Source organism: Sabethes cyaneus, chromosome 2 (assembly GCF_943734655.1).
Source record: "Sabethes cyaneus chromosome 2, idSabCyanKW18_F2, whole genome shotgun sequence".
Lineage (NCBI taxonomy): Eukaryota > Metazoa > Arthropoda > Insecta > Diptera > Culicidae > Sabethes > Sabethes cyaneus.
In genome coordinates, this window is record NC_071354.1 from 13,013,514 (window position 1) to 13,133,471 (window position 119,958).

The 119,958-nt window shown below is 38.7% G+C and overlaps 1 protein-coding gene across 1 annotated transcript; it reads left to right on the plus strand.

The window, feature by feature from the left end:
- The first annotated feature begins 917 nt into the window (after nucleotides 1-917).
- Nucleotides 918-74,630, plus strand: LOC128735112 (elongation of very long chain fatty acids protein 7). Its single transcript, XM_053829605.1, has 7 exons — nucleotides 918-1,040; nucleotides 61,752-61,896; nucleotides 62,001-62,191; nucleotides 62,261-62,341; nucleotides 62,474-62,636; nucleotides 74,113-74,249; nucleotides 74,322-74,630. The coding sequence occupies exons 2-7, from the start codon at nucleotides 61,824-61,826 to the stop codon at nucleotides 74,628-74,630; spliced, it is 954 nt and encodes a 317-aa protein (XP_053685580.1). The 5' UTR covers nucleotides 918-1,040; nucleotides 61,752-61,823.
- Nucleotides 74,631-119,958: the final 45,328 nt, after the last annotated feature.

The following is a 119,958-nucleotide window of genomic DNA, read 5'->3' on the forward strand; positions in this document are numbered from 1 at the left end:
TCTTTTAGTTTCAACCGACTCTTGGAAGTCACTATAAATACATATCGATAAGAATTACAAGTTTTAAGAGGATCTTTAGAAATATTCTTGAGAACCTTTTTTAGCGTGGGCCTCCCCAGATTTATAAGGGTTTTATGGCTGTTTTATCGCAGATTTGTAGAATTGCAAGTTTTATATTCGGTTTTAAGGAGCAAATGCTGGAAACCTCTTCAAGTGCATCTTAAAATTGAATTTGTTACTTGGGTTGTCATTAAAAGGATAAACAAATTGAACAACCAGGTTGACCAAGTAAACGACATACGTTTTCGAAACTAAGTTCTCTCTTTTAATATGTTTAAAAAACGCTACTTTCTGTGTTTGTTTACTGCATTCTTCATAAGAGATGTGATTCTTAACCATAATATTTACACTTAATACACAAAGTGGTGCATCGATTCTAATCAGAACTCATAGTCGTTACAACATTCCATGTACAGAGATGAGTCTCTCGTTCGCTCACGCATTAGAACTTTTCTTTATGTATAAAATCAACGTACCCATGCACAATCTCGTCGGAATGTACTTCCTACTAGTCTCTGTCTACTAAATGACAACCAGCAAAAGCACAATACCTACCATACTGGTGGGAGAGCTTTTGCTGACAGTCTGAGAAAAAAAGTCACCGCCTAAGTCTTCCATATCTAAACTGGGCTTAGCCGAGCGACTAGACACGCTAAGAAATGCTAAGCTTCTATTTTGATTCCCAGCTAAGCAGTAATTTTCAGTATGCGCTCAGCCTGTCTTCGGTAAAGACAACAAAGTACAAAAGTGCTGCAATTCTCGACGCGGGTGTTCTGGTCGCGTGCGCGTGTGCATCACAAAGCTGAAGGTTCGAAACACGGTCCGGTCCGGTGGATAGTTTCCGGACACTTCCGGTAGCCTCCTCGACAGTGCAGTGACAGTGTCGCAAATATCGTTTGAAGAGTGGTCTGTTATGCGTGCATCTCTCTCGAACGGATCAGAAGCAGCATCACCTACTGACAGGAATTAGCCAAAGACCGGTTTGTATTCGCACTTTATCTTGGCTGTCCCCCTTTTCTCTTCAATCGCAGTTCAACGGCTGCTGCTGGCCGGAGGATTTTAATAGTCAGTCGAAGTGTGATGAAACACAAAAGTTCAGGCGTGTCGCATGCATCTCCGTAGACCACAGGCCGCTAATCGCTATCGCTAGCTGGCGGGGGGTCTCGGACTGTGCCAATTGCATCAGATGCAAAAACGAGCACAACCAATAACACAAGAAGGGGAGGGCAAAACTGAACAACAAGCCAAAGTGCATCACCACCATCGTTATCCTCGTCGTCGTCGTCGTCTTCCATGTCGTGTCGTAGTGCTAATTCAGCGCAGCCAGCAGGGTTAGCAAAGTTCGTCGCTTGGCAATTGGTTGTGGTTCAATAGTTAATCGGTTTCAATCAATGCAGATTTTGTGATGGATTACTCGGATCATGTTGACAGAGTAGAACGGTTAGTTTGGTCGTGATGCTGATGATGCTTGAGAATACTGGAAGCTGTGGTCATTTTTTGATTTCAAGAATAATGCTTTCAGGCCCACAAAAGGTCATGTGCGATCGGAGGTAGTCGAGCTTCCATATTTGACCTATACTATTTTATTTCTTCATTATGAATCTGATTCAAATGGCAAATTTGGAGTTATCTTTTTTAAATACGCAATAATTTATCTGATTCACTAAATTGTAAAAAAATTATTTCTTTCCTATTTATAATTCGACGTTGCAAATTGATTTTTAGTATTTTGAAAAATATGCGGTATGGTTTAATCCTATTTAACCACCATAAGTTTCCTGTTAGCCAATTAATCGAAACATTTCACGGTTCAAAGCACGAAGCTTCTAATTTCGATTATGCCTTACCAAAACAACAGCAAAACAACTCGTGAAGTGACAGTTGAGTGGCCTAACAACTAAGAACCAAAACTAATTCGAATCAACCGTAATATAAAAAAAAACTCGTGATTGTCCTGTGCCGCTTTTATTGCTTTTGAGTGCAGTTTCAAGTGAGAAAATATGAAAATCAAAACAAATTAAAACGTTTGCACCGCTATTAAAAGCCCATAAACGACAGTCATATTTATAACCTGGCCGCAGGCCTACGTAAAAATAAAAACCCAATTCAAAATCAGGTTTTTCGTTATTAGAACACCTGGATGGAGCTTTATGTGCGAATCGGTGAACCTTCTTCGCTAGAGTGTGTCCGGCGCGATCCGGTTCTAAGGATGGGTGGGTAGCTTCTGTGGCAGCAGCAGCAGCAGCAGACGATGGCATAGATACATCCGGCACTTTATAGCCGCACGAATTGTTCAAGCGTGCCCGATTCGATGACGACGATGATGGTCACAGCCAGAGTTAATCCCTGGAAAAGCCAAAGTGGAAAAGTGCAAACTCATCACCTGAGACGAGAAGCGAGCAAACTAGCAGTCCGAATGACCTTCCTCGGTTTAAGGTCTGACTAATGCGACTGACGTTTTGGCAGAAGACTGGTTTTGTGCGAACTATTTTCAAAAAAGAAATAACAAGTTTTTGTTTTTCGCTCGGATGTGGCTGTCATGGATCAGTTCCGTAGTCGGACAGCATAGAGTGGTGATAAACCTGTTTGCAATTTTGCGAAACATCATTGGAATGTCTCGTTTCTGATAGATTCAGCAGAAGTGAAAATCTATCACTAAGCTGGGCTGAGCATGTTGACGAAAACATAATAGCGAATTTTATTGTTATGGTACCTTATTCTATTCGGATGAAAAATTGAAAATTTACAACCAACGAACGGATGCCGTGTAAAATAGTTCGTTGACCGGTTGGCTAATTAATATGCAGACGTAAAACATATTTCTACCAACTGATAAGAGCGTCAACTGCCGCGCTTCGCGCTTACCATAAAGTTCGAAACCTGAAATGCAAATCGTGGGTCATGATTTCACATCTACCTGGAAATCCGCATTAACGACGAAAATCTTATGTAACAATCAGACATCATTTTATGGCTCTTTTTTCGGTTCCAGCCGGTTAGTATGTTGTTTTAGGTTTACTTTATAGTATTTAATACTGTCACAGTCAATTTAATTCCAAGTGCTGATGCCTGATCGGAACTAAATAACCGAATAAAGTCCGCTTACCGGGTGGCGGATAAAGATTTAAATTAAACCTTTGCAGAGTGACGGCTTTTAGCTAAGACGGCCAAGATCACTTGTTCTGCAGTGGTACGACGTCACATTTTCACGCTAGAAAAGCCATGGCAACGCGACGTACGGAGTGCAGTTATTTTAATTGCACTTTGTGCCTTGTATGATGCATACAAAGTGTACCCCCCGAAAGTGCAGAGTTAAGGGAGCGAGAGAGAGAGAGAGAGAGCAGGCGATCAGCGCGGTGCGGTGGTGCGGTCTTACACATATTGTTTTCGGATATGTGCATCGGTAGGCATTTGGGGTGCATTCCACCCGGTTTTTTAGCTTTCAGCGTGGCGGCTTTGATGTGAGCTGGCATTTCAGGGCTTTGGGACCCTCATGTCGATGGCATTAAACTGGGTACATCCCAGCAAGGGATGGTTGTAAATGTTTCATGTATTCATATCATAATAATTTTAAAATTAATGCTTCAAGGTAAAATTTAAAGCGAAATGCGTATCTTTTTAACTTTTTAAATGTTTAACGTTTTGCCATTTTGAGTTTTTGGTTTTATTCAGTTTGTTTTTTTTTGACTGTCTAAAATTGTTTTTTGATTATTTTCTGATATCTGATTTCCGATTTTTGAGTTTTCATTTGAGGTTTTTTTAATTTCTGGTTATTACTCTTTAGTCCATATTCGTTATTTTCGACTTTATGTTCTTTACTATTTGCTCTCTACCTGTTACTGTCTGTTCTCCCTGCACTCACTCTATGCTCGGTCTGCTTTTTGTTGTTTGCTCTCTGCTTTCTTCTCTTTACACTATGTTTTCTGGTATTTGCTCTTTACTCTATGTTCTTTCTACCAGTTTCTGGTCTCTGTTGAGCCACTGTACTCTGTACTCTGCATCTTTTCTCCAAGATCTTCTTTTTGCTACTTTCAATTTATATCTATTTGCTTATTGCTTTCTGTTACCTGCTCTTTGCTACCTGTGTTTTAGTCTTTGAATTCTGCACCCTTTTTTTCTTCCTTAGCAGTTTACAACCAGAATGCCCCGTGCCTTGATGGAGAACTCGCCTCCACTCCATTCAGTTCAGGGTCACTTGTCGTCAATTTGTTGAGTGTCTCAACAGGCTCAATGTCTCAAGTTCGATCTGGTCGAGCCAATTAGCAATTCCCAAGTAGCACAATATCAGCACTTTAAGTTGCTTCAACTTATTTATGAGCAAAATTAGTCATATTTCGGTTGGCACAACTATTTTGTAACAACTGTATTAGTAAGAGAGTTCCCAAGTAACACGCTTCTACCACATCTATTTGGTTGAAATAACTTATTTATGACTTGTAGTAGTCATATATCAGTCACTTCAACTACTTTATAACAACTGTGCTGCTAGGTTTGGTCGTCTATTCCTGGTGCCGGGATGGGGGGGGGGGGGGGGCATTCTCGTTAATAGCGCTCATCCAACGAGTACGGGGTTTGCCCCGACGACCTCTGTCGGGTTCTCTGCTGAATATTGTTTTCGCTGGTCTCTCATTCGGCATCCTTGCTACGTGGCCAGCCCACTGCAGCCTGCCGCGTTTCATTCGCTTCACAATTCCGCATCTTTACTTGGTAAATTTCGTGGTTCATGCGCGTGTCTTGGTAGAATTTATGACAAGCCCTATCATTGCAGCTTCCTCGTTAAGATGCGTGTGCGCCTCTTCCACAGCTCTACGGTTAACACCGATGATATCGATGTCGTCCACAAACCCTTGGAGCAGGGCTGTCCTGCACTCAGTGCACCTATTTTGCTTATTTAACTGTAACACCACAACCAAGCAAAATTTGAAAATGTTATGTATGGGCCATCTATAGAGTCAATTATTATCCATAAGATTGCTGAACTAGGTATTGCTCTATCTTAAGTATTTATGGCGCACTCCCAATTCACACTGGGTGGTGCACCAACAGCGCTCTCTGCGTTATTCTGACGGTTGATTTTGAACCATCAAGGGTAGCAAGTTGGAAAATCATGTTCGAACATAATCCGCCATAGCTCAATTCGTTTAACTGAATCGTACGCCGCCTTGAAGTCTGTAAACAATTGTGGTTTGTATGCAAGTTCCATTCTCGGAATTTTTCGAGGATTTGTCGCAAGCTGTACATTTGGTCCGTCGTGGAGTGTCCCTTTAGAAAACTGCACTGGTATTCGCCAACAAAGGTTTCCTGCAACGGCCTCAATCTATGAAACAGTCGTTTATCATTGCATGTGACGCAAACGCTCACCACACCGTGTGGGGCAGAACCGACATAAATACAAGAGGTGAAAATCTTCTTGAATACCTATCATCTTACAATATAGATATATGCAATTTGGGTAATAAACCCACGTTTGTCATCAAAGAAGAAGTACTTGACTTGAGGTCAAGATGTACTTGAGGACTCGACACTTTACAACTCTGCAATTTCTGAGAAAATTCGGAATTTGCATGTCTCAGATGAAACTTCACTATCTAATCATAAACATATCATGTTTGAATAGGGGAAGACGTTACTACGCCTGTGACATTTCGTCACATTTCGTACTGGGGTCAGTATGTTCATCACTTAAACTCAAACACATTTGAAACTTGTAATATTGAATCTACAACTTGAATCAGTTTCTCAAAAATTAAATGAAGTGATTCTTAATGCTTACAACAATAGTTGTCCTACCATACATTCGTCCTCTGACAGGGATGTACCATGGTGGAATCTGAAATTGGAACTGAGGCTGGCTGACGAAAAGTACTCGAAAAATGTTTATTTTGCCAGACGTATGTCAAATCGGACTGAATATTTTCCTTACTGAGTACAATAAAGAAATAAGGAAATCGAAGAGAAAACCCTGGATGCTAACATGCGAAACCATAAATAATACACCAACAGTTGCAAGACCACAGAAAACCCTTGCAAAAAATCACACGACTGAATTAGGCAATCTCAAGTATCAAGACGGAGCTTTTACTAATAACACGGTGTGACAAAAAAAATTTTTTTTAATATACTTTGCAAGTGACCTAGTGTACGTTGTTAGTCGCACCTAGTACATCATAAAAACACATATGACATCATCCTAACACCCCCAAAATTTCAAGTTATTGCAAAAAAACGTTTTTTGGCTAGGTGTACATATACTACCATGAATAACTCAATAATTTTCCAAGTAATTTTAAGTTTTTTATACATTTTTGGAAAGCTTAGAGGATAAGCTTTCAGGATATATATACATTCACTATGGTTCTAAAAAAGTTAGACGAGATTTTTTCAATTAAATTTGAAATTTAACTAAAAAATTAAAATTTTTCTCACTTTTTCTCACCTTAAAAATGACCTACATTCCTAAGTTCAACATCACTTGTTTTATATTCAATCCTAAGACTTTGGTCAAAATTTCAGCCAATTTTTAAGAGTTGTAGAATTGGTTGCTTTCCATATATCACCCGCCTAAACTTGCAACTGAGCATCTTGTACACGATGTAAGATTAGTTGTGACTAACAACGTACACTAGGTCATTTGAGAAGTATTTTTTCCGTGTAACACCGTGTAATCCAGATGACACTCTAAACTTGATGATGGAAACAGATTTTCCGGGCTCAACTATGTTTGGTCTCGGAAGGTGTTGGTGTAGAAAGTTGTTCTACAGAGATTCTCTCAGAGTCTAGTAGAGCAGACGCACCAGACGTATCTGACGAAATCTTCACAACAGCCAGAGTGGTAAATGCTGTAAGATCATTTCAGCCATTTAAATCTGCAGGCGTTGACGGAATATTTGCAGCACTGCTTCAAAAAGGTGAAGCAGTCCTGGTACCGGCGCTTTTGCACATTTTTAAGGCAAGTTTAAGATTGAAATACATTCCATCGTAATGGAGATCAGTCATCTTCGTAAGGTCATCTTCATACCGAAAGCTGGTAGAAGAGACAGGACGAATCCCAAATTCTTCAGACCTAGTCTATCGTCGGTTCTATTGAAGACAATGGAAAAAGTTTTGAAAGATTATGTCAATTCAACACACATGCAATCATATCCATTATCTAAATATCAGTTCGCATTTCAATCTGGAAGTTCAACATCAACAGCACTTCATACACTTGTAAGTAAATTTGAGAAAGCACTTTCAGTAAAGGAAATTGCACTTTGTTCTTTCCTGGATATTGAAGGAGCATTCGATAATACTTCCTATTCATCTATGAAAGATGCTATGAACAATGATGGTAAAAACTCAACTCAACAGTGATGATAAAAAAGCAACGGAGACATCGCGTATAATAACGAGAGAAGTTCATTTGTGAGTTCGCCGCTTCTGATCAATGTTGAAATTTCGTGGTGCTTGAAATCTCATTGAGCATTCATACCATGCTGGCAAAAAGATAAATCACTTCTGAGCTTGGAGGGGCCTCTATAATAACAATAAAGGGATGTCCACAAGGTGGAGTTTTCTCACCACTTTTGTGGTCTTTAGTTGTAGATGCCCAAGTAACAATTTGGGTTTTATTACACTCTTATAATGGTATTTAAGACCAAAATTGGTCTTGACGACCACCATAAGAGTACAATAAAACTCACATTGTTGCTTGGGATCAGGCTTGGCATACACTTTTCGCTCCGATTTTGCTCTTTTGATTACTGCATCTCAACCAAGCAAAATTTTAAAAACTGATGTATGGGGCGTTTGTAGAACTTGTTAATATCTATAATATTACTGAATTAAGCATTACTGTGCATTTTGGCGCTATAAGGCTGCTACCCTCTTGGTAGCAAAAAGAGCGCTCTTTTTGCTACCAACAGCATTGCTGCCCTACAGCGCCGTAAATACTGAAGATAAAACTTCACTTTCCTCAGCAATATTATAGATAATTACAAGCTCTACAAATGCCCCATACACCACCACTTTTTCAAATTCTGCTTGGCTGAGGAGCAGTAATCAAAAGAGCAAAATCAAAGCGAAAAGTGTATGCCAAGATGGTGAATGACCAATTGGTTAAAACCACATTAAATAGCAAAATGTATGCCAAGCCTGCTTGGGATGATCTACTTAGGAATCTAGAAACTGAAGATTTTGATGTTGTTGGCTTTGCAGATGACCTTGTGTTCATGGTGAGAGGAAAATTCGATAACATAGTTTCGGAAAGAATGGAACAGGCTCTAAGGCTTACCCAATCTTGGTTAACTTAAAGCTTCTCAAGCTTGAGGGAAAAGCAATAAATGCATTGCAATAACCGGAACAATGCGCAGTACCTACTCCATCGAAAGAAATGAAGTCGTGCAATTGGAAGCAGAAAGATGTGCTCTGAGGCTTAATAAATTGAAAACTGTTTCATCTGTTGATCATTCTGGTCACATGAGCATTCTGAATTACTTTAAAATAGGGCTACTATACTTAACACAGAGTATGAATGGAGATTAGATGAAACCTGAGAATAACTATGATACTCCCTACGAAGTATGCGAAACAACGCGCCACGCTTGGGAGATTGGAGTTCCTATGGTTCGTCAAAGCCGTCAATTTCTCGACAAGGGCTGTTTATCTCCCGGTGTGCTTTGGTCTGCTAATCTCGGGAAGGTTATTGGTTTCACAAACCATATCATACTTGACTGGGAACGTGTAGCGGCAAATGGCAAATCACTTGTATAATGGTGTTTGGTTTGCCTGACACGTACAGCAAATAGAGATGTACTACATAAGTTCAATTCAATGGACAAAGTAGTTTAAGTCCCCCACTAACAAAAAAATGAAACAGGATGCGGGAAAGAATTTGGCCTGCAGAATTGAATTAATAAATTGCTCGGTAATTGCTGCATTCGAGTCGGCGGCCTTTTTTATAAATAGGGCATATGAGACCTTCCTCCTCAGTTCATACTTTTAGTATAACCTGATAGATTGGACAGCACAGTCGTTCGCTCCCGACTTTCAAAAATTCGGCTAGGATGCCGTCCTTTCCAGCTGCTTTGTCGGCTTTCAGCTCTTTAGATCCTTTTTTTAATTTCGTCCAAAGTTGGTGGATCCACTGCTTGTCCATCATCCTCAATCGTAATCTTGTTTCTGTTGACTGCCCTATCTTGGTCATCGTTCAACAGTTCATCGAAATGGTATTTCCAACGGCTGGCCACCTCCGATCTCTCTGTAAGCAGGATCCGCTCTATGTCGTTGCACATAACAGGAGTTGGTACAGTTCGGTTCCTGATTCCATTGATGATTTTAAAGAAGCTTCTCGTATCGTGCATCTCGAAGTAATTCTCCGCCTCTCCAAGAACGCAATCTCCGTGTTGGCGGTTCTTACGACGATGAAGTCTCTTTGCTCTCTGCTCTTTATTTTTTATACTTTTTACTCTCTGTACTTTTACTCGCTGTTCTTAGGCCTCAGCATACTCTCTGTATGCTCAATTCTCTTTTATCTGAGTTTTTCTCTTTTACACCCTACTCTTTTCGAATGTACTTTTTCTGCTCTCTGTGCTTTGCTTATTACTATCTGGTCTTTGCTAGCAAAGCCATGGGTATAAACATCATTGACTCTTCTTTATCGACAGACTTCGCAGCCGGTTATTAGAGTACACGACCCCACACGAACCGTTGCTTTTCAAGAGATGGCGCTTTTCTAGCAGTAGTAAAATCAAAATTTCTCACTTATCTGTTTTTACCTACCTTAAAAACAATCACTAATCACATTTTATTTACGGTACAGTTACTCTGTTATACTTCATTTTCATGACTTCTGCCTAATTTTAATAAAAAAAACAAACTTTTTCTATACATCTACATAGCATCTTACTAGTCTTCGGCCGTGAGCCCTGAAAAGCGATTTGATATCGTACGAGAGCCGGAAGCTGAATATGTTTGCGACATTTCAATTCGAAAAAATTAAATTTCGCAACATGAACGTAGTAAATAAAAACAATGTTTACCAACTATTTATTGGTTCAGGTGTCAAACGTTATATTGCGATTAACGATAAACACAAAAGAAACTGAGATGCATGAGAGAGTAATGTTGCTGCGCTAAGTAAATTTGTTGTCGCGCAAATTGAGCTTTTTCCAATATCTACGATATGAGTTTCAAAGTAATGACATCTGTTGTATTCAACAGGGAAACAGTGATAGTTTCAAGCATACTCTCATGCATGGCGCATGATGAAACACTAGCGCCAACTTCTGTTCTTTATTATCAGACACTAGAGGCGGTGTCCTGTTACGGGGCTAGCTAAACGTTCCTACTGACTTTACAGCAGTACCGGCCAGTCGGAATTCAAACATACGACGACTGGCTTGTTAGGGCAGTATCGTACCCCGGAGCTAACTGGGCGGGCTAGTTAAGGAAACGTCATGTCGATGAATAAATACTTACAAAAGTGCCATAAATTATCATTACACGAAATAGCGCATGGGAATAATAAGGGGAAAACGGAAATAATTTTTTTTTTAATTTTGAGATTATTTAATTTTTTTTCGAGCTGAACGGCGTTCTATACAGTGACCTAAGCGAAGTTTCTACGAACTTTTTAGTTCGGTTTGAAAGTTGCTTTGCATTCGCTTTGAAGTTTAATCATCAAAAGTAAACTTGAAAGTACGGTTACTTGCTTAAACATTAAGCTGAATAGAGCTCTATTCTTTATCATTACCAAATAATCCACTTTTATCGGAACTTTTGGTTACTTCCTCCCAAGTTACTCCGTTTTACGGTATTTTGCTTTCTCCTTAGTGCTATCTGCCTTCTTCATCCAGTCTGAAATTTATCGTTTGGAGGTTTCCTATTCTTGAGGTTGATGACTTCGTTAGGTGTTTTTCTAACAGCAGAGACCATTTATTTCGAGGAAGCAGGAAAATGATTAAAAACCTGCTTGAAGTGCATAGCATTGCGTTTATGCATTTATCGCAAGCAACGTTGGCTTTATGATCGTCCAGAAACAGATCAAGAGGCAGGCCTTCTTCGTTTTTTTAGAGTTGACAAATGACCAAACCTTCTTCGGATTTTTGCGAAGATATTTTTGTATTCATAGAGTATACTGTTTATACAGAAAACGATTGTAAGCAAAATTTTGCTTGGCTGAGGTGCAGTAATCAAAACAGTAAAATCAAAACAAAAAGTGCATTTTTGTTTTTTCTTGTTTTCTTATAATTTTTTCTATTATATTTTTCTATTTTATTTCCTTATTTAAATTGATTTTTCTATTTTCTGATTTTAACTTTCCTGAAAGAGGGCATTTTTATTCCTGATGTTTAAAGGTTTTGTTTAGTGTTCTCACTTTTTTTTATTTATAAAATATTTTTCTTGCTTTGTCTCTTTCTTTGTCTTGTTAGGTAGGTTTTCGCACGAAAAATAATAACATGTATATGAAAAGGAAGAATAGATTTGGTTTTCACGCTCATAATTCAAGTAAAACGCTTAAATCGCTCAATTTTTTTGTGTTCATTTAAAAAAATCCCCTTGTTTTTTTGCCCCCCATAAATCCCCTCCCCCAGTGATCCAACATGGGATGGACAAAAACTCTGAAAAATTTGTAATGACCTTACTGCCAGATAACCAGTCGCTACTTTCTGTTTCAAAATTCAATAATAGAGGTTTAGAGCAAAATTCAATAGAGCACAATTTAGAGCATAAATGTTGAACAGAGCCAGTACAGCCAACTTACAATAAACGCAAGTCATATTTAAAAAAACACACTTTCCTTTTTCTTTATTGGTTTAAGATTGTAAAGTTTTTTTAGTGCGATTTGTCAACTAGTTTAGCCGATCGATACGATAGCCATTTACAATGGGTCATCTTTTTGTAGGCCTTTTTTGGATCGACCATCGTGAATTAAATCCACCATAAGGCCCCATTGTGTGCAACTTTATTCGACATACCTAATAAGCCCGTAGATATCAATCGATCATTTTTACACTCCAAATCGTTCGATTCAACCTGCTGAGCAAAACATATATTCAATCAAAAACGACCGACTAAACAGCCTGTAAGCATTATTGCACCGCCCGGTCGGTCGGTGTATGGTTTTCTTTCTATTGCGGATGTTGCAAAGCCGTGCGGTGCGATCGAGAGTAGATAGAAATAGACAAAACTAAAACGATCACCGCCAGAAGTTGTTGGATAAAACACATTTCATTTTGACTCCCTGCCGTGCGGTGTGCGATGAATGCGACGAATTACGTAACGAAAGTCCGTCCCCACACGCACCCCGCAACGCGATTGCGTTCCGTGTATCGGCTTTTGTTGGACAGTTTCAGGATGATTATCTTCATCCTCTGGATATAGAGTATTATCCGTCTACTATCGAAACCGGGTGCGGATTATTCTTTAATCTGGGACTACTGTGAATCCATTAGATTATGTTAGCAACACGTGTTACGATTATTGTGAAACGTGTTGGGGGAGTTCCTAACTGTAAACTGATTTTTTCACCAGATATGTTTGGTTTAAAATGTTTCATGTAGAGTTGTAGCTTGAATTAGGTTTAAAATTTCATCACCAATTTCAAATTAAGAGGAACTAATTGTATGTTATTTAATGCATTACATTTAAAGTATGCACTTTAATTTACTATCTTACCAAGCCATTAATCGACAAATCTCATCTTTCTCTGTCTCAGTCTAGTTCTCTGTGAACACCGATTCCTATGCATTGGAATGTCGTTTCGTTGACGTAATTGCCTGTTGCAATATTCAACCATTCGTTTGTTGTCAAACAAGTGTCGTCAGAATAGAAATCAATAACCAGAAAACTTCTAGAAATAAACAACAAATCGACCGGCATGCGAAAATCCTACGGCTGTGGAGGGTACGTCCGGGGGGTATAAACAGCATAATCTGCCTATTGTAAATGGTGAGAGAGAACGAGAGGCTCGGTGATACCAATTATGATTTGTTCCCGCATGTAGTACGACGACCGTTACTGGCAGTCGCCGTTACTGCAGCCAGGCAGGCAGTTAATTGCGGGAAACACGGTGGCCAATTCTCTCGCGACACGGCGCGCGGTGCACCAGTGTGGGGGGTAGGCATCACTAATTGCTTATATTTCTTTTATTGTTTTGCTGAAAATGAAATTGCTATACTGAACATGACACAGGCAAAATGAATAGCCGCCCAATCGGTTGACTCTAATCAGCAGTCCACCGTGCACGGTGGGTGTTGGGCTGGTAAACATTAAAAAATACCAAAATATTTAAAACTATCATTTGTCGATAGAAAAAGTAAATGAAGCCAGATAGTTTTAAAGTTCGAACCACCGTGCAGGGTGTGTGCACACTCTGTCAGGTGGAAATCCAATGCCTTCCCAAGCCCTCGACGTCGGCCGTCACCAAGGCGTGTTGAGTGGCAGCATGGCCCGGCCAGCTCGGCCCGATGCGATGTTGGTTTGCTTGCATGCATGCTTCCAACGAGCGATATTTACATGCACTCGAACGTCGGTCGTCGGCAGAGTTTGATTATGGGCTTGTAGGCATTTTCCTGAGTGTGTCACAGCGTTGACAGCATCTAGCGCACCTTACGGTGTGTGCGGCCATTCCGGTTGGTTTTTGCTCGTTCTAAGATTCATGCAGGACTCAGGTAGGTATGAGCTTCTTTTTTCCCCTAAATTCAAGGGTTGCTAGCAATACCTTCCGACTTGCTTGTACGTCAGTACGGGGAGGAAAGGCGGTGTGAGATTTATTGTTCTTGTTCATGGCAAGGTCACGTTAGGAGTCATGCCATCCACCTTTCTATGATATAGGGTCTCATTAGATCTGGTCCTGAGTGGAACCGAGTGGCTTCGGTTGAACTATGACCGCTGGTCATGTACTAGTTATGAAAAGGAAATTACGAAAATGTGCTGGAAAATGAAAAGTTCTGATGACATTTAATAAATTTTCAGCTTAACAAGTTTTTGATTGTTCGAGATAAAGGTGCTGAGGGAAGTTGGAATAATGCACAACCATCAGTCGTGTTTAGTATGAACAATCATGGTTGCAGGCAAGCTGCACAAAAATATCTGAACGACTAGCAGGCATGTCATACTGTTTGCATTGGTGCTTTGCCATAGAAAGGGAAACATTTATCTCCAGTTTCAACCAGGTCTTTAAGCATCGTCAACTAGAAGAGTTTAATTAACGCAATTAGTGTAAAATTGTGTATTTTGTATACTTTATTGTTGACAGCTGAAATGAATATTTCATTAGTGGTTTCCCGAGAGGATCATTGCAAGCGGCTGAAACTAGCAGGAACTCGCGAGGAATCCCAACTGCAATTAAAATTACAATCGATTCGATTGTCAGTTTTGGTGCAACGCACGCGAATTTGTCCGCGTTGGTGCACCCAACCAACACACACACACAATTGTTTTGCTTTGAAAGCATTTGCCACTCGCGGAATTGAACGCGTATGCCATTTTGCTGTGTAAAGTGTAATAAACTCGTCAAATTGATTGAATGAGTATGATAGAAAGTCACCGTTAATAGATTCATTTTATCTATATCGCCACAACCCACCGACCCTCTGTACTGAATAGTGAGTAGGAATATAGTCTCTAAAAATGAAGCTTATATTGTAAAAATTTTGAACAGTCGTAAAGTAAATTCAGCCAACTTGGCCAACAATTTGTTAATAAATATTTCATCAATCACACAGTAGAATTGTCTGCAGTTTACGTTTGACTAAAGATTCAAGACCTACAAAATGACTATGTTCGATAAATGGGTTTTCAATTTTAAGCAACATTTTCTTGCAATTTTCGAAAAATAAGATAAGATTCCTGTTTCCGAGCTGCTAGGCCTATACCGAAAGCAAAATAATCGGAATCGTAAAATCACGAATGCTCCCTGAACGGATGCTGGAATTTAGAGTTGCACCTGTATTCGAGCAGTATTCAAGCAATAAACAGTTAATCTATTCATGTTTATAGTTCATCTTGATGCTGAAGCTAGCAGGATCTTTCCAGAGCGATTTAAAAGTGGTAACCAGGAGATTACAAAAATTAACATAAATCAAAGATAAGCTAATGGAACACAAATGTTTCAAGATAAACTTTTCACATCGTTTTATGTAATTCGGGATAGGAAACTTGTGTGACAAACAAAAACAAATTATATGTAAAATTGTTTAGAGAGTATCTGAACATATAAAAGCAACTTAACGATACAAGTCCTGCATGAAAATTTGCATTAGTTTCTGAGTATTTCCCGTTTTTTGTGCTATCAGTTTTACTCTATTGCAACAATGGAATACAGTTTTAAAATATATTAACACAATAAATGTGAAAGTTTATAATAAATCGGCCAATACCAATAAAGTTAACGGAAAAAGCTTTCTAGGGTAATCTTTTCCTGAAAACCATATTTCTGGTGCCGGTGAAATAAATAAATTTCATCACACTGTCATTCGGAATTCGGCTGTTAAACAGAGAGAAGCGTGAAGAGAGCAGAGAATAGCAAATCAGACAGCATAAAGTAGCAATAATAACGGAAAACAGAAAATAAAGAAACTAGAATAGAGAGAAGATAGCAGACAGTGGAGAGCAGATAATAAAGGGAACACAGAGCATAGAGCAAAGCGTAAAGAGCAGAGAAAACTATTCAGAGAGCAGAGAGTAGAGCGCAGAGAAAAAAAGAGCAATAACAGATTTAAGTTTAAAAGTTGAAAACCCAGTGAACAGAGAATAGAAAAATAAAAGGACATAGCAGAAAGAGCAGAGCAGAAAGAGCAGAAAACAAAGTACAGCGAGCAAAAAGCGAGAGCAGATAATACAGAGCAGAGAGCAAAGATTAGAGGCAACGAACAAAAAGTCGAGAGAAGAGTGCTCTATAGTAGAGAGTAGAAAAAAACTAAGAGCAACATTTAGTTTGCGCGTTTCGAAAGCAAAGAACAAAAACTACAGATTATTGAGCAAAAAGCAGAGAATAGAAAGCAAATAAATATCAGATAGAAAAAGTAAAGAGTACAGAAAGCAGGGATGAAATGTAGCAGAAACAAAAAAATTAAAAAGCCAAAGGCTGAGAAAAAAGCGGGAGCAATGGCACGGAAGAAATGAAACACAGTAACAAAGCTCAGAAGGTAAAAATAAGATAACAGAGAGTAGAGAAAAAATTATGCACAGAGTACAATGTATGTACACGAGAAACCATAAAATAAAGTGATCGCAGAACAGAAATAAAAAACTTATCTAAGAGAAGAAAAAGGAAATCAGAAATCGGCAATAGGCAATCAGAAATCAGAAGTAAGGATATCAAAAGTCCAAAACATATATAGGAGTAATTCCCGCTGAAACGAGTCCACTTCGAGGTCTTCAAATATCGGAACTTTTGCGTTTAATTTGTTGAAAATGGTTAAAAAATAAGAATTACACTTTGGATACCTCGAAATAGTGGACCCCTCGTTCGCTTAGGGGCCTAACAGGTTCAAAAAAAGTTGAATTTTGAACAAACCTTGAGATCTATATCATGTTATAATTCATAAATTTGCCATGCAACAATTAACAAATGGCCCGGTTCTGTAAAGAAGAAGAGCAGGGCTTTCAAATGGAGGCAAAAAAATTTTTGCGGCCATCTTGGATCTTGGATTTGATCGCCATATTGGATTTTATCAAAAAATCACCGTTTTCACCATGAGCCCCCCAACCGATTTTCATTTTAAGACCACCATTCGAAAGCTGATAAAAAATGCTACAAGAAACATTCATAAAATTAGGTGTGCAATGGCATTAACTGAATTAAACAACCAGTTATTAGTAGCAAGGTTCACAATTTTCATATAATTATTGTGTTGTTAGCAAAATTTGCTATGAAACAAACTACCATCGACACGGTTTTGTAAAGAGAAGAGATAGAGTTTACAAACGAAGGGAAAAAATCGGCTGCCATCTTGGATTTGGCCGCCATGTTGGATTTTATCAAAAAATCGTTGTTTTCACCATGATCTCCCCATCAAATTTTAATATTATGACCACCATCGGAAAACTAAGAAAAAAAATGCTATAAAACGAGTAAAACGAAGAACTGAAATTAAACTGCCAAAGTTGAAAAAGAAAGCTGAGAGCAAATATCACAGTACAAAAGAAACGCAGAACAAGTAACAAAACGCTGAAAGCAAGGAAAATATTTCAGGGAGTAGAGAGCAAAGGAAGCACAGAATAGAGTACAGTGCACAGAAAACACCGAGAAGAGAAAATGTACACCAGAAACCGGAGAACTAAGAGCCAAGAGTAAAGAACAGTGCGCAGAGAGCATAGAAAAGAGGGCTGCAAAAATGAGAAAGCAGGAAGCAAGCAAAGAGTAGCGAAAATCCAGAAAGCAGAGAAAATGATGCAGAAAGAAGTTAGTAAAAAAAACAGAGAGCGAAAACTAGCAGAAATAAAAGAGCGAAGAACAAAGAGCTTAACAGAAAATACAAAATAGTGAGTATTAGAGACAAAAAGAGCATAAGGCAAAGAGGAAAGCAGAGTAGTAAAGAGTTCTGAGAAAAGGAAAATCAGAGATCAGAAATCAGAAATCAGAAATTAGAAATCAGGAATCAGAAATCAGAAATCAGAAATTAGAAATCAGGAATCAGAAATCAGAAATCAGAAATCAGAAATCAGAAATCAGAAATCAGAAATCAGAAATCAGAAATCAGAAATCAGAAATCAGAAATCAGAAATCAGAAATCAGAAATCAGAAATCAGAAATCAGAAATCAGAAATCAGAAATCAGAAATCAGAAATCAGAAATCAGAAATCAGAAATCAGAAATCAGAAATCAGAAATCAGAAATCAGAAATCAGAAATCAGAAATCAGAAATCAGAAATCAGAAATCAGAAATCAGAAATCAGAAATCAGAAATCAGAAATCAGAAATCAGAAATCAGGTAATCAAAAGTCATAACATCAACAATTTATATAGCCAACAAGTCAACAGGTCAAGAATCTAGAAAGCCGAAATTAAAACCAAAAGTTAAAATGATTCAACATGTTCAAAAAGTTAAAAATTAGTCAAAAACGTTAAAAAATAGGCAAAGAATTAAAAATAAGTAAAAAGTGAATGAAAATAAAAAAAAAGATGAAGAACAGACAAGTGAAAAATAAATCAAGAAGCGGCAAAAATGCAAAAAAATGAAAGCAATTCAAAAAGTTTGAAAAAAATTAAAAAGTTTAAAGAATAAGTCACAAAAGCAAAAAAAAAATAAAAAAATAAAAAAACAAGACAAAAAGTTGAAATAAGTCAACAGATTTGAAAGAAATGAAGATGATAAAAATAAACCAAAAAGTTAAAAAGCGAAAAGTCAAGTCAAGTTTGAGTCAAGACTCAAAAACCGAAAGTCAAAAGTCGAAAACCAAAAATCAGTAATCAAAAGTCGAAAGTCAAAAGGCTAAAGCAAAAAAATCTATAGTTCAGTAGTCCAGAAATCCAAAAGTCGAAAAGTCTGAAAGTTCAAATAACCAAAAGCAAAAACATTCAAACGTCCAAAAGTTCAAAAATCGTAAGGTCCAAAAGTCCAAAAGATAAAAAGTCCAAAGGTCCAAAAATCCAAAAAGCCCAAGCAGCAACGTGAGTTTTATTGTACTCTTATGGTGGTTTTCATGACCAATTTTGGTCTTAAATGCCATCATAAGATAATAATAGAATCCAAATTGTTACTTGGGAGTCCAAACGTCCAAAGTTCAAAATCCAAAAGACCAAAGTCCAAAGTCCAAAAGTCCAAACTCCAAACGTCCTAAAGTCTGAAAGACCAAAGGTCCAAAGGTCCAAAGACCCAAAGGTCCTAAGGTCCAAAGTTCAAAGTCCAGAGTCCAAAAGTCCAAACATCCAAACGTCCAAAAGCTCAAAAATCCTAAGGCCCAAAAGTCCAAAAGTTAAAAAGTTCAAAAGTCCAAAAGTCCAAACGTCCAAAGTTCAAAGTCCAAAAGACCAAAGTCTAAAGTAAAAAGTCCAAAATTCCAAAACTCCAAACGTCCCAAAGTCTGAAAGACCAAAGGTCCAAAGCTCCTAAAGGTTCAAAGGTTCTAAAGTCCAAAAGTCTAAAAATCCAAAAATCCATAAGTCCAAGCATCCAAAAGTCAAAAATCTAAAAGTTCAAACGTTCGAAAGCCTAAAAGTCCAAAGGTCCAAAAGTACAAAAGTCCAAATTCCATAGTCCAGAGTAGAAAGTTCATGCTCCAAAGTCCAAAGTGCAAAGTCCAAAGTCCAAAATCCAAAGTCCAAAATCCAAAGTCCAAAAGTTCAAAAAACCACACGACCAAACGTCCATACGCCCGAAATATCAAAAGTTCAAAATCGAAAAGTCTAGAAGTCCATAAAACAAGAGTCCAAAATCCAAAAGTCCAAAAGTCCAGAAGACCAAAAGTCCAAACGTCCAAAAGTCTGAAAGACCAAAGGTCCTAAAGTCCAAAGTTCAAAGTCCAAAGACTAAATTTCTAAAAGTCCAAAGGTTCATAGTTCAAAGTCTAAAGTTCAAAGTCCTAAGCCCAAAGTCCAAAGTTCAAAAGACCAAAAATCCAAAAGTTCAAAATTCCAAAAGTCCAAAAGTCCAAAAGTCCAAAAGTTTAAAAGGTCAAAGTCCATAGTTCAGAGTTCAAAGTCCATGGTCCAAAATCCAAAGTTCAAAAGTTCAAAAGTCCACACGTCCAAACGACCAAAGTCAGAAATTTCGAAAATTCAAAAATCGGAAAGTCTAGAAGTTCTAAAGTCCAAAGTCCAAAGTTCCAAACGTCCAAAACTTCAAAAGTTGAAAAGTTGAAAAGTGGAAAAGAAGAAAAGTTGAATAGTTGAAAACTTGAAAAGAAAAAACCCGATTTAATCCACCTAGTGGTGAAAGGAACCTTCGTTATACGGTCTTACTTGGTATTTGAGATAGAATCGACACGTTTTCGGAACATAATTCATCTATTGGTTAACGTTGCGTAATGCGTTGGTTTACATAAAAATTTTGAAAATTGAATAAGTTTACAAATTTTGAACAAAATAGGAACACTTTTAAATTTTTATAGATCCTTTTTACATGAAATTGCTGAGTAAGGATAAATAAGTTGTTATTAATTTGAGTAAGTGCCAATAAAAGTAAGTTGTAAGAGGAAATCTTATTGTTTAACATATACATTGCCTAGTAAAGGTCTAGTTTATAGGTTTTTAAACTATGCATAATTTCCTGTAACGCCATTCTATTTGATTCACATCAATAGAGTTTTTTTGAATAATTTTCATCAATTTTTATTAACCTTCGTTTACTCACGCTGTTGTATTTTGTACAACACGTGTAGGTTTTTCAATGCCATATTGTTATAAAGTTACAAATCGTTGTTTAACTAACGTATATTCTTCAATAAACTTATTCTGAGCAAAATGTCATAATTATTCAATGCATTAATAAATTAAATTGTTGGGAAAATAGATCAGCATAAACCACCATCACAGAAACGAAACAATCAGCATGTGAGGTGTACCGCAATTGACCCCAAGTGGAATTTTCTCTCGTTTCTTCATATGGAAAAATGGTGTCTGTATGCAGCAAAACTAGCCAATGTAAAATGTTTAAAATATATCCGTCTGCTGGTAGTCGAGTAATTCGTAGTCAAAATTAAGGTATTTTTTATAATCAAAGTTCTACAGTTCCTAAACAAGCAAACATAGAGGTATACTATATTCAGCAAAGTTGTGTATTTTTATCATTTGTACAACTTTGTAATACAAGCAAAAGTCATACAACAATTACAAAAAGAGCAAAATTATAAAAACTGAGTTTACAAATTCATATACAATAAATAAGATTTTTCTATCTTAGCTGCAGAGATGGAAGGTTACTGTCTCTAGCAAAATTTCTTGTAATAATATGCTCTATAACTTTGCAGAACACATCAATGTGTTATATTGACACTGAAGAAAAATATTTTTTTTATTTCACTTTTAGGGGGATTAATCAAAATTTAGATTCCACCAGACGATAGAGCTTTTAAATTCAAGAAACTATTCTAAAGTTTCGATAAACCTAAAACCAAGTTTTCCCAGTCAAACCTCTAGTGCGCACGTTTTCTTTGGTTTGGGGTTATAGTGCGTGCGAGGAACTGTGTTACATATCTTAATATCTTTTGACCGGTACAACCAATTCTTATGAAATTTTGCATATATATTCGTAGTGTCAAAACCTCTCGTTTGATATTAAAATAATTGAAATTAGGTAAATTATCTTGGTTAAAATCATTATAAATTATTGTTAATTTTGGTGTGGTGTATACGGTTGCTCATAACTTTCAAATTAAACGTCCAATCAAAAAATCATTCAATAGTGATCTATTAGGATATATTATCTATCAAATGAGACTAATATCGCATAAATCGGTTTGGCCATCTCTAAGAAACAGGCGATAATTATTACCTTGTCAAAACAGGTTTTTTAAGGCTAACTTTTAAACTACTTGTTTGTTTTCAATTAAAAATTTCTGAATAATTTAGCTTTAATAAGGGCTTTCATTTGATACTAAGATCGTTGAAATCGGTCAAGTAGTTCTAGAGAAACCCGTGTCACGTATTTTTCACATTTTTGCTTATAACTTTTAAACGAAACGTCGTGTCACGAAGCAACTCAATAGTGATCTACTAGACAATAATACCTTTCAAACAAGAGTAATAGCGAACGATTCGGTTCAGCCATCTCTGAGAAACAGGCGATAGAAAAAATCATTACATACATACATACACACACACACACACACACACACACACACACACACACACACACACACACACACACACACACACACACACACACACACACACACACACACACACACACACACACACACAGACATTGCTCAAATCGTCGAACCCTATCGATTGGTATATGTGACTTGGCCCTCCGGGCCTCGGATCAATTTCGTGTTTTTCGACCAATTTTTAAACCTTTGTTATAGTATAACAAAGGTAAAAAGTTGAAAAGTCGTCAAATTAATAAGTCGAAGAAGCCCTATCGTTTAACAGTAAAAGCCAAAAAAGTATCAGAAATTTTAAATGCAGAAAACAGAAACTCCAGAAGACCAAAAGTCCAAACGTCCAAAAGTCGGAAAGACCAAAGGTCGTAAAGTTCAAAGTTCACAGTCTAAATTTCCAAAAGTCCAAACGCTCAAAAGTCTAAAGGTCCATAGTACAAAGTCTTAAGTCCAAAGTCCTAAGTCCAAAGTCTAAAGTCAAAAAGTCCACAAGACCAAAATTCTAAACGTCCGAAGTCTGAAAGCCTAAATATCCAAAGGTTCTAAAGTCCAAAGTCCAAAAGACCAAAAATCCAAAATACCAAAAGTCCAAAAGTTCAAAAGTCCACACGTCCAAACGTCCAAAGTCAGAAATTTCGAAAGTTCAAAAATCGAAGTCTAGAAGTTCTAAAGTCCAAAGTTCAAAAGTCCAAAAGTTCAAAAGTCCAAAGTTCCAAACGTCCAAAACTTCAAAAGTTGAAAAGTTGAAAAGTGGAAAAGTTGAAACGTTGAAAAGTTGAAAAGTTGAAAACAAGAAAAGTTGAAAAGAAGCAAAGTTGAAAAGTCATAAAGTTAATAAGTCGAAGAAGTCATATCGTTTAAAAGTAAAAGCCAAAAAAAGTATCAGAAATTTTAAATGCAGAAACTCAATTAGGCCATTGCAAATCATTTTCAAAGTTTTTGTCACCCCCGCTTGGAAATTGGCTTGAAAAATCGGGGGGCAAAAAAATAATTTGTAGGATATGAGTTAAATTTTTTTTATAAAATCAATTGTCTGAGTGCTCTACAACTTGAAAAACTCGAAAAATGAGTGTACGAGTTGAGTTAACGCTTCTAGCACGAAATAGAAATGGAAGTTCAAACAGTGGAATTTTCGAAACTCGGCCAAAACAATTTTCTTTCGTTTTTGACTTTTCTTCGTAGATTTTTGCATGAAAAATAACAACATATTTATTAAAAGCAAGAATTGATTTGGTTTTCACGTTTAAACTTTAAGTAAAAATGCCTAAAACCCATATTTTTTTTGCCTGATTAAAAAATTCTCTTTGTTTTTTTTTCGCCCCCCCCCCCCTTCAGTGGCCCAAAACCGAAGGGACAAAAACTTTTTTAAATATTTGTAATGGCCTTATAAGAATGATGAAAAAATAAAATCAACAAGCCATCTGAAATGTGAATATTGAATGGCCAAAATGTTGAAAAAAAAACGGTCAACTACGGCCACCATTTTAAAAAGTCCAAAACCAATCGAAAATTGATAAATAAAGAAGAACTTAAGAAGCTTAAGAAGACTCGAAAAGTCTAAAGCATATAAAATTGCCAAGTCTTTGAATTGGAAATTCGAAAATTTGGCAAACCAAAGAGCTTTAAAGAATAAAACCCAAAAATTCCGAATCGGAAAGACGGAGATGGCCTTACTAGTAACGTGCTGCTCGAGCCAAAGATGCTGATACTAGTAAGTTGGAAAACTAGAATTACAAATTGAGTGATAGCAAAATTTAGTATTTGAATATTCACTGATCTACGACTTAAAAAAGAGGACGAAACATGTATTCAAAAATTGCTGGAACCGAATAGGTGCAAAGTCGAAGATACAAAAACTAGACAATTCGAAATTCGTCAGTCCAGAACAAAAAAAGTGAAATACTGGAATAATTGAGCCGTTTGTAAATTTGGAAGTTGTTAAAGGAAAAAGCATGCAAAAAATGAAAAATAGAAGAAATGTCATATTCGGCGCAAAAGTTGAAAAGTCGAAGAGTTGAAACGATAAAATGAAAAAATTGATGAAAACAGTTGCAAAAATTTTGGGATTTGGAAATTTAGAAATTTAAAAAATCAAATGTAAAACAGAAAATTTAATAAAAATCATGGATTGCATAACATAAAAATCGAAAGCTGAAAAGACAAGTCATGAAGTTTGAGAGTTCAATAATAAAATAACCAAAAGGTCGACAAATTAACAAATTGAAAGGACTACTTCAAAAAATGGGGAGGTACAAAAATGGTAAAAGTCAAGTCGTGAATTCGAAGTGTCAAAACTCATAAATTCTTAACTAAAATTGTCAAAATGTCAATTTGACGACAAGTGGAAAACCGAGCTTCAAAAGTCGAGAATAAGTAAACTCGAAAAATCAACGTCTAAAAGTCAACACGTCAAAAATGTGGGAATTAAATAAGTCCACTAATTGTAAATGAGAAAAACCATAAATTTAAAGATTCTAATACATATGTACCGCCTAAAAATTTTAAAACTCGCAAATCCAAAAGACGAAAAATTCCTATTTCAAATTTAAAGAGTTGAAAATACATAACTCATGAAAGCTATACAAATGTTTGAAAGTAGAAAAGTCAATGGTCGTACATTCTAAAAGTAAAAGATTCAAGATCATAAAATCAAAAATCCAAAGAGTCTCAGAAACGAAAAAAAGTAAAAATCAAAAAACAAAAAAAGTTGAATACAATTCAGAAAATTGAAAAATTAAATGACCTAAAAGATGTGAATTCGATAAGTAGTAGCGTCCGTAATACAAATAGTCGTAAAGTGGGAAACTGAAAAAAGGCAACACTTGAGAAGGCACATGTTCAAGTCGAAAAACGTCGAAAATTTCAGTTTAGATGTTTAAATGTTTAATAACTCGAGGAGTCAAAGACTCTTAATGGTGAAAAGTCTCGAAGCTATAAAAACGAAAACACAAAATGGTGGAATGTCAAATTGTCAAAAGGTGTTCAAAAGAGGTTGAAATATTGAAAACGAGAAGTTGAAAAAATGGAAAACATTTAAACATAAACTTAAGCCCATCATTTGCCTAAAATAGAATTCCCTTTTAAACGTTCTGAGACGCTCGACAAACCTTAAGTCGTAAGTCGCACTCAGCTTGCTAAACAGCTTTTATTGGTAGTGTAAACCGTGATTCATTAGGTTTGCAAATCAAACAATTTACACTGCTTCGAAATGAAACGCGGCACTCGGTCACCGTCGGTTTTTTTTCTGATCGTACACCCCTTAAGTATCGATTCTTCCGAGTATCAGCATCAGCAGCAGCAGCAGCGGCAGATGACTGCATTTCCCCCGTGTTCGAAAACTTGCTCCTATGATATGAATAAGGAGTGTGCTATTCATGCTGTTTATGGCGTTCGATCGAATCCGATCTTCAACGGCAAGGTCGACCGGCTTCCTGGCACACTGCACAAACCGCACTGCTGGTTGATGCTGGCGTGGCGTGGCGTGACGCATCATCCATCGTACCTAGGTGCCATCCGCTTTCGACTGAGATCGGATGCTGCTCGTATCATTGGGTCAGACAGACGCGGAACCGCCAACAAACGGATAAACACCGATAGATTTATGCACGCTTAGTTCCGTTGGCCTTAGTCAGGTTGATAGCGACGGCGTGACGACGCCTTATGCATTTCCGGCATAGATATCATTGATAACCAATTGCCTGTGAAGATTCTAATGATGCCTTGAAGATGATTATATTTAGCATCGTAATTAATGATTAGCAGAAAAGCTGATTGGCTTCTTCGGTCAATTTTTGATTGTTTGTCATATCCTTCAAGTTGCTTTTCAATTTTTTGTTATTATGTAGAATATATAATTAAACCGTATAGGAAATGTATTTTCTGCGATTGGAACTGGTTTTTGCAATGTTTTGCAAAACGAACATAAAATTTCAAGACTCACTAGTACCTTTGTTTTACAAAAAATGTCATGGTGAATCACATTGCAAAAAAATTTGCCTTGTTTTATTTACGTTCTACGTTGTCTGGCTGAAATTTATAAGCACGATTAAAGCAGTTCAGGATTTTCGCGTCGGCTTAGCGGCGCGCGAGAATGTTTATCTGTCAATCTACTGCGAGAAGACTGTAAGGTAAGCAGCTTCCTTTCGATGGCTTACGTTTCGCATTTGGAAAGCCCCATGGAACTGTAAACGTCATCATGAAACTAGTTCCAGGGTGTCTAAAATAACAACCGCAAGGTGCCTGCGCTGCAGCTTTGTCTTCCACACTGTTTTGCCAGATAGGATTTCCAAAAACAAAATACAAACCTTCCCCAAGTTACTTGTAGTTAATTGATCCGTCTGTCTGACCAACGTCAGCCTACATGATGGGGAGCAACAACTTAGCACAGCACCTCCATGCCAACATGCAACCACGCACAGCCTCCGAGTCCGAGCAGGTAGTAACGCGACGACCTTGCAAGTTCACTGTGTCCGCGGCGGAGCAGATAGCAGCAAGAGGAATTCCTCAGCCAGGGTTGTTGGACAACATTCAACTGAGAGCACCATATCTACGCAGTACGACCAAACCAACTGCATTGCATATTGTCTCATAATTCAAGAGCTCAAAAGTTATCATATTTTATCCCTGCATGCATAGCCGCTCGAACTATCCGACACACGACAAGCCGGGTCATTACTTAATGGCTTTGATCTTTGTTCGTAAAAAAAAGAGAAAGGAAGTGCACTTTGCTCCCTACGCGATTAATATCATGAAGGGCTTGCAGTGGTGGACTACGATCAAGGCATTATGAGCTTGTCTTGCTTATGTCCGATGAGGATGGGTAGCTAGTCGAATGTGGGTTGCAGAACTCGCAATTTTGCAAAAAACTCTGCTGGTAGAAGCGACCAGCTAGAGCGAAATAATCCAAACAAACTTCGTTTGTAGGAATGATGGTTTACCTTGAGCTGATCTTGACATGTAATGCTTGTCAAGCAAGTTATCTTCTTTTTTTGAGTTTATGACAGTGAGTGTAATAGTGACAGGAAATTATAATGTTCAACAATTTGAGAATACTTTGTTATTCAAAATCGAATATTTACAACATTTGGATTTACTATCTCCACCGGTTTGCCTTGGTTGACTAGATTTACTACTCTTCAGTCAAGTTTTGGATCAGTTATAGCTGATGTACTCAAAGGCAGCATATGAATAGAAAATTGAAAATTGCATGTTTTCTTGAAATCTGAAAAGATCGGACCAGGATCTGTATAACCTTCTGTTGTATTTTAAGATACGAAAATATGCAAATCAACTGACATCGCAATAAGCTCAATTAAAATTAATGAGCAGCTGAACTGCATTATTGATTGCCTGCATATTTCATGGACCTTATTATTATGGCGACGAACAAAGTCCGCAAATTTGGGTGGAGGAAATTCTCGATAAGCGTCTCAATCTCATCATTAACGAAGTGAATCGACGAAATTTGAATCTCTTCGAAATAATCAATATCCTGTTACAAGTCACACCCTTATTCAGAGAGTTAACAATGGTCGATGGTTATCGTTTTCACGTATTTAATCAATTGCAAATTTTAAAAAACAATTCCGCTGAATATGAAATGAAAATTCAAAACATAAAAATAAAGATTTTCATATTTATTTGTATTAAAAGGAATCGGTCTATAGACAAAAAAAATAAACACAAACTTCAGAAGTACTAAAGACGGTCTACTACGAAAGAGATTGATGACAAACATAATTGTTGTCAGAGACCAGTAACTATTATACAAAACACGGGGTTAATTTTTCGAAGACAAAGCTATCAAAATTATTTAAACTAAACATGACCGTTGAGAAAATTTGTATATTATTTGTTGGCACATTTCAAATGCATGTGAGAAGCAGTGAAAAGTACCGTCCCCCCGTGTTAATCGACAAAATAAGGGCCTGAGGGAATTTTCTATCTAACTGGGAATCGAACTCGATATGAGAGCTAACCGACCGACGAGGCTAACCAAATAGCCAAGAGCACCACAGATTTGCATACTAATTAATTCATAAGAGATGTAGTAATCGCATGGTACTTATTATAAGCTACTTGAATAATAACTTGAATAATAAGTAGCGATTTTTTTCTAGCAGTATAGAACCGGGATGGCTCGTGCTGTGTTCAGAAATTGTCTCCATTGAGCTTGGTCCTGCGCTACTCGTCGCCAATTCGTTGAGCATTTCAAATCTTGCAAGTCGACTGCAATCTGGTCAAGCTATCTAGCATGTTGGGCCCCTCTATTCCTGGTTTCAGTGGGATTCGTGAAGAGAACAGAGTTCACTGGCAGTCGTCCAATATCCTTCCGACGTGGCCGGCCCACCGTAGTCTCTAGACTTTCGTTAGCTATACGATGGTAATCTTTCTAAGTAGTGCCTCCAGTTGGTGGTTCATACGCCTAAACCACTCTTCGCTTTCCGCCATAAATAGTCCGCAACATATTTCGGGCATATACGGTGAGTTCACGTATATCTATTTTAGGCAACGTTACAGACTCGAGTCTGTAAAGGACTACCGGTCTGATTAGAGCTTTGTACATAGTCAGCTTTGTGCGACAGCGTATGCGCCTTGATCGAAACCACTTCGAGCCGTCAATAGTCACTGTCCATGGGAGGCGAACGTTATTTTTATTTGAGGTTTTTATCATATACCGGGTTTACGACGCATTGATTTGGAATCCAATTCTCCTAGCACCTGTTTTTAGTCTGGCTTAGATTATTTTCCTTCGTTTCGAGGTTTTCGAGCACACACTCCAACGTAGCCTTGATCAACCGCGTTTGTCCAGTCGACCGTTCTGGTGTATTATCTGGCATAACTATTTGGGCTTGACCGTATCGTACACTGCCTTGAAATCTACGAAAATTTGATGTGAGGCTATCATTGCACTTGTACTTCCAACATTACTGGAGGATGTAGCGGCGAATGAAAATTGGGCGGTAGTAGCACGGGTCATCATATAGTTACTACTGGGGATAAACCACGTAACAAGTTCCAAGTGGAAGTGTAATGCCGCGGAAATGTAATCCCGCGATCGAGCCGATCCACCGTTGCTGAAGTACCGTTACTTGTCTTGTTTGTAGAGTTCTGCCGGGAGTCGGTCCATTCCGGTGATGAGTAAGCTTGATTTTTGAATGAATGTACATGTACATGAATGAAAGAATAGATTTACTTGCGGAAATAGAAGCTATGAAAGGCTAAGCACCGTCTCCCTTCGCTAAGTGAAAATTATCATTTACAACACTGATTCGCATTCGTCAATTTACACAAAATTGTTGATAACATCATTCATTGTGATAGATTGATTTGAAGTATAATTGTCTTACAACTAACATGTGGAAAACCAGTTAAAATATCAATTAGCTAACGTCCTCTGTATCTTACTAGTTCCTTTCGACACTCTACTTTACAGGTAATTGCATACTTGACAGAAATACAATTGAAATTATGTAAAGAATTGCAAAGAACTAACTGGCGTAAAGCAGCAAATGAAACGCTCAAAAACTATTCTCGGGTAAGACATGCACAAATATCCCTTCAAACCGAACAAATTCTTTCAGTATATCTAGCAAAAAAATGACCGCTCACTTTTCTATGACGTTTCACTGTCAGGATCAGGAATGCCACATATAATTCTGTGTTTTTTGTTGGAAAAATCTGGCCATCTGTACAACGAGGAAAAATATCTGTGCAAAAATCTGCCCAATGCAAAACAATGAGAGTGGAAGAAACGGAGAGTAATTTTCTGGACTATTTCCGTCTCTTTCACTCTCATTGTAAAAACTCAAAAATCTGTTTAATCTACGTAATTGGCGAAAATCTGCATTCTGTGCATACAGATTCTGTACAGGCGATTTCTTTCAAATATCTGTTAAACACAGAATAATCTGTGCATGTGGCAACCCTGGTCAGGACATCAAATTGGACTAGGTTTAATGTTTAAATGATAAAGTCGGTTGAAGAAAGGGGGTGGTTTTGCACTATGGCGTACTTCCCAAGCACAGATATCAAATTGAAACGTCATAAAGAATCTTCAATCCATTGGGATGGGGGGTTTTGTCACATTTTTTCTGTAAAAGGAAACCACACTAAACAGGCGGTGTGTTTCGCAGGCGTCCCTGCTTGTGAAGCAAGGCAATCAAGAAGAAAATGTATGGGAAATTTGACCTTAAAACTTTTTGTTAATTTTCACCATTTAGTGATTGAAAATTGTAACAAAAAGTACATAAATGCCAAACCTATTATGAATAACCCATGAACAACTTATAACTCATTTCTCACTTCTCACATCTCACTTTTACTTTTCACTTATCACTTCTCATTCCTCATCTTATATTTTTTATTTCTTATTTATTTAACTACTGTTAGGCTCTGCCCGTTACCTATATTCAACACAAATTTCATCGTTAGACCATTACAAATAGTTTGTTAAGTTTTTGTCCTTCCGGGTTTGGGCAACTGGAGGGGGGGGGGGGGGGGGGGGTGGCTAGCGAAAAATAACAAAGAGATTTTTTTTAATCGAGCAAAAAAATATGGATTGGGCCCCGTTAAAGTTAAATCTATTCTTGTTTTTAAAATATACGTCATTATTTTAGATTTGGTTTTCACGTTTCAACTTTGAGTAAAAATGCTAAAAATCAATATTTTGTTTGGCTCGATTAAAAACATCTGTTTGTTTTTTTCGAAACCAACCCCCCCCCCCCGGTGGCCCAACACCGGAAGGACAAAAACTTTATAATACATTTGTAATGGCCTAATACTAAATATAACACACATTTTAGTTTATAAAATTTTACCTGCGTATTATTTATTAATTCATTAAAATTTTAACAAGTGGAGGTCCATTATACGGTTAAAAGTGCAAAATATGTTGCCAAATATTGTCTTTGCAAAAACATTCAAAAAGCATTTTTTTGTCGATTTCGCTTAAGATTCATCTGACGCTGTTGTCTACATGTTTTTATTCAACACTTACTTTATAACTTATCTAAAAGCACTAGAGAGCAGAAGTTGTTGCTTAAAATTGCTACACGAAACAGAGAAATCGAAGAAATTGTGTACACTATTAAACAAACAACACATAACACGAATGGGCTCATTCTGGCCATACTCGGAACGTCTGAAGTCCGGTCGAATAAACTCTCTAATCCGAAGAGGGCGTGGGATGGAACTGACGTTGGTTTGAGCCAAAATGGCGGGGCAATCCAATTCGCCGACTAGTACTTTCCCAATGAAAAACCCTTTCAATTTTCCGTCTTCTCTCCAATGTGTCCATATTCAACAAACGACAGCGGTCTTGGTACGGAGGCAGATTAAATGTGTTTCTCCATGGGAGATATTTAAGCGCGTGTCGAATGAATTTGTGCTAAACGACTTCCAATCTTGACGACCAGATACCTGTGTAAGGGCTCCACACCACAGCTGCATATTCAATTACGGATTGCACGAGAGAGTAGTAAAGAGCGCGCAGGTAATATGGATAGACTTGAAATATAAATCCCAAATTTCGGTTGGATGCAGTTATGTAAGAGTAATGCTCACGGAACGAGAGCTTTTCATTAAGGTGTACACCGAGGTTTTTGATAACGGAGACTCTATCCAATAACTCGCCATCGATGTTGTAGTTCCATATAATCGGATTTTTTTTGCGGCTGAAAGAGATGACCGAGCATTTACGCACACTGATGATGACCTCGTTTGTTTTGCACCAGTCGACGAAGATATTGACAACCCGCTGGAGCTCGCGACAATCTTCAATGGACTTAACACTGAGGAAGAGTTTCAAATCGTCTGGATACAAAAGTATGCATCCTCTAGGTAACACTGCGCATATATCATTGAAGAATAGTGAAAAGAGCAAAGGTCCCAGATTGCTCCCTTGTGGGACACCAGATCGATTACAATTTCTGTTTCGTGTTTGAAGCATTAGTTCCACTAGTACACTCATTTTTCGAGTTTTTTAAGGGCCCACAGGCAATTGATTTTATAAAAAAAAATTAACGTATACCCTACAAATTATTTTTTTGCCCCTCGATTTTTCAAGCAAATTTCCACGAGCTCCTGAACGCTTATTCTAGCAGAACAGCGTTACGATAAGGTGAAAATAGAGGCTCTAGCGCTAATATTCGGTGTCACCAACTTCCACCGTTTCATCTACGAAAGAAAATTCAGCCTCACACAGATCCCACAAGCCGTAAGTTGCATTTTCAAGTGACATTGAAAGTTTTATTACATCCTGATGATCAGTGTTGTGGCCAAATTTGTTAATAAATACTGAGCAATAAAATTCAATTTTTTTTTCGTAATTTATGTAGTCAGAAGAAGAAAGTAATTAAACAAAGATGTTGATAGTATTTCAGAGGAGACAAGGTGTGAGAAGCTTATATAAGGGACGATCATTAAAGCAAGGCTTATTAAGTTTGTATAACGTTCCTGTTTACCCATCCAACTCAGCTGTAATGGGCGATAATTATAACTGGATTCGTACCCAAATTTTCCCCTTAGGCCCTGTGGATCGTAGATGTCACACATGCCATACCCAATAGCAACTGTTTTTGGTAGATCAAGTAGACCCGTTCGAGTGAAAGTGATTTTTTGGTCATCGACGACCTACTGTAATTAGTCAGAACGGCCAACCGTTAACCATCACCATTGAGGCCCCCATGCACGTATGCACGTGGTCGCAGTGGTCTAGTCTCCTATAAACAGGGCCCCCATGTTGACTGGTCATTCAGGTCGAACGCCGAGCCCGACATCTTTTTTTGCTAGTTTCGTTCGTGGCGCTCACACATAGCCGAAAATGTAAATTCAGCAACATTTTCGGCCAACATGTTCGTACGTGTATGGGGGCCTTAAGTAATAACGATACGCCATTTCCCTAAAGCGGCTAATGAAATCCCTTATCAATCAAATCACACACCTATTAACTACGTGCTAGGGGGAGCTCTAGAATCGAGGCCTTTCGGAAGAAGCTCCGTCGGACCATCAACTGCTGTTGTCTATTTTATTGTAGAATGCAGCTCTATCTGTGCGATCGCGACGTCTATCTCCAGCAAGCTGGCCGCTATTTTCACTCTGTCGGACCTTCTGAATCCATCTAACCTATCTGATCTAGAATCACCGAAATCAGCTGTCATATGACACATTTAAATACAACATCTAGAGGCATCTCCAAAAAAACGGATCGAACTAATTTGTACACTCAATATTTGTAAAAGTAACATTACATATTTACATTCACGGATTCATGAATGGAAGGCGATAATTTTGTTAGTTTTGAAATAGGGCTGAACAGTAAAATGGTTCTAAATAGAACGACAATGTCTAACCTAATTTTTTTGACAAAAATAACACTGCATAATCTATCGCTGTAATCTGTCCTATTAACCTTCCAAATTGAGCACATGGTGCCAATCATTTGCACCAGCTCAATGCTATCGGAAGCTTATATGTACATAGAAGAAATTTACAAGTTCACAGTGACAAACGTGTTTTCGTCAACACTGTCTGCTGCCTCGGTGCTGGGCACCGAAAACGCCGTCTGAACTGACCGACCGTCCATTGCGATGGTCAAGAACTTTCAGCAACGCTACAGGAAACAGAATGGCAGCAAACAGCATAAATACATCTCATTACTCAGGAGGTGACAGTCGCGGACAGAATGAACGGCGAAAACCATTATCATTCCCGACGACCCTTTTTCTATCGGTTATTTTTCTGCAAACTTAAAAATGCATTCATTATATAATCTATTGTTTGCTTCCTGTAGTGCAGTTCAGTTCGCTATCCGGTGTTAAACTCTCTTCCGCATATGACTTGCATTCTATCCATATCTAAATAGGCTTTTAGGATCATCGACCCGATCGACTATCAATTCCGAATCAACACCAACCCCGCATTAAAAAATTCGATCCTGTCAAGTTCGGGGTCACAATAGCAGCAGCCCACAAACGCTGAGGCTCTCGCATCGCTCATCAGGTTACCGGCTACAGTATGTAAAAAAATAGTTAAAACTTGATCCAAACGCGTGAAGTTCAAGTGCGCTATTACGCGCTCACTCGCGCATACCACAGTCTCGCACCTTCAAAACGGGCTGGCGCGGCGGAGGTTGGGTACTTGCAGTTTTATGTGTCTTTCGCGCGGAGCAGCATAGCATTCATGAATGATCGCGCGAACGAGTTTGGCGAAAGAAAAGGTAATACGAAGACGCCGTGTTTATTCCATAGCCGGCCTAATGGATGGATGGCTGCCGCAGTAAAACCTCCCGCGGTGAAGCTTCCAAGTGGGCACACTTACTGGGACTCAAAGCGAGTTGCGTATGTAAACAGCAATTAAGCTCGGTACATAGTGCCGGCGGTAACCGACGTCGGGCGGGTCGGTTGCGGTATGAAATCGAAAGTGATCTTGCACTTGGATGCGAGTGAAGTTTAACTGGAGACAGCAAACCTGGATGAGGCAATTTGAGCGTGTGAAAATTAGATTTGATTGTCAAGGTCTTCTGTAACTAATTGTGTAGATTTAAAAATTATGTATTTAAAACCGAACAAGTTTTGATAAACATGTGACCTCAAGAAAATGAAGGGTTGTGAAAATGACTCGTTATAAATCTAAATATTTCTGATGGCCTGATTAGTGAAGTTGATTTTGTTACCCAACATTTTTAAAAAATTCAATAAAAGATGAGAGATCACCGACAGGTCTGGTATAAGTTACAGTCAAGGATCCACTAGCATCATGCTAGCAACAATAACCAACGCTGTAACTCAAACTCGACATCGAATGTAATGCCTACTTTCTACCTACCACAAAAGCACTATCACAATTGAACTTCAGTCAGCTACAGGTTGTTTAACAATTTAATTGAACCACCTGCAACACTTGGGCTTGGTTCATGGGAAGCCACGATGCCCGGTCAAGCCAATTTGGTCAACTTTTGGCTTGAAAAATTTTCTGTTTCGTAAACAGAAATAGTTGCTAATCAGAGCCGAACCTTGTTCAAGTTCGCAATCGTGGACTGGACTCGAATAAGCTCATTGAACCGACCGAGGGTGCTAACCATGCTGAAAATGTACACCGCATTTGTATTTTCCTGCGCCGAAACTCTGTGTTTACCAACCAATTTAAGGTGACCGCGAAAGTGTTGGGTTTCTTCTTCCTTCTCTTGCTATTTGCTCGGATGTTTGTCATCGGATCGGCAACTGATGAATTATGTGTTGACTAGACTGGTATGGGTACATACCTACATATCTAGAGCCGCCTCCAAAACCGGGGCATTACGGGTGACGGCACAGCGAGCCGACCAAGCGGGCAAGGTCAGCACCAGCATCAGCAGCATGAACCAGTTCGGCCTCCAAGTGTGGAATGATTCGGCGAATGAAGGGTTAAATCACTGTCCCGCTTCGGTACCCCGGACAGAGAGATGTTTGCTTTCCACGTTGTATACACCTCGGATCAGCTGTCAGAGCGGCACCTGTGCGATGTTGTACCGGGTGGTTGGGAGAAACTGCCGCCGCGACAGGTACCAAAGAAAGAGACGAGTAAAAGAAACTGGCTGTGAAGAAGGGTGGATGGCGTAATTGACGAGATGTTACGCCAGCTGACTTGGCTGGCGATAGCTAAACTGCGACTCGATCTTATACACACGTGCTTCAAGGCCGGTAGGACTTGCACAAAGGAAGACCACAAGGAGGAGGCCAAGGGAAATCGAACAAAACGAGACCGAGACGGCGCGGCGGAGTATATTTGCACACTGGGTTAACCGGTGCTGAAGCATCTTTATTCATGCTCTGTTAACGCAATTAAAACTCGTAAAATTGCTGTGGGAAAAAACAGTAACCCAAAGAGCGGCGAAACGTACCACATCGGAATTATGTCACCGTCTGCAACTTTCACTGGGGCGTCAGCCTCTCTAACGCTCAATTCGGTTTCTTTTACGCTTCACTTCGCTCTGGTTCAAACTAGTATAGCGTTTAGTTGAACTTACTATTAGGAGCTTAGGGGTAACATAGCCCCCCTCGTACTCCACCCTCACAGTACGTCTATACCCATACAGAAGGTGATTTTCCACTTGAACATGTCGGTTTGAGAGGCCAACGTCGGATATGATATGATTGTATCGTTTCGTAAATTGCAGCACTAAACAATGACGAAACGCTGACTCAGCTGTTTCTCTAAAAAAGTTTTGGCGAAATCACTTTGGTACAATTCAACGTTGAAAGAAAAATTAAAATTTTTAATTAGCGCTGCACCGTTTTGATACTCACGACGTTTTAAAATGATTGTCCGATTAATTACCTGAAAGCGAAAAAAAAAATTTAGTTTTAGTTACATTCGATAAAACTCAAAAATATCAAATCGTAATAATAGCATTGCATTATAATATCAGAAGAATGATTAGAAGAATGAGAATAAGGTACCTCGGGGTAAGTGGGACCTAAAAAGTACATAGTTAGAAACACACTATCACTTCGAAGATTTAACTACAAAAAAGGACTATCAATTTACATGATATGAATCTAAGGAAGAATTTTGGAATTTGGAAATTATTAAAATTTGATTAGAAAGTACCAGTAGAAAATAACAGAAAATTGTGTATTTTAATACATACAACATCGTTAGAGCATTGGAAATAGCAACCAAAAACAATGTTTCTTCGAATGGTTCATCCAAAAACGCCGTTACAAAATCACATTACTTTTTAAATCACAATCGTCGACTTTATAATTAATAGCAAACACAACTCGTGAGCAATTACAGTTATTCAGTAAAGTAACGCAATGAAGTTGAATAGGTAGCTGTTTGCAATCCTTGTAAAACGTAGTCTACGATTAACCATTCTCTATAAGCTCGTAAATGCGATTATAATCCATTTGTTCTACCATGCCCAATACGTTAGTACTACTAGAGAAACTGTCATAAGGAATTGTTACGCTATAACAACCATAATACTTTATCGTTTCACTGTCAGTTGCAGATTAGCTTAATTATATCAACTTTGCATTCCCAGACTCATATAGGTATGCTTGGCTAAGATTTGTCTACCATATGCATATGCTACGGGTTAAAAACTTATCATTAAGCAGTTGTCAAAACGTCCAAATGAACGAAAAACTCGAAAATTGGAAGCCCAAGTCGAAATAGATCAACCTCGTGATTTTGTCTTGACCCTTTGATGAGGTCAGGCATATAATTAATTTTTTATTACGGTACTTTTATACAGTCAGCCTCATCGAGGTATAATGCTGGCCTAATAAGCCATCGTCGTATGTTCGAATCTCGACTGGGAGAGCCTGTTAGAGTCAATTGTCCTGCAATTGTCCTCTAACAATTGTTGTCTGTGAAGTTTGTCATATAAAAACAGGAGGTCAGGTTTCGATAACGGAATGTAGCTCCTAGGCTTTGCTTTACTTTTAATTTTATACAATTCACGGAAGGACGGTAGAAGGAAGTAATGAAACAAAGGTGTTGATAGTGTTCAAACAGAACGGGACAAGGCGTGACGGGGAAAGAGCGGAAAATTCGGTAAGTGCCACGCTTGAGAAGTTGTGTAGCGTATCTTTTACCCAAGCTGGGGGATTCTCGGACTCTTAGTCAACAAGTTAGATTAAACATATCGGTCGGTGGTTTGACTGTAATAGACGGAGGAAGAGCACCACCACCAGCATTGGTGGAGTTTGAAGTACGTCGCACGCTTAATAAGGGGGTTGTAGTGTCGTTAAAGGTTAACTAATAACTGCGACCTAGAAGGGCCTTCGAGTAGAAGTACGTTCAAATCCAATTATAATTGGCTTCGATTATAGCTTGATTCGATTCACAGTTCCCCCATCCCCTTGTGTAAAAGATGAATTGCACAACTTCGGAACTGCCTAAGTTTCCGCTCTTTCCTCTTCACGCCTTGACACCTTTGTTTCATAATTTTTTTCTACCGTCCTTTCGTCAATTGTAAAAAACAGTGTTATAAAAAGTTAAAAGTCAAAAGTCAAACATCGTGCATCAAATTACAAACAGTGAAAAACGAAAGTCAGTCGCCATTGAACGTCGGCATTTGTGATATAGAAATTTCATGTTTTAAAACTCGAATTGAATAGAATCGAAGAATCGAGAGCTAAAAGTAGAAAACTTCAAAATCGGAATCTAAATTTCAATTTTTAGATCATAATCAAGTTTTTCTATTAATGTATAAAGGAAGCCAGATGTAGTCTTTGCCTGGTCGCAAATGTCCTAGGCAATGCTCACCTGCGGAAGAAGTTCTATTCTTCCGTTATTTGTTGGGGAACTTCAAGGCCACAACTTGAAATCAACAGCACACTACTTCTTACCGAAATAATGTAAACAATTTAAACTATTCTATTTTTTATATTTAACTATTTGCAGATGTTGAAAGAAAAAACTTAAAAGAATTTACGAGCTTGAGAAAACTGCTTCTTGTCCAGGCTTCAGATTATTCGAGATTGTGGAAAAATTTTCATTTCGCCTACTATGCCTCACCAAACAACTTCCGTTGCCAGGGAAACCTGTTATTCCGGCGCCGGCAAGGGGACGTTTACATTTTACGTAGTGTGTCCCAGTGTCACTAACACCAGACATTTGAATAATTTTTATAACGATTGTCTCTCAAGTAGAAAATGAAAATGGAAGAAGGAAATAATGAAACATAGATATTTTATGGGTGTACTCCATTAGATAAGCGGACGATAAACATACGAACGTTAGACACAATGCACGTTTGGCATAAATACATTAGACATAATGGACGTTAGACATAAGGAGCAATATGTATAGTAGACGATAGGCATAATGTGCAGTAGACATGTTATCTGCTGGTAGCTTGCGAGAGGCCCAATGGACTCAGTTTATACTTCTTTTGCATACAGAATGAGTCGATGCAAAGACTGGGGAAAGCTAACCAGAGTCGGTAGATCTAGGAAAACGAATAAAGCTGCACAAATGTTGATTTCTGCGGTGGCCTCCGGGGGGGCGCTGACAATACTCGCAGCCAGCGGCTGTCTCACCCTGAATTAGCTGTGAAATGTCGAAAAATAATTTTTAATAATTTTCTACTAAACGGCGTTATATCAAATGATTTTATGCTAAATTGGCGGCCCTTATTCTCATTAGATTGGGACAGAATGATTATTGACTCAATAATTGCGTATTCACAGAAAAGCAACGTTTTGAAAATTATGCCTAAAGTCATTGTTCATGCTGCCTATCATTCATATGCTTTACGTCATTATGCCAAACGTCCGTATACTTAAAGTAGGTATGCCTGTCGTCACACACCAGTGTTTTACAGTATCCCCAGGGCGTGATAAGACGTGAAGGGGAAAGAGCGGAAAGGTAAATAATAAGAGAAAGGTTATTGGAGTGGCATTTCCTGCGTTTGTAGTCTGTTCCGTTTTACCAAACTTGGAGATTCGCAGGTTAATCCAAATATAATGGAAGTTATTACCATATTAGAATCGACATTTTTTCTCAGGCCGATTTGCCGATATTGTATAACCTTTGAAGGACAGGACTGGAAATTTAATAGTCGACATCGCAAATTGAAATTGAGAGTACCTAAATCAGCAAATCAAGCATCATCCAAAGTATAAAGACAACAATGGAAAGCCGGAAGGTATAAAATTCATGTCGGAAATAGAAAATCAGTACTCAATAATTAAAAGTCGTACGCTTCTGCGTTTCAAATTTCGAAAGACGAAAGTCAAAATCAATAGATGATAACTTTAACTTTAGTGGCGACAGTCCGTTACCGATCCTGCGCCAAACGAATTGTAGTCCTCCAGCAATCCTGGTCCTGGGCCGCCGTTCTCCACTCCCTTAGAACACTAGCTAACCGTGCATCGTCCTCGACAGCGCACATCCAGCAGGTGCGGGGTCTCCCTCAAAGTCTACGGCTCCTTTCTGGTTCTTTGCTAGAGATGGTTTTGATGGACGAGATGGATCTGTAGGAAGCCCGATACGCGGTTGCAATTCGCCGGTTTACTAAGTGGCTTGCATCGTTGTCATATGTCACGAGCGTACCATTTAGTTTGACTGAGTCGTACGCCGCTTCAAAATCAACAGATGATGAATCTGCAAGTTGTATTCCTGGAACTTGTCTAGTAAACGTCGCAAGGTGAACATCTAATTCGTTGTTAAGCAACCCTCACGAGACGAAGGACTCCGCTAACGATCTCAGTCTACAAAACAGGATGCGGGAATGTACGTTATAGGCAGAATTGTCTTTTTTTGAAAATAGGGCAAATGAGGCCATCCAACCACCCCTCCGGCATTTGTTCTTCCTCCCATATCCTGACAATAACCCGGTGGATTGCTTCGTACAGACGCTTGCTACCCGCTTTTAGAAGTTCAGCCGGGATACCGTGATGCTGATCTTCGTGTTTACCATTTTATTCAACAACATCTGGAAGTAATAATATGTTTCATTGATATTTTTCGGTGAAATAAAACCCTTCTTTTCTCGATCTGCGAAAAAAAAGGAAAAAAAAGAAAAAAAAAAGGGAACATCTGGAAGTGCTCCTTCCACCTGGCTACTACCGCCGATTTACCAGTAAGCAGGTTGTCAGCGCTATCGTTGCACATCACAGGCATGGCAAAATTCCTGCTCCTCACCGTTTCCTAGAACCTCCGTGTGTCGTTACTAACGAATTTCTACTCTGCAGCGACGAGCACGTTGTCTAGTCTCTCTATACCTTTCTCTGTTCCGACGTGTAGCCGCAATGAGCATGCGACCCCTGGACTGATTTTTGTCATCTGTCACTCTCAGGCATTCGGCATCAAACCAGCTGTTACGCTGTCTTCCATGTGTCGTGCCTAACCGTGAGTTTTTGCCGTGTTCGACAACCTTGTGCGAATCTTACACACGACGAGATAGTGATCAGTGTCGATATTTCCTCCTGTCCCCGAAAAGACCATACATCGATTACATCCGGGTCGACATAATTGATCTGAGAGCTAAGGTCCCCATTTCGATTCCTCCAGGTGTGTTTCCGAATATTCAAGCGTGGAAAGTAGGTGCTACAGATGGCCATTCCTGAAGGCTCTGTCTCTGAATGGAAGAATTCCTACCTGACGAGCTGCGCATTTGCATCTCCGATGTTGACTTTCATGTCATGTTTTGGGCATTCTCCATAGGTTCTCTCGAGTCTGTCGTAGACTCGCCCTTAGAACAGCCGTAGCACCCTTTCTCCGGAATTTGGCCATCGAACTTCCTGAAAAGCAGGGATCTTCATTGCGAGTCGATGTAGCTCACAAGCAAGCAAGTAGTGGTTCCCTAATTTTCCAACCGTTTTCTTTTAATCGTTTCCTTGTTCATTGCCGTATCGCATGCCGATTGATCCGTTCCGTATTTCCATTTTCATTTTCCGTGGTAAATTAGGGTTTCGGTATACTACCTTACACCTACATTCCGCTGATGGGTCTGCCATCTTAGGTATAGCTTGCGGGATAGAGCCGCTCGCTTCAAGATGGACGCTGTTTGAGCTGCCCCTAACCTGGGGATCAGGCGCTCAGGTTCGTACCTACTAGCTTAGCTACTCCAGTATGCATGAAGTAATTCGAGGTAGGCCCATCGATCGTCATCATTGACTTAAAGGGTCCCCAGTGGGTATTTTCTTTTGAAAATTTGAGTAAAAAAGGTTAGTGTATTGTTTACACTCTATTTTTATCGCGGTCAGTTTTTCGAAAATTGAAAAAAATCGCCCGGAAAGCAACGTCGCGAATTTATTTTGCCCAAACACCTGGAAAATCCTCAACTCTCTCATCATGAATGATGAGACTTACGTCAAGGCGGACTTCCGGCAGCTTCCGGAGCTACTGTACTTAAGCGCCCAGCACAAGTTTGATGTTCCGGAGGAAGTAAGGATGCAGAAACTGTCATAGTTTGCCAAGAAATACATCATGTGGCAAACAGAGTGCGCCGTTCGTGACTTCCGAGACTCTAAACGGGCAGATCTGCCTCAAGGAGTATCTGCTTCCTCTGTCGAAGCAACACGAGAGCCCTATGATCTTCTGGCCGGATCTACCTTCGTGCCAATATTCAAAGGATGTATTGGAGTGGTACGAAGCCAACGGAGTCACCTTCGTACCCAAGGACACGAACGCCTCCAACGCACCGGAACTAAGGCTATTATCACTGACGAACTGACATGACACTTAGAAGAAAATCCTTTAAAAACCATCGTCCTGCACATTTTGCTTGCACACTAGCACCCTCTGTTATGCATGTTGCGGAGTAGCTTGCATTTGCAGGGTTTTATGCTGTAGGGTTTTGTACATTTGAGTGATTTTATACTTAAAACTCAAAGCAACACCTGCGCGCCGCGGTGTGACCATGTTGCGAAACATGCTTTTTTGAAAAATGAGTGGTTTTTTATTGGACGATGGAATTATCGCAAGTGTCTCGTCTGTTTGTCTTTGCTATTATGAAGCAGGCACTACGGAAGCACCCCAAGAAGGTCGACTCTGGGGAAGACATGAAGAAAAAGTGTATTTCCGTACAGATGAAGCTGCAGCTAGGTTGTTTAAAATTTTTTGAGTGTAGTTAAGCGTAAGGTGCGAGCATACGGTTATGGTATTGAAGGTGAATGAAACAAATATGCCAAAGGTTACTAATGGGCTATATTTTGTTGCCTGAGAGTTTGAAAAGGATCGGTCAATTAGGTAATTTTCTACAGCGTTTCTTCCGTGGTGCAATTTGATGAAGGACACCCTTTAGATCTTCGAGGAGACGCTAGACTGGGTCTTGAGAGAGCCAGAGCTATATTTCCATTTCCATTTCATGAAAAATGGCAATCCGGTCGCACTGGTGGAAGTCGGGGTTCGATTTAGATTTGACAGCTTGTGTTTACAGTTTTCATTACTCTCTATTTGAGACGTGGCTGAAAACAGTAGTTTTATAACGTTGAATTGCTAGAGGGTGTGATTAATCCTGTAACGGATAAAGCCGTATATAGACCTATAGGGATACGCCTTTAGGTGGAATTCATTTTCAGAGCCTCAGTGCTAAATGCAAAATACGTTTTGCATGATATGATATGAAAAATGGGTTCATAATAAATCTTTTGACATTTTGGCATCAATATTACAACATTCCGACTGTGCGTTCAAAAGTTACCATCTTTTAAAAGTAAGGAAACAAGAATTCAAGTACCGTGAACGTACCATATTCTGCGCATTTTTCTTTATATATGTATTTTTCAACATTGTGCATAACTATGGCCATTGTGTTATTTTTTTATAAATCTCTGTTGAATAATACGCCATTACTCACAAAAGGGCCATAATATTTGACAGCGAAATAAATTAAAGTGAAACTGAAAGTATTTTATATGTCAGAAAACAACGTCGTTAGCGCCAACGCTAAAACTGTCCTTCTAGAAAATTAACAAAATTATGATCGAAATTCTTTGCAATGATCAAATTACCCAGCATAATTAGAAAGAATAATTAGTTTTAGTCATGTTTTAGGCAAAAAGAGTGATTGCATGCCTTGTTTTCGTTGGAAAAATGCGATGCAGCAGTGCGCAGATTTAGGCACAGATTTTTTATTCATGTTCCAAATTCTGCGCAGTAATGTATCCTATGAAGAAATCGCGAAAAAATACGCAACTTCTCCCAAATGGCTGAGGTATAGAGGCATAGAAATTCAAGTAGAACCTTTAACTTGCATTGATTGGAATCCTGTGTTACGGCTCGGGGTCCGAACCTACGAACGCCAATTCATGGAACCATGTCTTCTGATTTTTTTTGACAGTCGAACTTCATTGAGCTGTCAGGGAGTGGGGAAGTGGTTTCTATATGAAAACACAATTGTTAATATTAGTCTAAAGTATAATGTTCAGTATAGAGAAAACCCGAATGAACTCGCCCTTCACGTTATCGACAATAAAATATTTAAAATAAGCCAATCCAAATGATAATAATGTTCCTGTGCCACCTGGACAGCACAAGAAGGCCAGATCATGGATTTAATCATGGTAATGGCTAATGTCAGATTTTTGATATGCTATCAGCGTATAAAGACATAAACTACATGGTATGCATGTTTATTGTTACTTTTTAGGTGCGCAGAATTAGGAACAAACATGCGCAGAATTAGGAACATGGGCAAGAGAGTGCGCAGAATTAGGCACCGTGAATAAGTTTACAAAACGAAAGATATACTCAATTGTTGGTCGACTTTTAATTCCCATGTTTTTTACCATATATTATAGACCGTAGCACTACATGTTGCTGCTATCAACGTTATCAATTTAACTCTAGAATACTTATAATAGCGGAGGAACCATAAAAATGTCTTAACTGCGCAGAATATGGTACGTTCACGGTACCTAAATGTAAAAAAAAATATATTTTACGAGTTTTAGACATTTTTACTTCTGAGGCAGAAACAAAATAATCTATTTCAAAAGTTTACATGTGACTAATTTACATGCCTTTATTTTAGTCTTGTAATAAATCTGATTTGTAAAAATAACTAGGCAGAACAGTCATAAAAAAGAAAAAAAGACCTGGTAGGTTGGTCGCGTCGTTTTCACGACGTCTGTACGATAGAGGATTGATGATGATTTCGTAAATGACACCATTTAGTATAAATAATAATTCAAAATCATACTTTTGAATCATGAATGGTTATTTGCAACAAATACAGAAGAATAAAATTAAATTGTTAAAGGTTTAAGCTTTTAAAAATTTCGTAATGGTTTGTCGTTTAGTTCAGAAGTCTATTATAGAAACGTGTTAACAGCAGAAATATAATTTTACAGCATGTTGATCGCATTGGACTTTTATCTACGTGTAATTCAAAAATAATTTGCGCTTTTAAACATGATTGCGAATAAAATAAACTTCACTGACAATGGTTAGCGAATAGAAGGTCATCTTGCAAACAAAGTGTACCATCAAATCATAGTAGAATCATCATTCAGCTTTTTATGTGAAGATTTTTGAAGTTTAAAGTTTATTTGAAACCAGAAATTGACGACCAGGCTGCTTGTTTAGAAGTAGTTATCCTCCTTAATAGCAAAAACCTTATTTTTATCAAATTGCGCATGACAAAAGTGACAAACATTACAAAGGCTTCTAACAAGTAAGTGACAAAACCCGTAAATAAGAATAAAATCTACATTAATAACAATAATGAGAAAACAAAAATGATAGAAAAAGTAATGGTAAAAAAGAATTTAAAAAATTATTCAAAAAAGTTCTTTAGTAGGTTCGAAATTTAATGGTTTGAAGTTCGTTCCAGTTGAGAGTGCATCCTGATTGTGTACCTACTTAGCGATGGCGTGTCAATCAACGCATAGAACGTTGTTCAGAAAGGTTGCAAGCAATCAGCGGAAGGTCGCTCCGTCAACTTTATTAGCAAGCTTCAGCTTTCTGCATGACACGGGTGTGCCATTCGCTCAGCCGAGATTACAGCTCTTAAGAACTACATAGATTTGTTGTTTTTTTTTGCAACGATACAGCAAGAAGTTTTTAGCGGCGCATGATAATTAGACGCCATTGTTACTGAATCAGGTGACAATTTGGAAACATTCAGCTGAACCAGAGGTATACTTAGCATTGGGTCAGATTATACTATGAATCGACTACTAATGATCGTTAACTTTGAAAAGAAAAGTTTCGAAACTAGTTTAGGCACACAGATAGGCTGCATTGTCGTTAGAGCAACCTTGCAATTTACACAAGAATTGTTCAACTTTTAAAAGAATGCCAATGCCACAACTGTGATGAGTCCACCTAAAAGTAAGTCCGATTACATGCTTACTCTACTCGGTTACGAACCCGGAGTTTCAACAAGATTTTCGAAGATTATCATCAAACAGCATGACTTGCTAAATCTTCATTTGCCATTCAGTTTTATCATCCACGCTTCCGTGAGACAAAACGTTTTAGAAATGATTTAATTTTCCTTATTTTGCCAAAAATAACAAACTCAAAATATACACCATCATTCATCGACCAGCAGCCTGTCGCAGTCGTTGACTAGCCGCTGCAACTGGTTGGCTTCGTTAGTCAGTCCATGACGTCATCTAGTTTTATCTCGAAAGCTAGTCCATCAACGCATGCAACCAATGAACTGACCAACCTGCGGCAACAAACGGCTTGGGGGTCACGTAACTCAGCCAAAGATACAATGCAATGGCCCCCACCGGTGGAACCTTGTGTGCCTTTCAACCAGTTCCACCAAATGATGGTAACCGAACTGTTGTTTGTCACTTCGAAACAGAAAAAAAATGTGAAACCGAAAAAAGGCAGACAAAACAACCTTAGGAGAGGAGGCTTGCTTTTGGTCTCCATAAAATTTAGGAAACTCTTGTCACTCGGCGACAGAATGACTAACTAGCTGACTAGCTGATTGACAGACGCTCAGGATGCTGGCCGGTGTTGAGGATTGAGCTATGTAGTCAATGTAGTCATTAGTGAAGGAAGTCACCTGACGCAAAGTGTGGCCAACGCAAGCCGTAAAAGTAACTACAAACCCGGCCAAGGTTAGAAATGGCTTAGATTTAGGTTCGCAGGCTTGCAATCTTTGGCTAGTTAGACCCAACGAACGTGCACGGCATCGTTATGTGATCATAGAGTTGATGAAAATTTCGGAAAAAATAAGACACGACAACACGACGACGATGGTTGGTGAGGAGGGAGTTTGTTTTCGATTCAGTAATTTCGGGTGGCCCGAATGGCGAAAACTAAGCTACCCCAAAACGGGCGTTTACTGTTTTTGAAGTTTGTAAGTGGGTTTCGGTTTTCTAGAGAACGAATTGCTTTTAATGGTTGATGCTGATAGGCGTAGCGTTGCAATGTAAATCCAACAGAATTGACCAATATTGCCGATTTGACTAATAGAGTAGCAAAAACAGCCGGCAGCAAGCCGCTGATTAGCAAATTTGATGTCTTGATCTTACTGAAATAATTATTGTGTGGCTCGACGCTCGTGACAAATCTTTGTTGTTTTCAATTCAGTTCTCAATTCGTGTAAAAACATAATTCTCACAATTTATATAAATTGGTTTGTCCTCGTCCGTCGTCGTTAAATTTTACTATTTTTTTTTTTTTCAATAAAAATGATAAAGCTCTCAAAAAACTTGTAAATGACTCAAATGGCACTAATGTTAGCGCTTTAGAATACTTTTATCACCTTCCCACCCGTAGATTGTCATTATTGACAGAATAAATATAAGAATATACCCCGCGAAGTGCACCGATCGACTCGGTGCATAAGGGCCTATCCTTAACGCTGATTTATTGTCGTATTTTCCTCTGCAAAAGTTCAACCCGTCTCCACCACAACAAATCATCTCGATCGCGACCTTTAAGAAGGTTATACCACTGACCGCGCGCGAAGGCCACTCCCCCTGTTTTGGTCGTACGTCAGCTCTTCTACCCGTTCACCGTGAGAAGCAGGTTCTGGACTCCGATTCCGGATGACCTCCAGTGACAGCAGCCGTAGGTAGCAGCAGCAACAGCAACACAACCGTTAAAAAAACATATTCCCCGGCCGTCTGAGCCGGTCGAAGGCCTTTCTGGGTGAACATTGCGAAATCCTTTTCAACTTCGATGACAACGATCCGAGAGGGCAGCCAGTTTGGTTCGAATCTTGCTCGGATCAGCAAGCAAGTCTGGTGAGGTAACAAACGCAACGGTTCGTCGTTCGATTCGACTGTGTGTTTGTCGTTTGCGTGTGAGCGTCGCGTTTTTGTCAAAATAACGAAAAATTGGACTATCGCGAACTGACAGCCCAACGCGGCATCGGCAGGTCGGCATCGCTGGATCGGAACGGAACGAATCGAATAGCAACCTCTGCTGCAGGTGAGCGCGCCTCCTTCGAAAGAGACAGCAAAACGGTAGTAGTAGTGTGAAGCACAGGCAAGACGACCGACGCGACATTACTACGCAACGCCACCGTCTGGAGACCGACCTTTTACTGGACACTACTGTCGAATCAGTTCGAGTTTGAATTTGGACGGCGCGAGTCACGCAACTGCACCGGAACAATAGCCGCCGTCGTTCGATCGATCGGAGTCGATAGTCGAGTGAGTTCTAAGTCGTTCGCTCTGCGTTCTCGCGGGTCAATCGTTTGGGGCCAGTGTCTAGCGGGTGCGACTTAAGACGATTTAAACGCGTGATCGCCTTACCGGAGAACGGAACGCAACGGTGTGGTTCTAGTGGGCCAAAGTGTGTGCTGGAAGCGCGGCAAAAGCAGCGGCGAAGAATATTTTGATAAAGGTGCGACCTGCAGTGAATGTTAAGTTCGTTCTAGGGCTGGCTGTGAATTATTAGCAGATTCGCCAAATTGTGTTCTATCTTGTACTGTTTTATCTTCGAAATGGTTTAGTGACATGTTTGTGACGTTAAGTTATATCTAGTGTTGTTTCGTACAACAGTGAAACAGTGAAAGTTCGGTTTCGATCAAGGAACAATATTTGGAACTACTGAAGCAGATTAAGACGTGTTCTGGATTATTTATTCAATTTTTAATTTATTTTTGGATTAAAAATTGAAACTTTGGCATAAAATTGTTATTTTCTTCCTAGAATGTAGTGAACTGGTAAACAAGGATAAATACAACATTTAAGAAAAAACGAATATACATTTTCAAACGCCAGATGATTTGAGAAAGATGTTGCTTCCTTTTTTAACTCCACTATTTATTGATCACTCTGACGGATAAGTAATTCACCTCCGAATTCCAGGCTACATCAGTGTCTGTTTCGAAATGGTGAAGACTGTAAATAGCCAGCTATTGATAACTAAATAGTAAAACTAATAGAAAAAGTTTCATCATTCCCAGTTTATACTTTTATTAAGATGCTCAAAAGAAAACAAACCGGAAATTTGAATAGGAGACAGGATTTTAATTTATTCTACTAATTTTGCAACCAGTTATCAGTGATTATGTAATGCTGAATTAGGAATTGATAATAAAATTATTGTTGAGTTATGATAAACACTTTGAACTGGTAATTCTATTGATTCACTTAAAGTGGAAATATGAACATGAATCCATGTTTTTGAAATATGCTTAGGAAGCAACACTAGTCTTCTATATTTGGAGGCAATGCTGACCAATCAATGTACTTTAGGAAGAATTGATTGGGTGAAGCAATATCTTTTTATATAAATTTGTGCTGTTTTACGGATGGTTTTATGAATGATAGTACAGTCGGATTTCGAATTTGACAACAAATGCGTGTCGCCTATGTTGCCAAAATCACGACCTTTTTTAATAATATAAAAAATTTTAATGTAAATGCGTTAGAAATTGACTTAATAGTATTGATCGACGATTGCAACCATTTTATGTTTAAAAAGTCCGCCTAGAGCTATCCGTCCGGTGCAAATAAGTTTTTGGAGACTTACGGGTAGACGTAGTCCTTCAGCAATAAAAATATTATTATTCGAAACATTCTTTAACCGCCAACTTTTTTTCGTGAATACACTGAGGGCATCATTTAAAGCATATATCCGGAAACGGAATGATATATGACACATTCCAGCGTTACGGGTCACAATTAGCACCCATTGTTATCATGTGAATCGCATCCTGTTTCACTAGTTTTTTGGAAAATCACTTGTAAAATAGTTGTTTAAAGAGTACTTCATTTTTCAGTAGAATGCCAGGAATTTGGTTGAACAGGAACCGATCTGCATAGTTGGGGTAGTGTCTCGTAACGCTGAAATGTGTCATATAAGCATATTTTTGGCAATGAAATATTTTGTGTTGCCAAAAACGGATACTTTTGTTGCCAAAATCGAGGCATGCCAAAATCGAAGTCCCACTATATTAATGTTAATTTAAATTAACTATGAAATTTTGAAACTAATCAATGGTGTACGGAACAAACTCCCTTAACTTTTCAATTTGCCTTACTGTACAACGTGTAGTTCCCGTAGCTTGCCCATCCGGTTAGAGTTAGCTTAAATTCACGGCTTTAAAAAGTTTTGGTCGAATATGTAGCCGAATACCAACAACTAAAATGCTCAGATGCATATGTTGGCAGCAATATACTCTGCAGAATGAACCAGCCCGTGAAATTCCATGCAAGGCGATGAAGATTAAAGTGCACAAAAATTCCGTTCAAATGCTGCTAAACTGTATTATAGAGTTCATTTGGCATAAGATTTACATATTGTTAATGAAAAACAAACGGGGAACTATCAGCTTAAATTTTACATCGTTGTAATATACAAAGAATGCAAATAATCCAGAGTGACTGCCTTGAGGGATGATATTATATGGAATAGCAAATTAATAGAAAAATTATTTCCAATTTTCACTGCAAACTGACGAGCAATGAGATAGAAGCATACCTAACGGGTGACAACTAAAATTTTGGAATTTTTTTTCTCAAACTGTCAAAAAATGACAAAGATACATGAAGAAGATCTGATTTATCGAAATTAAAGATGCATTATCCTTGGTGAAAAAAAAAATTAGTGTACATTTGAAAACGATCCGTAACCGGCTGTTCGGCGAAGCTTCCGAACAGGAGCGTTGTACGACCGTCATGTCAACTTTCCGAATACATCTCTTGATTCTACCAATCAACTGTTTGCAATTCGTGACTCTCCAGTTATTTTTGTACATCAAGGAATACAAAATCCCGAAGAAATCTTCGATTGGGCGCGCTGAGACATATTTTTCGGGTCGTGGTTTTTGGGTAAAAATGGCATCGAATGGGTATTCAGGAACGATTGTGTTTTTTTGACGTAATACGATGATGCTCTATCCGGCCAAAACACGTATTGTCCATCTGAATGATGTTTTTGTAGAACCGAAAATTTTCTTCAAACATTCGTCTGGTGCATCTTAATTGATAGCCAAATCAGAGGGCTTGTTGTTGAAGAAACAAGAAAGATATGGATATGGTAAACAGTCGAAGCCGCAACATATTCGCTTTTTACATGTTGTACCGTATACTTTTTGCCGAGATTTCTGTGGCAGTCCGTAGAAGTGTACAACGCGCTCCCCAAATTCTTCTTGTTTCGACGCCATTTTTAGCAAAACTGGGCAAGCATAAGCAAAACAAAAAATATTAACAAAAAAAGGAGAGAGAGAGCTAACACATACATACTCTCATTACTCTCTGAGCTCGTTTGTTGTTGAGTATGGGGGCCTTAAAAAAATCCAAAATTTTAGTTGTCACTTTGCAATATGTTGCGTGATTTTCAGTTGATTGTTATTGGAGAAAATAATGTAAACGCATTAGTATGCGTTCAAACTACCATGAATTCACGTAAATAGCATAGGAGAAGTTGAATCGAAAATATTCACAGTCTTTTCCCACACTTTTAACGTGAAACTTATTTTGAGTGTGTATTTAACTGTGAATTAATTCTGCCTAGGCCTTGTGTTCCGTTTCTAGTGATAAAAATTCAGTTGGAACTTTCTTCGTTGCTGCTGAAAACGTTGCTACCCAAGTAACAATTTGGGTTTTATTACACTCTTATGATGGCATTTAAGACCAAAATTGGTCATTAAAACCGCCATAAGAGTATAATAAAACTCACATTGTTGCTTGGGTAATGCTATTCGCAAAATGAATCTATCTCACTGCCCAGGGCATGATGGAATTCCTGCTGCATTGCTGGAAAATTGCTGTGATACTCTGAAATCTCCAATCGTTACTATTTTCAATCTCTCCTTACAAAGGAAAAAATCCTGAAAATTGGAAATCATCGTTTATATTTCCTTTATTAAACAAAGGAATCAATTTATTATGTGCTTGCTCAACGATATTTGAAGCCACTGTCTATGATCTCCTGCTGTTTCGTGTGAAAAGCTACATTTCTACTTCACAACATGGAATTTATCCTGGTCGATCAGTTTAATTCAACTTGTTGGAGATTACCTCACTTTCCCAAGCAACATTTTTATTGCATAATAGCTTATCAAGCACTTGTTTCATAGGTGTAAACTGTACAGTAGTTAAATGTGTGAGCTGCTCTTAAACAAAAGTTTTTGTAAGGTTTATCTAAGCACCATGGAACCAGATGCCATTTACGTTGATCTGAAAGCGGCATTCGATTGTGTGTCCATCATGCTATTTCGTTGGCCAAGCTCGTCAAAATGAGTGTGTCAACTAGCCTGTTTTCCTGACTTTGATCACATTTACGCAGTCGTCAAATCATCGTTAAATTTGGCCCTACTCAATCGAGATGATTTCAGAATGGTTTTGGAGTTCCGCAAGGTAGCATTTTGGGACCTTTGCTATTTTCGCTATTTGTGAACGATGTTACTCGACTTTTGCCATCTGGAACAAGGCTATGCTACGCCGATGTCATAAAAATTTATCCGTCAATTGAAACCATAACGCTTTTCCGTAAGTAGGATGCCACTCCCTGCGAATCACAATGACCCTATTGTTACTGTACCACTGTTTGGTCAAATTTGAATGACCGCTTGCCAAGTCAAGCCGCAAAAGATGACCTATCTGATGCTGTTCCAGAAAAGGCAACAATTTGATCTGAAGCTACTACGTTTGATAGATTTACTAGTCAATGACTTCAGAAGTTACGAAACCATTACTTCTCAGTCCACAGTCCAAGTCAGAATATTTGAAACTTTTGTGGAAACATCGACTCCTTTTTGCTCTCATTTTTCCGATTCAACGAGGTATAAAATCCATTTTCAAAAATTGATCCGCAATGGCGTTTCAATCGATTGTCATCTACAGATTCTTGTAGCGTTGATTGTTTCCAGCTTTGGTTTCCCGTTACGGTCGGATAAAACTTGTCCTTTGATACTTCTCAAACTGACCCTGGACATCTATTTGCGAAGCTTTTGTCATTCTTGCCCTAACTTTCTGATACAGCTTTGGATTCGTTTGAATAGAGTCGCCCCTTTTGAACCGATAGTAGGATCTGGATTAGGATTAGTAGGATTATTACCACAACCAACTCACGAGCGAAACGTATCGATTCCCTACTGGCTTGCTCTAGTGGCGCCATGATGTAAACAAATGAACTTTACCTGACAACAAATGCCCACTGTACTCTTAAGGCAACTCAGTGAAGTTTCCAAAATTTTGAAGTTTTGCCCATAAAACCAATTCATGGTATGTCGGTGATCGTGCGATGCCTGATCATAGAGGGTATTTACAGTCAATCCTATTGATGTGAATGTGAATTATTCTGCTACAACTTGTGTATATAACGATAATAACTGACAAACATACGATTTTCGGCATAGAATTGTATAGCAGTATGAAGTGAGTTGCACTTAATCGGATTTTATTGTATATACATACTTATATAGATGAAATGCGTATAATTATTTCTCATCACGTATAACGCCTCAAAAATAGCACGGATATGCCAATTTCGCGCATCAAATGCGACTTATTAGCATGCATATCTGTGAGCAATGCTGATTTACGTATTTACGTATAAAAATGCTATTGAATAGAATGGAACACAAACCACCAATACGGTAGAATAGAATTGAATAGAATTGTACAATAAGGATTTTTTCGAACAGAAAACTGCTGTTAACAGTTAAAAATTATTTTTCAACTGTTTTATAATTCAATTTTTATTTTTAAAGCGGTTGTTTTTTCCCAAAAGACAAAGGGGAACGGTAAGAGAAAGTAAAGAAACATAGGTATTGATAGTATTTCGACGGCGAAACAAGACGTGAATGGGAAAGAGCGGGAAAATTAGGTAAGGGAGGATCATTAAACCAACGCTTGTTGAGTTTGTATAACGTTCTACTTTACCCAACCTGGGGAATCCGTGAATTGAACCTAGCTATAATGGGGGTCAATTATAACCATATTCGAGCCTAACCCAAGCGAAGGCAGCTAGCTGCCGTTATAGGTTGGTTCGATCCGCGGGTCTTCCAGCTTGGGTAAAAATGAATGTTATACAAACTCAACAAGCGTTGCTTCTATGGTCCTCCCTTACCTAATTTTCTGCCATTACCCCTTTACATCTTGTCACATTCTGTTTGGATACTATCAACAATCAACTGTTCAAACACTCCAGAATTTGCCGGAAGAAAATCAATTCCTTTGGCCATAAAAATCTTATCTTTATGCGGATATTGATAGCAGAGTGTTGAATTGCAGCAATTAGTCATTTTTCCATAATTTTCTCAGTTACTGTCGCGATAATGAAGGTAAATTAAGATTATAATTTGACCAAAACTATAAGAAACAAACAGGTACTGTTAAAAATACTAAACTGTTGAAACACATATCGTAATAGCTTTGTTTGTTTTTTTTAACGGAACTCTTTTCAACAGACAGAAGGAACTGTAGAAAAAAAGTAAGGAAATCAAAAAAGTTAATAGTGTTCAAATAGAGTGCGACAAAGCGTGAAAACATTAAAGTGTTCCAAATTCCTGTTAAATCATTTAAGTGTTCTTAGTTAATTCGGAAGAAAAAATAACGAACAAAGTTTCACTTTGTTCGTATTTCTGTTGCTACTCGAGGACGTCATATTTTGCACTCAACGTTTTCTAAACAACAAGTTTTTGACAGATTTTATACTAAAGCTTATCCAGACTGAAACCGGAACAAAATTTGGCACACAATGTAAGCTAAAATGGTCATCAGCGTTTAGCTCGAAAAATTGAAATTTTGCCCCAAAAACGATCGTTTCGTTAATATAGAACTAAGTTCATAGACAAAAACAAAAGCCGCCGAATAAATTACAGAGCCGCGACTAAAATTGGAAGAAAATATTCGACCTCCCAAAGTGACATAATAGGTGGCATATCGGCATTTCGTTTTCTACCCTGGCCGGTCAATCCACTAAGCGAAGTGAATCTAGCCACCATATGATTTAAATACTTGAACAACCAGTCGTAACTTACTGTAGACAACTACCTAGCAGCTGCTCTGCTGCTGCTGCTGCTACGACTGCGACCATTGCTATTTCCGCGTGCTATTTGCCTCGTAGATTTCAGGAAAAGAAATTATTAAATGCATAACTAGGTATGTACAATCATGGATCGTTAAAGGAATAGGAAAAGAACAAACATATCATTAGTGAGTGAGAACGAACTGAACAAGTTTCTTGTCGCAATTCTTGGCGGCACATTTCAACTTTATCTGACTGAGTAGAAACGGAAAAATGATAGAAGACATTAGAATTGTTATAAAAAAAATTATACAACAATTCCAATTACCATTACATACTTTACAATTTTTGACCATCCTAAAATAATGTTTATGATCAATCGTTTACGAGCACTTTTTGGAATCGTGTCTCCTTTTTTCGTTATAAAGGACTGTTCACTTCAACGTTTACACCTATTTCTAGTAAGAAACAGTTTCATAACAAATTTTGGGTTGTATATATGAAAATAATTGTACATTATGATAGAAGTCCTTTGCACAGCATAAAAAACTTGCGAATTCGGAAGTCTACTTCTATCTAATTTGACGTAAGTTTTGTCGTCCATCAAAACGTATCGATCGGACTTTTCCAGGAGAAGGTTATACAAAATCGGTAACCTTTACTTAAAGAAAATTTGCTGTGCAGAAGTCCTTGTCGGTGCTCGTTGTTTCTTGTTCTGACGTTATGGCGCTTCTTGATATTTTGCACAATACCGATACCGATGCCTATGCTCAACTATTTTTGGCAATATCACGAACGATGTTAAGAGAAAAACTGCTTCAAGCTCCACATTATGATCCACAGGCCCTTTCATTAGGCGGGTTTTCGATAAATCCTCCACAGTACAAGTTTTTACATATTTCTTAACGACTCTCAGAACACAATTTGTGCAAAATTTATCTGCGTTTTCGCGAAAGCACTTATTTTGACATATATCTTTTGTGCCGCTAAAATGAACATGTTATGTACACATAGAAATAATTTTCACAATTTTACGTAGAGAATTAAGCTTTATTCCATTAAAAAGCAAATGTCCATGTACAATTCATATTTAGTGATTTTTGCAGGGATCAATATTTGAAAGATATTTTGCAATTGCAATTTTTAAATATATTCAGTAAATAAAAACTTTTTTTTTAAATATGTAAACAAGCAAAAATGGAACTCCAGATATCTGGTTATTACATAAAACTCGCCGCCTTGACTTAATTGTGGGCAAGATCCATCAATTCACGGTGAAATCGTTAAGTGATTACGAACCACTGAACCATTCAAATTCATTTGAATTTAATCCGATTCACTACAAAACTGCTTTCCATCAGCGAATCGAGTTTCGGACATTTTTATCGCTTCATTAGTTTTTCGATCCCGAATATTACGCAACCGGCTAGCGGCTTTCAATGCAAATGAATTAAAAACGAATTGTAATTTTCTTATATAGTTACGGGAATCTTAAGTCAACTTTAGATTTAACAAAATTTAACAATTTAAGTCAACATCAATGGCTTGACCAAACTTTGATAGCAGGTGAGGCACCAAACTATGACTTTTACCACAAAATTATTCTTAAAAATTAAGTGCAGGGTGAATAGCAATAACTGTCCGTAAAGTAAATGGTCACAAAAATAGAGCCTTTGCAAAAAAAAAAAAAAGATTTTTGAGCGTATTTAGTGTAATGTATATCTTAAACATGTGTCTTGAATTCGTCCAATTCAAATCATTCATCCTTTGCTTTAATAAACCAGTCGCAAACGTTGTTGAAAAGTGTTACGGCTGGTACGCACGGTATTCAGACGCATTTCATTCTAAATCTTCTCCAAACGTTGCTTGAAAATAATCACAGTCAATCCTTTGGTGCTCCCTAGTTTGTCTAGCATGTAACCCCATGCTTAGAAGTCGAGAGGACTCAAATCAGGCCAAAAGGCAGGCCACACTTTCGAAGAAATGTAACCCGGAAAATTGTTCTCACACCAACGCTGTGCAGCTTTCGCCTGGTGAGCGGGGGCAGAATTTTGTTGGAAGCAAATGGTCTTGTAGTGTTTTTGACGATGGGAAGCAAATGGTTCTTCAAAGCATTATCAATGTAATATTTAGTGTTGATTTTAACACCAGGTTCAATAGACAGCAATGGAACCTTTGAACAGCCAGTTTGTCCTGAGGAATGTTAGAAAGATGTGCTGGATATATCTGATCAATTTGTTGATTGTGGTTGTTGGCAGGAACATTTTTTCATCCGAAAACAGAATTTCACAATTACCATGCCGGTTGAGCAGCTGTCGACATATTCAGACTCTTGTAAGCTTCTGCTTTTCAGTCAAAGCGTGTACCCGTTTTTTGTATGGAATCAATCAAAGATCATCTCTCAAAATAATTTTCATGATTGACTGCGAAATTTCCAGTTTCTTGGCCATCTAACGGCCTGACTGATCTGGTTTCCGTCGAATTCGCTCTCTTACTCGTTTGATGGCTTCCGGTGTTCTTGCAGTGCGTTTTTCCAGTATCGGTTTCCTTGTATCACTTGATGGTACGAAAGAATAATCTTTCGTTTATTCCGAGTGGCTTCAGCTACTTTAAAATATCGCATGGTCGAGATTTTTTCAATAACGCGCTTATCATAAGTTCCTTTTTTGCGTCCATGATTATCACGACTCTTCAACGAATAAAAATTCAACACAAACTTGTAAGCTTTGTTGACGTTTAAATACACTCTAAACGAAAAATATGCAAACAGATCTGTGATTAAGTCATTTTTTTCATGACGTAAATTATTTTAAGGAATTGTCTAATGCGAATAATGATTAATTGGATGAACTGGAAAACTTCGATATAGACCAAAAATATATCAGAATGATGGCAGGAGAGCAGAGGTTGGAAAACTCGCAAAATGAATAGATACGCCGAGCATCGGCAAACGGTTTTTATCATGATAAAACAGCTACGCGAGTGGTTCAATTCGCCTATAACAATGAGCATCATACACTCACGCTTCAAAGCATCGCTGAATATACGAATATCGTGAGCAACGCAAAATTGCAAATTGCTGCTTTCTGGTGCTTGTAAAGCCACTAACACTACTTTAAACTATTCCCTGTTCGTGGTAATATTATTTTGAATACTTTCTGGCGTCCCCGGACATTCTATATCCGATAAATCGAACACACTCAATGTTCAATATTCAATTTTTGACTGAATTCTGATTCTGATAAAATTCAAAGCTGATGCGTGCATTATCGGCGAGGCAGGCGAATAGTGTGTGTTCATGAGGGATGTTCATCGATTCGAACGATCACTTTTTCGCGAATTCTCCAACCACTGCAGGAGAGGTTTGCACTCACGATCATTCGGTTGGTTCTCGATTATTTAGCAAACTCTACTACCGCCGCTTGCTGTATTAGGTAGTTTGATACCTGATTGAATTCTCCCAAAAAATAAAAATGAAAAAACACAAGCGGTGGTGGACATAGTCCGAGACATGCCCTGTGAACGTTGGCAACGTACTGCATTGCTTCTATCACAATCACACTGACCGAGTAGATAACAGTCATCACGGTGGTAGAAGCAAAGAGCAGTCATACAAATCCGGAGTGATTCGCGATTAGGGCGCAACTAGCAAAATGTAAATAAATCGTTTTATTACATCATCAGCCTTAAAAAGGTTGCTACTATCCAAGGCAAGACTCCTTTCTTCTGTAGTAATCGATAGAATTATTTAAAAAAAAGTTTTTTAGTGATGGGCGATAGAAGTGCTTAACCAAAACAAAAGACAATTTGCAGTTTAAACCTTTTCTTTATTATGAAGTAACAGGCTCATTTGCAAATTGCTTTGTAAACTGGCGATAGTAAAGAGCGAAATTACTCCGGAAATAATATCGTCGCATGGGGAAGTATGTGATAGAAGGGGAGTGATAGAATTGGGAGATTAAAACAAAATTAGATATTAGACTATCTAATATAGCGGACGGCGCACATTGGTCCAAAAGGGTGAAAAATGGAACATTATGCCTGATGTCTTTTGCTTTCATTTAATCATTTATAGTCTTCAGCACTTTTGTTCGTATGAACATCCTGAAAATATATAAAATTAACTTTTTTGTGTTGCGAAATATGGACCCCGTTTCTTCGGCAAAGTTGTAAATAATGTAAATACAAGTAACTGCAAAAACATGTGTTTTGAGTCCTTTAACAGTCACCCAGAACCATATATTGTTCTAAAATGCAACCAACATAAGCTTAGTTTGAAAAACTTATTTACAAAGAATTTCAAATGAAAATGAATATTTATTTTGAAACGATGATTCTACAATTGATGAAGGGACGGTAAGGGAAAGTAGTGAAGAAGGATTTTTTCGGGAATGAAGGGGAAGGGTGGAAAGGAAGGGGGAGGGGGGGTAATAGGTAGCTATGGTTAACAAGTTGTCGTTGTGACTCCTATCTTTTGTCCAATGCTGGAAGGTGCATGGGTGCATGGACCGCATTTCAAGGTCATGACTAAAGTCACGAGTTTGGTCAATTTTCATAGGAACGGAGCCTTTCTCCGAAGAACCGCGCTGAGAAACGCGGACTAACACGCTTTCGGACGAACAGCGTCACACGCAGTACCTTGCAAGTCGTAAGGGCCTGCATAGTGTCGTCGTCCTGAAAGTAAAAAGACGTTAGACTAAAACTTCTCGGTCGGTGGTTTTCTACAGTAGGTGTAGGAAGAGGCACATTGTGTGTCTAAAAATAGAACAACCCATGTCGAGCTATGGTTAATAAGGGGGGTTGTGCAGACTTCTTTTGTCCAGCGCCTCTGTGGTTCAAAGGTACACGGGTACCAGTGAGCGACACGCCCTGGCAGGTGTTGTGGGTTCAAATCCGGTTATAATCTCTGATTACAGCTTGGTTCGACCCATGCACCTTCCAGCATTGGACAAAAGATAGGAGTCACAGCGACAACTTGTTAACCATAGCTACCTATTACCCCCCCCCCCCTTCCTTTCCACCCTTCCCCTTCATTCCCGGAAAAAATCCTTCTTCATTACTTTCCCTTACCGTCCCTTCATCAATTGTAGAATCATCGTTTCAAAATAAATATTTATATATGCCTGACCGCATTTCAAGGTCATGACTAAAGTCACGAGTTTGGTCAAATGAAAATGGTTCATAGCTTTGCACTCGATAGGGATACAAATGCCATTTGTTCAGCAAAGTTGTTTACCTATGGCATAAGACTCGTGAAACTATTGAAATCTTCAATATGCGATAACTTAGCAAGTAATGGTTCTAGAGATTTGCCGTCTTCCGCAAAAACATGTATTTTGAGGGCTTCGATAATTGCGTAGAACAATATATTCTTGTAAAATGCAACTAACAAAAGCTAAGTATGATTATTAACTAATTATCAAAGAAGTTTCAAAGAATATGCTCTATAGTTTTCCACTCGATAAAGATAGACATTTTATTTCTTCAGTAAAGTTACTTGTATTTACATTGTTTACAACTTAGCCGAAGAAACTATGTCCATATTTTCGAACAGGACATATGACAGTAGGAAAAAAGTGCCACTTTTCGCCCTTTTGGACTACTGCACGGCAGTAGTTTAGTTAGCATAACAGTTGGGTACCAACCGGGAGATCGTAGCTGCCAACGCCATCTGCCACCAGTTTTTGGTCTATATCGAAGTTTTCCAGTTCATCCAATAAATCTTCTTTCCACAATGGGCAAAAACGAGCTCGTAATCCCAAGAATTAGAAGCCGCTGGTTTGGGATCTTACAAGACCTATTCCTATATAAAAAAATGCAGGAAATCGATTGGTGATGGTTTCATCCTGCGCAGACTTCGGGAGGTGGTCTATTTTGCCTTATTAGCCCTAAAAATCATGATAAGAGCTAAGTAAACAGTATAAAAACTCATTTGCCGCCAGTGAAGTTGCTTCAAGTTTTTCCTAATTTTGTACTATTCTTGACGTTTGGTTTTACACATCCAGCGTCATGCAACGCTCGACGTCAATACTGATGAAGCTGGACCACAGGATCCTAATGTGTTCCACTCCGCGCACCCAATCGACTAAATTATAAATAACTGCAAATTGCCGCTGCTTGATATAACCATCAGCTTCATTTATAGTTTGCTGTACACAATATTGTTTAAAAATGAAATAATTGTAGACATGTTAGAAATGAACAATAAGCTAGTTCAATAAATCTTTATTTATTTCGATAGCTCAATCGAAAATTTTAATCAAGATACAATATTTTAAAGAGAGATACTCGATAGCCGGATTAAAATGTTATCTACAAAGCAGCAGCATTTAAATAACTTCGGCAGACGAAAAATTTGCTGACGCAGTTGTGTGTTAATTTATGATACAAGCAAAATTTAAATGCACATTGGAATTTGGAAGCATAACTTAATGCAGAATTGACGCAAGAAGACGAAATTTTTCCTCCATTTCGGTTCTATCAAAATATTTAAATAAGTTTCTTGATTAGCTACAATATATTATAACTCGCTTAATTCTGTGCATGAAGAAGACACTCCTTCCTAATGTTAGCCAGCACGCGATAAAAAAATATATTTAGCAGAAAATCGAGATAGCAATCTTGATAGATTCTTTTCAATACATCAATATTCTATATCTTTCGACGACTTTTGAACCATTTTTTCAGCCCATCTTGTATCAGTTCACAATAAAAAATCACGCTATTAGTCAGTTAGCCATTAAATAAATTTGAAACGGGACAAATAAAACCCTAATTTAACTTACTCAATTGTTCTAAAATATCTGCTTCAAAAACGTTTAGCTAATTTAGAAAGTCGACTAGAAAAAGGCTTCTTGCTTGAGTCAATTAGCAGTTCTTATTAAAAAAAATACATATAAATAAATCAAAACGTTAAAATTCAGCTGAATTGAGTACAGACGAGAAAAAACCACTAAATCTGGTTGCATTTCAAATAACCTTTGGAAGATTTATAAGACATAGGCTCGAAATTTGTAGGTTTATTACATCTTTGCAAATATAATAACATTTAGAAAAATAACTGATTTTCAATACATTTCTATATTTTGCTTTTCATTCCCCAGAATAAACACCTCCTATGAAGTTTCCAACCAACAACGTGTGACAGTTTCAAGTAAACAACAACCTAGTGCCCAATGCAAGCGGACGAGATGGGAGAAAAGGAAGGATTTTTCGATGGAATAGCGCAGTTCTTCATAGAAAATCAAGGTAGGTAACAATCGCTCAGAGTTTGTTTGTTTGTTTATTTGATGTTTTTTTCGCGGAAAACCCCCACTCACTCGCTCTTTTATTTTTTGATGGTGGGATTTCAGATGAGCGGACGGTAAACTGGTTCCTTTCTGGTTCGATGACCCCGCTGCTAGTGATAGTCGTAACGTACCTGTACTTTTGCCTGTACGCCGGTCCCCGGTACATGGCCAAGCGGAAACCCTTCAAATTGGAGAATGTTCTGATTGCGTACAACGCGATACAGGTGGTGCTGAGTGTAGTACTAGTATACGAGGTAAACCTGCCAGCATCCGCTGAAAGGACAATTGGTTTCCGATATTAAAAACCGCTCAACTGCTTTCAGGGAATCAAGGGTGGTTGGGATGGAACATATGATTTCAAATGCCAACCCGTGGACTACTCGAGGCATCCAACCGCTATGAGGGTGAGTGCTAATATCGATCGATTGCGTAATTTCAGTAGAACACATAAAATTTGGCTTTGATTAGTCAAAAGATTTTTTATCACCCGGCTAATTAGTGTTCATTAATTAATACCTGGTCTTTCATCCCCATAGATGGCTCGCGCAGTTTGGCTCTACTACATCTGTAAGGTGATAGAACTTCTCGATACGGTGTTCTTCGTGTTACGTAAAAAGCAGAACCAGATTTCGTTCCTGCACCTTTACCACCACACACTTATGCCAATCTGCGGATTCATCGGAGTCAAATATTTCGCCGGTAAGTTTGCGTTTGCTACATGTACAGTCAGTCCTTGGCCTTGGCCGCTTCGGTCTCATACGTTTTCGGTTGCTCCGATATTGATCCGTCGTCACACTACCACCCAATTAGCGCTTATGTCTTCCGGAGCCGACGACGACAACGGTTGATGAACGACTGGCAAAGTGTCACCCAGGCGTGACCATGTAAATGATTCCTTTGAAAAATGGAATTCATGCATCAGGAGTTGATGAAAAAACACGATTGTTACCGCGGCGCAAAGTCTCTCGGGAAGCAAACCAAGGTGCTAATTGAACCGTGGCTTACCTTCGCGCATCAATTACGATGTGGCTTGGCTTTGGCAGTGATCTTCGACGCACGGAAGATGAGCGCCCGAACTATCCGGGGCGAATGAGCGTTATCCTGTTTCGGAGGGCAAATGCTTTATTTAATTTGGTTTTTAACTGATTTCAACGTAATCTACTAAACCAATAATATTTCTCTCTATGTAATGAGAAGTAATGAACTTAAAACATTAAGATTTTAGCTCACTTTCAGTTAATATCCTTTTAGATTTCGTTACCCTTGAATACGACAACCGTTTCGAGGAGCAGTGATAATCTAGGTAGAAACTTGAACTACAAATGACGCTTTTATTTATATGAGTCTACATGCGTAGATTCCGTAAAACAAACGGGTTAAGCCGGGCGTCTGCAATGCCGATGATTAAGTGCCATGTTTGTGCCAGAAAATGCTCTCGTCAACAATATCATTTTCGAATTAGTCTAACTTTCCCATATCAAAAGTCAATTGAACTCATTTGCCCTCAAACGGGTACTACTGATCTGCATTCGCCCGCACTCATAAGTTGCCGTTAAGTTTTGGTAAGGTTATATCCGGTACCAAAGTGTGAAAATCTCTACTAAAAATGCTTCAAGTTAACGCCTGATACCTATTATCGCACACTGAAGATAATCGATTAAAGTGGTATAATTATTACGCGGACGCTAATTAAACGCATAACGACGCAAAACAAAAACTTGTTTTATTCCTTTGCTAATCTTACTTTTTGGTGGTGTGAAAAATCGTCAAAACCTTAGTAATATGGTAATTGAAATACATGAGAATTGTGAATAGTTAACCAACTTGAAACTAGTCTTAATACAATTTGCATAAAAGTTATAAATTGTGTGACAATATTTAATTTTTTTTCAATTATTTGCAAGCCAATCCATTGTCCATGTAATTTTTCCTTCTCACCTCTCTGCTGAAGAATACTATGGGAAGTTGTGTTGTGCAGCTTAATTTTGGACATTTCGCAATGTATTAGTTACACATTTTAGAGTTGTCTAAAAAGAAATATATTCTACGTTAAACACAGAAGTTAGGCCCTAAACTGACAATTTTCCTGCTGTCCAAATTTGCAATGAAATGGCTACTTTAGGAAAGCACCGGAAAGATCAGGAATATCCGTTTCAGTTTAAGTAAAAACAAAACGTCTCCATAGCATTCTCTAAAACTGTATCTCAAAACCTAAAAGATATATTTTACTAAATGTTTGATATGCTACAACTCCCAGCTTTCCAAAAATATTAAAAATAAGAGTCCTTTGGCTCTGCACTGAGAAGCTCCTATGTCCTCTTAAGGGTCCTATGTCCTTATATTGGTTATCATTATTAACCGAAATTTAGCCTTAGTTTAAGGGGGCATAGTACTTTTTCAACTTAAAAAAATCGAAATTTTTTTTAATGATTATTTCGAAAGATTAACATTTTGGCCATATGTGTTTCAAGTCATTTCAATGAATTCCAAAAATTGACAAAGTTACAGCTATTTGTACCGCGCATGTCTGGAGCGATTACACGGCGAATAAAAAGTTCAACGTCGTTTTTCTCGAAACCAGGTTTTGAAAGTCGGTACCATAAATATCTCAAGAACGGCTCAAGCAATTCTCATGATTCTTTTTTTGTTTTAAAGCCAACAAAATTATCTAGTGTTTGACCCATCCTTTTTTTGATATTACTATTTTTGTATTTTTTAGAAATGTTTAAAGTCAATTTTTTCGACTAAAAACCTTACCTTACAAACACGAGATAATTTAATATACTTTCATGTCGTTTTGGAATTTTGCAATTCGGTTAAGACCCCCAGCGCCAATCCATGGTACCGCAAATCATGTTTTTTTCGAACGATCATATTCAAGGAGCCGTAGGGGAGAGGGGAAGGGGTTCACATATGCAAACAAAATTGTAAATATTAGTATAAAGTGCAATGTTTGGAATGCAAAAAACCCGAATCGATTCGCTTTTCGCGTTACCGAGAATAAAATATTTGAAATTAGGCAAAAAATATGGTGTAAAAAGTACTATGCCCCCTTAATGTGAATCTAAATATTGTCCAAAATCAGCTTCAAAAGATTTCTAAATGCAGCTTCAAATATTGTCGAATGACGACTTCATCCAAAGACAGCTTCAAATGTTGTCTAAATTTGTCTAAATGTTGTATAAAGACGAATCCAAATATTACCCAGGGACAGCTTCGAATTTCGCCGAAAGATTGCTCTAAATTTTATCTAAAGATAGCTTCTATTGCCATCCAAAGGTGTCTCCAGAGATTATCTAAAAACACATTAAAATTTTGTTCTAAAACACACCTTCAAATGCAGTCCAAAATGGTTTCAAACGTTTTCTAAAGACGACTCATTTTATTTAGATATGGGGTACTTTCGAATGCGTTTATATTTTTAACCTTTCTTTCAATCAAAACGCTCTCTAAGGATGAAAGAATGCAAATAGCATGTTTAATGAAAGAACTGAAACAAATCATTTCTCGTTATTTCGTTGAAATTCTGTCACCTTACTTTAGGCACATCTCTTTCACTCATGGTTTTAGCCAGTCGGTTCCACCAATTCTTCATCTGATCAATGGTCGCTGGTAACTGTTCTCTTTCATTTTCAGCTTCCGCTTCTTTATCGTCCAATTCTTCTCTACTGGATGGAAGCGGGGCCAATTCGGTTGATTTAGTTCTTTTGGAATGAACAACAAATGGATCGTTTGTTTGAGAAATCCCACAAGCGCCATTTGACATGAGTCGACTTTCATGGGTTTTTGACAGTTTTGAATCCTCGGGGATTCTTACATCTTCTCTCAAATTCCGGAAAAAGGCTGGTTCCACAAACCCTTTTTAGTTGGGGTTAAAAATAATTTGAGAAAATCAGTTTTTTGGTGTTTTTCTACAATTGTATCAAATGCACATGTGGGGTTTCTCAAACAAACGATTCAATTATAGTTATACCAATATAACACGTTCTTACTGTTTTGATAGCTAGCTAAATCTGGCCAAATGGCATGGAACTCAAAGAAGAGTCAAATCCGTTCGTTGAGACACTTTAATACACTTCCGAGTTCATGGTCTTGTATGTGACAATAAGGTTGATTCCCGTGCCACACAAAGTGATCCCTTGTCCATGATTTTTTTCACGAACTTATCCGCGAAAGAAAATTTGAATCTGCTAGACGTTTTGTGATCGAGTAAAACACATCCATCGCGTTTCTTCAGGGCGTGGTCTTTCAATTTAGTACAGCCAGGGTTTCGGCTGCTATTTGTTGTTTGAGGTTTCGGTTGAATTTTTTACTTGCCCGGTAACATATGCAGCCTTCCTGTAGACAGATTCGTCACTCAATACAGCAGTTAGTAATAAGTTTTTTCGCTAAATCATAATCCGACATGTTGGGATTAGCCTAAACTTTCCGAGTGGTCTTTAAATGCAGTTGAAGATCAAGGGTGCCAAATACTCGCGCCACTTTGCTTTTCGATAACCCGGCAGTTTTGCCAGCACGCGAATTAACGCGGATAGATTTTGGAGGTGAATGTGCACAACGTCGGAATCGCTGTCAAAAGCTTGCAAATCTGACCACTGGAAGCGCCACTATCGTCAAAATGAATTCTCCTATTTCTAAACGCTGTAAGCTTTATGACTCCGAATGTTATACCAGTTCTACCAAATATGTCCAAGTATAGCTCCAATATCGCTTAAAGATAGCTACAAGTGTTGACGAAAGACAGTATTAAACAATATCAAACTAGGACCGCAAATGTTGTCTGAAAACGGCATCAAAAGTTTGTCCAAAGTAACTACCAATAATGTCGTATATAGTTCCAAAAGTTTTCCAACTCGAAGTACTAGGCTTTACATTTAGTATAACGACAGTTCCAAATAAGGCTCCAAATATATTCTAAAGATAGCACCAAATGTTGTCCACAAACGTCACTACTCGTCGTCAATTCGTTGAGCGTTTCAACATATGCAAGTTGATTTCAGCCTGGTCGAGCCTAGCACCTAGCAGCACCTAGCACATTGTGTCCCATTATTCCTGGTGTCGGTAGAATTCTTGAGGAGAACGGATTTCACTGTACGGTCGTTTGGCAACCTTGCGATGCGGTCAGCCTACCGTAATCTCACGACATTCGCCAGGTGTACGACGGGAATCTTTCCAAGTAGAGCTTGCGGCTTGCAGTTCATTTTTTTTCCATGTGTGGACTCATTACTGCGACCAGTCTAGTTGATCAATTGTAATATCGCCCGGGTGTTTGCTGTATGACCTGCACTGCATTTCTTTTAGCTATAATCGCTATTGAATGAGCGATATGCTTATTAAGTTTTATTCGTGCTTGTGTGTATTGGGGTTTCCCCTTCCTTCAAAGCTTGATTTACTTTACCCACATATTCCTCGCTGCCAGTACTATCCCATATTATAGCCGTCCCTGGCGAGGACTCATTCGTACCCCTGACCAGTACACTTAACTATAGGAGGGACATTTGCACTGTCAAGAGGCTTCAGAGGGTAAATATAGAATTCAGCATGAAGGAAGGGTAAATGGAGGGGCCTGAGAATAAACCCATGCTAAAGTCACGACATCGAATGGCTTGATTCTACTAAGATTCGAACCCACGACCACTCGCTTGTCAAAGCAGACTCGATAACCTTGCGGCTACGGAGAACCTTGCAGTCCATACGCCTGTGCCACTCTCCGCTTTCCGCTTTGTACTCCGCCACAAATAGTTCGCAACACCTTTTGTTCACATAGTAAAGTTCCGTAAGCAAAGTTACAAACTCAAGTCCCTAGAGAATTATCAGTCTGATTAGCTTTGTGTGGCAGCGTGTACACCTTGATCGAAGCGTCTTGCGGAGAGAAAAATATGTTCGACTTCTTGCTGGAATGGGTCATTGAAATTCCTTACTCGTATTATTGTCGGCGGTACTGGTTCCCAAAATCTCAGATCCCAAATAAATGAACTCATCAGCCACTTCCAGTTCATCGTCACCAATAGTCACCACTGTCCGTGGGAGGAGAACGTTATTTTCTCTGGAGCCTCTACTGATTTGTATCTGATTTGTAGCCCAATCCTTCATTTTCAATTTGGTTTAGATTACTTTCGTCGTCCCAAGGTTTCTAGAAATTATGTCGAGGTCATCTGCGAAAACTAAGTGTAGGCTACTCTTGCTGAAGATTGTTCCTCTCGTTTCGATGCCCTCTCGCCGGATCACACCTTCAATAGCGATGTTGAATAACATAAAGAACAGTTCATCCCCTTTCCGCAACCCGCTGCGCGATTCGAAGGGACTCGAGCGCCCCCGAAAATGCACGTAGCACATCACTCACTTCAAAGTAGCTTCGATCAACCGCGTCAGTTTGTCCGAAACCGAAAACGTTCGCGTGCATTATCTGCTATAGCTGTTCGCGCTCGACTGTCTCGTACGCTGCCCTAAAACCCACGAAAATATTAGGCGTGGCCATGTTATACTCCTGACAATTTTTAAAGATTTGTCGGAGAGCGAAAATTTGATCGGTAGTTGCACGGGCCCACCTGATAGCGCTCTACGAGTTCTCTTGCTTTTGGGAATAGATGACGTAACAAAATCTAGAAGAGCACATTGTATGCGGCGTTAGTCATCGTAATGCCGGGGTAATTACAGTAATCGAGCCGATCGCCTTTCTTAATTGATGATGGATATACAACACCTTACATCCACTCATCCAGTAATTTCTCCTCCTCCCAATTTCCAGAAATTATCCAGTGAAGAGTCCTGGCTAGTGGTTGCCATTTTTGTACAGTTTCGGTCGCGAGTCAGTTCTATTCAGTGGCTCTATTGTTCTTCAGCTGTTCTCGTTGCATTTAGCCTATGTGCAGCTAACGGTCTGGTCGTCGGCTCTACCTTCGTGTGCACAGTACTAGTTTATAATGGTGTAGTTGAAGAAACGACATTTTATTCTCAACACACATCCTCTTGTTGATCCTGCATTCTACCCATCACTCAAAACCCGTTTCCAGCTCGTTGATCGCTCTATCGCTATGGTAAAATCGGGCCTTGCCACCACGGATCCTTTACACCTTCTCGCCTTTGCGGCAAATCTCCTACAGAGTCACGATACCGAACTTTCGAGGTTCTAACCTAATTTTGTCTGCCAAAACGAGACCAAATTTTGATATGAGTTATTCGATTTTCAATAACACATTTTGATATTATTTTGCTCTTCGCTCCTGCTCGGGCTACCATGAGGAGGTAGGATAAGAATTTGCTGGGTAAGAGACTAAGAACCACAGTAGGGTCTATGTTATGGATTATTCAGGTGTCCAAAGCAATTTACACAATCCGTTAAGCAGATTTATATCTCCTATTTCGTCTGCTAAATATGATATGAAAAATATCTCGAATATCTCCCAGTAATTAGAACCTGATTACTACTTGATTACTAAAGCTTGAATCTAACACGGTTCCTCTAAGACCTTGCATAATAATCGACCGCCAAATATTTTATTATTAAGATTTTTGGCTATTTGTAACGTATACAAACTCAGATTCTGAGTAATTGTTAATCTCCTAGTGGACTCTTGCAATTAACTCTTAAAAAAATTTCGCATGGTGATCAGAAACCTACAAAAGATAATTCAATAGCACTAATTTTACTTCAGTCCTATGTTTATAAAACCTGAACCGAAAAAAAATTGACAGCGTTATCAGTGGATTTGTGGCAGCTATGGCAAAAACAGTCAAGCAACTACGTGCGATGTTATGTTTGACCTGGCACACCCCGGAGCATGGTGTACGAGGTATATTTGAAGTCATCGCTTACGGTGGCGTGAGTGGAGCTTGGTGTGGGACGTAAAATCTCTTTGATCTCTTGCGAGTCGTCGCCGTCCAGCATCGAGTAAGGCTCGTTATCGATTATTCGCTGGAAAGATGTACCTTCAGCCTGTCCTTCTGAGTGATTGCCTGCTACTCAGACACGACCGCACAATGGTATGATCTTCAGCACTTTCGTATGAATATACCCCTTAACCTAAAACTGCCAAAAGTTAGTCATCGCTTACTATAATAAAAATTAAAAAAAAAAATAACTTTTTTGTGTTAGGATATATAGACTTAGTTTTTTCGGCAAAGTTGTAAATATTGTAAAAACAAGCAACTTTGCTGAAGAAGTAAACATTCTATTTTTATCGAATGCTGAACTGTAGGGCATATTCTTTAAAACTTCTTTAAAAATTGGTTTTCCATACTTAGCTTTTCTCAGTTGCATTTTACAAGAATGCAATGTTCTAGGCAATTATCGAAGCTCTCAAAATACGTTTTTGCAGAAGACCGCAAATTTCTTGGACCTTTACTTGCTGAATTATCGCATATTCAAGTCTTAAATTTCCATAGATTCATGAGCCCATGGGGTAAAATGGGCTTAAGCTTAAGTCGAGTACTATAAACTTGTACGGGTTCCGCTTGTCTCCAACCACCCAAAATGAGTACGGCAAGCATCCCTTTTGTGTGTTTCGCGTTCGCTAAAGGCTCGATACACGTCCATTTTTTTGTGTCAGAAGATAGACACATGGTTTCTTCGGCAAAGTTATGGAAAATATAAAGGCAAACAACTTTGCTAAAGAAATGACATTTCTATCTCTAGCGAGTGCAGAGCTCTAGAGCATCTTCCTTGGAAATTCTTTAAAAATTAGTTTTTCATATTTAGCGTATGTTGGTTGCATTTTACAGGAATATATGGTTCTAGGCGATTATTGAAGTACTCAAAATACACGTTTTGCACAAGATTGCAAATCTATAGGACTTTGGTAAATTACACAGTACTTCTTGACTATTTGGCCGATTTTTTCCATCTCCCGGGCCTCCTGGGTGCGGAACGATGAGGCCATCTGGTTCTCGATCTTCCTCTTCAGCTTCTGTCACTTTACTCGGGTGGCCAGAAACAGGGCTCTCGCTTTTCTGCGGAAAGAAGAGGACTATGTAAATGCGGGATCGGCCTATATTCAGCGGACCCAAAGTGCCTTACAATGTCCAATTTCTTCCCTCCGGAGTAGTGCTGACAAAACGAACATAGCATCCCAAGTAACAATTTGGGTTTTATTACACTCTTATGATGGCATTTAAGACCAAAATTGGTCATGAAAGCCGCCATAAGAGTATAATAAAACTCACATTGTTGCTTGGGATCGCGCGTAGTTGCTTGACTGTTTTCGCCATGGCTGCCACAAATCAACTGATAACACAGTCAATTTTTTAATACATACATTCTTAGCAAACGAGGCATACCTATTCAAGGAAAAGGGTCTAGCCGGTTTTCCATACAAAAAATGCCCCCGAACCTAATTAAATTATGCACTGATTCAAACAAAGTACTTGACCTGAGGAGCATTTTGGCAAATTTTTAGATCATTAGACGCCATCTTGAATATATAATCGTTCAAGTTATTATTTATTTTACAATAAAAATCGAAAAACATATAATTCTCACAATCAATTTTGTAATCTATTGATGAAAAAATCTGCGGCGCCATGTTTCAAACACTGAAAGAAATGTTCATTAATTTTTTTGTAATTTTTTTTACTGTTAAATTGTAAAAATTACATAAAATTTCAAATACAAACACAATTCTTATTTCAAAAGCACTGCCAGCCATCATAAATTACCAGTAGTGTAAGCAGTGTGTTGGTTTAGTAACCTATTGACGTATTCCTGAACTACATGTAAGAGCAATTTTAATATTGAACTTATCAAAAGAAAATTTGATCGCCATCTGCATTTTCTAAAAATCTAAAGCAACCCTATTATTTATACATTTGAATGAACAATTTTTTGATAGAAAAAAATAAGCGGCGCCATCTTTGGAACACTGAAAAAAATGCTCTTGTAAACTTTTTCGATTTTTTTGACTGTGATATTCGCATCGGAAAATTTCCAAAATACAATGTAAATGTGTCCTGTAGTGAGTATAACATCTGTGATTTTTTTCAAATTTTTATGATAATTGGTTTCGGAGTAAACTGCGAAAAATGAAATTCATTCCAGCCGCCATTACTGATTCAAGATGGCGTCTAATGATCTGAAAATTTGCCAAAATGCTCCTCAGGTCAAGTACTTTGTTTGAATCATTGCATAATTTAATTATGTTCGGGGGCATTTTTTGTATGGAAAACCGACTAGACCCTTTGTCCATTAAATTAGAATAATAGAATAATAGAATAGAATAGTTTCTTTGCTCAACTTTCGATTTCAAAATATCGGTGCAATCAAACAGTGTCATTTCTTTTGTACTCGGACCCCTAATTTAAACGATTATGCTGACGTGGTAGTCTGCGTGCTGGAAACCAAAGCTTCCCTAGTAACAATTTGGGTTTTATTACACTCTTTTGATGGCCTTTAAAACCAAAATTGGTCTTGAAGACCACCATAAGAGTACAATAAAACTCGCATTGTTGCCTGGGTTAACTTAATAATTGTTGTTATTGAATTTTGTAAATTTAGAGTTTGATTATTTTAGAATTTTAGAACATATATTTAGCAACCTATTGGATGTATTAAAACCGCAGTCGGAAAAACATTGCAAGCTTAAGCATTAAAATACAATACATAACGCATGCGATATCTGGTGTGTGTCAGACTACCTCCTCAGCCCCAGAAGGTTAAACATACACGACGATGTTAAAACAAAGAAATATCTAGAAGAATTAATTCTCCCGTAGACCTTGGCAACGTTCAAAAACCCTCAAGGTACATAAGTATGGGTAAAGCTTTTCATTTGAATAATTCCCACCACTTCCCGATTCTGCAAGGAGAATATATTCGATACAAGATGTTAACAGGGAAGTATAGTGAACTGATTGTCAGTGCCGCTCACTAAATTAACAGTAAGTTGAAATAAAACCTGTTCTTTGTGCATTCTGCGAAACCACCCAACAATCCATTTGCAAGAATGCAATCGGATCATATCAAAAACTGCACAAAAGAAACCCGTCGAGCATGAGATGAGCGAAGCTGGTTTAAACTTATGGAATGGGTAAACTGGGATCATGGGGAATGGGAAGGGGATTTTTGAATATTAAAAATATCATTTGTAAATGACGTTACTGAAACAAAGATGATGAAACTTATAGCAAAAGTGCCAACCAATATTGAAGCAATTTTTTAGAAACTGAAAGTTTTTGTACAATTGTTGTCCTACAATATGTAACCAAGGCAAAAATACTAACGTGAAGGGTTCGATTTTTAAACCGCAAATCACTATAAAAAACAATAAACCAAAATTTTGAAAATCGTGCTGAATAACTATAAGCAGCAAATTTATCTTAGTCCATTAGCTACATTTTTAAAGATTCAAAAAATATAGAAATTAACGAAAATGGGCTCCGAAACTCGTAAAGTGTACATACTTCCACTGATGCTTAAAAATACATAACAAAATTCCCGAATTGCTTTGAATTCCCGAGTTAAAATAATTCGAATCTAAGGCAACACTTTTATATTTTTTTTACCGAAAGACAGTGTCCATAATCGCAAGTAAAATCCTTTTCCAAAATCTGAAAAGTCTACTGACTACACCGTTATTATTGTTTTTGTTTTGACTTCATAAGCCAATAAAACAGAAATCTACCAGTTGTGATCAGTTTGCAAAAATTACAGTTTCTGCAGTCTGCTTGTGAAACTAAATATTAAATTATTACCATTTATCAACCAACTATTTATTAAACCCTATTAATAGCGGATTGAATATTACCCTGGTCTAAAAATGGAAAACTGGTTCTCTCTGGACAACTTTACATAAAATATCACTGCTCTGCAGACTTGAAGTTCAGTCTGGTAGCTATATACTTACTTACTACCCAGTTCGACGACTCCAAAATCAAAAATGAAAGTCCTCTGTGGTTGAAGTGACGCAGTTTTGTTGATTTCTTAACTCACATCATCAACTGTTTCACTGTTATCATTGAGAGATTTTTTTTTCTACTTTGAACTGCTCGTGCCGGTTAACGATTTTCGCAAGTCAGCACATGATGCATTCCGAAAAAATTTAACACCTCCACGTTAATCATTGCATCGGTAAAGATCATTTATGATATAAATATTTACACTGCATTTGCCGGTTGGTTTTTGACGTTCCGAACTTTACAACACAAACTAATTTATTTTCGTTTCCTTCCCCCTCTAATGCAGGAGGCCATGGTACACTTCTGGGAGTGATCAATTCGTTCATCCACGTGTGTATGTATGCCTACTACATGCTTGCTGCGATGGGACCCAAAGTACAGAAGTACCTCTGGTGGAAGCGCTATCTAACAGTTATGCAGATTGTAAGTTAAAACTGTTTGTGTTTCTTCTAGGACACAATTCCAAACTAACGCTTGCATCCCCCCATTTTGCAGATCCAGTTCATAATCGTGTTTTATCACACCATACAAGTGCAGTTCCAGCCGAGCTGCGGCTATCCCAAATCGATTGCCGCCTTGCTTACCCTGAATGCCGCCTTATTTATCTACATGTTCAGCACCTTCTACGTCCGGAGCTATCTGCGTAAGGTGTCGTCACCCGCCGCGGCCGCGACGGCGGAAATCAACAATAACCGAGCGGACTGCAAGCCAAAGGAAGTGCCACGAAGTGCGGACGAAAGCCGACAACAGCAGTCGTCGCCGGCGGCTGTGACGGTTGGCCCCGAAGACAAAAAGCAGCTGTAAGTTACGTTACGTTACGTTCGATCGACGGATTTGGACCTCGGAGTGTGTTGTTGTGCCACACACACGCAAAAGCAACGGGAAAACAACAAGACGAAAGTGAAAACTAGTGAAGTGAAGGGAAGTGATCGTAATAAGGTTCTGTGAAGCTTTCTCGTTTATTGCCGACTCTTTTTTAACTGTACATTTTTTAGGAGAAGCTGATTGATAGGCTATTGAATATATTTAATTGTACGAAGTAGAGAAAAATGACTGCTTTATGAAGAAGCCTTGTGGGTTTAAAAGTTGGTTAAACTGTGAAATCTTTTCACAGAATTTTGATTTTCTCGTGAACGAAGTTACGGATTTGTTACCCACGGACCACACAATCTACTAGATTAAGGTAATGACCTTAAGCACTAGTGTGCCTTAAGTGGGGACTCCACTCTGGAAAACCGAAAGAATCAAAAAGAAAAAGAAAAAGAAAGCTGATTACCCGATCTTACTCGGGGCCTCGGGGTCTCTCAGTCGTTTGTACATCTGTTATTGTAACGAAAATTCTCATAATGCAAGAAACAAAACCTTTTTTATTTTATTTGAATGTGTCTACTCCCTTTGTCAGTTCACCTCATGTTGTCCCGCAGTCACTTGTAAATCTCTCTTCTTCTCGGTGATCCCTATAAATCGACACAACGCTTTTTTTACGTTTTTGAACCTCTCCCTTGTTAATGGCCATCCTATACCTCCTTTCAGAAATCCAGCAACTGGTACAACTGCCATCGTTCCAAATGCAAGAGAAATGCACCGCTTTACCCATTCAAACTTCTCTTTTCCCTTGTAAGAGACCGTCGCCCCCCTGCGCTGAATCTTTTATACCAAAAAACATGTATTTGACAAATGACGTGTGATGAAGGATAGACCAAAAGATCCAGAGTTATGGCGGAATATACATTCAAACTCACGTTTCTCGTCTCCCTACTTGTCGTTTCCTTCCCAGTTCGTTCCCCTTCTATCACGTAGCTAATTATGCATCGGTTTACTCCATGAAAATCCCTATAATGAAAACGAAACAAAGATTTTTTCCTCGGTGGAATCGCCCTCTTTTCTCAAAGTCACTTGCCCAACTTTTACTTATTTGGGCCTTCCCCCCTTTTGTCAATCTTCCGTTGTTGATTCCTTTATGTCAAGTAACATGTGTGCCAACTTTGATGAAGAACCGTCCAGATGTTTCAGAGTTCGGGCCTCTCCCCTGTTATGAACCCCCCACCTTGTGTCAACCGCTTCAGTTTTGATTCCCTTATGTCAAGGACTATGTGTACCAAGTTTGATGAAGAACCGTCCGGACATTTCGGAGTTATGAACTCTCTCCTCTGTTTTAAACCCCCTCCCCTCTTTTGTTAACCCTTTAGTTCGGTTCCCTTATGTCAAGGTACATGTATGCCAAGTTTGATAAAAAACCGTCCAGGCGTTTCGGAGTTAAGGCCTCCCCCTGTTAGTTACCCCCTCCCTTATTGTCAACCTCCCTTGCTGATTGTGAAAAGAGACTAATCATTATCACAAAGAAAATGTGTGCCAAGTTTGGTGGAGAACGGTCGAGGCGTTCTGGAGTTATGGTGGAACTTTCAAACAAATAAAGCTGCAAACATACTCACGCTCCCTTTAATATATACATAGATAAATGTACAGGAAACACTCGGAAAACCGAAAATAGAAAGAAGATCCTGCGGGCTGAATGGCAGATATCATTCGACTCAACTTATTTTTTACGTGATACCATATTGCCATATTCTAATATTATCTAAGCACTAATCCCTCAAAACAAAATTCAACTAGGAGCAACTAGAATGATTTTGCTTGAAATTAAGATTAACTATCTATTAGGTATATTTAAATTTCTGGTTTTCAGAAATTTCAAAGTTTCGATGGCGCGTTGATTTTATACACCTATTATTCCAATAGGAACGATAAAATTTAATGCGCATATGCTGCACAACTACGGACACTACTGAAATTTTATTATTTATTCTATCTGATATTTTACAAGGGTCGATATAAACCTTAAACGCTATAAACGCTATATCAGGTTGCTTTGACAGTAAAACACTAAACCCAATGGATCCCCTCCTCTGTTGGGTACACTCAAGGTTCCAAAGATGATATTTACTCGGTCAATGTCCTGTCGCAAGACCGGTAAGCTGAGATCTCTCTTATTGAGACTCTGCGACTTTTGAGTAAATCTCATTCTCGACGTTATATATTTTTAGATTGTTTGAGCGATTGTACGGCCATCCTACTGGCCGTAACTGTTCGGCTCTCCATTTGTTTCAGCCCACCCTCCAACACACAGTCAGAGATCAGGCAGAATGAATCTCGACCCGTGAGTAGAGAGTTGGAGCCACATCTTCGATTGTCGACTCACAACGAGTCGGCGTGTTGAGGATAGACGAGGATCAGGACTAAACCTCTACTAGCGCATCGTTCACGTCCTGCTCCTCCCCTATTCTCCTCTTCACCTCATTCGTTTCTTTGTTTTTCGGCAAAGAGAGCATGCACGGTAAGAAATCGTCCACTGTATCAGTGACCGGCTTGATGCAGCAAGGGCAAATTACTATGGAGGGCGCCCTGGTACTCCACAGGCTCCGTGGCGGCGAGAGAATTTATAGAACCCCGATTCATCTCTCGGTACGGGTCGCGTCACACCTTGGATTAGGGGTTTATCCATTCAAATTTTTACACAATAGCCATGGATAATAGCTATTAAAACCATCCTCCTTTAGCGGTTTTGGACCCTCTGCATTGGTTCCTAGTAGTTATACCTTCTACAAGAACCGTCCTGTTGGCGGAGAGTTTACACTCAGCCTTCGCATGAGTGCCCTCTTCTCTGTCCGCATACGACCCTGCAATATTCTTGGGATATGGCGGTTCGGTTTGGAGTAAGAATACTAGATGTGGTCCTCGTAACGTGTCGTTCTCGACTATATTGTACTGAAATATTTCTTCCTATGCTATGTGTCGTACGTTTTACGCTATGCGCTGTGTCAGCGTATAATTGTCACCGTTCGACGCGGTACAGTCCGTTTACGCTTATACAGCATAACCGATCCGCGTCGCGCTGAACCATTTCAATCATGAGCGTCCACCACACGCCCTATTTACATTTTTTTAAAAATTGTTATCTATAGTTAAGAATTTTTAAACTAAACAAGGAAATATGAACTAGGATTTATATAATGCGTATTATTCCCATGTAATTTGAAAGAACTCATTATGAAACAATCGTCCACCACACGTCCTATTGTTTCAAATTATATGTATTATTATTTTCATTCCTTATAACTTTTTATTCTATTTTTATGTATTATATCCTCTTTACCATTGATCTCTACCCTTATATTTGAGTCTATGTCCTCTACTACTCTGTATGGACCTATAAATTTATTGTCCAATTTTTTACCTATTTCATTTTTAATTAGGACTAAGTCATCTTTGTTATAACATTTTGGTACAATGTTTAAGTTATTTTTCATTGTTCTTTTCATCTTGCTAGAAAGAAGGTTTTCTCTTATTTCTTGATGGCATACTTGTAACTTTAACGTCAATTGCTTGCTATAGTTGTCTATGTCATAAATAGGCACTGGATTATCATTTGTTAAATTTGAAGGCATGTTACTATTTTTTCCGAATACTAAATAAAAAGGTGTGTATCCAGTGTTAGTGTGAACGGTATTGTTATATGCGAATGTGTAAAATGGTATCCAATGTACCCAAGAAAATAATTTTTCGTTACAATAGATGCGTAAAAAGTTTCCTAAACATTTGTGTGTGTTCTCCAAAGAACCTATAGTTTCATGATGGTAAGCTGTAGAATTTAGTTTTTGAATATTCAATAATTTGGCAATGGATGTAAACAAACTCGACATAAACTCTGTTCCTCTATCCGACGCAATTCGTTGTGGAACACCATATTTTAAAATAACATGCTCCACGAATGCTTTAGCTACTGTCTCTGTTGACTTGTTAGGTATCGGTGTTGCGGTTATAAATTTTGTTAACTCGCATTGCGTTGTTAGTATATATTCGTATCCATTGGTAGGTATCAAAGGACCAACCAAATCTACGTAGATTTTTTCAAATGCTGTGCTTGCTGTTGTCGTAATGATCATTGGAGTTTTTCCGCATCTTCCAACTTTTGATATCTGGCATTGCTTGCATTTTTTAATGAATTTCTCTACATCGCATTTCATGTTTTTCCAAAAATATCTTTTGCTTATAGTTGCAAGTGTGCGTCTAATACCCGCATGTCCCGCTGTCGGTAATATATGGTAGTCGTTTAGTATTAAAAGCTTTGACCTTTCGTCTGTTACTTCTTCTATTTGCTCTCCGATTTTTATTAAAATTGGTAATGGTTTTACTGATGATGGTCGACCATATATCTGTAGTTCTTCATATTTTTTAATGACGTCATATGTCTCCTTATTATTTTTGATGATTATATATTTTATATTATTAATTTTTGAATATTCCGCCACCTTCGACAACATTGCCCGTAGGTCAATTTGTGTCCTTTTGAGGGGAATTTCAATTACATCTGTGGAGATTTGCATGCTTTTTATGTTATCTTTCATTACCATTTTAACGTATTTGTCTTGTTTAGACGAAGGTTGATCAGTCCTATCGTCATTCGCTTTTTCGCCTTTAAGTTTCGAAGCTCTGGTAACGACTAGAACAGTTTTTCCATGAAGTGTTTTCAGGTCTTGAATCGAAATGCGTGACAACGCGTCCGCTATCACATTCTCGCTTCCTTTCCTGAAAGTTACTTCAAAATCATATTCTTCTAAAGCTAACCTGAATTTTGTTAATCTGCTGGAGGGGTCAGCTAAAGTAAAAAGGTAAACTAATGGTCTATGGTCACTGTAGACTTCAAATCTTCTTCCATACAGGTATGGTCGAAAATGCTTGATAGCCCACACCATAGCCAATAACTCCTTTTCTATCGTACTGTAATTTGATTCGGCTTTATTCAGAGTCTTGCTGGCATATGCAACCGGTTTGCCGTTGCTATTAGATAGCACAGCACCAATCGCATATCCAGACGCATCCGTATGTAAGTTGAATTTGTTGGTCTCCGTTAGATCCGGGTAATCCAGTACTGGTGGATTTATAAAACATTGTTTTAAATTCTCGAATGAGTTGTGGCATTCGCTACTCCATTCAAACTTTACACCCTTTCTGGTCAACTTGTTTAACGGTGTGCAAAGCCTAGCAAAGTCTTTTATGTGCTTCCGATAGTAATTTGCGAAAGCAACGAATCGCTTGACTTCATCCGCAGTGGAAGGGATCGGCCATTTTTTCACTGCTTCGATTTTAGCAGGATCAGGCCTGATGCCTTCAGCAGATATGTAATGTCCCAGGTATACTAAATTTTCTTGCAAAAAATTGCATTTTTCGGGGTTTAGTTTTAAATTTACCTCTCGCAATCTTCGGAAAACGTTCGAGAGATTTTTGTTATGCTCTTCTAGATTTCTACCAAATATGATGAGATCATCCAAATATACTAAACACTTCTCTCCATTAAGACCTGCCATCGCTATGGTCATTAGTCTTGAAAATGATGCTGGGCTTATTTTTAGTCCCATTGGAAGCCTTGTCATCTGATATTGTCCAGACGACGTCGAGAAAGCTGTTAGTGGCCTATCCTCTTGCTTCAAATTGCATTGGTAGTACCCTTGGGACAAGTCTAAATGCGAAAAGTACTTCGCTCCTGCCAATGAGTCTATGACCTCCTCTATATTTGGGAGTGGAAATGTATCGTTCTCAAGAACATTGTTAAGTTTCCGATAATCAACAACCAACCTCCATTTCTTTTTGTCATTCGCCGACTTTTTTGGCACTAGTAAAATTGGGCTATTCCATTCGGAACTAGTCTTTTCAATGACTCCATCTGACATCATCCTATCAATCTGGTCATTTATTTCCCTTTTTTGCGCCAGGGGAAGGCGATATTGTTTAGAAAATATTGGAGTTGTGCCATCCTTTATTTTAATACTGGATGTGTACTTATCCGTTACTGTTAATTTATCGTCTTTCAAGCAAAACACATCAGCGTATTTTAAGCATAGCCTCTGCATCTCTGCCTGATCTTGTTTTGTCAAATGTTTCAAGTTCAATTCATTTAAAAGTTTACTTGCTCTATTAGTATCGTATTTTGGCAGTTTAATTTTTCCTACCACATTGTAATCCCTTAGATCCTTTGTTTCAATATTTTTTGTTTCAATGCAAATTTCCTTATTTGCTATATTAATAATTCTTACGGGTAATTTCCCTTCTTTTGGAACTGATATTGAATTTGCTATGAAAACATGTGGCATTATTTCTTGTTGTAGTACCACACAAGTACCCGTCACACCGGTATCAACGTACCTTACCACCTCAGTACGAGCCGGTATAATGTAGCATGTTTCAGTTTTTGGTTGTTGCAATCTCATCTCCATACCCACAAAATCAACAATGGCTCCAAATTCTCTCAAAAAATCTGTGCCAATCAAGCCGTTAACTGCATCCGGCAAGCTCTCTATAATATTAAATTTAATGGGATATTCCACAGACTTGTACCCCACAAAAGTGTCAACGGATCCCAGAGTACGGGTTACTCCGTTTACACCACTGATTTCTAATGTGTGTGAATTATTGATATTGATAAATTCGGGAAGACATCTTTTGTCCAGAATACAACAAGATGCTCCACTGTCAATTATGAGTTCTATTACTCTGCCAAATAATTTAAATTTTGCTCTGAGAGCCTTCTTCGCACTAAAATTAACGAAAAAGATCGATTAAATGTGCCTCTTCTACAGGTTGTTGTTGTTGCTGTTGTTGTGTTTGTTGTTGCTGTTGTTGTCGTTGCTGAGGTTCGGCCATATGTGCCACATGTCCGTTGTTCCTCCCGCGACTGTTATTTCCTCGGTAGGTTTGGTTGGTTTGGTGGTTATTGTTATAACCATAGTTGTTATTGTGTTGTGTACCCCTACCACGGTACCTAGTGTTTCCTCGGTAACCACCACGACCTCTAGAACTTCCTCGGCTTCTCCAATTATTTCGATCGTTGCCCCTATAGGGCGTTCTTCCTGATGTGCACCATAGTGCCATCATATTTTCTAAACTATTTTCAGTTTTTGGAGTACTTTGGCACTCCAACGCATCCGATATCGCTTTATTTAGCGATGTCGGATTCCGTGCTTTTACGAAAAATTGTGTTGAGGGATCTTTCAATCCCTCGACAAATGCCTGAACCGCTACAGGTTCGACAATATTTAGGGCTGCCGCCTCACTTGGGAAAGTTCCCATTGAAACGTGTGCGGCTGCCAATTTAGCGGACAGGTTTTCTATGTCCGCGCCGAACTCTGCGATTTGTTTAGAATGTTGTTTTTTCAATGCCATCTCCTTTTCCACCGCTCTCGGTGTAATCTTCACCGAAAATTTTCTTTTCAGTGCATCAAACGCCTCGGCGGTTGTTCGGGCATTATCGATTGCCCCGTGGGCTGCGCCTACTAGTCTTGTTTTTAAAAATTTCAGGACGTCTGCTGGTGGAACTCCGTTGGAGTATTCCTCCAGCAATTCGACGGTTTCAATAAATATGGACAGTTTCGATGGTTCGCCATTATACCTGTCGACTACCTTCATGGCCAAGCTAAGGTCTAGTTTGGTCGCCATTTCGTAGCGTTCTTCTTCTTCGAAGTCTGAAAATTCTTCTTGAAGAACTTCCTCGTCGTCGTTTGATTCCTCTGAGTCTTCTTCGTTATCTTGTATTTTCGAATTTTCACCCTCACCCCCTTTAGTGCCTTCAGGGGCTAAGGTGTCGTCTAGGTTAGCAGGTACTGAGCCAAGCAGCTTATAGCACTGCCTAGCAACAGACTTCAGTTGTAGATATCTTCTTTTAAATTGGGCTTTAGTCTCTATTGCTTTACATTTGTTTACGGCCCTTTTTAGCTCTTCTAATATGGTTTGGATTTCCTTTATTTTCCTTACCTTAGTGCCTGGTTTATAATTGGCATGTTTTTTTAAATTAGCATGTAATTTCCCTAACGCATCTCCTGCTTTGAAAAATTCTTCCATTCCAGTGATAGTGCCTAAAACAAAATTTTTTTTTTTTTTTTTGTAAAGTAATTTATATTCTTCTTTTTTTACTAATGGATACTTCCCAATTATTTCTCTGGTTATATTTGAGATGTTCTATGGTCATCACATTTGACATTTTTTCCCCCGCAGCAGCCGAAATTTCCCATATCTCGCTAGTGTGAAATTTTCCATCCATCCGAAGCTGGAATCATCGAACGAAATTTTCTCTCGCAGTCATCGTCTGGTTGATTGAAATCATTTCCAGTTGTACAACTGAATCAGCACTTTTATCCGTAGAATGTATGTCGATGTACGAATGCAACGTGGAAGCTACTTGGGACAGCACTACACTTTTTTTTTTTTTTTTTTTATACGTTTGTTTTTTAAAGCAATTGTTTATTGTTTTAATTGTTTTTATTTTGAATCACAACATTTGGTAGTTTCTTACACGTTTGGCAAATTTGCCATACTAATAGCTCTTTGGGCGACACTTTCTGTCTGTTGGCGGTGCAGTTTTGCTACTATCCGCACTACAATGTATCCTACAGCCAACGCTGCTATCACGCACAGTGCAATTGTTTGTGCGGTATGGTTCTGTTCAATGACGCTATTTGATGCGGCCGGTGCGATGATTTCATCCGCACTAAACCATCCCATTGTAATTTTTTTTTTTTTCACTCTACGATTCACGTATTACGTGGTCTCTTCCAGAACACTGTTCGAAGCGTGCTTTTTCGCTTTGCAACCAACAAGGACGTTTTTCATTGCACAATTTCTGAAACTATAACTTCCGGAACAAAACTCGACCACTTTTTTTTTTTTTTTTTTTTACTTGGGCATCTCCAACGCGTGAATCAGAAAATTTAACCGTATCGAAACTCGCTTTCACTGCATACTGGCGAGGATCGCCATGCAATATTCTTGGGATATGGCGGTTCGGTTTGGAGTAAGAATACTAGATGTGGTCCTCGTAACGTGTCGTTCTCGACTATATTGTACTGAAATATTTCTTCCTATGCTATGTGTCGTACGTTTTACGCTATGCGCTGTGTCAGCGTATAATTGTCACCGTTCGACGCGGTACAGTCCGTTTACGCTTATACAGCATAACCGATCCGCGTCGCGCTGAACCATTTCAATCATGAGCGTCCACCACAACCCTAAAAAATCATACTGGAAGCGGCGGGCGGCGAAATTGTCTGGAAATTAATGTCTAAAAATAAAAAGCCCCTTGAGGACCTGTTCGATTCGACAATTAACCCATTAACCAATTTATCACACCAGCTTTAACCTCTGTTTCGTAGCGCCCTCACAACAAACTGAGTCTAATTATCGGATCTGAGCTCTTTCAAAACTATGTTCTGTTAAAAATCGGAATCTCATCTAGTTTTTCGATTTTTACCGAAATTTTGCTCCGGTAACAATTATCCTGGTTGACACTCTGTGGTATTGAATTTCTTGATCGTATGTTTCAGGCGACATCCATTCAGTACGTCACGCAAATTTTGACCAACATTTAACACCCCTCCCTCCCTTGAAAGAGTACGTCACCTTACGGCAAAGACCCCCCTTCCCGCCCCCTATTCATCAGAACAAAAAAATTAAATATATAACCCAACCTTTTTATTTCAAACTATCAGTATGTGGTCAGTCCCGGCGTAGTGGTCAGCATTCACGCCTCTCACGCCGAGGACCCGGGTTCAAATGCCAACCCCGCAGAAGTCACGAATGACATAAGCTGTTAAAGTGACTATAATCTAACAAAACAAGCTATCAGTATAATTCACTTCAGTCAATTCATCAAATACCAAATATGAATTTCAGTAAATAAAAAACGGAAAGTTTTCGAGCTTATAAGTCATCGTGTTACGGCTTTAAAGATGATCTCCAATTGCTGCGAACGGATACGCTTCTCGGTACTCAAGAAGCCCCTCAGTGGTTTACAACATATTCTATAAAGCCTTTTAATGGAGAGTTCATACTAGAAGAATAATTGAGTCCTGTTCACACATTTATGTTGAAAATAAAAAGTTGCCATTCAAAAAATTATAAATTATAATTCCCCGAATAAATTATCCATTTGAAATTTTTTTCATGTGACGTCACATAACTTCATACCCCCCCCCTCCCTACTACGTCAAAAATCGTCACGATTAGGCCAATACCCCCTCCCCCTATAAGCGTGATGTACTTTATGGATGGCCCCTCAGGGTATCTGTGGGCGATCAAGTATGGGTGCTTCCTCCATCCCAGGCGCTGGGGACTCACGTATCTGAGATTAATGTTTGTGTAAGAGAAAGCTTTCCCACGAGACTCACACCTCCGTGCCAGACGTAAACGCCAGACGTGGAGGGATATCACTCCCGCAGTCGACCGCATCACCGTTTCTCCTGCAGATTACAGAGAGAGCTTTCCCATGTGAGAGCCTCCTCCGTCCCAAACGCAATGCGTCAGATTTGGACGAATATCGCTCACCTAGATGACAGCTTACCCAGGTCGTTTTTGATATCGCAGAGTATGCTTTCCCGTATGAGTGACCCTTCCGTCCAGGACATACTTATTTTTTTTTGTTTGTTTGTTAGATTATAGTCACTTTAACAGCTTGGGTCCTTCGTGACTTCTGCGGGGTTGGGATTTGAACCTGGGTTCTCAGCGTGAGAGGCTTGAATGCTACCCACTACACCGGGATTGACGCCATAGACATACTTGGAGGGATATCACCCACTGAGTACTCAGCTGGCTCTGAGGTGTACTTAAGAATTTTCAGCAATGTCGAAGACGCAATTGTAATTGGCGGAGCTAATTCACACATTGTAACCGATGGCTACAAAAATTCAAATCAGGGGAAGAAATAAAATTCAGAAAATTTTCCTTGCAGCTTTCGCCTGGTGAGACGGTGCAGAATCTTGGTAGAAGCAGTAGCATGCTCTTAGTATTTTTTGAAACGATGGTTCTACAAATTGATGAAGGGACGGTAGGGGAAAGAAATGAAAATTTTTTGGTGAAGGGGAGGAAGAGCGGAAAGGAAGGGGGGGGGGGTATTGGTAGCTATGCTTGACAAGTAGTCATTTTGACTCCTACCTTTTGTCCAATGCTGGAAGGTGCATGAGTCGAACCAAGCTATAATCTGAGATTAGTAGGTAGGTAGGAGTCGAAATGACTCAAGCATAGCTACCAATACCCCCCCCCCCTTCCTTTCCGCTCTTCCTCCCCTTCACCAAAAAATTTTCATTTCTTTCCCCTACCGTCCCTTCATCAATTTGTAGAACCATCGTTTCAAAAAATATTAATTTATATGTATGACCTCATTTCAAGGTCAAGACTAAAAACTTGAGATTAGTCTATGCTCTTAGTGTTTTTATTGACGATGGGAAGCAAATAATTCTTCAAAACATTATCAATGCAATATTTAGTATTGTTTTTAACAAGATTCAATGAACAAAAATGGAACCTTAAAATTTTTGAAAAAACAACCCCATACATCACCTTGGAAACAATTTCTGGAACCTCTCAAGAGCCAGTTTGTTCCGAGAAATGTCAAAAAGATGTGCTGTATATTTCCGATCATTTTGTTGGTTGTGGTGATCCTGTAGCAGGAACATTTTTTCGTTCGAAAACAGAATTTCACAATCACCCCCGCGGCTTGAGCAACTGCCTAAGCTCTTGAAACCTTCCGGTCCTTGTTTTTTGCATGGAATCAATCGAAGATCATTTTTTCAAATATTCTTCATGGGTGACTGAGAAATTCACAGTTGTTTGGCCATCTTGCGTCCACACTGATCTAACTCCCGTCGAATTCGCTCTCTTACTCGTTTATGGCTTCCGGTGTCTTTACAGTGCGTTTACGGCCAAGTTTGGGAAGTATTTACCAAGAACCGGTTTCTTTGATCGTACGAAGGATAAAACTTTCGTTTCTTCCAAGTGGCTTCAGCTTCTTCAAAATATCACACGGTCGAAATTATTTAAAAAACAAGTTCCATTTTTGCGTCCATGATTACTACGACTCTTAGACGAATGAAAATTAAAAACAAACTTGCAATCTGTGTTGACATTTGAATGCACTCTAAACGAAAAATATGCAGACACATCTGTGCCCATTTTTAATTGAACACGTCCAAAAAACACTGACAGTTATCACCACTCACTTACTCACACTGTAGATGAAATTGCTATAAATACATTGTGCAATGCATTAAAAATATTTTGGCTCTATATTTTCAATGGATTTCATCACAATGTTGCCTGAAGTGAAAAGTCAAGGAGATATGTGTGATAGAAATCTTATTCTAAATAGAAATCTTATTAAAATTAAATTCGGCACAAAATAGAGAAAATATGAGCGTGTGATTACCATAAAATTCGGATAAGAGGGATATATAACCGGTTTCAGGCCGCGTACATGTTTCTTTTCTGATCCAAGCACGAATCGGATTTCAAATTTTTAATTTTACTAATTTGACAGGCAATAATGAATCACAACCACTGTTCAAAATGAAGAAAATTCTCAAATTGGTTGGTATTAGGGTAGAGGATCCATATTTCGCCAGTAGCCATATTTCGCCAGTTTGATGAATCCAAAGCATTTTTGCATATTTTTGGTCGACTTAAAAGAAATTATTTGACGAATTGGTAAAATTAAGAGCATGTACTACCAAAAATAATTAATACTTTTGGTTTGTTATTAATTTATCATGTATTACTTACGATTTGAAAATGCCATCTCATACTAAGTGTATAGTTTTTTACAAATTCAAAACAAGAGGCAAAAATACTATTGGAGAAAAATGTACTCAAACTGTTTTATTATTCAATTATTCTTGACTAATATGATTCTATGCACAATATTTCAACTAATTTTATACCGATTTCACTTTAAATTTTGGATAATTTTGAAAAATTCATCAAAATTAAAGTGGCGAAATATGGTATCCATTTTTAGTCATGGATCATGGATCAATTTCGCCACTTAAATTTTTTTTAAAACTGTTTCGTCGGATGGTCTCTAGTTATGTCATTTCTTCTACAAAATTGCAGAAATTAGAACAAAATCAATAAAAAAAGTTAGTAAACTAAATATCGATCATTTATCTTGAACATTAGTTTCCTTAACGGTACAAAGTAAAAGTGGACTAAGAGTTTTATTACTTCATCAGTTGGATTACCGGTGATATGGCCTCTGAGAGACATGAGATGACCGCCAACCGCTATTTTGTCGAAATCTGATGTTTTTTGATATGCGACACGACATACTGACTGACGCTGAAATGTCCCTTTATGGGAACCGGTTCCGTCTTCATAGTGTCCCCCCAGATCCGGATGGTGAGCACCATGGCTCGTAATTGCGGCAAAGTAACTGATATATCCACAGTCGATGATATGGTTACAAAAATCAACAGATTTCAAACAAATTTTAAATATTTGGCAACTTTATATAAAAAGAGCACTGGGGTACCAGGGAACTCCGGAAGAACGCCGGGGTCATAAGACATATGGCCATTATCTCTAGATATTATGAAAATAGAAAAGATTTTCGGGAAATCCCCCAACTTTGGTGACAAAATATTGAAAGATAAAAGAGTTACGACCTTTTTAGTGGATTTTGCGATGCTGTAAATGATGAAGGGGCTAATACATAAGAAAATATTTTGAATTCTTTTTAATGGCTTGAATAAAATGCCGACGCTTTTCTTAGAGTTTCCTAATGCCTATATGATACAATTAGTATTTGACCGGAATTTCGATTCCCATATATTTACCGGAGGCAGAGAAAATTAAGTTACTCTATGAGTGAATTTTAATCAATATGTAAACATATTTCTCCAATTTTTGTGCTTTTCATTGGTTTATTTGTGATTTTATTGGTATTTTTATTGGTTTTCAAAAACGTTTCATGAACAATCACTTGAAAACGAAGCAAAATATATTTAACAACTGGATTTATTAAGAATAAAGAGAAATCATTTATAAATTTAACATTATAATCAATTTAAATCAGGTTTTTCTAAAGTGGCGAAATTTGGGTCCAGAGGCTGGCAAAATTTGGCAACTGGGTGGCGAAATTGGGGCTCAGAATACACATTCAAATAATCAATATAACGAGAAAAATACGCAATTTAGTATGAATATGATGATTGAATCATTAAAGAAATGTCCGAAGAATAATATTTTCATGTTATCAAATATCTGAACTTATAGAACCTTGATCTGTTTCGTTTCATGTAAATTTTTTGGATAAAGGTGGCAAAATATGGATCCGTCGCCCTAACTGCATGAGCACGTGGTGAAAAGGAGAATAGAAAACCAATGTAACGCATCGTAACTTCACAAGCATGTATCGGTTAGCAGGCAGTCTATTTACAGGCGCATCGCAATTGTCAAGTGGGTTCGGCAGGTACGTTTAATCAGCAAAACGAGTTGTTTGTGGTACCACAAAAAGTTTCATGTTATTGAAAATAAGTAATACCAGTTAGGATAACATTCCTTTTCGAATCATAAAATATATCGATCTTTTGAAATACGCGTAATTTGACTATACTACTTATAATCATTTTCAGTGGTAAATTCCGAGAAGGAGCGAATAGCAAAATAATATCAAAATATGTTATTGGAAATCGAATAACTCATATCAAAATTTGGTCTTGTTTTGGCTGACATAGTTGGTAAAATAACAAAAAATAATATCAAAATTTTACTCCTTTAAGGCTAAAAGAATAACTACTTGTGTTATTTAAATAACAAAGCAATAACATGACTGTATTCAGAGTTTAGAATAACATATTTTAGTATTATTAAGGTATTGAATAACAAATGCAGTAGTATATGAGATATTAAAAAATCTTTTTATAAAATATTTATAATCTAAAATTTCTTTAATCAATAAAAAAATTGTATGAAATATATCGAATGTTATTTTAACGCCAAAATAAGATATGATAACAAAATCAGTTATTATACTCATCTTACAACCACTGTTTTAAATATCTACTATCAATAACATATATCAATAACAAAATGTGCTATCAATGTATCTCCATATCTATTCAATAACAAAATATACCATTATAACACAGTTTGATATTGTTTTTGTATTATTTTGCTCTTCGCTCCTGCTCGGGATAATTACCGTGTAGTCGTAGTCCAGTTCATTAAACTTAACTTAAAATACTTTGTATTGAATAATTGGTTAAAAATATGTTCCCTACGATATCACTGTATGGCAAAGGTAACTCACAGTACTTAAATTGTATTATCGTCAAGTTCTACTAATCTTCACATTCAACATCGTTCTAGCTCCCATTATTGGATTGAAACATTAGCACCACCGTCGACGCGTTTTATGGCTCTATACTTCGGGTAAGGTCATCCTCATCGATGGATTTATGCTGTTATGCCATCCCTCCGCGGGCCACAAGTGTAAATCCTACTTTATCAACCAACCACTCACTCGCTTCTCCAACTGGAAAGCACATTTGTTGCCTCCGAGGAGTACGTACCTACGCCACTGCCGCTCTTATTACATCGGTCTCTGTCCAAGCGACTCCGCCAGCATAGGAATGTACCGTACCACGCGTCGTCTTGAAATGGCAAAGCGCACTGCACCGCGGGTCCTCTGCTCTCTGGTGGTTCCGTCTGTTATTCAGAACCTACCGGGCCGGCGAGTGCATGCTTCGCAGATTCAACGTTCGCTCACATGACATAAAAAAAATTGATAATGGGTCGTTAAATTTTACGGTCCAACATAGCCGCGCGAAACAACGACCAGCTGGCGCTCCTCTTCCAAGTTCTACCGGGGCGGCCGATGGCGGCGGCGGCTTTCGCGTGGGTGTCAATGCGAATATTGGGGCGGAATGGAAGGCTGGCTGGTGCTCCCTTTCGTCTGTTTACTTTGTTTGTTTTCCTCTGTGTGCAAGTAGATCAAACAATAGAGCACCTACATATATTTCGGTGTTGAATGTGCGCTGTTTTGTTACACAATTTGCACTTCCCTGCCAGCTGGTGCTGCACAGGGCATATATTTCTTTTTTTCCTGATTCTGAAGTGCATTGCATTCCGACACGATTTTTTAAGAGCATCATCGGTGTGAATTTGTATGCAATCAGCCCCCACCAATCATATAAAAATTATGATTTTTTTCATAGCGTGATATGTTTAAATTGTATTAACACGAAAGCGATACTGTAATATTTGTATGGGCTTTTCAGTGGCGACTACCTACAGTTTTTGTTACATTTAAAAGTGAATGCAGTTTAAATACCTACACTGAGAAAACTTTTCGTATAGTTTCTATGTGTCCCAGTTATAGATTTTTGCAATGTGCCCAGTAAATGATCTTTATGTGCCAAACAGTTATCATTTATGTGCAAGCGAAAAATTAGCACATACTATTCATACGCGTATAATTTTTATGTGTATTTCTTGGAGGATTGTGTTTATATGCAGCTCATGATAATCATATGAGATTTCATATGGAAATTTACTATTAGTTATGTGCAGAAGATTTTGAGTGTACTTAGTTGCATATAATTCTAGTATAAAATAATTCAACATCCCTTACCTTGAGACTGTGAAAACCGATCGCAGCGCTGACGGTCAGGATCGAAAAGAAGAAAAACAATGCGAACGCCGATAGTTGACAGATGCCGAGAAAGCTCAGCAAGCTGGAGATTATGATGGCCGCTGCATGACATGCGATAATCGGCATCAGTAGCCGGTCGATGAGATCCCACGGAATCTGCCGGGGTGCCGTTTCGATCAGGACCGATCCATGGCGGGACATTCGTCGCCGCACGGCCGGTTGCATCGGGACGTTTCCCTAGAGGAAAACAAAAAACAGAACAAAGGTGAGTTTCCTTTTAACATTCAACATGTTACAACGAAGGGATGGTTCGATCACTTTGATTCAATTTTGATTCGTTTGACATTACCGTCTCAGTCGTGCAAAATTTGACAAAGTGTTGCTGTAACTTTCGTAGTTACTGCGCTACAATGCTAGTACCTCTTTAGTAACTAAATGAATGTTCATTTAGTTACTAATAAGGTACTAGCATTGTGGCACTGTAACTACAAACTACAACTACAAAAGATACAGCTACACTTTATTCAGCAAAATTGTAGATAATAACTAGTTCTACAAATATCCCCTTCATTCAATTTATCAAATTTTGCTCAGCTGAGACGGTACTGTCAAATTAATCAAAATTGAGTCAAAGTGATCGAACCATCCCTGTTTACAAGTCCCCGAACAAGAGTGATTATGTTAGATTGCTAAGCTGGGTATGTACGGTAAAGTGTTTTCAAACCAAATATGCGCCAATTTTGTCTATTTAATGTTATGCAGCTGTAAATCCTGGTGATTATATTGAACTGCAAGCCACCCACTCTCATCGGTTTCAATATTTGCACCGGCAAGCAACTCCTCGAGGGTGCTATTAGAAAAGCAAACTGTTTCGGAAATAGTTGCAGTGGTTAGTATTAGCGTAGGCGGAAACATCGACTGATGTTCTAGCATGAGCCTTTCTATGAGTAAGACCAACTTAGTACAACCGGCTGGTAACTGAGATGTATGTTGCCTTGCAGATACACCGCATCAAATAGAACTATCACGTAGCTGTTTGCTGCATAACCAGAATCACGCTTTATGATAGAAAGGTAAACACGCGGAGTGCAAACTTGAGGTGAAGGTCTTCAGAAGCCACGTAAAATAGACGGTGTTAAAATAACGATAATTCGTTGCGAGCAAAGTTACTAAAGCTTAGGTTACAGACTAACAGACGTAACACTTGGAACAAAATTTTCTAAATAGGTAAAGTTGAATCCAAATTGGAAATGTTCACTTCAGCTTCCAACTTTTTAGGACGATTTTGCGTGGAATTGCTCGAATACAACTGACCCATGTCAATTTCTCCTTCGCGTTATCGAGAAGCAATATTTGAAGGGAGTCAAAAAAGGTGTGGCTAAGACTCATGGAACTTTCTCCTTCAAGAGAATTATAGTAACTTTGATGTACATTAAGAAACAGTGTGCATTGGCACTTTCATGTTTTTTTTCGGGCAATAATCAGTATAATAAAAAAAAATGCAGAGCTTGCTAACAGCACGGTGCTGTTACCCAAAATATGTCTGAACTTTGCTTTGAAATTCGTAGAATACATTATTTACAGAGCAACGGATGTATTGAGGCAATTCTCTTACATTTGATTAAGAATTATAAAAATAAACTATCTATCCTACGGATAAAATCTAAAACCAACCGGAGAAACAAAAACAGAAGTAATTAAGCCATTTTAAAATTAGATAACATTTAAATGTGTTTTTGGAGCATGAGAAACTCGCTCTGTTCGTCTAAAACGCTTCCAGCTGCAGAGTTTTTTTTTATTTAGGCTACAGCGACAACGCTTACGAAGTTTAACGAACCTAAAAATATCGACTACCGCCCAGGTCTGCAAATGGCCCTTTTATGCTGCTTCGCTATTCTTTGTGTACAAACTTAGATTTTGAGTAGTTTTTCAATCAAAAATTGGTAGTAGGAACTTGAAAGTGCGTTATTCGTCACATGGAATATGTAAAATAGCGGTAGCAAGTAGCCAAAATTGATTGAATATTTACCCACAATTTGAGTTTGTACACTTTAAGGGGGCATAGTACTTTTTCAATTTAAAAAAAACGAAATTTTTTTATTGATTATTTCGAAAGATTTAAATTTTGACCGTATGTGTTTGAAACCGTTAGGATGAATTCGAACAATTGACAAAGATACAGGTATTTGTACCGCGCATGTCTGGAGCGATTACACAGTGAATAAAAACTTCAACGCCGTTTTTCTCAAAACCAGATTTTCAAAATCGGTACCATAAATATCTCAAGAACGGCTCAAGCAATTCACTTGCTTCTTTTTTGGTTTAAAGCTAGTAAAATTATTTAGTCTTCGACCCATCCTCTTTGCGATATTGCAATTTATATATTTTTTAGAAACGTTTAATGGTGACTAAATTCACCTTAAAACTGCATGCGTGGCTTGAATGTTTTTTTCGCTGCTAAAAGCCACTAGCGTGCCCAGAAATAAACAAAAAGTAGGGCACCTGACCTTTGGGAAGAATGTTTTGGTCTGGAAAATCGAGGATTTATCACAAAAATACCGGCCGATAAGGTGGAAAACTCCGGGCTTTCGGGTGTAATTGGATTTAGAACCAAAGTTGAAATTGGACTAAAAATTAGACTTGGTACTTCTTCATCTTCTTCTTCTTCTTCAGCAGCATAGAGCCGAGGTGGCTCGTGCTGTTTCAAGCACTCGTCTCCATTTAACACGGTCTTGGGCCACTCGTCGCCAATTTCCTAGTCGTCTCAGAAGTCGCAAATCGCTTTCGACGTGGTCGAGCCATCGTGCACGTTGGGCCCCCTGTTCCTGGTGGGGTTGTTGAAGGGAACTATTATCGTCGCACTGTCGTCCGGCATCCTTATGACGTGTCCGGTCCCCCGTGGCCTGCTAATTTTCGCTAGATGCACGGTGGGAGTCTCCCCAAACAGTGCCTGTAGCTCGTGATTCATACACCTCCGCCACTCTCCGCTTTCAGTTTGTACTCCGCCAAATATCGTCTGCAGCACTTTCCGCTCGAACACGGCAAGGGCGCGTATGTCCTCCGTGAGCAGCCAGAGTCACGGCTTCAAGTCCATAAAGAACTACCGGTCTAATAAGAGTTTTGTACATTGTTAGCTTCGTGCGGCGGCGTATGCTTCCTGATCGTAGCGTTTTACGAAGGGCAAAGTAGGCCCGATTTCTGCGCTTGGATGCGCCGCTGGATCTCCTTACTAGTGTTGTTGTCCGCGGTCACCAGCGATCCCAAATACACGAACTCCTCTACCACTTCTAGTTCGTCGCCGTCAACGGTTACCGTCCGTGGGAGGCACGCATTTGTTTCCTTTGAGCCTCTTCCTTTCATGTATTTGGTCTTCGACGCATTTATTTTTAACCCAATTCTCCTAGACTCCGCTTTCAGTCTGGCGTAGATTGCCTCCGCCGTCGCAAAGTTACTGGCAATGATATCGAAGTCATCTGCAAAGTCTAGAAGTTGGCTACCCTTGGTAAAAATCGTGCCTCTCGTTTCGATGCCCGCTCGTCCCCTCAAGAGTGATGTTGAACAGCATGCAGGATAAACCAACCCTCCCCGCGTCTCGAAGTACATCACTCGATCCAATGTAGCTCTGACCAGTCGCGTCAGTTTGTCCGGAAAACCGTGTTCGTGCATTATCTGCCATAGTTTGTCACGATCGACTGTATCGTATGCTGCTTTGAAATCAATAAAGATGTGATGCGTGGGCACGTTGTACTCCCGACATTTCTGCAAGATCTGACGGATAGTAAAAATTTGGTCCGTAGATGCGCGAGCTCCCCTGAAACCCGCCTGATAACTCCCTACGAAACCTTGTGCTATCGGTGACAACCGGCGTAACAGGATCTAGGAGAGTACCTTGTAGGCGGCGTTTACCAGCGTAATACCACGATAGTTGCAGCAGTCTAGCCGATCACCCTTTTTGTAGATGGGACAAACCACTCCTTCCATCCATTCCTCCGGTAGCTTTTCCTCCTCCCAAATCCTCGAAATAACCCAGTGTAGAGCCTTTGCTAGCGTTTCTCCGCCATGTGTATAAAGCTCTGCCGGTAGGCGGTCCTTCCCAGCGGCTTTATTGGTATTCAGCAGCCCGATTTCTCGTTTGACTTCTTGGAGATTAGGTGCTCCGCCGCCTTCTGCGACTTCGCCATTTAGATGTTCATCGAAGAACTGCTTCCATCTCTCGACCACCTCGCGCTCGGTTGTAATTAGATTCCCTCCCTCGTCCCTACACATGTTAGGTTTCGGTGTGTAGCCCTTCCGAGTTTGGTTCATCTTCTCATAAAACTTGGGCGTGTCATTAGCTCGGAATAGTTGCTCTAATTCTTCATGATCTCTGTCCTCCTTTTGGCGCTTTTTTCTCCTCAGGATCGTGGTCAACTGGTTCCTAGCTCGTCGGTATTTGGCCAACTTCTCTCTAGTGGCAATACTTAGATAATTTTTCCAAGCAGTTTTTTCCCCTCCACCGCTTGTTGGCATTCCCCATCAAACCAGTCATTTTGTGTACTCCGAGGCTCAATACCTAGTGCTCTAACTTAGGTTGGTTACCCGTTCTCCACTAAGGTTGCTCGTATTCCGGCTGGTACTACGAGGAGGTCGGGATCGGAGTTGCTGGAAAAGAGGCTAATGACCACTATGGGGTCTATATTCCGTATTATCCAGCCGTTTACCAACCGGTACCAACAAGACTTGGAACTAGACTTAAATTTAGAGTTGAAATTTAACTTAAAATCGGGCTTGACTTACAATAAGACTTGAACGAGGACTAATTTGGGCTTCAAACTTTATTTCACATAGAACTGGAAATTAAAATTGGATTTAAATTTAGAGTAATTAGAATATGAAGTTTTACTTGGAATTAAAATTGGACTGAGAATCGAACTTTGGACACTTAGAACTTGGATATGGTCTCACAATTAGACACGAAATTTTACTAGAAATTAGTATTGAGATATGTCGTCCTATCTTATCGTCTTATAATCGGAAGACATACGTGCACTTGCCGTTTTTGAACGAAAGGTGTTGCGGACTATTTTTGGTGGAGTGCAAACGGAAAGCGGAGAGTGGCGGAGGCGTATGAATCACGAGCTACAGACACTGCTTGGAGAGATTCTCATCGTACACCTGGCGAAAGTTGAGAGACTGCGGTGGGCCGGCCACGTCGCAAGGATGCCGTACGACTGTGTAGTGAAATCCGTTCTCTTCAAGAACCCCACCGGCACCAGATATAGGGGGCTCAAAGTGCACGATGGCTCGACCAGGTTGAAGCCGACTTGCGTGATACTATCGAGACGCGCAATGAATTGGCGACGAGAAGCGCAGGACTGAGTACAATGCTCTGGAGTTCTCTGGCATGTGTCGTGTGTTCAACCGTTGTTATAATGTATTCGATTTCCATTTGTCTCGTTCTGTTCTGAAACAAGTTTTTTGCGTGCTTTAAAGTAAATTACGTTATTGCTGTTGTGTAGTGTCAGCCGTTAGCATATAGTTACTTTTTAATACATGTAATAATTTTAGGTTTCCAATGTACAGTTACTAATTAAGTTGTATCATTTGGTATGTAAGCTGTTGATGCAAAAAAATGAAGGTTTTGTGCCCAGGGCTTCGACCGATCCTTTTTTTCTACCGCAGTCACATCAACGCGCATTCAAGTTCACACTGTCCGTTTAGAGGTGGAATACGAACGCTATGCATAAAACAACTGGCAGTTTGCTCAGTCAAACGCCGAATGCACGCAACAGAATGAACGCTTTTTGACATTTTCGTTTCGATCAAGTTACCTTTACCGTTTGGAGCAGCGAATGACTGCAAAACAGTCAAATGACTGGCAATCACCACGCTAACGAAAAGCAACCGCACAATCGTATGATTCAATACTACAAAAAAACAACCACTACATGTGCATGGAAGAAGTCGGTCGGACTCTGTCCAATACAAACGAATATTTTGCTTGCGTCCGACCGACGTCCGGGTGACAAACTATTACTGTGAGCAGCCGATTTGGAGACAAAAAGAGAAACGAAAAAATACGTCACCGTATGATTCCAGTCAGTTTGCAGTTTATATTCTCAAAGCGCAAAGCAAAACGGAAGATTGACTGTTTGCTTTTGGTGAGATGCCGCATGAATTGTAAGACGGCAGCAGCGCAAGCGGCAGATTGACTGGATAAGAAAAAACAGTCAAATGATCGTTCAAAAAGCGGAGTTTGAATGCGGAAAGTTCGCATTCACGGCAGTCACATTCAACTTGCGATCCCTTTTCAAGCCCTGTTTGTGCCTGCTGAAGAAGGAGTCGCTAAAGCCGATCCACTTCCGCGGGCTTTTCCCTTCTCGAAAAAAAAGAATAAAGAATAAAGAATGGATAGGATTTCTTGATACGGCAAGAGCCACTCCGGGTCTCGGCTGAATAAGTAAGTATATGCCATCTTATTCTCGCACACGTTTTACCTCTTTACTGTTTTTTTTCTCTCTTTTCCAGTTCCGGTTTTCCACTTTATGATACGAATTTTCTTCTTTTTAGTACCATATGCTTGATTTTTGCTCTTACTTTCCTTACCTTCTTCTTAATTCAGTTTTTTCTCTTCTTTTAATTTTTCTCTTTTTGTCCCGTGCTTTCTTTTTATTGTTTCGTTTAACTTCATTTCCTGAGCCACTTTTTCGTATTTTCAGTCCTGTTGTTCCTCTTATTTCCCTTATTGTTTGCAATTTTCTTTTCCGTTTTCCATCTTTTCTCTTTAATTCTTCCTTTTGTCGTCCAGTTTTCGCCTTTTCCTGGTTTTTCATTACCTTTCTTTCTCATTTCTTCGTCTGTTTTGTTTTCCTTTCTCATCAGTCCCGTTTTTTGTCTTTTTCTCATTTTTACCTTTGTTATACAATATAACAAAGGTTTAGGAATTGGTCGAAAAACATGAAGTCGATCTGAGGCCCGGAGGGCCGTGTCACATATACCAATCGATCAGGTTCGACGAATGAGCAATGTCTGTGTGTGTGTGTGTGTGTGTGTGTGTGTGTGTATGTGTGTATGTGTGTGCGCTTCAATTTTCAATCGCCTATTTCTCGGAGATGGCTGAACCGATTCTTCTGCTATAACTTTCATTTGAAAGGTATTTTTACCTAGTATATCACTATTAAATGGTTTCGTGGTCTGACTTTTAGTTTAAAAGTTATAAGCAAAAATGTGAAAATTACGTGACACGATTTTCTCCGGAACCACATAACCGATTTCATCGATCTTAGTACCAAATAAAAGCTCTTACTATTGCTAAACTTCACGCCAATTTTTATTGAAAACAAACAAGTGGTTTAAAAGTTATGCCTAAAAAACCAGTTTTGACAAGGTTCAAATGATCGCCTGTTTCTCAGAGATGGCCAAACCGATTTACGTGCTATTAGTTTCATTTGGCAGGTAATATAGCCGGATAGATCACTATTGAATGTTTTTTTGATTGGATGTTTAATTTGAAAGTTATGAGTAATTCAATACACCACACCAAAATTAACAATAATTTATAATGATTTTAACCAAGAAAAATAACCTAATTTCAATTATTTTTATATCAAACGAGAGGTTTTCACACTACGAATATATATGCAAAATTTCATAAGAATTGGTTTTACCGGTCAAAAGATATTAACCCTCGAACACTCGCGCCAACTTTTATAACACAGTTACTCGCGCTCACAATAGCCCAAAACCAAAGAAAACGTGCGCACTAGAGTTTTGACTAGAAAACTTGGTTTTAAGTTTATCGAACCTTTGGAAGAGTTTCTTGAAATTGAAAGCTCTATCGTCTGGTAGAATTTGAATTTTGATTAATCCCCCTAAAAGTGAAATAAAATAAATATTTTCCTTCAGTTTCAATATAACACATTGATCTGTTCTGCAAAGTTTTAGAGCATATTATTACAAGAAATTTTGCTGAAGACAGTAACCTTCTATCTCTTCAACGAAGAGATCTTATTTATTGTATATGATTTTGAAAAATCAGTTTTTCTATTTTAGCTCTTTTTGTAATTGTTGTATGACTTTTTCATGTATTACAAAGTTGTATAAATAATAAAAATACACAATTTTGCTGAAAATAGTATACCTGTATGTTTGCTTGTTTACGAACTGTAGAACTTTGATTATAAAAAATACCCTGACCTTGAATTACTCGATTACCAACAGACGGATACATTTTAAACATTTTGCATTTGCTGGTAGTTTTGCTGCACACAGACACCATTTTTCCATATGAAGAAACAAAAGAAAATTCCAGTTGGGGCCAATTGCGATACACCTCACATTGCGGTACACCTCAACGTGAGTAACCGAAGGTTCATAAAAATTGATGAAATTTATTCAAGAAAACTTTATTATTGTGAATCAAATAGAATGGCGTTACAGGAAATTATGCATAGTTCAAAAACCTTTTAACTAGACCTTTACTACGCAATGTATATGTTAAAGAATAATATTTCATCTTACAACTTACTTTTACTTGCACTTACCCTCATTAGTAACAACTTACTCAGCAACTTCATGAGAAAAGAAACTATCAAAATTTATAAGTGCTTCTATTTGGTTCAAATTTTGTAAACTTATTCAATTTCCAAAAAATTTCATGTAAACCAAACGTGTCGATTTCTATCTCAAATTGCAAGTAAGACCGTATAACAAAGGTTCCTTTCACCACTAGGTGGATTAAATCAGGTTTTTATTCCATTTTCTAAACCCATTCTTTGTCTTGTATTTCTCCTATACTATGCCGTGTGACTTCTTTTGCCCGTTTACTCATTTCCATTCCATTCCGTCCTTTTCTTTCTCTCGCTGTTCTTCTTTTTTCTATTGGTTTCTCTTATTTTATGTTCCGGTTTTTCTTTTCTGTCTAGTTTTCTGTTTTTTCTTTGGATTTTTCTCTTGTTATTTCCTGTTTTCATATCTTTTCTGTCGCGTTTTTTCTGTGCCGTCTTCAACGTCTATTTGTTCCCTTTTGCCTCCTTTTTTCTCTCATTTTTCTTCTTCCCCTTTTTATTTCTTTTCTTTGTCTCCTTTCTTTCGTCCTTTCCAATCCCGTTTATCGCCCTTTTCAGTCCTGATTTTTCTCTTTTCTCTTTTCTGTTCCATTTTTCGTGTTTCTTCTTCCGTTATTCCTCATTTTCAGGCACTTTTTACGTGTTTTTTTTGTTTGAGGCCATTGCAAATTATTTTTAAAGTTTTTGTCACCCCCCCCCCCCCCCTCCCCTTGGAAATTGGCTGAAAAATCGGGGGGCAAAAAGTAATTTGTGGGATTTGAGTTTTATAACCTTTACGTCCCCGACATAAAATCCGGAATATCCGTTGTCGGTTCTACGGGAGCTCAAAATTGGCCAGTTAGAATTTTCTTTGGAAACCTATCATATCGCGGGATATTAAATCAACAATGGATATTCCGGAATATTCAGGTCGGGTCAGAATACATCCAAAAGTCCACCCTAGAACTCGCGTTGAGAAATTCTTTGATTTGATACACCATTTGCTATATTCCTGAAGAGAATTAAAAATGGTCAATTTTCAGTTTGGGTAGATCCGACAACGGATGCTCGGGAGTGTGGAACACGAACTTGCGCTCTACATGATTGTATAAGATGCATTCTTAATGACCACAAATAAAATGGATATCTTTTGCGCACTCTGTTAAGCTGATTTTTAGTTTTATTTCACATGCTACTTATACTTATGACGTCAAAAAAATCCCACTGCGATCTGGAATATCTCCGGGAAAAGGGAGCCGTAATTTATCAGCTTATTTTTGCATTAAAGGCCAATCTAATGTGGTTCTTTTAAGACTGATTGCATAAAAATCGAATGAAAATAAGTGGAGATAGAGCCAAAAGTGTAACTGCAAGTACCAACATTTTTCATGTCGGGGACGTTAAGGTTAAACAACAGTCTTTTCACTTAAAAGTTTAATTGAATGTTTGAAAATGGATTCCTTGCCATTTTCCCTGCATACAATAAAAATTTAATTTCGAGAACAGAACCATTAAAAAGACAAAATTATATATATGAAGCAGTACTTGGCTAGGAAGCTGTTTCTAATTAAAACAGACTTTAAGTTTTTTCCATTTGGTTTAATTACAAGCTCACAACTTATTTGAAAGTTTTCCAGTCCCACTTCGTATGACGAAATGTAATTCAAAGAAAAGATAGAGTTAAAAATAAATCACTAGACGGTGTACAATATTAACATGATGAATTAGTGTTGCACGGCTTATGTAGCAGAGTATGATATATTTTTATTTGGTTCGCATGTTATGTAATACAGGTCGGTGATGAATTATTTTTGTTAGAATAATGTCACAAAAAATTTGTCAATCGCTGAATAACTTACCTTAGCTGTATTCTGCATCGTGACCTATTCGAAAATCCTCACTTTCGTTTCACGAAAATTCGTTCGTTTAATTGTTCTTACACAAACCTGTAAAACTTATCAAGTAACACAAATTGAGCACATTAACTTTTTTGTCTCTGATTTCTTCCATCAAGTCATCAACCGTGCTGTATATTTTTTCCCTCCAGTGAGTGTCCTCACGTGGCATCCCAATCGTGCCAACAACGGCAGCGGGATGATGTGAGACTCACGTGAAAACCATCGTCGTTGTCATCATCATTCTCGCCGGTCGGTCGTCACACCAGACACCACCACACCGGTTCGGATAAGTAAATTAAACCTCCTCACTAATTGCGGAAAACTGACACTGCTGCCGCGAGCAACTCAATTAATGGTGAAAATTAATTGTTGTCAGTTAATTCACGGTTCCCGTGGTTGAGTGACTGCCCCTCGTAAGTATCAAAGAGGCATTTGTTCCCGGTCTAACTACTTGCTCCTGTTTCAAAAGAACACTTTAAGTACCCCCCGGTGCGGTGGCTAGGATTGAGACCTCGCTGACAGGCTCTTCTATACGAGACATATTAATTGAATAACTCTTACGCTGTGAGGTGGTTTGTTTACTCTGAAAGCACATACAGATACGCTCACACCGACAGCTGGTCGTCTCCCGCTGAACAGGTCGGACAACGACCATTTTCCGAGTAAGTAAATGGGAATCCGATCGACACAAATCAACCGGGGGAGTGCGTACAAACATCGTCCCACCAAGCATGAGGTTAAACTAATCGACGCGTCGGTGGAACATTAGTTCATTTTCCACCTCATCAATAATGCAAATAAGCAAATATTCAAATGTCAATTAATGCCGCTTCGTTTCGCTAACGTCTAGCGTTTGCACTGTATCTACTTATACGTTTCATCGGACAGGTAAGTTCGCAGAAAGAAATGATACCGGCACAAAAATGGTCTCGGAGCTCAGGCAAAGACGGATACAATCCCACACGGCTGCTGCCCGTGCCCGTGCGGGTTTTTGTGTTTTGGCTTCCAGCTGATGATGTTGATTCGGATGCCGAGAGAAGGAGTTACGGATTTTGGTTGACTGGTTGGCTGGCTGGCTGGCTGGCTGACTGTCTGCTGGGAACCCCTTCATCCCGTCATGCGACGTAAAGGTCAAAGTTTAAAGATCAGCTGTCTTCGACACAATAAAATAATCGACCGAAGTTGGATTCCCTTTTCACATTTTCACAATTCCAAAAATGGTCCATTTATGGAACGAAACATTTACAATCAAGAAAAATGAAAAGTGAAGAGCATTCCAGAATAATTTTTAGAACATTCAAAAAAGTGTTCGGAATATAATGAATTTAATGTAAATAAATCAAATTCGGCCATCATTCTAAGCTTTTGGCTGGAAATAATGTGAAATTGTACGAAAGTGGACCACGAATTCCACGCCACAGCTGTCTGTTGAAAATCACACTTCAGAAAAAAACCCCCCCCTGGCCACAGCGGTAATCTTCCTGACATGTTCATCTCCATCGAGCGCTACACTTAACAGTTTGGCTGCTGCAAGTCAAGCAATGACGCATGAACGGACTCACGTCAAAAAATATGTCCGTTGCTGATATTTTCGTTGATCCGAATTCGTGTCCATATTCTAGAGTAGTGTACACAGGCTTAGTATGCATACGGCACTCCAAGTAAGCATATGATCAACAAACACTACCCGCGTCGTGTGGAGTTGCCCGAAGAGACGCATGCGCTTCTGCTTTGAAGAGATCAACATCACAGACGCCACCACAGTTGCATAACGCATCTGTTTCACTTTCCTTCTCCTTTTTTCTCTAGTTTACTGCGTCGACATCTGCTCTATACCTACTAGTAGCATTCATCATTCTGTGCTAAAATAGAACAAAAAGTCTGACCAAAAAATAAATAGCACTCCGCACCGATATTCGAACGGAACCGATTATCTAATATCATCCTGATATTTATTCAGTTTTCTTGCGATGCAAGAAAAACTAGTAGAAATATAAGTGGGTCACTAAGTCACATTCTACACTATACGCGGAAATAGCAAATTGCATTTTGCATATGTCAAATCATGGCAATTAATATCCTCCTCGTGCATCCTATTCACCGTGTGTGCACCACCTTTTGCAAAAACGATTTCGGACTCTCGCCCAGTTGATCACCTACTGCACTTGCACCGATTGAACTACACAAACCGACAATGCACGGTCAAGAACGATAGATCAATCCACATCAATCGAATCGACGCCGGAATCAAATGAATTTCCGCAATTTTGTTGTACCCGATTACGAAACGGAACGGCGCACTTTCCACTCTCAGCACCCGAGTGCGTTGCGTTTTGTTGTGTTGAAGGAAAAACTCACCCTTGCGAAGGAGCGAAACAAATAAACACAAGCAACTGATTAGATATTTAGGTACCTACCGGTACCGGTCGGTGATGCGATCACGGCTGCGCGTGAGATCCTCACTGCGGGAGGGAAATTTTCGCACTGCCCGAGCACTACCCACTGCGGTCGCGGTTGTCGTATACGTGCTGCTCGTTTGCATAATTTTCTCGACCATGCATGCGTTGGTAGGTTGGTTGGTAAGGCGGAAGATGTCGGGAAAAGCGGTTCGACTTTCGCTTCTCTATGTAGAAATCGCCGGGGGATCGTCGGATGCATAGCATGCAACGATATGCATTCAAGTTATCAGTTTTTTTTAAATTGGCGTTCTGTAGAGCGCCAATTTTGTGCGAATTTGCAAACTACGGGACTTCAGTTGGCTACATAATCCGTAGACAGCCCAATTCGCAGCTGCAATTCGTCATTTTACTTCGCGGTTTACGTCGTTGTTACATGTCACAAGCGTACCAAGGTATATGAATTCCTCAACTACTACATATTGTTCCCCATCCAGCTCCACGGCGGCATCAATAGCGTTTGGACTTCCACGTGCCCTGCCAGCAACCATGTACTTCGTTTTGGCGGTGTTAATAATAAATCCCAATCTCGCTGCTTCTCGTTTGAAGGGCATAAACGCCTCTTTCACTGCTCTACGGTTGATTCCGATAATATTGACGTCTTCCGCAAAACCAAGAAGCATGTAAGATGCCGTGATTATAGTCCCGTGTTTTTCCACGTTTGCTCTTCGTATTGTATCTTCTAAGGAAATGTTGAATAGCAGGTTAGAATGTGCATCTCCTTGCATCCATCTCCATCTAACTTATCTTATTATCTTATCTCACACTAACGCAGCCAATACTTGAAGGCATCCTGGAAAATGCCGATTGCTTAAATCGGTCATTTTTCTTGTCAACGGCCAGGCCAACTGCGCAGCATGTACCGCAGAGAGAATTCCAAAGAATTAAGTGGAATTAAAAATGATACTTAATTCCATTCAACTCATTGAAATCAAGGGGGAGGAAGAAAGCGTGGACCTCCCGTACCAAACGCTTCCCTTGAAGATATTGATTAATTTACAGATTACAAATTGTAGTCGTTGGGAGTATCTTTGCTAATAAAGGTTAAGTGATACTCCGGACCCTCGGGGATGAACTTATGGCATTAACCATAGTCTGGCTGCAATAGGCCAAGGTTATAGCATCCATCTCCATCTAACGTCACGAAAGTGGCTCATCCGCTATTCTGACGCCTGATTTTGTCAGCGTAATTAATTTCGTCGGAAAACCATATTCTAGCATTATCTGCCACATCTCATAACGTTTGACTGAATCGTACGCCGCCTTAAAGTGCAAAAACTGATGATGAGTCTGCGATGAGATAACGCGTATAGGGCAAATGAGGCCATCCAACCACTTGGCATTTGTTTTTCCTTCAAGATCCTGACAATGATCCGGTAGATTGCTTCGTACAGCCACTCGCTCCCCGCGTTTAGAAAATCAACCGGAATACCGTCCTTCTCAGCAGCCTTACAGTTTTTCAATTCACACAACTTTCAACGTGGCTCCATAGGTTGGCCATCGCTCATAATTCTTACCCTTTTTCTGCTGTCTTCCATGTGTCGTATATACCACCTCTCTCGCAGTTGTTTGAATGACACCCTGGAAATTCCTCCACAGCCCGCTTAAATCTTCCTTTTCTGCCGGCTGTTCTGCGATTCGCTGAACAAGCGTTTGGCTGATTCAGCTGCCACGCCATCTGCCGTCAACCGCTGGATGTTGAAACGTATCGTTCAATTAGTGCGAGCATGGGCCGCGTTCGACAACCTTGCGCGTATCTTACACACTGTGAAATCCTGCGGTTCACCATCTAACATCAATTAATTCACACATCCCAATTTCCGCGGGAAGCTGTCAACCGACGCTCTCTCTGTACCAGTAACACCGGCAACTACCCAAATAATATGTCATTATCATAGACTAATCTCAAGTCATACATGCGGTCATACATATATATTAATTCACTAGTATTTTTCGACTGGTATATAAGTATCGAATGATTGGGATTTTGGCCGTTCAGTCATTAAATAATAGTAGACGTTCTATTTGTCTTTTACGCCAACGTTTCGATCCGGATTTGGATCTTCATCAGGGCTTCTACGAACGGGTACATTTATTAGCTGTTGTCTGATTTATAATTAGTTTGGTACTTACAAAGTGTTGATCGTCTTTGTCTAAATTCTTTTAGCCTACAGTGTTGTCTGGTTTTGGATTTTGGTACAATTTGTTTTACTATATAATGTTTGAGTTAATCAGAATTTAGTGACGATTTCTAATTGTGTATACAATATTGTTTAGACTTACTGGTAACTGTCATTTGTTTGCGTTATTTTAATTACTATTTTAACCTGTCGTGAACTGTTCTTCCTATATTGGGCACGATACTTTTACTATTGGCTTGATTTCAATTGTGCTACTTTTTATTGGTTTGTATTCGTGATGTTTGTTTGTGTTTGTGCTTGGTCCTGCGTTTCTGTGTTAGTGTTTGCCTGTGTGGTTGTTTTTCTACTATTTTGTTTTAGTGTGTTTAGTATTCCCGTATAACATATGTTGATTCCATCTGTGTCGGTGCGTTTGTTGATGTTGTTCGTAGTCATTATATGACATACTTCCAGTATCGGTAGTCGTGTTGGTTTGTTGCTGTGATCCAGAATTGCTGCTTGTTCTAAGTCGAATCGGTGGTTTGTGTTGATGCAGTGGGTGATCATAGCTGTTTTTTCCTTCAGCTGTTCAAGTTGTATTTGTCTTGTAGTTTTATCCTGTATTTGTTCGATTTTTTCCAGTTTGTTTGTATCCGATTTGTGCCCAGATAATCTTGTTTTTAGTTTGTTGGTTGTTAGTCCAACGTACATAGCTTTACATTCCTTGCATTTTATTCCATATATTACATTGTGTGTCTGTAGGGTGTTTTGTTTTCCTTTTATTGTACGGTATATCCAGTCGACGTTATAGTTATTGTAGTGTGCTATTTTAATATTGTTGTAATCCTTTGATTTCTCAATTAGCTTTGTTATTTTTGGTGTTAATTTGTCTATATATGGAATGGATTTGTATATTTCATTGTTGTTTCTGGTTTTGTCTGTGATTCTATCTTCTTGTTTTCTATTGATTAATCTATTTATGAGTCGTTTTGGGTAGTCGTTTTTCCTTAGCTCCTCGGTTATTATCTTGTTTTTGTCTATTTGAGTCATTGTTGTTGTTAGTCTATTAACTCTGGATATTAGATTGCACGCTGTGTTCATTTTTTGGTACATTGGGTGCATTGAGTGGTAATTAATGAACCGCCCTGAAGCTATAGGTTTTTTGTACCATTCCGTACTAAATGTCTGATCCATATTTCGAATGATCAGCATGTCCAAGAACGGTAACTTCCTATCTATTTCTACCTCGACAGTGAACTGTAATTTTGGGTGGTAACTGTTAAAAGTGTTAAGCACATTTTGTATCTCTTTGGTTGGTATTAGTAGGAATAGATCATCTACATATTTCTTTGCAACCGGTATGCAGATATTAACATTTTTTAAAACCTTATCAATTAACATGTTCATTACCCAATCTGCTAGAATGGGCGACAAAGGGTTACCCATTGCGGTTCCACTAAGCTGCTGAAAGTACTGTTGTCGGAATTCGAAGTAACTGGCATCCATGCAGTATTCGATCATCTCCCAAAACAAGTCCAGATTGATGTTAGTGTATTTCCTTATGGTAGGCCAGTTTGTGTGTATAGCTTTACTTACTAGTTCCTTTGGTATATTCGTAAATAATGAGACGACGTCAAACGATACCATCACATATTCCGGGGGTGCTGTGCAATTGTTTATGCATTCACAGAATTCGTACGAGCTGTTAATATTGTGTGTGTTGTCTATTGCTGTTTTTAGTGTATTGGCGATGAATTTCGACAGCTGATAGTTTGGGGCCGTCATGTTCGGCACAACCGGTCTCAATGGCAAATTAGATTTGTGGGCTTTTGGTTGTCCGTAGATTCTAGTTGTTGTTGTTGTTTTTGTTTTGGAATTTCGTCGTCGGATCTCTGGATAGTTTTGTGTACGTGGTTGTGTCTTGTAGTAGTTGTTGCATTTTCGTGTCATAGTTGTTTGCTTCCATGACTACAGTTCGATTGCCTTTATCAGCTGGTAGGATGCACAGGTTCGAGTGATCTTTTAAAAACTGTTTGGTGGTCGCTAAAGCGTTGTTGCAGAATGTTGTTGCTGGCGTTTTTTGTGTAAAACATTGCTTTTGTATGTGGTTTAGGATTATATTTACCAGTTTCGCTCTAGTTGTATCTTGTGTTTGTTTATCCGGGTTGTGTTTTAGCAGTTCTTCGATGTCCGCTATGAGGTGGAAGTATTCTGTTTTGGGTGTTTGACTAGTTTGTACGATAAATTTTGGTCCTAAACTTAGTAGAACTTCCATATCCGATGGCAATGTGGCAAAGTTCTACTATGTTTAGGACCAAAATTTATCGTACAAACTAGTCAAACACCCAAAACAGAATACTTCCACCTCATAGCGGACATCGAAGAACTGCTAAAACACAACCCGGATAAACAAACACAAGATACAACTAGAGCGAAACTGGTAAATATAATCCTAAACCACATACAAAAGCAATGTTTTACACAAAAAACGCCAGCAACAACATTCTGCAACAACGCTTTAGCGACCACCAAACAGTTTTTAAAAGATCACTCGAACCTGTGCATCCTACCAGCTGATAAAGGCAATCGAACTGTAGTCATGGAAGCAAACAACTATGACACGAAAATGCAACAACTACTACAAGACACAACCACGTACACAAAACTATCCAGAGATCCGACGACGAAATTCCAAAACAAAAACAACAACAACAACTAGAATCTACGGACAACCAAAAGCCCACAAATCTAATTTGCCATTGAGACCGGTTGTGCCGAACATGACGGCCCCAAACTATCAGCTGTCGAAATTCATCGCCAATACACTAAAAACAGCAATAGACAACACACACAATATTAACAGCTCGTACGAATTCTGTGAATGCATAAACAATTGCACAGCACCCCCGGAATATGTGATGGTATCGTTTGACGTCGTCTCATTATTTACGAATATACCAAAGGAACTAGTAAGTAAAGCTATACACACAAACTGGCCTACCATAAGGAAATACACTAACATCAATCTGGACTTGTTTTGGGAGATGATCGAATACTGCATGGATGCCAGTTACTTCGAATTCCGACAACAGTACTTTCAGCAGCTTAGTGGAACCGCAATGGGTAACCCTTTGTCGCCCATTCTAGCAGATTGGGTAATGAACATGTTAATTGATAAGGTTTTAAAAAATGTTAATATCTGCATACCGGTTGCAAAGAAATATGTAGATGATCTATTCCTACTAATACCAACCAAAGAGATACAAAATGTGCTTAACACTTTTAACAGTTACCACCCAAAATTACAGTTCACTGTCGAGGTAGAAATAGATAGGAAGTTACCGTTCTTGGACATGCTGATCATTCGAAATATGGATCAGACATTTAGTACGGAATGGTACAAAAAACCTATAGCTTCAGGGCGGTTCATTAATTACCACTCAATGCACCCAATGTACCAAAAAATGAACACAGCGTGCAATCTAATATCCAGAGTTAATAGACTAACAACAACAATGACTCAAATAGACAAAAACAAGATAATAACCGAGGAGCTAAGGAAAAACGACTACCCAAAACGACTCATAAATAGATTAATCAATAGAAAACAAGAAGATAGAATCACAGACAAAACCAGAAACAACAATGAAATATACAAATCCATTCCATATATAGACAAATTAACACCAAAAATAACAAAGCTAATTGAGAAATCAAAGGATTACAACAATATTAAAATAGCACACTACAATAACTATAACGTCGACTGGATATACCGTACAATAAAAGGAAAACAAAACACCCTACAGACACACAATGTAATATATGGAATAAAATGCAAGGAATGTAAAGCTATGTACGTTGGACTAACAACCAACAAACTAAAAACAAGATTATCTGGGCACAAATCGGATACAAACAAACTGGAAAAAATCGAACAAATACAGGATAAAACTACAAGACAAATACAACTTGAACAGCTGAAGGAAAAAACAGCTATGATCACCCACTGCATCAACACAAACCACCGATTCGACTTAGAACAAGCAGCAATTCTGGATCACAGCAACAAACCAACACGACTACCGATACTGGAAGTATGTCATATAATGACTACGAACAACATCAACAAACGCACCGACACAGATGGAATCAACATATGTTATACGGGAATACTAAACACACTAAAACAAAATAGTAGAAAAACAACCACACAGGCAAACACTAACACAGAAACGCAGGACCAAGCACAAACACAAACAAACATCACGAATACAAACCAATAAAAAGTAGCACAATTGAAATCAAGCCAATAGTAAAAGTATCGTGCCCAATATAGGAAGAACAGTTCACGACAGGTTAAAATAGTAATTAAAATAACGCAAACAAATGACAGTTACCAGTAAGTCTAAACAATATTGTATACACAATTAGAAATCGTCACTAAATTCTGATTAACTCAAACATTATATAGTAAAACAAATTGTACCAAAATCCAAAACCAGACAACACTGTAGGCTAAAAGAATTTAGACAAAGACGATCAACACTTTGTAAGTACCAAACTAATTATAAATCAGACAACAGCTAATAAATGTACCCGTTCGTAGAAGCCCTGATGAAGATCCAAATCCGGATCGAAACGTTGGCGTAAAAGACAAATAGAACGTCTACTATTATTTAATGACTGAACGGCCAAAATCCCAATCATTCGATACATATATATTAATATTTTTTGAAACGATGGTTCTACAATTGATGAAGGGACTGTAGGGGAAAGAAATGAAAATTTTTTTGGTGAAGGAGGGGAAGAGCGGAAAGGAAGGGGGGGGGGTATTGGTAGTTATGCTTGACAAGTAGTCATTTTACAGCATTGGACAAAAGGTAGGAGTCAAAATGACTACTTGTCAAGCATAGCTACCAATACCCCCCTCCCCACCTTCCTTTCCGCTCTTCCCCTCCTTCACCAAAAAAATTTTCATTTCTTTCCCCTATAGTCCCTTCATCAATTGTAGAACCATCGTTTCAAAAAATATTAATGTGATTATCACACATTACACATTTAAGTAAATTTTTTTAATATGCTATAAACACCAGAATGCCACATCCTCCCCCTGCATAAAATGAACAATTCAACATATGATATTATTTCAGATCCGTTATAAATTATTTACATTATTGGTACGGTCTTCGAATTATTCTTGTTTGTTATAATGAAATTCGTTAACTCTTATACATAGCCAATAGAAAAATCGTTAATTTTTTTAATGTGAGGAAACCCACACTCGTGTGATCTAATTTTCTCAGACACGCGTACTCATTCTAATGAACACACAGGCATAACCTTCCCTTAAAAATCCCGCTCTTTATTCTTCATGCACTGCGAAGAGCTTTTGCGACTGTGTGTTTAGCTAACAGCTACGTTCGTCGATCGTCGTTCGTCGTTGCAGCCTGATCTGCTGATACCGATTACTCACGACGGCCCGTACTCCCGCTCGTGAGTAGAATCAAGGGCGAAGATGAAGAAGAAGAAGAAAAAGTGATGTAAAAATTGTATTCCAGTGCGCCACCAGCCTTACGGGCAGCTGATTTCCCACGAACTTTTTGATTTGGGAATAAGCTATGCAGGAACACGATGTGAGTGTGGTAGTGGGGTGTGCGAGTGTGTGAGTAGCAAAATGTCTGCACACATCAACGGTGGCTGTTTCTTTTACGCCTGCGTGTGTGGCGTAAGCGTTGGATGCTATGTTTCGCATTCTCTATCGCGTGTGAGTAGGCATGGTTGACATCTCGCTCGATTTGCAGCATTGCATATTATACAAAATACTACTTGTGATAAAATCTTTGATAGGACATGCATACCAAGTATCTACCATACCTTGTCGTTTATATTTTACGACTCTGAATCATGCCTTCTATAACTCAGTGGTCATATTCTACCTATCTAAAGCTTTTATGTTTGCATTACATTGTCCTTAGACTCATAGGTGCAGGCGTTGTGCTTTTTTATTTCAAAAATTTTAATTTACAGTAAATGTTCTCGTGTTGTTATGGTTTTTTTTTTCAAACGGAAAAGCAAAACGTAATAAGAAATCCATTCCATAAAAATAGCAACAAAAATATGAATTTGAATTGATGACACTTTCGCCATAAGCATACCATAAATTTCACTATCCGGAATAAAAAACTATTGTTAATTTCAAATTCAATTTGATTTTTTTTGTCGGGTAGGCCATAACCTTCCCCCGTCAACTTTAATAGGGTATGTTGCTACTTCGTCGTAATTGCCTATTCCCGTCCTATCCAACACAAATTATTAAAAATATCAGCATTTTTATGACACACAAAATGCAAAACTAGTTATTCCTAATCAATGTTGCTATTCATCGATAAAAGTACTGATTCGGTTTGAAACATACTCAAAGGTGATTCCATAACGTCAAATTCTCTGCCAATGCTTTTCTAGCTGAGCATTATTTAATGAGCGTGAGAGAAAAGCGAATTATCACTCACTCTTTTTCATTCATGATTTGATCGCTAGTGATGCCAATCAAACACGAATAGCTCGTATTTTGACTCATCGCGATGAGTAGCGATGATTTATCAATATTTGAAAACAGGCAAAAGTGCTATCGGATATTAATTACACCGTCAAAAAAAACTTGTACCTAACACTTATGTTGGTTTTTCAGTTCGACTATTAGCACCTGCGATACTTGGAATATACATTTTTGTGACATAATACATAATGCACTTCAAAACATCAACGTTCTTCTACACCCAGAAGACTTTTTATCCATAAAATTATTTTAACATGCTATTCATAATTCACGTTAAGTGCAGCATAAATCTTTTTTTCGTGATAATGACGAGCACGTGCCGCTTGAAGTTACTGGTTGTGTATGGCGTTGCAAGTATATGTTGACGTTTGACAAGTTAATAATTATTAAATGTGATACGAATAACGTTTTATATTTGAACGAGCAATATTTCTTTTGTAATTTGCCAAAAAATATGTTTGTTTACGTTTCATCGCAAAATATATTCTCGGTTGGATGACAGCGATTAACGATGATTATAGCGATGAGTGTGAAACAGAGATACCGAGCGAATATTTGCGAGCGTAATCAATTCATATTTTGCTCACCAGTTTTTGCGTCGGCGATTCATCGCGAGCAATCAGGATACGATAGAGTTGCCAGTTGATGAAATTCAAATCGCTGACGAGCAGGTGATGAGCCTTCTACGTGATGAGTATTTGCAGGGGGGATCTATCGGTAAGGAATTGTGAAACTCACATGTGAAGGGGCAGGCAGGTGATCATAATTTTCAATGCCGCTCTTGCTACTTTTTTCTTACCGATTTACTGCTCTGCCTGTTAATGTAGTTTCCGAAAAATTTCTTAGTTTGTTTTATTTACGCTAAAAAGCAGATAAATGCAATATCGGGATCAAAACAATTAGAAACGACAATTGCGCTGCATGTTTGGGTTTGAGTTTCTGTCAACTGCAGCAGACAAAAATAGAGTTGCGAGTCCCCTGGCTCGAAATCAATCATAAGCCGTTTGGTCCATGACAGTACAAACGTCATGGACCAAACACCATCTGCGGTAACGCACACATGTAAGGAATTTGACAGCAATAGATCCCCCCTGAGTATTTGCAACATTGTTCCTAATATTTTAGTTTGTTGTCTATCATACGCGATCAATCAAAGGGAGCTGAGATCTATTTAAATGCTTTTTATCATTAAAGAAGTCCTACGAGCCAAATTTCCAACGTTTTTTCGTGCGACGAAGAAGAAAATGTCGACTAATCGTTTTAATTTCCGTCATTCATAAAAGAAAATAACTCACGCATGGCATTGCCGTTATTCTACAGCCAGGAAAACTTGCCTGACCTGCTGAAATTTTGCAGAATAACATTTGTCATGCTGTGCTAAAAATACATGCGCGTTAGCTTCGGAAACATTGTTGTGATTTTTAGTTCAAAAATTTTAATGGGCGGATTTTAAAACGGTACGACGAATTTAAGAAATAAAGTCAGTTGGGAAATTTCAATAATATGCTTTAAGAATCGCTTTTCAGTGATTTCAAAGTTCACGGATCGGAAGGTAAGTGTGTTTTAGTCAAATCAGCACAAGAACTTTTGGAGTATTCATTAAATCCATCCGGCAAATTATGAAAATTAGACTGGCTTCACTTACTACGACGGGAATTAGAAATAAAGCTTATACCCAGGTCATAATGGGTTAAACCTTCTGAAAAGAATTAAATAAGTAGGATCAAGGAAAGAAAACTGCTTTTATTCTATTTTCCTGGTCCGTCTGTGCGTCCGTCTGAAGGAAATCAAAAAGTCTAAACACATCGATAGACCCCTTTTTCTGTGAACTCTCGTTTGTATTTCGAACCGCTGACACCGATGCGTATTATCATGGAAATCGGTACCGCTGTTTTCATCTGTGATTGAGCACGCGGGGCGCCTTCGCGCTGCTAGTATCCTGGTCGATTGAACCGGAGCACGATCTAGAGAATGAGTTTCACGGGACGATCGATCGATCGTTCCGACTTGCATTCGGTTTCGACAAACTGCCATATCGCGTGAACCGGCAGGCTGGGATGATTTCATGACACCAATCGTACGGATCACTGAACGCGGTCCAGCTACAAGTGGCGGTGAGAAAAAATACGGAATAAGTGGTCATGAGGGAGCTGCACTATTGGCAGACGTGCGTCACCCGTCTAACTAACAGTCGTTTCTCAGTGGGTGGATGTGAGTGAATATTCGGTATATGTAAACGAAGATTACATAACAGCTTAACTGTCTTTGGTTTAACTAAAGAGCTAACTGAGGTAATGAAAAGATAACGGTCTTACATCGGCATAAACCAAGTTGTCACGTTTCCAGACTTGTTTTCCATGCAGAACTGTCTGATCATCACATAAGCGCACGAGCACTTGTGCGAAGCAAAATCATAAAATTGCGAAATGTTTTAAATTCTCAACTCCAAAACTGCTTGGCAGTTCATTTGAACGCAATTCCGCAAGCAGTAAAAAGGTGCGATAGCGAACCGAACAACGCAGCGGTGCGCCATTCATAAACTTTATACGATTTATGTTTCAATTTTTCTCCTGGCAAACGAATACTAATTTCGCCCCGCTTCTCGCGCGGCTGGCCCTGGCGTGACGAACCGGCCGGAAAAATAAATCTACCAGCAAAGGCGGGATGGAAAAAACAGGCAATCTTCGGTAAAGACGGCTCCCGCGAGTCAACAAGTCAGAACATAACCTAAACATCAACAATTCCTAGGCAGTAAATCGTGCCGCGGAGGAAAAATATAGATACTGTAACATACGAAACGAACCAAGATTTAAAGAATAAAAAATGCCGGCCGGTTGTAAACCAAAATTATGGCAAAGGGTGTGAGAGAAAAGGTTTCACCTTTTTAGTCGATTAAACTCACTTGCTTGCCTCCTTCGAATGAAATTTTGCAGGAAAACAGTAAACGACTTCATGATGCTTTCACAAAAGTTATGGAACAAAAATGAGGATGAAAAATTACTCATCAGAACATCGAACGTTGTCGTGCTCTTTAAACTGGCTCTAATTGCAATTTTCATTTTCGTTTTCAAGAAAAAGTCGTACTAGTTTCAACGCAATAAGGGAAATTCTATATTTGGACTTGCTGAAATCTTGCTGCTTGTTATTTTAGCGCCAAACACCATTTTCGCTGGTTTTCCTCTTTCCAATATAGTTGACATCCTCATTCACTACCTCTAGGTAGATGTACCTACTAACTGACTGATTTGCTCTTAGTGACTGGCTACTAACAAGCTGACAGAAGCATCATCGTGAGCCGGTTCCGTAAGTACACCGTGTTTGTGCCGGTTTCTGTTTTCTTTGAACGGTAAATATAACCTTACCGTAAGTAATTTGTTCTTTTCTCGTGTCCGGAGCAGATGCTTGAACCGATTTTCGAATTCATTGCTGAGGAAGTGGCAAAATATGATTACCCAGACGTCGGAGACGATTTATTGTGTTCGAATAAATGTTAATCATTGCCAGCCAGTTGTTTGTACAATCGATTGACGTGTTTGTTATTTCGTAGAAATTAAGGAGGTTGGGCCTATGTTTAGACTGTCGGCAACCAGAAAGGAGTGCGAATTTTTCGTTATTCAAAATATTTTCTGTGCGAGATGCAACAGAGATGAAAATTTTGATTTCTTCTCTGGTTGCGAGCCTGATGGATGGCAAGTCAGCTGCAAGTTGTGCGGTTTTTTTTTTAGTTTCACGTCCCGAACGCAATTCGCCAATGAATGAGTTCTTTTGCCTTCCGCTCGGCTCGAAGCAACACACCATTCCGATTGATGATGCATATTTCCAGCTGCAGCGCTTATTAAGGCCACCAGCTGTCTCTGTGAAGCTGCTCCATGTCGGTTCTGCTTCCTGTTAAATTTCGAAAAACGGTCCAAATAGAATTATCTGTCCGCTAATGTAAGCTCTATGTTTTACGAGCACCATCCCTTTCCCCCAATGAAATACAACTTCCAACGCATCAAAAAAAAATGGGCAAAAATAAAACATTTAGACGAGTGCCTTCTCGGAATAGGGAAAACGACGGTCTCCGTCCCAGATGACCATTCAATTGTGTTATCCGCCCACCCAGCGAGCACTGGAGGAGCCCACGGACCACCCGAAGCCAATAGGGATTCGGTGCATTAATTTCGAACAAATTGGGGTGATTCGAAAGAGCAACGATTTTTTTTGGTTGCTTTGTATCTGCCTTTCTCAGTGATGAAAGGCTATAAATTAAAAGCAGAAAAGAAAAAAATATTAAGTAGTTTAATGTTTATGGCACGCCATCAGTGTTAGGCGGATTTGATGGAAAGTGGTCGACAATACAGCTCATCCTACGATGAGCTCAAGCTGACACGTGGTTATCAAAATGCAGACCACTTGCTAGTTTTCAATCGCCTGTTCAGTATTCTTATATTTTGTTCATTTTACAAACGGCGTCTAACGACTTTTACCGTTTATTTGAACTCTTTGTGATTTGTAGCTATTATTACTGAATAAAATACTAAAAAAGAGTTTCAAGAAAAAATGAATTAACAGAATTAAGGTCCGTTTTGCATAATGCATGCATTTTTTTATTGTATGTCAATTTTTAATCTTTTAATGATAACATTTTCAGAATAACACTTCTTGTTGTTCCTGGGTTATGGCAAAAGCAAAGCCATGAGTATACACGTCCGGTCCTTAAAGGGACATGAACGACTAAAATTTTTGAAAAATTCATTATTTTTTATTGCAGATTTTGATTCTGCAGTCTTCTTCACTTATTTTGATACTAATTTTGCAATGATCCGACTACGGGAAGTGGCTGAAAAACGATCATACACATAAGCATTCGAGTGCGGCGTCGAACAACCTCGACGGCATAAAACGCCACTCCTGAAAAATCAAAATTTTCAAACTTTATGTACCTTTTTCTGAGAAACTACACAACGTATTGGAACAAACCTTTTTTGGTTTTGTTGGTAGTAGCTTGACAAAAACTTTCATTACTTTTGAGCTTTGTAAACGAAATACAACTTGAAAAAAAAAACGAAAAAGAAAAGATAGCTGAAAAAATAAAATTTTGTATTGATCCTTCTTTATCGACAGACTTCGCAGCCGGTTATTAGAGTACAGGAAAATTACGGGGCTAGTGCAAAAGATCCTATAGACTCTATAAGTAGCACCGCTCAGTCGAAACGCGATCATACGACGAATGACTTGTTAGGCCAGTGTCGTACCGCGGAGCAAACAGGGCAATCAATGCTTGGGTTATGGCTTTTTTAATATTCACCTAATTTCATCACCTAAGTTCATATTGCATGAATCAAACAGTACGCTCTATGAGTAAATTGTGTCTTATGAAAACTTAAGTAATTTTTTTAACATTTTCACAGGTGGATCTAGAAGTAGTCCGTCTCTTGCAGGCCCTTGAAAAAAAACACTGCACAAACAGGATAGAAAGGCAAGAAAAACTCGCATGCAAAATATTAAAACGAAGCAAAAACCGCAACACAATGGGAGGAAAAACAGAACGCGAAAAAAAAGAAAAAAGTGAAAACAGAGGAGCCTGGATACAAAAGAGAGGGAAAATGGTAGAAAAATAAAAAAAAAACAAAAAAAAAAGAAAAATGAGAGAAAAGAATAGAAAATTGGGATAAACTGGACAGAAAAAGAGAAAAAACGGAACAAAAAATGAAAAAAATACCGAACAGGAAAGGAAAAACAAAATATGGGGACATGAAAATCGGGAAACGAGAACAAAAAAGAGGAAAATGGAAGAAGAGAAAATAAAAATGGGAAACAAACGGGATCAAATAGAAAACAAAACGTGACAGAAAAAGTGTAAAAGCTGGACATAGTAAGTGGAAGCATGGAGCAGTTGAAAAGAAAAAAAATATTAAACAGGTTAACGGGACAGAAAAAGAGCTCAAACGGGATATAAAAGGGGTAAGACAGGACAAATGGGAATGGGAAATGGGTACGGGATGGGAAAATGGTACCGAATAAGAAGAAAATAAAAGCGTGAAAAGCGAATCAAACAAAAAGGTAAAATTGGAGAGAAAAAGACAACAAACGGGATATAAAAGAGGAAAACCGGACAGTAAAGGAAGAAAAGAAAGTTACAAACAGAGTAAACTTCACAGAAAGAGAAGAAAAAACCGGACATTTACAAGAGAAAAATCGAACACGTAGACGAAAAACGATAAGTACGAAAGTTAGAAAAAATCTAAAACTGGAAAGAGAAAGGAGAAAGAGAAAACGGAAATTTTTTTTAAAAAGATGACTGTTACGGAAGAGAGAAAAAAGAGAAAAAAGAAGACTGAAAATAAAAAAAATGGGTCAAGAATCGAACAAAAAGGAGCAAAGAATCACAAAACTCGAGACAAAAAAGAGATATATAAAGAGGAAAGACGGAAGAAAAAGGAACAACAGTGTTCGCAAGACCAAGAAAATGGAACAAAAGAGAAGGTAAAAATGGGACAAAAAACGTAAAAACGAGAGTACAAAAAAGGAACAGAAAAGAGGTCTAGTAAAATTTGAATTCATATTTCAGGTCTGATTTCGAATGTAATTCTAAGTCTAATCTCAAATCCAATTTAAATACCATTAACGTGCAATTACCAATTAACTATGCCAAATGTCTGTCTGTCTGTCTGTCTGTCTGTCTGTCTGTCTGTCTGTCTGTCTGTCTGTCTGTCTGTCTGTCTGTCTGTCTGTCTGTCTGTCTGTCTGTCTGTCTGTCTGTCTGTCTGTCTGTCTGTCTGTCTGTCTGTCTGTCTGTCTGTCTGTCTGTCTGTCTGTCTGTCTGTCTGTCTGTCTGTCTGTCTGTCTGTCTGTCTGTCTGTCTGTCTGTCTGTCTGTCTGTCTGTCTGTCTGTCTGTCTGTCTGTCTGTCTGTCTGTCTGTCTGTCTGTCTGTCTGTCTGTCTGTCTGTCTGTCTGTCTGTCTGTCTGTCTGTCTGTCTGTCTGTCTGTCTGTCTGTCTGTCTGTCTGTCTGTCTGTCTGTCTGTCTGTCTGTCTGTCTGTCTGTCTGTCTGTCTGTCTGTCTGTCTGTCTGTCTGTCTGTCTGTCTGTCTGTCTGTCTGTCTGTCTGTCTGTCTGTCTG

Coding starts and splice junctions, on each gene's coding strand:
- LOC128735112 (XM_053829605.1), top strand. CDS start 61,824: ATGCAAGCGGACGAGATGGGAGAAAAGGAAGGATTTTTCGATGGAATA. Junction 62,192..62,260: donor GTGTAGTACTAGTATACGAG/GTAAACCTGCCA, acceptor AACTGCTTTCAG/GGAATCAAGGGTGGTTGGGA. Junction 62,637..74,112: donor CGGAGTCAAATATTTCGCCG/GTAAGTTTGCGT, acceptor CCTCTAATGCAG/GAGGCCATGGTACACTTCTG.